At 40.8% G+C, this 144,179-nt stretch overlaps 4 protein-coding genes across 11 annotated transcripts in view; 1 reads left to right on the top strand and 3 right to left on the bottom strand.

Annotated features, from left to right (window-relative positions):
* The first annotated feature begins 309 nt into the window (after positions 1-309).
* Positions 310-70,149, top strand: scube3 (signal peptide, CUB domain, EGF-like 3). 3 transcript variants are annotated; one of them, XM_079675355.1, is made up of 23 exons: positions 310-633; positions 15,768-15,890; positions 21,160-21,285; positions 29,356-29,490; positions 40,328-40,474; positions 42,371-42,487; positions 47,445-47,492; positions 51,611-51,727; positions 53,044-53,166; positions 56,844-56,960; positions 61,280-61,402; positions 61,539-61,655; positions 61,750-61,845; positions 61,960-62,076; positions 62,502-62,663; positions 63,074-63,277; positions 63,880-64,041; positions 64,771-64,938; positions 65,041-65,202; positions 65,342-65,539; positions 65,645-65,797; positions 67,017-67,096; positions 67,423-70,149. In XM_079675355.1, exons 1-23 carry the CDS (start codon positions 534-536, stop codon positions 67,573-67,575), a joined length of 3,048 nt encoding a protein of 1,015 aa, XP_079531481.1. In that variant the 5' UTR covers positions 310-533; the 3' UTR covers positions 67,576-70,149. The 3 variants fall into 3 exon arrangements, with proteins under 3 accessions (XP_079531481.1, XP_079531480.1, XP_079531482.1); XM_079675354.1 differs by having other exon boundaries at positions 42,371-42,486; positions 47,426-47,492; XM_079675356.1 differs by lacking the exon at positions 47,445-47,492.
* Positions 70,150-70,151: 2 nt separating this feature from the next.
* LOC307035710 (complement receptor type 1-like) lies at positions 70,152-74,342 on the bottom strand. Of its 2 annotated transcripts, none has more exons than XM_079675358.1 (11): positions 74,184-74,342; positions 73,901-74,098; positions 72,863-72,962; positions 72,714-72,787; positions 72,186-72,410; positions 71,888-72,073; positions 71,343-71,439; positions 71,162-71,235; positions 70,897-71,076; positions 70,444-70,623; positions 70,152-70,366 (listed from the first exon to the last, which is right to left on the bottom strand). In XM_079675358.1, the coding sequence occupies exons 1-11, from the start codon at positions 74,236-74,238 to the stop codon at positions 70,335-70,337; spliced, it is 1,401 nt and encodes a 466-aa protein (XP_079531484.1). In that variant the 5' UTR covers positions 74,239-74,342; the 3' UTR covers positions 70,152-70,334. The 2 variants fall into 2 exon arrangements, with proteins under 2 accessions (XP_079531484.1, XP_079531483.1); XM_079675357.1 differs by having other exon boundaries at positions 71,888-72,076.
* Positions 74,343-75,687: 1,345 nt separating this feature from the next.
* Positions 75,688-92,454, bottom strand: LOC307035051 (6-phosphofructo-2-kinase/fructose-2,6-bisphosphatase 2-like). 2 transcript variants are annotated; one of them, XM_079674016.1, is made up of 17 exons: positions 92,339-92,454; positions 90,775-90,938; positions 89,160-89,285; positions 88,257-88,353; positions 87,903-87,969; positions 87,744-87,818; positions 87,608-87,664; positions 87,387-87,511; positions 86,295-86,502; positions 85,755-85,901; positions 84,748-84,852; positions 84,535-84,664; positions 83,311-83,373; positions 82,770-82,834; positions 78,493-78,693; positions 77,881-77,948; positions 75,688-77,790 (listed from the first exon to the last, which is right to left on the bottom strand). In XM_079674016.1, the coding sequence occupies exons 2-16, from the start codon at positions 90,896-90,898 to the stop codon at positions 77,895-77,897; spliced, it is 1,644 nt and encodes a 547-aa protein (XP_079530142.1). In that variant the 5' UTR covers positions 90,899-90,938; positions 92,339-92,454; the 3' UTR covers positions 75,688-77,790; positions 77,881-77,894. The 2 variants fall into 2 exon arrangements, with proteins under 2 accessions (XP_079530142.1, XP_079530141.1); XM_079674015.1 differs by having other exon boundaries at positions 92,302-92,421.
* Positions 92,455-94,796: 2,342 nt separating this feature from the next.
* The window catches only part of dlgap4a (discs, large homolog-associated protein 4a), an 82,634-nt gene continuing 33,251 nt past the window's right edge, over positions 94,797-144,179 (bottom strand). Inside the window, exons 2-12 of one of the 4 annotated variants that reach the window (XM_079673996.1) lie at positions 116,164-117,423; positions 115,161-115,396; positions 114,717-114,794; positions 114,011-114,158; positions 112,161-112,407; positions 102,864-103,309; positions 102,659-102,756; positions 101,046-101,455; positions 98,293-98,384; positions 97,724-97,876; positions 94,797-97,269 (exon numbers count right to left, since the gene is read on the bottom strand). In XM_079673996.1, the coding sequence (XP_079530122.1) occupies positions 97,045-97,269; positions 97,724-97,876; positions 98,293-98,384; positions 101,046-101,455; positions 102,659-102,756; positions 102,864-103,309; positions 112,161-112,407; positions 114,011-114,158; positions 114,717-114,794; positions 115,161-115,396; positions 116,164-117,360 (3,330 nt within the window). In that variant the 5' untranslated portion in view covers positions 117,361-117,423 and the 3' untranslated portion in view covers positions 94,797-97,044. Of the gene's footprint in view, positions 97,270-97,723; positions 97,877-98,292; positions 98,385-101,045; positions 101,456-102,658; positions 102,757-102,863; positions 103,310-112,160; positions 112,408-114,010; positions 114,159-114,716; positions 114,795-115,160; positions 115,397-116,151; positions 117,424-144,179 lie in introns of all 4 variants that reach the window. The other 3 variants (XM_079673995.1, XM_079673998.1, XM_079673997.1) reach the window with 3 other exon arrangements.

A 144,179-nucleotide genomic window follows, 5' to 3' on the forward strand; every position in this document is an offset into this window, starting at 1 on the left:
TGTTTTTGCTCAGGTGACACCGGCCAGGTGAACTCAGAAACCCGGCTCCGGTGCGCGTGGTAGCCCAGGTCTACTTTTACTGGTACCTTTGTGTACATCCCTGCAGAACAAACACATAAGGGAAACAGTGAGAGTGAGAAGATAAGGAGCAGCACAGGAGTCCGGAGCGCTTCTTCTCTCCTCCCCCTTCAGACCCCTCCGCTCCACTCCATCTCTCCCTCTCCCTTTTCCTCCCTCTCTCTCTCCCGCTCTCTCTCGCTCTTTCTCTCTCACTCCCCCTTTCTTAAATTGACATTGGTCTGGCTCGAAACATGATAACAGAAAAGCCTTCCTCCGCTCCCCGTTGTCGGGCTGTCCTCGCCGATCACTTGAAACCGAAATAAGCAGTGCAAAGAGGAACGGGATCGGACAGTGTCCTATCAGCGGCTCCTCAGAGGGAATAACAAGAGACCTTTATATACCGCACAGCCTATGTGCTCTTGCGCATCGTAGACCTTAGAAAGTACTCGTGTTCAACTCTAGTGAAAGTTAACATGTATATGCACGCTTTGAGACGCGCAAGCCTTGGATTTGTAGGTTTCTGCCTGGTCGCCTTTGTCCAACAGTCAGCTTCAGGAAGTAAATCCACTCAAGGTACGTTTTCATGAAAATAAATAAAATAGCTTAATTTATAACTACTGATGGCTGGGAATGTACTGTTCTGCCAAACTGCTTGTGGCCCAATTGATAGATTTCTTAGATATTTGTGGAAAGCCATTGATCAGCTGTCTAAATAAATAGAACTTTGTATTAAAACAAGTAAAAAGCAGAATATTTGAAAATGTAGAGAGTACAAAGTAAAGTTTTTAGAGCTTTTGATCCATCAAATACTCTTGTTTAATTCAAGCAGGCGCCTTCTGTTGATCCACTGACTCATTATGCAATCACTCAATTGCTTTTTTATGTTGTGTCAGTTGATTTGTATTTATGCAGTCTTGATGAAAGGAAACATAAAAAGACTTCAATTAAGTTTCGCTGAGTGTTTTCTGTTGTCATAAGAAAAAAGCAGCTGTCTTTGATCTTCAAAGAGCAAGCAGTGTGAACGGTTATGTTTCATAGCTAATCCTGCAGGTAATTGTAGTGAGAATAGCAGGAGGTATTTGTCACAGTCCAGACAAGTATTTGACACCGTCCTGTAACGCACACATGGAGGAGTCTCTGTCTGTCAGACACTGCAGCTACAGTGCCGGCCTGCCTGCTTGCCCGCACCCCCCCCCGCCCCCCCCACACCCCCCCCCCCCCACAGCTGCCCTCTTGCTCTCTTCTCATGTGAGAAATTATTCAGACTAGACAAGGGCTGCCTGAATCAAAAACCCTGGCACCTTACAGAAAGAAAGACACGGTGTTACACACTCAATCTGTGATCGGCTCAACCTTTCTTCTCAAGGGTTTTCATCACTTAATTTTCCCACAATACAAATGCCAAGACGGAGCTGCCAGAAGTATTTGCATGCAAAGACACATCATGGTTCCTGTGTGAGTGCTGATTGTGGTCGGTGATGTTTCACACACACAAAAAGACATCTCTCGGGCGGTCGACAAGGCAAAAAGAGAAAGGGGGTGGGTGACTATTTTGCATCCTGGGTGGTCTGCCCCCACTTGTGGGAAAACTCAATATTTACATTTTGCAATTAGAACTACTTTTTTCTCACTTTATTTTCCACAACATCGATTACACACTTCCTTGTAGTGTGGAATGCCGCTGTGTGAGTGTCTGTCTGTAATGGCATGCACCTGTTTGTTGGTGACCGATCTGAAACGCCATGAACGACCACTTGGTTGGCTTCTCCTCCAGTTCCTGTTTATCAGTGCATCTCTGCAGTGACATATTGTCTGTGTTTGACTGAGTTATTTGTGAGCATATGTTGTGCTTACTGAAAATAAATATTGTGATTTTATGTTGGTGGCTGTGGTACTGACAAGTCTGCAAGCTGGGAACAATTTTGCAAACCGTAGAAACGGATAGAAGAACAATGACTAAGAAAATGCACAATTTGTCATCTCAATATTTATTCAACACAGATGTTGCAGAGTCTTTGTCTTTCATCAACGTCAGTCTAATCATGGCACTGAGTTTCAGACATCAGTCATTACTCTAAGAAGAAGAACGGAGCAAGAGAGCAGTGGAATGACGGGAGGGAAGATTTGAGGATGTGGTGGAGAGAATGACAAAGAAGGGAAAATTGAGACAGTGGGAAACGGGAGAGATTAAGGCAGCCGAGACAGACGAGGAGAGAGAAGGTTTCTTAGTGTGGCACCAGCAACAAGCGGGTAAAAGAGAAGGAAAGGAAAGAGGGGAGCCATAGACGTCATGGCAAATCACTTTCCCTCGAACAGAGTCAGGAGCTCTTCGTTAATGCAGCAGCACCAAGGCAACGGTTGGTGTGGGGCTGACATGCTGCTGGGGCTGGCTATGTTGGTGTAACCTCTGCTCCGGGGCCTGGGGGTCTAAAGACGCAGGGCTGCCTGAGCGGGGAGGAAGGCCAGACCCAGGCCTGGACACACTGTGGGAACCCAGCAGCCTTGGCAATATGAGGCCCAAGTGACGGGGAAGCTTACCTAGAGTTGCTGCCCTGAGTCCCCACTATTAGCGAGATGGAAAGGAAGAAGAAACCCCCCCCCCCCTTCCATCACCAACCCATCCACCCCCAACACTCACTCTTTCCCTTTTTCACCCAACTCTTGCTTTGTTTGCTTTGTCCTCGCTTCCTTTCCTTTGCACTTAATGAAGTAGCTGTGGTTTTTCTCTGTCAGCCATAAGCTACGACTGCATGACACCCAGAGTGTCAAAAAGCTTGCTGTCAGCCTGTGTGCTATTTATATTAATGAAACCAAAAAGACGTGCACAGCTCCCTTCTGTCCCCCCTCTCCGGTCCCCTTGATCCAGTCCGGCAGATTTGTGTTACTTGATAGAAGGGAGGACATTTTGCAGGTCTGTGTAAGCATGGAAGTGTCTGCAAATGTGTGTGCGTACATGTAATTGGGACAGTGAGAAGAGAATGTTGGTTTTTTCGAAGCTGAAGAAACATAAAATAACTATTATAGGGCTTTTATTTCTGCCCATGCCCTTGAATGTCTCTGAATGTTAGCTGTTAAGTAGAAAGACGAAGAAGAAACCAAAGGAAAGTGGACAGTCTACAGCACTGTCTTCTATGGACATGGCAAGTCATCTCACTTAACATTTTGACAACACTTTGGAGTTCGTTTCTCATCACCTTCACTCTCGTTTCTCTGGCTGTGTGTTTTGTTTTATGCGTTGCCTGTGAGTCCTGACAGGCTCATGCAGTGGTATTTGTGGAGCAGTTACACTTATCCCCTCAGAGACTGGAAGTGCTTTAAAACAAGCAGACCCAAAAGTCCCTATTTGCCTGCCAAGGTACCGGAGCACAATTTTTGGTAAAGTCCTTTTTAACAGCCGGGCGAATGGAAGATGTTTTCAGGTCAGCCAGGGAAGAAAAAAAAAAAACCTCTCATCGGGATGGTCTGTGACTTTGAGAAGCTACAGACTTTGCAGATCAGGACATTGCTGTTCGGATCATTTAACCAAAGTGACATATCACCCTTTAATTTCTCCCATTCATTACATCTCGCTATTTAGACCCAATTAAAGCAGATGAGCTCCTAACCTAGAAATGCCCTTTACAAAAAGTCAGTCTTTTCTCTCTCGGCAGCAGTGACAGATGGTTGTGTTCTCGTTATGATCCGAGTGTCTGTGGTAGGTTGAGCCTCGGGGTAGCCCTCGGTCACCTGCTGATGAGTGGGTGGAGGGGATCAATCGAGCTTCACTCTACCACTCAGCAGACACACTCAAAAAGCATCTGCCTGACAAGTAGCGCTCCAGTACCACTGTACATGTTGTTACAGAGCAGCCGAGAGAGCAGGGAGATTATTATCTTGGCATTACTTGAGTGGTGAAAACACTTGATAACCATTCTGTCCAAGAGCAATGCGGTATGAATCACGAAAATGACTTTGATCTATGGGTGTGTTGCGAGGACAAGTGTGTGTGTGTATGACTGCGATGAGGGATTTTTAGACTGGATATTAATGATTGCACTTAGAAGGCACAAGTGCTTTCACTTTCCCAAAATGAGGCTCCGTTATAGATAGAGAATCTTTTTAAAAAACAGGGAGCAGTCGAGGTTTATTGTGCCTTTTTATTTTTCTCTTCAGTGTGGCCAAGTTGCAGCTTGATAGAAACATTTTAGTTTAATTTTAGGGCAGGCAGGCTACAGCTCCACACAGAGCGAAGGCCATGTTTACCGGCACATGTAAAGTCGAAGCTGTCTGGTGCAAGCTGTGACCCAAGGCGGTTCAGTGAGCCTTCGTTCTGGACAGTCACTCACTTTCATCCCGGGTACGGCTGGAAGGAAAAAAGAAAGACATTTTCATCTGCAACAGAGCGTCAGGGATTCTCTAAACAAGGAGCTCGAAGTGCACTTTGCAAATGATTAGCATTTAATCCATCTATTCCCCTTTTTCCTTGCATTAAACCGCATATTTGCTAGAGTGTCTTTTGTATCTTAAGAAAATGAGATATAACGTTATTAGTTCTCTCTTTTGCAAGTTTCACTGCTTAATGTATCGGCATCACATGCACAATATGTCAATTTAAAGAAATGTAGGAAACACCATTATTTGAGTAGGAAGATTGACACCACTTCTCTCATCGTTCAATTTACGGCTACAACCAGCAGCTTATTTTAGCACCACTACAAGAAAGGGAGGGGGGGGCTAACCTGGCTCTGTCAAATTGTTACTGAATGCATCTTCCAGCACCCCTGAAGCTCACTAATTAACACCTAATTCCTAGTTTGTTTAATCAGTTCGGTTACTTCCTTGAGTCTCTGCTGGTTGCCTGGCAACTGCATTGAGTCAAGGAAGAGTCAACACCCCCCCTTCGCAATACTGTTAATTGTCGTTACACCTTATGTTTCTGTATAGATTGAACAATGAAGCTATGACAAGTTATTTTTAGGTGCTGGTAGATGCATTTTATTTCAATGTGTTTGAGGCTATGTGTTATCACACATTTCCAGTCTTGATGCTAAGCTAACTGGCTGTAGCTTCATATTTATCGTATGAATATAAGATTGTCATTTTTATCAAACTCTGAATTTCCCAATTATGTTTTTGGTTTAGAGTTTCCTGCGAATGATTAGTGTTTCAGTTTGTGTCGGCATGTGTGTGAGTCTTTGTAGTCTAATCATCTTTTCTGCTTTTCTTCATTTTACATCCAATTATAACTGCTTTCCATCGTCTGCTGCACATATAAACAGAATTTGAAAATGTCCCAGCTACCTACCTGTAGATATTGCAGTTTCCCTGATCCCCAGAGGAACACATCAGCTGTTCAGATTCTTCTGTCATGGCTTTCTCAAGCAGAAAATCACCTTATCAGCAGCTAGCGACACGGCTGTGACCATTATTTGTCAGCTCATTTACAATGGGTGCAGGGTTGACAATGCTGTACACAGTGTATATTCCCTGTGCAACAAGAAGACAAAGTAGTTTAAATCACCCAAACTTTTCCTGCAAACACCATGACAACTGCTTTGTATGCAACACCAGTGTCCAGTGGTGAGAAACATGCAAACCCTCACACTGAGGAGTGCAGAGCTAGTGTGGAGTTTGTTTATTTATCGAGGCTTTAATCTGAACAATATGTTCCAAATGAGTGCTGTGATACTCCCGACTGTGGAGTTGTGGTTTTAAAAACTCTCTCCTGCTCTTTCCCTCTCGGCCTGTCAGTGGCCTTTGTTCTCTGTGCAGATGCGGCACTGTGCTGACGTCCCTGTTGGTTTCGGGGGAGGATGGAATCATTGTTGATGGCAATTTAACCCCCCCCCCAGACTTAAACTCACCTCCAGAGCCCCCTTCAAAAGTGCTGATGGCTTGCTGCGGAGCCTCCGTGCCGTCCCTCAGCCAGCTGCAGCAGCTCTCAGATCATTAATCCTCTAACTAACCCCCCTCTCCACAGAGCCCACATTTGTTTTTCTGTTACATTACTCACTGATTGGGGGTACTGTGACTCAGGAGGAGATATCACGGGGACTGTCACCTCAGGCTCTGAACTCTCTAATCCCACAGCTGACGCCCCACCATCCTTCCTCCTCTTTGGCCTCTCTTCCCCGCTCCCCCCTGTGACCTCTCTGCTGAATAATGAGGCTGCGTCTCTCTTTGAGAGTTTGGGGGGGTCAGCGAGGGACGTCATTAGGCTGGTCTGCGGTGGTCAGCGTTGTCGGAGGGGGGTTGGGGGTCAGAGAGAGCCTTGTTTACAGACTGTGTGTGTTTACATTCCTGATGGTGAGCGCCAGCTTTAGAGACTGCTGGAAGTCAAAGGAAATGCTCTTATTCTGCTTAGTAATGGAAAAATCCAACCCAATACATCAAGGAATCCAAATGAAAAAGAAAACGCCTAGTTATTTATTTGGTGGGTTCTGGCCAATGCATTCTGGGTAGAAAGATGGATGACTTCACCGTTGAATATGGGACATCCTCAATGGACAGAGGCATGGGACAAAACACATGACCCTCTGCAGTATTTAATCACCCCCACTGAACTCCAGATATATATTTATTGCAGACTGTAATAGCTTATGCTGTTGATTAATGGCAAGCACTGGTTGTTCACGGCTCTTTGTTTTAAATCATTATGCAATCGATCATACAGGCATATGGGCTGCATCTAGGGTTATGTTTATCATTGATTAATCTGCAGTATATTTATTGATTAATTCATTAATCATTTGGTCTGTAAAAATGTAAGTAAATATTCCCATTTCAAAAGTCAATTATAACGTTTTGTTTAAACTGCAGCTCTAGAAGCAATGATGATTTACGATGTACTGTAATATTAAAAGGTGCACATTTATGTCATTCACATAATTAAAAAGGGTACTCTGAGTGGCCAGGTGTCTATAGATTGCAAGAAATGTTTACGGTTAAAAAATATTTTTATAGATTTCAATAATAATACTTACAGTATAACAATAATATCCATATCGGGGTCGTATAAAGCTGTTATGATGAATTGATCATCCATCAACAGGAAAGTGAACAGCAATATTGACTTTAATTCTTTAACCAAAATGACAAACTTTAGCCAGTTGCAAACTTTTAGATTTGAGGTTTTTATTTCTTATATTTTATTATAAACTGTATATATTTAAAAAAATGTTTTGCTTTGGGTTAACTGACAAACAGTGAACTGAAAAAAGTTTGCTAAAAAGTTTTCTCCCTAACTTGCCCTAACCTTTTTACCTCTCTAAAAAAAAGCCTTGACATTTTACATTTTCTTCTCTGACACCCATTCCAGTCAGATTGAAATACAGTAGTGATGGAGAGGCCATCAAACAGTTTATACTTCTTTACGAGTGAAATGTGAGCAATAAGTGATTATGCTGTCTCACTGTATTTAAGTGGAACATATATCCACTCAGTTCCAGCCCACTGAACTTCACATTTCTGAGCTGTAATGCCTGCTTCACAGCTTACACAGAACCATTCACTTTATGCCCCAGTTTGACAGGAAACAACTAAAAATATCACACTTGTGCTGTAATTGCTACGTAGCCATCTTTATAGTCGGTACTGTATCTGGTTAAAGTAACCACCAATGAATGTAATTGCTGTGTGCAGAGGGTAGAGTGTCATGTCAGTTAGCTCTGTTTGTATAAATATAAGGTATACAGCTGGTCTAAGTGCCAACCTTTCCGTGTATAAAATAAGCTGCATGGGGCCATTAACAGTGGACGACACATGCCACGAAGGTTGAAAAATCCCCTGAAAGGTACAAATGAATTTCTTGTCACTTTAACTCCTCATGGGAAATGGTTACAAGTTATGCTCAATTATTCAGTGTGCTACATATTAGACCCCAGACCCTTGGAGCATGTCACGTCGACCTCTCTGCGCTCTCTTAGTATTACTCTATGATTCCCTTAATTACTGTAATAAGTGTTTTTCTTCTGGAGGTGGCCCGGAGGTCTGTGAGTCATAGTGTATTAGGGCCACACATGCTAAAGGGAAAGCAGGGCACCAGATGCTTGGTCTGTGGTCAAAATAAGGGAATCAACATTATTTATTCACAGAGTTTGAGAAATGCTTAATAAATGAAACGAGGTCAAACTTGTCTCATCATTGTCGCTGTCTTTTTGTTGGAAAGCACATATTGGTATTTTGCTGGTTTGAGTCAGTTGAACAACCCAAAATACACATCCATTATATCAGTTATTACAGAATCAACTGTAGAACAAGGAAGGGGTACATAATAAATGTTGGACTTAAGAAGCTGACCAGGTTATTGGAAGCTTTCAAAAAAATATGGTCACAATTTCCCCTTGTCTGAAGTTATTTCCTATTTTGTTCAACTGGAAATTGAAAGAATAGATTATAATTTGTTAGGGTTGATAAGATAACTGTATTAACCGCCAAAGAGGAAACTAGAATTTCCCATAATGAAACTCAACAACAACCTTTGATTTGAATACATCATTAGTTTTTTCAAACTTTGAACTCCATTTTACTACTGACTTCACAGGTGAACTGAGTGCCCCTTTAAAGAATATACAATCACAAGGTTCACAAGGTTAATAGACATAAATAATAAAAGGAAGTCTTGCACACTCTGGTTTTAAACAAGCTAAACGCAAAGATAGTCTTTCAGCAAGTTAACAAGATGTAGCTCTCCTTAAACTCAGCTTTCATGTCTTTGTGCATTTTCCCTCCGGCCCCAGATTCATCTGAGGCTTCACGGTTGGTGGACACAAGCAGGGAGGGACCCGGGGTTTTGAAGTTGTGATCACAGTTTCTGAAAGCACAGGATCAGTCAGTGGTCATGATTCCTAAACATTTAGAGTGTGTGAAGGATGAGTGTAAATATCCCGAATGGAAGCAGTTGATATTTTTATTCACAACTTTGTAGAGGTTTGCTGGACAGCCAACAGAGTGTCCCTTCATTAGCTGAAGGGGATCTTGGCAAGAGGGGGAGAGATGCTAAATTTTGTGTTAATGTTGACGTCTGCATTTCATCAAAACCATTTTTCGGTAGAGGGAGGGGGGGGGGGACTGGCCAGTCTGCTGCCCTGCACATTTTGGAAGTCTGTGACATTTCTCCAGTGTGCTGTGATAATGTTGCAACAACCAGCCATAGTTCCTGTCCTTTCCACAACCTCACACTCACTTCCTCTCATTAGTGCCTACCATATATAGCGCTGGGTGTACACACATTCAGGCAACTAATATCACTGTGATGTGGTGAGTGTATACAACATTTAAAAAAGAGTGGTACACTGATTGTTTGTTAGTTGTTATGTTTTGAGTTCTGCATAATGAGGAATGGGCAGGGTCAGCTTTCACATTTTTCTGCTGAAGGGGGAAAGTTTCTCTGTGAAATCCGAGTTCAAGACGCACCTAGAATAACTATTTTCAAAGTAAATCATGGAAAGACTTTTGGGAAGCAAGAGACATCTTGTATCAAGTAGTCAAAGAGTCTCGATTTTTCAGATGCGGGTGAAGCATAGATGTCATTTGAACAATATTAACAATTTTAGCAAGGTAGTTAAACTCATTTGTAGAAGCAACAAATCAAACAGATTCATTATTTGATAGAAAATGTATTTGTATTGGTCTTGAAACATGTCTGAAAGAGATCTTTAAATGTTAATAGGGACATATTAATTTCCCCTTTTTCTCAGGCGGTACAAAAAATTGCTTGCTGTATTTTTTCCAATCCCAAAGCTAGACTGAGGAAATGAGCCATTTTTCCAAACCCTATGCTTTTTCTTTACAACAAATGTTTGTGAGTTGAACATCATTTCATCATATGGCTCATTTACAGTAAGTAGAAAAAGAGGTGGTACCGTCTTTCAAACAGAATCAGCCATTCAGCCTCTGCTGCTCTGTAGCTAAAGTAATTATCCTGACATTAACCCCATCCTGCACAACCACAACCCTAAGTATAGTGTAAGTGTGGTTCTAAGATGGATAATTACAATACTTGTTCCTTTGTAATTATACGCAGTACGACAAACGCTGTGATCCTAAGAACACCTCTTTATGGACTTGAACCCAGCACCCTTCCGCCTTTCCCACAAGGAGATCATGAAAATGATGAATTTCATCCGAAAATGCTTTTGTCAAGAAAGAATGTTTTGTTTCTGAAGTGAAACTGCGACCGTTGAAAAGCTGCACCAAATCATTCTGTCAGGAATACACAGCTGAATACTCTGCTGCTCCCGCTGACTGAATGCATCACTTGGTCCATATTTTTTTACTTTTATTTTTGAAAGTTGATTGCAGGCAGCGCCAGTAAAGCTACACCTATGGGTGTCCCAGCTCCACTCAGTCTATTTCTGTATCTAAAGGAAAGGTGATGGGCTGAAGGGGGGCAGCTTTGGGGCAAAGCAAACAGTGAGGGTCTCAACACTCAAAGTAAACATTACCCTATGTTTGAACTACACACCTTCAGCACTACAGTTCTCCCACACACTCGCGCTCTACCCTCTGAGTTTTATTTCTGCTAACACCCCCTTGAGCCGGCCCAGCTAAATACACCGCTTATCCCATGGTCTTCTCATAAATCAGGGAGGAAAAGCACCTCTGACAGGGTCTCACCTCCACGGCCAGCAGCCCTTAGCCGGCAGCTCTGACTTTCATGCAGGGAATAAATGGACTAATGGCTTTTCAGAGTAACTTTCCTAATGACCATCTGTGAGGACATAAGGATGTTTTATCCAGCAAATGTAATACAGTTATAATAAATCACATGTATATACCCGACTAACTCTGAAACTCTCCTATTGCCACCTACCGAAAGTAAAAGCCTGCTTTGCTGAGTCGACAGCATATGAGGATAGTAGTTTGACACACAGCAAGTTTCATTGAGCAGACAATAGAGCATGAAATGAGTCTGTTTGAGAGGAGTGAAAACATGTTTCAATATTGTATATCAGCTTTTTTTTATCTAAGAAAATCATCAAACTCAGTACTCTGAGAGTGTCACTGGGTTTAAACACAGACTCCAGCTTTCTGTGGCTTTGCTGTGCTCAAGTGCATGAACCAAAGGAGGGCAGCAACAGCAGCAATATTAGAAATGACACATTCCCTAAAGGAAACTGTTTAAACATCTGAGCATTGCCCAACATCCCTTTCTTCTTTGGTTTTGGCGTTGTTTATTCATCCTTGTCTCGAAGCGTCGGCTTCATCCTCCACTGCCTTAACTTGTTCTCAACAACTGTGATTCCTCAACACAAAAGAATGAAAGAAACTCAATGAAAAACCCAATCTTTTCATCTCGGGCATGAGTCAATTACCAGAGCAGCATTTCTGAGCATGCTCCATGTTTTTTTCCCCTCAGAGTGTTCAGAGGATTCTCTTCTGGAACATAAGGGATTATCGATTCTGACATGTTTATTTCCACGGCAAAGACATGTTGGGTTTCCAACCTAACCAGCAGATTTTGGTTTTGTTGTTCATTTGTCGGTTGGAAAACTCCCAGTAACTTTTATGGGAAGATTTACAAAAGGAAAACAGGCTATTGTAGCTTGTGGGCCAGGGTGTCCTCGTTGTTTTCATTTCAATTTGTGCAATTTAAACTAAAGGCAATGGGAATGTTGAAGTCACAAATTGCTTGTGTTTTGGTGGGTTTCCACATTTTGGTTTATTGAGTTTCTCGCTTTATGCAAACCCTTTGCACAGACTTAATTCATTTTTCATGTGCTCATACAGTTAGTGTAGTAGCTGGTGCTGTCTCAGATTACATTAAGTAAAAGTTATATTTGCACAAAGATGTATCTTTAGTGCAGATTTGCCATCCTTTTATAGATTGTAAGGAGATTTTTAAAGAGGCAGAAGCTTTCGAACATTTGGTTAAATAATTGCTGTTTTGTTTGTTTAAAACCCTAAATGCAATCATTAAACATTTCAGTGAAGATAATATATTATAAGATGCCGGTAACATAACATCAGTTACTTACAGATTCTTATCTGTTGCCTCTTTAGTGCACAACAGTCGCCCGAAGCACTGACTGCATTAAACTAGTCTGCATGCTAATTTGACTTGAGGAGACAGATATATAATTTACTGTTTTTCTGCGCTGCACATTTGTGTTTGAGTTTCATCATTAACCTTTCAGATGATATGTTATGATGTGACTCTTTAAAGTTTCCGACTTGAGGCGGGTTTTTAAAATAGTGTATGTGAGCTTGAGAGTGTGTTTTTGTGTGCATGCGAACTTTGGCTCCAGATGGAAACATTAATACCGAGATGAAAAGAGGGATTCTTTGAGTTTCTGTCATAATGAATATTAATTACAGCAGAGACTCAACACCAAGACATTTGACAATAGGACAGATATTTCTTTGTGATAAATGCCTCCTCTATCGAAAAACACTTCACACAGTCTTTTCTGTTCTTATCCTGGAAGATGGTGTGTAAAGAGGACGGACCCGGGCTGCTCCTCAGGAGAATCTTTATTGTTCTCACATAATATAAATCAATGCAGGGAGCGGGGAGCGGGGAGCTCCTGCATCACTAAATGGCTTTGTGGAAACTTGGCAAGAGAGGAGCCACAACTTTTCCTGGTGTTATATTCCTTACTGAATGTAGCAGAAATGTAAACAATCAAACCAAATTGGTCAAATCCACTGGCTGCTCTGTTTTCAAACCTTTAACCTTGACTCGACATCTTAAAAGTCTAGTACTATTAAAAACGTTAGTGTGGGTCTTGGGATATCCACCACTTCAATCTAGGCAAGAAAATGTAACTATTAGACAATGAAGTTATTGATGAGAGGGTGAATCTAACGGTGCTTGAACAGCTAACATTTTTTTGGCATGGCTAAAAAAAAACTTAGGTATGTTTTTCTAATGGGTATAGTTCCTTTGGATGTATGTAAAATCTCTCATTAGTGGGGCTGTGAAAGCAATTCAACAACAGGATTTTAGAAAGCTGAACTTAAAAATCCATCTGCTGATTACGATGTTATAATTGATCTATATATCCAACTTTGTCAGTTCATTAAGTTCATTATAAAGTTTGTGAAAGTGATCCTACGACAAGCCTCAAATCATTACTGCGTCAGGTTCTTTTTTGTCTCATTTCTAGCTGTTAGTCATTATTCATAACGTGCAGTCTCTTTGCAAATTGCTAATATGCATAGTCATATATTATTTTTATTCTATCGTTAGCTCTTTGTGTAGCGTCAAAGTGCTTAAAACCTCTCTGAGTAATCAAAGTCGTTTTTCCCAAGTTGGTCCTGATGACGCAGGTCGCCAAAATGGTTCAATAGCAAGTAACCAGTCTGTATATCTTCATGTTTACTTCTCTCAGTTTGTTTTAAAAAGCTGTTGTGAAAAGAAACTGGAATAGGACTGAAATGCAGAAAGATATATTTGTTCTCCTTGGTCCGGACCGAATGAATGGAACTACAAGTGTGAAAGCATCCATACTGAAGAGGGTGAGCCCTTCTCCTCTAGAGCCACCAGAAGGGTAATATTTCTGGTTTCGAGTGAAAGCGTTTTTACATAATAACATTCGTTCACCCATTCATACAGAGGCAATGGCTGCCATACAAGGTGCCTGCCAACTAGTTCTGGAAGCTAACATTCACACACAGCTTTGGCCATACCATCGGGAGCAATTTATGGTTATGTATCTTGCCCTAGGATGCATCAATAGGTTTTACTGCAGCGGCTGGGAACCCACAACCTTAGATTGACAGACAACCACACTCCCTCACAGCTCACTAGCATATTGATGTTAGCATTTAGCACAGCTCAGCATCTCAGAGCTGCTACCGGCTGCATTGTATTTTTGTCTTGTCAAACCTAATCTTGATTCAGACACTAGATACTTTTTACTCAAGCACTGAAACCTCTGCCAGCTTTTCAGTGAAATTCACCTTATAGCAGGATAAGAATGGATCGGACCTGGTAGCCTTGTGTTCTTCATAAAGCAATACCAGCATTAACAAGTTCCTGTTGTGATGACTCACCATGTTTGCATAAAGGTGTTCAAACCTTTGAAATTACCTTCAATTTCAATTCAATTTGGTGTAATTGGTGCCATCAATGTCCTTCTGTCCACAGCAGACTTGATGTCCTCCAGGAATAGGCAGATATGGGCAATATCAGGGTTTAGGTTACAGGTCATTTCCCAGTGGGATCAGCCGGCTCCTGCAGAGGGCTTGTGATAAGAGTGATATTGGAAGCTATGTAAACCTTGTTAAGCTGCCCTTCCCCTGTGTGCAGGGGGGTAATCCTAAACACCTGGGCTAGTTAACTGGGATTTGGTGGGATTAGGGGCTCCATGAGGCAAACCTGATCTTGCTTCCGATTAAATCCATTTCCATTCTTATCTTTTCACATTCTCTATTTTACATTTCAAACTCAATCCAGACATTACACAAACCTTTTATACTGAGCTAATTTATACCTGCCCATACCTGTAATTCTGGGATTTGAGATATAAGTAAGCCTACATGTGATTCACTAGTCTAGGCTTGGACATCCTGTTTGGTTGAAGTTCATACTGTGTACATAATGCTCAAAATGTGTTTTTAATCCATATACATGCTTCTGGTTTTGTTGTAGTGGTGTTTGATTTTAGCCTTGTTGGCAGTATGATTCTACGGATGGCATTCTCCATCTGTTGTCTGGTCCAACACTTAGGTCAGACTTAAATATCTTAAATATCTTTGTATGCATGGATTATCATAACATTTGGTACCAACATTATTTGTCCGCAGAGGATGAATCCTATTGCCTTTGGTGATCTCTTTACTTTTCCGTGTGTTTCCCACTGTTAGCATGACATTTACATTTTTGTTTCTATCAAAATATCTCGACAACTTTTGGGAAAAATTGCCTTGCAAAATGGTTCAAACATCCATAGTGGCTATTGGTGAATGTTCCTGTTGTACCATTATTGCAGTAGATGATCAATATTTCAATTTGTCCAAAACGTTTTTGACCAAACACTTGCATCACTAGCAGAATGCCCATCAACCGCTCATTAGCAGAATGAGCATGCTAACACGCTACATTAAGATGGGTGGTGCTAACGTTGGCCTTTTGCCTGTGTATCTTTTTGTTTGTATTCCATTGAAGGCAGGTACTGAAAAAACATTATACTAGAGCTGCAACAATTAGTGGACTAATCGATATGTCAATAGGCAATTATTTTGATAATTGGCTCGTTAACCAGCCATAGCTATCCCAATTATATATTTTGTATTATTATTTGTTTTTAATTGATGTTTTATTAAGGCTCCTGTTGGATATTCGTTTTTTTCACAAGCCTTTGATTTTCATAACCCTAATTTCTAAAGAAAAATGCCCAGTTGATCAGTTAAAGGTTACTTTTTAAAGGGGAATTTTTGCCTTGGTTTTCAGAGATTCTGGAAATTGGGAGTAAGAATGGTATGAGTTGCAAAAAAAAATCTCAATGTTGAAATCCCCCCTCTTGTGTGTGGTGGTAATGTGGCTTCTACTGTAACCACTAAAAAAGTGCTCTGGAATAAATGTTCTTGAAAATGGCATTAATTTAATAAGGTTTTCAGTTATCATTTGAATGTGTTTTTGTATCTGGTAAGTGGTTGAATGAAGCACAACCAATTACATTATAATGAATTACATTTTGAAAACCTATGATTTGTGTCACCCTCCTCAAGAAAGCCTTTGCTCCGTCCACTAACCGCCCCCTCCCTCTTTCCTCCTTTTCTAGATGTGGACGAATGTGCAGAGGCGCTTGACAACTGCAGCATCGATGCAATCTGTCAGAACACCCTGAAGTCATACAAATGTATCTGCAAGTCAGGCTATAAAGGGGATGGAAAACACTGTGAAGGTAAAGTGTTAACGGATTAATGTGCTAATTTACTGTGGTTGGAGGCACACACTTCTTCTCCCGTCGGTGGGAGCACAGGAAGGGTTTTTACAGTACATTAAAGTAAAAGGAACATTTCTCAAGTTGATTTGCCTCATCTATCTGAACGTAAGCCCTTGGGCCAGTGACAGGCTTGATAAGACCTTCTGTCTCACTCAACATAACTCACTAGCTTTAAGACTCTCCTGAAGAGGTTGGAGAGAGAGAGGGAGAGCAGCAGAGAGAGGAAGGGGAGAGCCAGGTGCAGAGTGCTCCTTTGTGACAAGATGAAATGAGGCAGTACATTTCCTACACATGTTGGAGGAGAGAATTAAGATAGTGGCTGAAACGGCAGTCGAGGCCCTGCCAAGCAGTCAGGGATATTTCCACAGCCAGAGGCAGGCCTTGTATACTTTTTTTAACCTTTCTTAATATGCCCACAGCTTCCCGATCATTATATTCCAACATTTTTATTAGGATTATTACAAAACCATATTTTATGTCATTTTATGCTATTATTATTCTTTCATTAACTTGACAGGGTGTTTTTCATGGCCCCCTGCCTGGTGGTTATAAAAGTTGGCCTTATTGAATCTATTGTAAAATATGTGCAAGGTCGGGTTTCCATAGAACTGAAGGTTAGCTGACGTCTCTCTTCAAGGCCGATCCACTTGTACAATTCAAAAGTAACATTCATAAAAATGAGCTGAAAAATATATTTGAGTAACTGGGGGATTGATTTGAGAAGAACAGTACCTGTTACTTGTGTGAAAAGAGAGCGGCAGGAATCCAAAAAAGGAAAGTTAATGTTTCCATGCTGTATGGCGTGAACCTCATTACCTCCTCCACCTTGCTTCTCTTTATCGTCCGTGGTTCAGGTTGGACTTTTAGTTTGAAAGGCTTTGTTCAATATAACTTTAAGCAACAGCTGAGATTCCATACGAGCACAAGATTTTGTCTTAAAGGGACTCTTGATTTGTCTGCTGTTAAATTATACTTTCAACATTTTTCAAGTATGTATAATAATCGTCAGGTGCCCAATTGGACATTTCTTGCAGGTTCTTGCTAAAGAAAGCTCCCATCCTAAAATTCTTTTAGTGTATAGCAGCGTTTCTCAAAGTGTGGGGCGCAGAGATGTGATAGGTGGGTCGCGAATGGAAATGATGAACGGGAGTTTTTTTTTTTTTTTTTTCTTTTTTTAATACATTTTTTGTACCTCAGGCCGGAATCAAATCTGGGTCCTCGCGGACTGTTAGTGGACTGTTACAGCCGGAGACTCGCAACGGCGGTGGACTTTCACAGCGCCGGATCCGCCGGAGCCTCGCAACGGCGGGTGTTTGCGGCGGCGGGTGCGGTACCGGCGCAGCGGCGCTGTGAAAGTCCACGGCCCACCTATGTCAGAGCCAGCGGCCCACCAAAGGCAGCGGCCCACCGGGAAAAGTCCCGAATCTCCCGATGGCCAATCCGAGCCTGCTCACACACACACACAACTGAAACCAAAATCCTTTACAGCGTTGCAATTGGGAAGAAAAGCAATGTAGAGTGGCACCTCACCACTTCACAAGGAGTTTGACCGTGACACTTTTCGAAATCCCGTTTGTGTTCCCCCACTTTACAAATAGGCCTATGTTTATTATATTTTAACGCAAGCCGTCATCGCCACGGAGGAGCACACAGCCTCTGAAGCCTCAAAAGTTTAAAAGGGGAGTGATTAGTAAAATATGCATAAATAAAAAGAAAGAATGCTAACTAGGTAACATAAGATAAGTATAAACAAGTTTAAATGATTTGTTATTGGTTTTGATCATATTCTAAAGATGTTTGGATTATTGAAAAGTATACAGCTCCCTTTCAGTGTGTTGAGAGCTGTATTCATAAATTCTTTTTTTCCTCAAAGTGCACCAGATTGAGGCTTCAACAATCTTCCTGGGGGTGTATGCCCCCGGACCCCCCTAGAGGAGGTGAGGTCCACCCCCTAATAAAGCAGGTTAAAATAATTAAATTGCATACATTTTATTTTCGTAAACATTGAAAACGGGTCCCAGAGACCCAAACAGCACACAAAGGTTAATGGTAAGCATATAATAATGTTCAAATGTGCTAAATATATACACTACAAAAAAACAAAAAAAGAGGAGTAAAAGTAGCTCTCATCCTAAAAAAGGTTGGAGACCCCTGTTATAGAACGATACATTTGACAATTTTAAGCTTGGCCTACCATTTTATTGGAGCGATGAGGAACAGGTGGGGCTTGAAAAGGCCCACCTGTTCAAAGTGGGGAATGACAGAAAAAGTTTGAGAACCACTGGTGTATAGTAAGTTAAAAAAAGACACAATCCACACTCCCCATTTTGCCCAAAGATAAGGTTATCGGAAGCTAATAATGTTATATGTTTCAGTAGTTTAATTTAGATAAACCTTGCCTTATCTTATCTCCAAAGGCTTTGCTTTTATTGCACAACATTCCGTCTTTGAATTACCAGACAGTGTTTTACCAGTGTGGACAGCTGGGAAAAATGATTTTGTTTCTTTGAGGTGCTTAAACTGACAAAATATGACAATGAACCTCAAAATTACACTCAAGGTGAAGGTAATTAGATTGAAAATCTTTTCATTTTAATACATTTTCAGTTGCTTAATCTCACTCCTTTAGAAATTAATGACAAGAGAATTATCTGTTTTCACCTTTAACTTTACTGAGTTTGCTCTTATAAAAACACCATAAATACAGAAATGGAAATGTGTCCATGACCTTATATTTCAGTTTTTCTATAGAAAAGCTTATATATTGAATTTGATTATATTGTCAGTAAACCAAACTAAAACGTAATTCTTTCAAATCCCATCCCTTACATTTAAGCCTGATAATTAAATGAATGATTTTACTCTTTTATGTATTTAAATGCTTTTCTAAAAGACTTCTTGTAGATGTAAAAGGGACAAAAGGTTGGAGGACGTGACATGCATCAGATAAAGGCGAACTCAAAGCTATTGGAGAAAACATGACTTTATTAACATGCGGTGGGTGTTTCAGGTTTAGAGAGTAGCAGAGAAAAGGGGAGGCTGATTGAGTGCTGTGATGGGGGAATGACGGATGTGTGGGAGAGGCAGGGAGCAGGAGAGTGTTTCTTTGTTTCAGTCCCATCCCTCTGCTGTCAAGGCGAATTAAGCCCAGAGTCTCAGAGAGGAGCCGAGCGACCGGGATCATCGGCCCTGAATGGGTCCGTAAGTGCTGGGTGGAAGTACGCTGAGTTCTCAACCCACCTTGTTTGGGTCTCTTCAGTACGAGGCCTTCAACCATCATCATAACCATAAGAGACAACTGCTCTCAGGCTGTCACAATCTGCAGCCTCTCTTTATCTCACGGGCCTCTGCTCTCTTTGTGATGTGTCGCATTTCCTTGGGTTTAGCTACAGGGACTGATGAACCAAAATGGTCAATGTTAGCCTTTTATTAATTCATAGGCGCTTTCACACCGCAGTACTTTTCCCACAAAGGTTCATGAGAACTTAGTTCATGAGAACTCTTTAGTTCTCATGAACTAAGTACAGATCACGTTCACACCGGAATAAGTTCCTGGGGGAGGATTAAGCAAATGAAGCCGCTGACGTCACTTCTTCTTCTTCTGCTTTGGGTTTACTGGCAGGCCGCAAACAACTTCACGGCGTATACTGCCACCCGAAGTCCCCGGCCGGAAGTCCCCGGAGTTGGGGACTGGCTTCAGTAGAAGCTGCTGGGACTCCCAGCAGCTTCTACTGAAGCCTTCCGAGTAAATCGCCAGAAAGCCGACACCTCCTGATCTCCACCGCTCCCATGTTTTCTTTTAAGTTGCCATAAGTTAGTCTCTGCGTTTGTGCGCTGGGCTAATGCTAATGCTAATAATGCTAATGCAAGGATAATAAAATGGCGGCTTCACAAAACTTTTTGGGAGTTTTACGGGGCGTGGTTTGTATTCCGCCCAGCCAATCAGACATAGGAACCTTGTTCTCCCACGAAAGTACCTGCTCTCTAGCAAGGAAGGAAAAGGGGGTACAAAAGGTTTTCATGAACAAATTTTTGTTCCGGCTCTTTTTGGTGTGAACGCGACATTTCGGAACAAAAGTGGGAAAAGTACTGCGGTGTGAATGCGGCTATTGGCTACCAGTCAAATTGTAAAACTCATTAATGTCAGTACTAATGTAAAGTAGGTTCCTTTTTGATGATGTACTTAGGCATACAATAATGACATTTTACCAAATAATTGTTGTGTTTTGTATAAGTATAAATTGACATTTCTATACTTATAAATAGTTGCAAATTGTTACAACTGACTACCTTTTATGTGTCTTACTAGAACGCTTTAGTACCACATTTTTCACAAAATACGGTTAAGGGGCTTTGACATCCTGCCAACAATAAATTCCAATGGGAAAAGCAATGGCTTGGCATTAAACTGGTAAAATATCAAGATATTAAATAAATCAGTATTTAAAAAAATCAGTGAAGCTCTGGCATGTGCTAAGGTTACATCAGTAATATGTGAGCCAACTAATTACCACATCAGTTGCATCACCCATGTTTACCTCATGAGAGCTTTTAATAAAGCAGAGATTGAACAAAACAGATCATTTTAATTGTCTGCATGACACCCAACGGCCTAATTGCTCTCACAGATCTTTAAAGGGATTTGTTTGACACTTTGAGAAACATGTCTATTTTGTATCTTTCTTGCAGAGATTAAAGAGCCTTTAGTTTCCTTTCAGAGAAAATGTGTTGATTAGCAAGCTTTAACGGTTCTGGCAAGTGGATATTTTTATTAGTAGAGTAGATGCTTTCATGCTAAGCTAACTGGCAACCGCTTCATACAAATATTAGACTGGTATTGATCCTCTCATCCAACTCTATGCAAGAAAGGGAGGAGGGAATATTTGTCCCTTTTAAGGCTGACCAACATCTTACCTCTTAACTAAGCATTCCCAATAGAATCTCAATGATTAAGAAAATATAATTAATCTACCTCTTCACATATCTTTTAGTAAAGAACCTTTTGAGTTAAAACTTTCAAACAATAAGGTAATACTCCCTGCATAAATAAAGGATACAAAAACATTCTCTGTTTCGTCTACAATGATTTCAAGACAGCTTTTTCAAGTCACTCGCGAGCATATTCATGATTATATATTCTCACCCCGACCCTAATCTTTAATGGATCTTGATTGCTTGAAGTTTTGCAGAACTTTCTCTCACATCCCTGTGTATCTTCTCTCTGCAGATGTCGACGAGTGTGCAACTGAATACAACGGTGGCTGCGTCCATGAGTGCATAAACATCCCGGGAAATTACAGGTGCACATGCTTTGATGGCTTCCGCCTGGCACATGACGGGCACAATTGTCTAGGTGAGTGTGTGATGTGTGGGAGTGTGTGTGCATTTAAAACAGCATGTGCGTGCTTAAAGGACTTTTTAAATATATGTATATAGATTCTCCGCAGCTGTCTTAATTATGCAGGAAAAAGTTCTTATACAAGGAGCTTTCTTTTTACTTAGACATACAGTACGTGTCGAATTCATTGTGACATAAAACATGAGGTTGCATAAATTCTTCTAACTGAATGTCTAATGTCACATCATGGATGGTAATATATGTTCCGGGCTGAATAGAGCTCTAATGAGACCGCTGCTTCCGATATGAGCTCTTTCCTTGTTTCACATACCTGGCTGTCTCAGATTGTGTTTTCACAAAAGAGAAACGGAGACTTTTCCTTTAATAAGTCTGACTAACAGTGGTGAATTTATGAAGAGCTTGACCCTGAGCTGAGAGCCCTGAGTGAGCCGTCAGCCGGCCGTTCTTTCCCATGGTTTAATATTTCACCGGTGTGCCGTTCATATTAACCTCACAGAGAACCTATTACGCTTAAAAGGTTATGAAATGTAGGGGAAAGAAAACACACATCTTCCTGCTGCTGGGAGTAGCTAAACATAGACATCACCCACCCACCCAGCCCCCCCTCATTCTGTCTTACTCTTTCTCCCCCATTTACCCATCCTGCATTCCTTTGTTTTGTTTTAAATCCCCCAAGCCAGGCCCTGCTGCTCCTCAGAAATCGTCTCCCTTTTGCTAACAACCTCAGCATGATGCATTTCACTCAATATTGAAAGTTTGCTAACCCCTATAGTTGCTGTGAGGTTTTAGAGGAAAGTAACCTGCAAAGATTCGCTACAGAGGATTTCACATTCAGGTAAAGTGATGACAGCAGAACTTATCAGCACTTAGCAGTAATTCACTGTGAAGGCGCTTTTACATGCGGGCAACGAAGCCACACAACAATATATTTGGTATCGACCTCATGCGATGCTGGGGATTAAGATCTTTTGATAGATATATTAAACCTGCTCTGACTTGTCGATGCGCTCACGTCTCAGATTCTCTCCTTCTCTCACTCTTTCTGTATTTGTCCCTTCCTCTTCCCTGTCTCTCTCTCCTCCTCTTCCTCGCTCATGCACTTGTATATACTTTGTGTAGCAGGGCTATTTTCCAAGCCATTTAGCAACAGCGTTCAGTTGTGTGCGGATCATTTGCTCTGCCGTGGATCAGCTCCTATCTTGCGTGCAGGTGTGTAATTGCAATATGTGGTTGTGTGGCTTCTGCTATTGCATCAGAGTTGCATCCATCGACCCCTTTGATTTAATTTGTCATCGTGAAACGATGACAACGAATGATCTCGTATTCCTGTGAAGATCCAATGTATTATTAAAAGAGTACATCTTTTTTTATCCAAGCGTAGCAAACAAAGGGGTGTAGCTTATATGTAGCTGTCAAGTACAAATCCAACCCTTGCCTTGAGACCTGAAAGGCCTTTAAAGACTTATTTTCTCAAGAATGTAACTCATTCTAATGCCTCCGCTCTGCTCTGCTTAGGAAATAATCCTCAGCACAAACACAAGAGAGGATAGGAAGAGGTATAGCCACGGTTTAATGTTAAGGCCCCAGCTTCCTATTCCATGTATAAGCTCCTTTTGGCCCCTGAGAAAAGATTAGTCCCCTTGGCCCTGGAGTGGCGAACCTAAGCAGCTGGTTCCCAGACGAGGTCAGACCCTCAGAGCCCTTATAGACCAGATGTGCCCGAGAGTCTAGAGGAGGAGACTTTCACCTGATTCTCAGAAGTTCACATAGGGGTTTAGATGCTGGGATCTTTAAACTGCTTCTCTTTGTTGTTGTTTCTCCACAATGCGTTAATGATTATGCTTTATTAAATCTGTTTCCTTGCTTTCAGTGCCGTGTAAACTCTCAGTGGTGTCCGTGACTCTCCGCTCTCAGCCCTCTGAGGCTTTTCTTTAACCAGTAGGTGTTGTGAGTGTGTGTGAGTCAGTGTGTGTGTCAGTGTGTGTGTGTCAGTGTGTGTGTGTGTGAGACTGTCAGCTCAGGGACACGAGTTAGACCAACGCATGCTCATCCCTGTCAATGTCTTCTTTGTTGGCACGCTGCCGCACGCTGCCGCACGTGCCACACGGCTCCTTGTAATTGAATGTGTTGGCAGCATAATGACATTGGGCGGTGGCAGAAGGCGGCGGAGCGTGAAGCAGAACGCCGGTTTCTGAGGTCTCTCTCCTCTGACTGCCCTAAACCCCACAAAGATGTCAGGAAGTCAGCAAGGTGGAAGCAATGCAATACCACAGCACAGTGCTCCTGTCTGTGCGAAGTGAGATGTCACTCACTGTATAATTTACCGCACAGGGAGCTATTGTACCCTCTCAAAGCTCCCACTGAACAGAGGAGCCGAAGCATATAAGAGCTTGATTACATCTTTTATAAATGTCATTACTATTATCTCGCAGAGGTAAGGGAGGGATGGTATTTAATCACCACACCTCTTTCATGGCGAGGCTGTAAAGGATTTTTTTAGAGTCTTAGGAAAAACAGAGGAATCAATGTCAATTTAATTCAAAACACACATCCTCTTTAGAATGAAAACCAGATGCAGGAAGGCGATTAGTTCCCCACTGTAGCACCACCGTCCCCACATTTATGACCTACATGTTTTGGTTGAGGTCCTGCAGAAACCCAAATCCCCTCTTATCATTGCTAGTTCGTTAAAATCTCTGAAGTAGCTTAATATCATAAGCATCTGGACAAATACTTCCTTTCTTTGCAACCACAAATCACAACATTTGAGTCTATGCGGAACTAAAACACGCAGATGAGGATACTTTTTTATCCTGCCATAAAGTGGAAATGCCACAATCGCATGCAGCCTGAGAGTGACTCAGTGGGGGAAATAAAAGCAGTCATGAAATAAACATTACAGATGTTCAACAGAGCGCTTCCATACCGCAATGGATATGCTTTTGTCATTTCCTATTTACCTAAATAAATCAGGCACTGTTCAGTTAGTCATATATGTCGCTTCCTGTTGCCAGAGAACATATCTTGGGGTCTTGGGCTTCACACACAGCTTACCAGGCCATGTTCTTTTGATTTGTATTGATTTAGTAGCGCTCAATTCCCCTTGCAATCTATAGGGAAATGAATGCCCTTTTACTTTAACCTTCCCCAAAGACATAACATAATCTATAACAAAAAAGCAATGCCATTACAGCTTTGAAATGGGCTTTTAAAGAACAGCTTTGAAGTAGCAACTCAGAAAAGGTCACGTTGGTTAACACTGTTTGGTGCTAATGGCTTTAAATGAATAGTGATTTTTTTTATTTGGATGGAAAATGTCCCTTAGACTATTTTCGATAGAAAGACTCCATATGTCTTAGCCATAGCCTGGCCGGTCCGGTATCTCTGCTGTTGTAATCCTTTGGGATCATATTGGAAGGTTGGCTAATCAAACAGGAGGCTTCAGATTGATGTATTATTGACCTGGTACTGATGGGAAAAAGTAGTCATCAAAGAGCGTCACACTGATTCGCTGCACAGCCTTTGCTGCGCTCTTAAATGCATTTCTTCTAACCGTGTTGGCTACTCTTCTGAGGCGCTGATGATAACATCCTCACTCTTCACTTGTGCAGAAAATATTTGGTACTAGTCTGGGAGATGTGCTCTCAAACACCACCTTGAACTCCTGGATATGTCGGATAGAGTCAGGAGGGAAGTGATGATCTGGTTAACCCCGCTCCCATGATCCCCAGAGGAGCTCAGGATGGCTCTCACACTGCTGGGGCTCAGCACTAACCCTCCTCACTTTCTCGCTGCAGATGCAAATACCCCGCTGTCTCCCAGTTAACAGTCACTTTACTTTTGTTGTGACATGCACAGATCGAGTTTGGACAAGAGAGTGTCTCCACAGTTCGCAGGAGAGGAGCTGGAGTGATGAGTTAAAGGGTGGATTTGAGATTGGTGCATTAGCTGGCTCCTGAAGAGTATATCAACACTCTCTCTCAATCTTCTCTCAGGATTGTTCAGTCCCATCCACCATGAAATGAACAATTCCAGCTGAGCTCACTGGCAGGGCTTTGAGGGAAACTCAAGCCTGAGATTGGGTATAGGGATGAAGCAGACTGGGAACCGTCAGACGTCAGCGCAGGGCCTCTCGTCTCCTTGGCATAAGGCTGTCCACCCAAACACTTATCCTGGGGTTTTGTTTTTAAAATACTTCCAGACTTGTTTTAGAGGAACAGATAATTACCATTTAGCATGATTTTAGCTCTGAGTTTTTCTCTACGAAAGAACTCAGCGAGAGAATGTAGAAATCAAAGCTTGTTCTTATTTACCAAAACGGTAACCCGGGAGATGGGCCTGAAATCGTACAAGTCTGAGTTTAATCAAAGCTAAATTAGTTTTGTTTATGTAATGGCATACAAAATCACCCATACCTGCTGGTGTTAGAAATGAAACGCTTCAGTGATTGTACTGGTGTTTACTAAGCAGATGTGAATCACTTAGCTGTATTAGACACAGGCACAAAGGAAGTCCTGGAACTAATAAATTGTTCAAAGCTAAATACTGTGTCCTAATGCATCAACTTTAACTTTGAAATAGTCACCCACACATCTTTGATTGAAGAGAGTGTGTGTGTTCTGCAGATGAAAGATCAGGACTTCCCGCAACATATTACTTTATACAACCTCAGCTGACAGACCGAGGCTAAATGTTTGTTAACACAAAGTCAGTTTCTGCGTCTGTCTATAAACTCAATCGCCTCTCAGGCCGGGTTCAAACTTGGCTCGTTGACTACTTTTCATTCAAGTGTGTGAAGAAATATGCCGTGCCATTTAGCTCCAGAAGAAACACAGAAAAATAGGAAATCCTGTAATCCTCTATGAAGTAAGAAAGGATCTTGTTTAATTTAAACTGGCTGTGTTTGTGCCACTCATTCCTCACTGTTCATCTACGAGAGACGCAGGGTCGTCTCCTGTAGTCCGCCAGCTGTTTTGCTGCCTGTCTCCGCACATGGCTCCGATTTGCTGCCTTATTAAAGAGTGTGTGCCTCTTTAACTCCTGTAAATGAAATGCCCAAAGAGGCCAGGGTCCGTCCACTCACCTCCTTGTCTCTGGCCTGTCTAGACCACAGAGACGGTTCTGTCTGATCCACACAGAAGCCGAGCAGTGGGATAGATGCATGGACTGCTTTTATGACGGACAGCAGTAGTTTTTCATTTTCCCCCCGGGCAAAAAATAAACTCTGGGTCAGCAATAAATGCCCCGTGCTTGTTGAAAAAAAAGGAGAGTAAAAGAGTTGAATGTTTCTCCAAAATAAGGGTTCAGGTTTCTGTAGGCAACCGCGGTGTTTACACGCCTTTAAAGCTAGCGCGAGGCCAAATGTTATATATACAGTGGAGGCTATCTGAGAAACCAGCGGACATGGCCTCCGCAAACACAACCAATCTCTTAATCTCTCTCCGTTTGAACCTTCCTTTTCCCTTCGAATCCCCGAGTAAAGCAGAGATAGAGCAGAGACAAGTCTCATTTTTCAGAAGTGAGGCAGCCCTTTTAACTTGATTACATTTTTCCCCCCGTACTCCCTAGAGAATTTTTAAGAAATGTTTTAAGTCCAAATAACATGAGCACTTCTCTTGGCCATGCCAGAACCCCTTTCCGCTTGGAAATATTTGCTTTGGACGCCAGCCTTGCCCAGCACACAACACAGGCAATTATGGGAGCTATTTAAAGAGTGAGATCTACTGACAGGCGACGCCTCATTTGGAGGGATGAAGGAATCAGGAAATGAAAACTTAATTGATGCGCTGAGGGTTTGGAAAGAGAATTCCCCTTAGGCCCTCTGAGGCTGGTTGCATTTCTCCTGGGCAGTTTTCCTGCACGAGCCGAGGACTTTTAGATTTGCGTAGCCTTTACATGTTTGAATCTATGGGGTTTTGCGTGTGTGAAAGAGAGAGAAAGGGACTTTATGTGTGTTTGAGGATTGTTTTCCCGTATGAGTTGTGGAGTTAGGGTTTCTGCTGCCTGCTAACAGTTTATCTGTAAAGGTGCAGCTGTAGGTTGTTGGCAGCTTTCATCAGCTCAAAGGTCTTCTCTCTGCTGCTGCCACTTTCATGATTTGGAGATGAGACCCGGCGGTCAACACCAAGGCAGCCACACAGCTGAATGAAAGCATGCCCGGCTATTTTTCCCTAAACTTTCCTCCCTTTACTCTGGCTGAAAGTGTGAATGTTAAGTTTACGGAGAATGCACTGGTTCTCCTGGCTCCAGAGTGACACTTTCTCTACGACCTCACTTGACATGACGTGTAGTTTTTAGAGGAACGAGAGAGATTTGCTGATGAAATGTGAGAACATGACAGCAAATTTGGCAAGCTGATGAAGTGAGTGTTACCTACTGCCACTGACCTACTTATCAACCCAGAGGTGTCTTCGTGCCAGGTGCCAGTCTATGAGCACAGTCTCTGTGTGTTTCTGCATTTTTGGAATCCACAAAGAAGACAGAGTGAAGTTTAATTTATAACTCTGCCTGGCTGAGAACTCCCCAGAAAGGAAACTTAATCTCGAGGCCTTCTCATACTGGACAAATAGACAGTAAATTAGTTTTGCATGACGCTTTATTAAAAAAAGCCTTGTGTATACAGCAGATTATTGATGTATTGAGCAGAGGGATGGATAAGGTTCCAGTGCTGTCGGTAGTAAAGGACAGAGCCCAAGTCTCAAGGGGAAGAGTCACCTCCTGAGTTTCACTGCAGTCACGCACAGGGACGGCCCGGACGCTGAGCTCTGCAGCGTGCCAGACAAATAAAAGCACCAAAAAACATTCATTGTGCAAATCTTTCATGTTGAATATAAACAAATATATCAAAAGATTTATAGATGTTCCACTGGTGCTCATTTGTCGAGTCACACAAAGACTTGATGGAAAAAATGTTTCTGTTCCAGCTGGAAGTGCACAATTCATTATGGGTGGAAATGAAGTCGGCAACTCTCATTTGTGGTCAGTTTCCCTTTCGTGCCCCGTGGCAGCACGAGGCCTCAGACGACACCTTTGTAAATGCTCCGTCTTTGTATGCACTTGAGGTGGATTCCCAGGGTTGCTCGTTACTACCCCCGTGCTCCCCCCCGCCTCATGTCTCTCTCCTCTTTCCATCTCTACATTTCCACTCGCCCCCTTCCTCCCCCTTCCTCCCTCTTCCTGCATTCCTCCCGTCACGGGGCTGACAGACACTCGTCATCAGCAGGTACTCTGGCCCAGGTGGATCAGGTTTCCCACTTGCCAGGAGATTGTGCTGCGTGTGCATTTGTATGGCTTAGTGCTGCACAGTTGGAGGTTTTCAGTGCAACTCTGTGTGCTGCCATGTCAGATAACCATTAAGACAGACAGGGCCTCCTCAAACAGCTTAAGACAAGCTCTCTTTGGCTTTTCATGATTTCCAAACGCTTTTTGTGCCTTGTGTTTTCCTTTATTTATGACATTTGCACTCAAAATATAACTTATGTGGTTGTTTTCTCATTTAGTTATTTCAGTCAGTAATTATTTTATAATTTTATAAAGATTTTCTAAAACGGAATTTATTTAATTTTTTTTTTTTATCAAAGATCCTGAATTTGAAATGAAATGTTTTAGTCCTAAATAGTACTAGGGCCTTTTTTTCTGTTTCAAACCAGACAGGTCTTTATAGTAGGTACATACAAGTAGTTAAAACGTTTTGTAAAATTGTACTTCATCATGCACCACTTCAATTCATATAAAACATAATTGTAAAATCCCCCCTCAAAGACCTTTTTTAAATTTCATTCAAGTACTTGATTGATAACACTCACCTCCTCTTAAGTAACATCAGTGCAGGACTTTAACTTGTTCTTGAATATGTTTGTATTGCTTTTACTTTTTACTGCTCTTTGTACTAACTTATAATGCTAGTGTGTGTTCCTACCAGCTCTGTTTGATTATGATCTACTGCTTCATGTCCATTAAACGGGACATATTTTTATTCCAGACAACCTCCAGACAAAACGGTATTCTGTGTTCTGTTTCAAAGTGATCTTATTAATTGTGTTGTGTGCGTCTGTCTCCTGGCAGATGTGGATGAGTGCTCAGATGGTAACGGCGGATGCCAGCAGATTTGTGTCAACATGATGGGCAGCTACGAGTGCCGCTGCAGAGAAGGATTCCTCCTGAGTGACAACCAGCATACCTGTATCCAAAGGCCTAAAGGTAAGTCACGCAGACACAGACACAGACAGACACACACACACACACACACACACACACACACACACGCAGACACAGACACAGACACACACAGACACAGACACACACACACACACACACACACACACACACACACACATGCACGCACACGCAGACTCAGACACACACACACACACACACACACACACACACACACACACACACACACACACTGATACATTGATGCTTTATGGATAATGGCAGCACATTTAGCTGCTTTGGCTCAAAGTTGGATATTACTTCATTTTGCGAAAGATAATTATTCCAACTAACTTTTGGATCATTATTGCAATTATATATGTATGTATAATGCATGTTTACAGTACAAGGCATTTTGAATAGTGTGATGATCTGTGCAGATTTAAACTGAGAATGGGATCGGCCCTAACAGGCCTAAATGGAAAGTGAGCAAAGCTAGGTGTCTCCAGTCTGAGAGGGAAGAAAAAAAACGGGGATAAATCTCTTTTTGTTTTGCTCCCACCCTTTCAAATTGAACCAATCTAGAGCTTGGCAGCATTTTAAGGTATTGGTGGTATGAGAATGGCCTTCGGGGGACTGTGAGCAGAGAAAACAATTAAAGGTGTAGCCTGGGGCAGACACTCCTCCTGTTTATAGAGCATTCCTGTGGGATGGAGACGTGACAGGAGCAGAGCCAACCTGCTCTGAGGCAACAGGAGCGCTGCAGACAAAACATTTATCACGTCATAGCTGTATAAAAAGCCAAGCAAGCTGTCAGGAAAACATCTCTTTTATGCATGTTATCTTGTAGCAGACAATGTAGAGTTTTACAAGTCTGTGAAACAACAGTACAGTGGTTGTAGTTTGTAAAAGATCCACTCGTTTGTTTCAATCTTGTTTTTGTCACGTATAACATCTGTTTCTCAGCTTTGCTAGATTTGTTTTGCTGAAAAATATATTCTTGAGAAGTAGCGCTCTATATTTGCTGTATGTGTCGTCAAAATATGGTAATGTGAATGTTCCTAGTTTCCGCCTTTTCACTTCTAGGGCCAAACACATTTTTGATTCGTCTTCTGAGAAATATTTTCCTGATGAATCTTATCATTATGATGTACACACTTAAGGCCAACCTGCGCCAAATTAGACTATTATCAGTTAAACTAGCGTACTTTTCCATATTTGAAAGAGGATATAAGAACTTCTGATGGACCTGATTGTGGTTCCAGTAGTGTGTAGGATTCAGGCCTCTCGGCGGGTGTTTCCAATGGTAACGGTTGACTGACAGCGAGAGCTTGCGTTGCTAGGAGAAGCGTTGTTCATTTCCGTGGTGAGCTACTGAAAGCGTTTCAAAACTCTAGAAAACGTCAAAAAATAATCTCCTTTATTTACAGCCCACTTAGCATTAGCTACCTCTTCGCTAACTTTTAGTGATTTAAGCCATCTGTCCCATTTTAGAACAAATTAAACAAGGCTAACTAGCTAACCGGTGGCTAAATAACTATATTAGCTAGCAGCAACTATAGGTGTCCTAGTTTGCTAATGTTAGCACTGCATCCACACTAAAGGTTACTTTTTCTTCTACATTGTTTCAACACCTGCTGAGTCATCGGAAGCTTGTGCTCACAGTTTGACACAAATACAAGGATGGGATACTAGATCTTGTTAGCTGTCTCTATTTGTGGGTATAGCAAAATATGAGACTGTCGAAACTCACAGCACTGGGAAACAAATGTTCGTACATTGAAACACATAACTCAAATCCCTTATCACCAAAAATGTTCTCCCGCTGGAATAAACTAATGTACGTGGCACTATCACTGAAGAACAAGACATTAATCACACCTTTTAACCTTTTGTGATATTGCTAAATTGACCAAATAAGGCACAACGGACCCAGCAGGCTTACCACTGATTTCTTAGCAAATATGAAATGTACTCTCAGATGTACCTTGAAAGCACACACATCTTGCTGCTAGAGATTTAGTTCATCTGGATTTCGACTCCAAAGCATAATACCCCTGATTTTGTTCCTGTGCGGTTATTTGTTGTGCGGTTGCTCTGCTTGTTGTTTGTCACACTGTAGCATAGCATGACCTGCCTTTGTACTTTGTTCAGTAGATTTCTCAATAGATCACAAAGCAACATTTAGCAACATCATAGAAAAGGAACAGCTGCTATCGCTAGCTCAAAATACATTTATTCAAGGAGTAATCACCCAGCTGTCTAAAGATTCCTCGGCTCTGCTGGTTCAGGACCGGACTGTTTTGTAGATTTTTTGGTTACTGGGTTTTGCAGGACTTGTCACTAATAAAGCCTGACAGCATTTACAATGAGTTTGTCTTCATCTCTGCCCTCCTCTTTTGTAAGATAACTGGCCGTGCTGGGACTCATTAGACTGTGATGCTCCTCAATCCCCCCGGACTGAGAATCTTGAAAGTCTGGTGTATGAGATCAGTCTGGCCTAGTGAACTGTCAATGTTTACATTTCATAAACACAGTGTTATTTGACTGGAGTGAAAAGCTGTATCATGTGTTTCAAAGCACTGCTATCTGTCACAGGAGCAGACTGTGAGCCTACACTTCCTCTCTTTCTTGATAATAGCTCTCACATCCTGTTAATCTTCCATTTTCATATTAAATGTGTCTTTATTGCTTCCAGATGAGACCCATTTGGATGAAGAGATTAAAGCTGCCGTAAATCTACAAATTTCCTTCACTCATCAGATAGCCTCTCTGTCATTGTTTCATTACTTTTGAGAGAGACTGACAGAACAACTACTCATCTGCTTATTATTACTGCTCTTATTGCAACAATGTGTGTGTGAGGGAAACTGGAAGTAGTGAGGAAGCGGCTCGCTCAAGTTATTGGACTATAACCCTGCAGAACTGCTGTAAATATCACTTTCCTTGCTTACTGAAAACAGTATGTACAATTGGCTCGGGGAGAACAAATATCAGTGAGAAAAATGAAAACTGATCTCATCTCCCAGCCAAGTCAGCTTAAATGTAACTCTCCATTTGTTCTGCAAAGGCTCCTCTTTAAGAGCAAAGCCTGGGGTGCAGTTTCCTCATGAGCTTTATTGTTCTCATTAAAAAGACATCAGCTTTCCGTTTCTTTCATTAATGGGTCAGGTGTTCCCTGGGCAACTTCTGCAAGTCTTCCTAGGGATGGTGGAGAGCCGGTCACTGCAGCGAACACTCTTTTCCCCTGCTGGTAGAAACCCTTGTTAGCAGGGAGTCTGTGCCAATTAGGCAGCGGGGGTCTGCCAGCCTCTCAGCTAATGACACGGCTGCTGCTGGCCTGTCTCTTATTAGACCTGCCCCTGCCCCCCTGAGCAGGAATAACACCGGCCAAATGAAGGCTCCTTCGTCTAGCCGGCCAACAGTTCATTTATTCTCCCCAAACATTTCTCCCAGTCAAGAAAAGAAAAGCCTGTGAAAGGCCAGCCAAGGTGCTCTGTGGTTGATAGGAATGCCATTAAGGTCAAGAAAGGTTCCACTGCTTTGCGTTTGATTTATTGTTTCTTTTATATGCAGGGATAACAGGGACGTACTATATGTGCTTGAGACGGGATCCAGCACATTGGAATTCTTGAATCCCAGCTTCAGTCAACCCACACATCCATAATTTAAGTCCTGTACGTTTCTGAATATCCGGTAGGGCAATTACCTTAAGTGTGCACTGATGGGCTATTGTGCGAGTCACATTTTATTACTTTTGGATTCAGTCCTTTTGTCTTCAGCTCTAATAAATAAAATACTATAATTATATGACTTGAAATGTGTTGTAATTCTGCAGAATCAATTTGTTAGACAATACATATGGTGAACTAGCACATAAGAGGTGCAGCTTTTAAAAAGAAGGTTATTCATTTGGATCTAGCTTCCTGTGACTTTGCCAATCAATACAGCGTAAGTGTGCCTGGCATTGTGTGGAAAGCTGTTGAATATCAGCAAACAAGTTCACACCAGCATGTCTGTTTCAGCGTTTGAAGTGCATCGCAGGGAAAACCTGGGTTATAAAAGCCCCTGAGGTTTTACTGTCACCATTCGCTGCTGGAACAATTTGTTGATAGGCGACTGCACTCAAGTCTTCAAAGGGCACAGCCACGGACGGACATACTGTTTCTATAACATCAAGCAGGTTTGCAGTTAAGGGAGTCTATTGTGTATATGCCACTTTTTTAAATGGAAAAGTGTGGGCTGCAAAACCAGGATAATCTGTTTAATGTTCAAATGATGGTTGAGAAAAAAGCAGCATACTAGTTTTCTTTATAGATTTTTTTTGATCAGATGCTTGAATGTTAATAGAGCAGTGCTCTTTTTCTCTACAATAGGACTTGTCTATCTAGGAAATGTTTACTTGTCAATGGAAGCTCTTCCTGTGTTTACAACTTCCATTAGTTTCCCAAAGTGGTTGTTACCCCCTTGTGCAGCAAATCTCTTCTGGCTGTCTCTTTTTTAAAAACAAATATGAACACAATGAACATGATGGAACAACATAATCCTATAATCATTGTACAGGTTCTGTTCCAACATTTAGACGCAGATGGTGGCATGTTGTTTTCAGGACAAGTGTTTTCTTGGCTGGCCAGAACTGCAGCAGCCCAAGGATTTCTCCAGTAAATGTGATACAAACACCAAATAAAGGTTCACATCATATTCTCTGGAGGTTTAGCTCTCTCGCCGTCACTTTCTTCTTTCATGAATTCAGACACCGGGTCATTGAACCTTGTATTATCGATGTTTGTTGTTATTGTAAACATATAAGAGAAACGACTTTCTTAGACTGTAAGAGCATGTAAAGGCCAGATTCCATCATTCAAAAGAAGCAGTGTTTAATACTTGAAATATCTTTATTTTTATTCGCATAAAGACGTTTTATGGGTTTAATGTATCTTCATGTCTTGTGCTGTTTGGATATGCCACTGAGCAGGAGCCGACACGGTTCTTACATGTTCCCCTTGTGGTTCTCAGCAGGCTTGCCTGCCTGTCTGTGCATTGGCCACAGAACTGTTTTTACAAGTGCAGAAGTCACTGCTCCATTGCTCTGCAGCCCAACCGTATAACCAGGCTCTTTTCCTATTCTAGGGAAGTGGAGCGAAGGGAACGCCTCGTGCTCCTATTGCTACCGATTAAGCCTCTTCAGTCATTCTGGCAGCAGACGAAGAAATATGGGACACTTTTCTGTCCCTCTTGACTTTCAATGTACAGCCCCCATTTGCCCCCCCTCCCCCATGTCTTTTTCCTACATTATCTTCCCTCATCCTCCCTCTTCTTCCAGACTTTACGAAGAACCCGTGTCCCCACCCCTGTTTCCCCCAACCTTGAACAAATATACATCGGTGGCTTGGGCTTTTGCAAATGTTGGCTGCCTTGCCACTGAATTCTCCATACCTCATTTGAGACGGGCATCCCTTTTGCTCGTGGGTTTGTTGAAGGCCATCTCTAAGCGGGCCAGGCCAGCATGCTGCTGCGAACGGCCTGAGTGCCAGTGGGGTTTTTCCACTAACACTTGGCTGTCATGCCTTTAACCAGAGGGCCAGACTGAGACAGTTGCCTTCTTCAGCTCCCTTCTGATTTCTTAGAAAGAATGCAGCACTGCAATAACAAACTGTATCTCATATCCTTTTTGTGCATCTTTATTAGAAAGCTCTGCTGTTCTCTGCTGCCATGTTGTCTGTTCTGTTTGGAGGACGAGCTCCTTTGGGACTGCACAGTGAGGTGACCTTGATAGAACGAGAGGCGGAGTAAAGGCGAGAGTGGCACGTTCCCAGCAGGTGCTGCACAACTGTCTGTGACACAGATGGGTAGATGCATAGAAAACCGCTTGAAACCTGCATACATTATGCAAATCAACCTGTGTGTCAATGCCTACACATGCAATGCATTAATGCAAGATTACTGTATTCATGGCTGTTTCAACAGTGATGACTCTGAACTGTACAGCAGTTTAAATTGATTCAAAAAGTGTACTTGGCTTGTTTAGGAGCATGATGTTTCGTGCATGTGCTTTATTTCAATCTCAGGAGCACAATTTACCAATAAAGGTTACACTTTGGCCGTGACATCTATCCGTCCAGAATTCTCTCTGCTGTCTTTTCCATTTCCCGGGAATGCTTACAGTGGCTCATATCTCAGAAAAGGGAGAAAAATATAGCCTCAACAAGGCCTTAGGGAGCTGCGGAAAATCAGCACTTGCACAGCAGACCATACAGTAGCACTGATTCTCTCTACTCTCTATGAACGGAGTCGGCGGGGAAGAGCTACTTTCTTGACCAAATGACCGCCCCTTACTCCGTCTGACCATCTGCGTCGCAGCTCAGCCAAGCCCAATCCAGTTCAGCTCCTTTCCATTCTCCTTTTCATGCGCTGACATTTTTATCCTCCCATTAAAACTTTTAAGGGCCCATTATCTAAGAGGAAGGAATGTTGCTTTAATAGTGTGGTGGCTCCATGCTTAGGCCCCTTCTTTTCAGTTTGTAACCCACCAACACTAGCTAGCTGCTTATGTTCTCCAGCTAGCGTTGAGCAAAGAGGGGACCGTCTCCCCTCTGAGACGTATGACAGCAGCTCAGCATGGACCGTGAGCCCTCTTTTCTCTGCCCTAAGCACTCAGAGCAGACAATAAACCCTTGGCATGCCTTCCACTACTTCAGCCCCATTGTTTCAGTCTCTCCACGACATGGTTCTCAGGTTTAAGAGAGCTGTGGTGAAGAACCTGTGGCCTCCTTGGATCTTTTGTTCAACATCTTACATGTTACATGGCATCTTAGTTGCTTGTTAACTTTTCTTCTTTTGCACCGTCCAACATGTAATGTTAAAATCCTTCTGTTGAGACTTTGTTTTTCTTGGTAGAAGGGTTTTAGCTCAGAAGAACATTCATAAATAGACTGGATCTCTTGTGTCCATGATGCAAATATTTCTCTGCGTCAGATAATATGAATTCAGTAGATATTATGTAGTGTTTAAGAGCTGGCCTATTTCTGAGTAATCCGTTTGTAGTCTGTTTAGCAATGCACATGTTGTTTGAGAGGGATTTGTTTGCATGTAGTTTTAGGTGAGCAAAATAAACTGAGCACATTGGCCAAATGCAATGCAATGTCAGAACCCAATAGCCCGACACCTGATGAGGATTTTGCTTTCTGTTATCTATAAAACTCTTAACTTAGTGTAAATGGGTTTTCTGTTATTAGACATCGTCTCTCAACTTATTTGTAATCAGAAACAAAGACTATAGTCTTGGCCTGGATATCAACTGGCTTCATGGAAACCCCTAAACAATCAGCCAATGACCCCAGAGGCTAAGACCCATAGCTTATGGCTGCTGAAAGTTGTGAGAAACTACTTGTTCATTTGTTGCTCACAAGTGATAGAGTTGAATTGCCAGCCACTGGCTGAGATGGAGATTTGAGCTTCTGTCAATCTCTCCACACAGTTATCCATTTAGAGTCTGACTTGCCCTGAGGACTCTATCAGTAAATCCTTATGTAAGTTCACTGTTGTATCAAATTGCCTTACCTGCTGCTTTTCAGAAAGGTGGCTATGTGATGTGAAATGCACTTAATGTCATGTCCTGCAGGCACTTGCTGCAGATCTCACATATTAAGTTGAATTTTCACTGACTCAACGACACAAAAATGGATTGTGCTTCCAGAGTGTGAAAAACCACTAACTGTGTTCACATTATCCCCAAGGATCCTGCGGTCGTTTCTTTAAGAAAAAGAAAAGTAAGCAACGTACATTTTGCATACTCAACAAGATCTTGGGGCACATACTGAGTGCTACTATAATAAGTCGTGTCTGCCCTTGTGCCTAAAGGCCTTGATTGGATATCTAGGGAAAAACAGTTTCTCAAAAAGTAAGATTATTTTAACCGGTAAGCTATTATTAATAATACTAACTACTAAATAATAAAACAATATACATTGATTGTTGTTTGTTTAATAATTAACATGCTAAAGGAATATTTAAGATTACAAGCCAAGAGGCTTTAATGATTATATTAACAATTCGAAAACAATCTCCAAAGCTCTCTAATTAACATATGAAATGATGCTTTAAGGTGTGAGAATAACAGCAAGTGGTTGTTATTTCAGCAAGTATTTTTTTATTGAATAAACTAACAACATATTTATGTTAATTTACCATTAGAGTGATCGAAATCTTTTTATGTAACTAATTAACTCCCAGAAAGAAAGCAGTACACATATTTCCCTAAATGTCTTTAACACACAGGTTTTATTGAGCATACCGGGCAAAAAGTGATTTATTGGCTTCTGGCAACAGCATCACCTCTTAGTGTTGGGTACAGAGGTCGTGACCCGACCCAGGAGGATAGACTTGTGGCTCTTCTGCAGAAGGAACACTCCCACTTGTTTTCTTGGTTAATTGTAGTGTTCCTTTTTTACCACAGTGCAGTAGTTTTGAGGACGCCTGTCTGTGTCCAGCAGTGTGAAAAGCACGGTTTGAAAAGACTCCCTCGCAATAATCTGGATTCTATTTCCTGTCCAGTTCTGAGCCCTATAAAGAATTCTGTGATGTTTTCTTTATTAGTTTCTACATATAGTTATGCTTTATTGGTCAGCAGATTGTTTTAGTTGACTGTGACATTTTTTCTCTCCTTCACTTTTCCATCCACCTCCTTATGAAAGGATGTTTTTCTTTCTGCTTCCTGTCATTTAATAATGATAGAAACTTGATGCATTTGGCAGCCAGTTAGAGGGAACAGCACACAGTGGATGATAGCTTGGCCTGGCCTGGAGAAAAGCGCCATTGTGTCAACACTTTGGCTTTTATTGGTCCTCCGAGAGATGAAGGCCCAGGTTCTGGCCCCAGTCCGACATGCTATTGATGGATGGTTCTATAGCGTTCGAGGGGGAAAGGGGGTGCATACAATTAAAGGGGAGTGAAGTGAGTTTTGGGATGCATAATACCACCTTAGTAAGTCATCTATAGTCTTTTGGGGTTACTTAGTTGGAAATTCAATCCTCTGTTAAGTTCATAGAGGTCTGCTTCTTGCGCTGGCCTCAGATTGACACAAAGCCAAGGAAAGGGACCACTGAATTCCACATCCTACTTAAATATCCACATGACTCGCTGTGAAATTTGCAGCACTTTACAGCAGCTGCTCTGTTGATGCTCATTCATGGTCAGTTCACTCAGTCCTGCCGTGCTTTTTTCTTTATTCCTTCAGAGCTTGAGCGCTGGCCCGGTGTTTGTTCAGCGCTGAGTCTTTGTGAAGCAGGGAGAGCTGTCGATGCAGTTAGTGTCTGATAGTTCACCCCGTCTGCAAACCACGACAAGAGCTCAGGAAGGAAAGTCTGAGAGGATCGTGTGACCTTGTGACACTTGTTGACAGACTTAAAGTGATGGAAAGTATTTAAGCAGGAGGTCAAACTTGCACTGTCAGCGCCGTAAAGACTCAGAATAGATTTCAGCCAGTTAGCGTAAATACATTAAAAAAAAGGCAGGTTGCGTTCTTGGCAAAACATATGGAAAACAAGAGGGCATAATTAAACAAGGTTATGGTGGCAGGAGTTAAACTACATAAATAAGTAGTCAAGCACAAAACGATGTAAAAACACGTTTCTGTCAAGCTGAGATTGTTTTTCTCCTTATAGCCCTCAAGGCAGGTACGTAGAAACTGTATGACAGCACAAGCTTTTCTAGACGGACACACCATTGGAGCACACACAAGGTTATATGTACTTTAGGTGTTGACACTTCCATATGCAAATGCTTACATTTGTTGCAAAAAAAGTTGACTCATTAAGAAAGTTAGACCTCCAAACCCCCTTCAATGCAACAGCAGATGTAATGAGACATTAATGGAGATGTCCTTTTGCTCACTGCCTCCCTGTTTGCCAGAATAGAAGAAAACTGAGTGAGATCTGTTTTATTTTTAATGAGCCAGAGGGCTGAGGTTGTCCCTGCATCTGCAGCGGTGGCAAGGTATCACAACGAATAAGTCAAATATCAGTATTCTCCACGGCGAAGGCAGAGGCATTATTGCAGTACAGAGCAGTGTGTGTGTGTGTGTGTGTGTGTGTGTGTGTGTGTGTGTGTGTGTGTGTGTGTGTGTGTGTGTGTGTGTGTGTGTGTGTGTGTGTGTGTGTGTGTGTGTGTGTGTGTGTGTGTGTGTGTGTGTGTGTGTGTGTGTGTGTGTGTGTGTGTGTGTAATAATTCATGACGTGAGGGTTTCAAGGAAATGCATGCTAGGTGTCTGTTGTGCCTCTTCATGAAGTATTTATACATTCCACAGAAATGATTCATCATTCATGTGCCATGTTTAGTAAAGTCTTATTCAATGTTTTATCTTCATTGTTTGTTGTTAGAGTTGTTGCATTTTGAAGTGCTTCACCTTGGTGATAAAAGGTGCACTGACCCCTCTTGTTTGGTGCAACCCCCTTTGTTTTCGTTCTATTCAGGCACAAGGAGTTTTCTTCACTGTGATCTCCTCTCTTTTCTTTATGGGGGATTACCTCAATTAAAATTACAGGTCTACTGGATCGGCTCCTGCTGAGAGTTTTTATCCTTTCTGTAGGCAGCCTCCTTTTTATAGCCCAAGCCGAGCGAGCGTGTTCCAACAAGTGCTTAAATCTTTGTGAAGGGGTTCTGGGCATGTCCATCACCAGCAGTAGGCATATATGTGACTCAGGGTCGGAAAGCGTGACATTGCCTTTGAGCATTTGCACTCCTCTTACCAGCTCTGTGACAACTGACTTAAAACCAAACTCTTAGTTTTACTGAAAGGTCTTTGGCTTTAAAACTGTGTGTAATCTGTAGAAGCAGTTAAGAGATAAACGCCCTCTCTCTCTGTATCTTGCTGTTTCTTTCACAGTGCAATCTGATGGCGGAAAGGACGGACCCACCTGCATGGACAAGAATCACGGCTGTGCTCACATCTGTAGGGAATCACAGAAGGGTGGCATCTCCTGTGAGTGTCGACCTGGATTCCAGCTCACGCGTAACATGAAGGACTGCAAATGTAAGTCATGTCAACCTGAAGCATAGTGCCTATCTGTGAAAGACACACACACACACACACACACACACACACACACACACACACACACACACACACACACACACACACACACACACACACACACACAGGGAAACACACCAGAAGAAGGATTTATAGGCTCCTCGTGAAGAGGTAATTGTGGTTGGAAATGTGCCGATGATGGATAATTGTGCTCATTCTGCAAATGCCTTCCAACGGATTTGAAGTAGACTACTGACATTTAAGTTACATTACCAAGCCGTGACTAATGTTCTAAATAGTCCCTCGTAAAGAAAAACATGTTTATCAAATAAGGAGCGATCATTTACACAACCAGAGCAAGTGTGGAGGTTACTCGAAGGGGACCGCTCTGATGGACAGCGCACACTTCCTGTTGCTGTGCAACGGAGATCATCCTGTCAGAGCTGGGGCCAGAGCTGATGGGGGATTTGTCTGTGTTTGGATAAGGATTGGAGAAGTGTTATTCTATAGTTTTTTCTTTGACAGCCCAGGAAAAGGGCAAAAGGCTCTGGGATGGTAGGGTGCAGACAGGATGGCGGTGGCTTGTTCGTGCTCTCTTTCACTCTGTCATCACAGGTGTGTTAGAAGTGCCGGGGTTAATGCTCCCCTCGCCCGCTAGCAAATAAATGTATTTGCACTTAAGGATTTGCAGACACACACACACTTAAACCCGAAATCTTACTCATCCCATCATTTATGTGTAACTGACATGAATCTTGTGCTGTTTGTAAGAAATGTCACACGTTTTTTTTTCGAGTTCACTTAAAGGGGACATATTTTACTCATTTCCCGGTTCTTACTTGTATTTTGGGTTTTTACTAGAACATGTTTACATACTTACTTATACTTGAATGTTATTTTTTTCCTCCTGTCCGGATAAACCTGTATTCACCTTTCTTATTGCCTGTCTCTTAGCCTCCCTGGTGAATCAGTGTGCTCTGATTTTAATGCGAGAAAAATATGGCGCACCTTCAGCAAAGATAGTGGGTGGATATACTCAGATGGTGGGGTTTTTTGTAATGAGCATCCATGTGAAATACGACGGGTAGCCAAATCTTAATGCCTTCTTTGTTTTCTGATCCAGGCAGCCCACAAAAAGGTGACGGTGTTGTATTATTTCACAGTGTGTGGGTTGGTAGGCAATCCGGATACCCACATATCCGCACTGAAAAAGTTAGTTTTATATATGACACACATTTGTCACCCTTTACATTTTTGGCCAATTCTGCTTGATTAATTAAATTCCTTATAATGAAGAAGGTTCATGCAGTGACTTGTAATGAGTGAGTAAGTCCAGCCTCTTGCTCCAGGCCACTACAGCCACTGTTGGAGAGTTTAAAAATGTGACCATGTCTGAAGTAATGAATAGATAAAGCACTGGTAATGACAAATGTAATTGAACATGCCCATTTTCACATTATGATACGCATATTTTAATTATAATATGGCTAGAGGTCCCATTGGTTTGCAGAGCTCTAATCCTATTGTATATTGTTAGCCGTTTTGAGTCTAAACAATCATTATGCTGGTGTGCAGCTTTAGTCATTTGGGAGTGTTTTCATCAACATATTGTGACTGTTAATCCAATCGTTTTGAAGGAACTTTACAGTAAGGAGCTTTACATACAGTCTCCTTGTAGCCCTCTGAAGGGCTGAATGCAGTCTGAGCCTACATTATCAACGTCATAGAGCATATGGCTCGGAGAAACAGAGTGCATTATCCTGAAGTGTCCTCCAGCTGGGGACATTTGTTGCATGTCTCCATACCTCCATTTCTTGTCACCTTTCTACTGTCAACTTTCTAAAGTGTGTATTATCCTGTATGCACCGTTCATATTAACTGTGTGCTCCTTAATAGTGACGTGTAACTACGGTAATGGAGGTTGCCAGCACATCTGCGAGGAGACAGACCACGGCCCCAAGTGTTCGTGCCACATGAAGTTCGTCCTCCACAGTGATGGAAAGACTTGTGTAGGTGAGTCATCTCATCCGGATACATTTACCAGGGGCAGGAAATAATGGCTTTTGAATGAAAAAACCAAAATTAGTACCACAAATGATTAACTCAGCCTGTAATGTCCAACAGCACATTTAATTAAAGTCTGAAATGAGGTTTATTGTGATAAAATAAAGTTGAAATGCAGGCCTCGGTACGCCTGAACTTTCTCTCTTGATCTGTGACATACAAGGACAAAAGGCTACCACTCACTGTGCTTCCCCCTCTGCTGCTGCTCCAGTAACCTCTGCATCTGCTTTGGCTTCTGCTCCTCTTCCTCCTCCTCTTCGCTGGACCTATTCCTCTCTGTTTCTCAGCCATGCAGGCAGACGCACACCTTCTATTAGCCCTTGGGTCAGTTCCGCCACTGCTTCCCATTGGGAATTAACTCACACACCTGACCTAACCTTCCACTGGCATTTATCAGTGTTTGCCTCAGTTGACTTAAGTTAAGTAAAAATCATTCAGCCACTCAGGCATATTGAACCGTTCTGAAGGGCAGTTTCCCGTCAGATGAGGCCTGCAGGTGCAGTGCAGTCAGAGTGTGGGTCTCTATAAATGCGTACGGATGTTGCTTAGCCATGCAGAATTGCACAGACTTCATCGACAACCATGGAACATTAACGATAAAGTAAGTCAGGTGTGAATTTGAGACTGAGCATTAATGCAGACAGGCTTTTATTTTATCCACCATTTAGTGTCATTAATAGTTTCTGCGTACAGTACAAACCTATTTAACCCATTTAGCGAGTACTTGGTACAGGGAGCTAGGTTTGTAATGCAAGCTTCAGTGAGTTGGATAGGACACATTTTCTTTGTCAGGAAGACAAACATGTTAAAATAATTAGAGGCTACGCCTGCAGAGCAGACTGGTGAGGTGGTTGCTTGGTTTCAGTGGCTGTTAAGTTTGAGAGTTTGGTTTGGGTAGCGGCTGATTAGCTCAGTGCTTCTGGATCCCCTTTATTATCACAGCCCTGATGAGAGCCACCCCTATGTCAAGGTCTGGTCAGCCAACCTGTCATTATTGATGTACCCTGCGAGGCCAGGGGGACGCCGCAAAGTTGACCGCAACAAAATGATATGTTTTAGCTTGTCTTGTTCCCAAGGCAGAGCAAATGTACATTTGGTTTGCCAGATTAGGAAGCAGTCAGCCAGTTAAAGTCTCTGATTTCCACCTCAGAGTCTGGGGTTACAGAGGTGGAGGCCGGCTGCTCTGCGGTCGACACGGGGGCGCTCCGTCTCCCAGACACTCTATTAGTTAATAAAACCTCAATAAAGCAAACAGTCTGCCAAATGAACCACTGACAGCCGAGTGATGGACAAGAATGCTGGAAGACCTTCAGTAAGGCACCGCTCCTCTGCACTGGGACTGTAACTGTGGAGGGTTTTGAAAATATTCAAAAGCAACAAACGCTACTTATCTGTATTTGATTTCATACATAGCACTTTAGAAGCTGAATACGTATATTTCAAGTGCATGTGCTAAGTTTAAATACAATAACTGTATCTTACAATATATGTATTTTACAATAAATACAACCACTATCTCTGCTTAAAACTGAGAAATCATATTTGTCTGTGAATTAAGTTCTAATTAGTCTTAAATGTCACAAAATATATTTGAATAGATGTATCTCTGGGGTTGTCTTCATGGCATATGGTGATAATTGTCCTCAGAAACACGTACAGAAAATAGTAAATGATGTATAGAGTGTAGAAGGGTATCCATAGCAACCAAACAGAGTGAAAACATATACCAATTTAGCCTCCCTATTGATTTGACAAGGTTTATGATTGAGTCTGCCTTCTTCCTACAAAAAGAAACATGATTACAAACTTAGTCTGGTGGGCTTTTTCAGTATGCTGCAGATTCACCGTTCCATCCATCTTGTGGGAGTGTTTGATATGAATCCTGACACTTTTGTATTCATTATGCGGTGTCTCTCCTCACCCAGGCTTGGTGCTGCATTTCGTAATAATACGCCACATGCTGCTCTGTTTGGAAGTGTTGCCTCTTTATCCTTCCCATCTCACCTCTGTTGATACCTTGCATACTCTAGGTGGGAATTAATATCAGGGACCATTTTTCTGAATGGCAGTCACACATTGACTGCTTTCTTATTCCTGCACACACACTATTTGAGTTACGTGTTCAGTTTCCTTCTGAAACAATCTTATAAAAGTCAGGTTTATTTTTCTGTGCATCAAGTGAGTTCAGGTATCAGAAAAAAGCAGCCATCATGTGGAAGCATTCAAGCTATTAGCTCAGCACATCATAAACATTCACAAATAGCAGGCAGATGCACACATGCTCAGAGTTCAATCATCTGAAGAGTTGGCCACATTATGCTAGACACACACACACACAAACATAGGAGAGCAGGAGATGTTATAAGATACAAACAGAAAGCTATACAAACAACTACACAAACATACAGTACATATCCAGCATGCATGCATCACATGCATGTAAACACGTGTAGTCTACATGCGTATGCGCATAACATAAACACACTGTGCTCTTTCGGGTGGTCTGTGCATTCATGCTGCTGTTTCAGATGTGCCTCTCAGTCCTCTGTCCTCTCTGAGAAGCGTTGTTTCTGGATGCTGCATGATGGGATCAAGCATGTTGGCCAAACTGTGGCAGACCATAATGACTGCATGCTTTGTGGTGTTGATCTGGTACTGTCAGAGTGTTTTTCCCTCATCTGGCACCTCAGCTCTCCTTTGAATTGGTCAGTCTGATATCCTCAGGGCCCGAGAGTGCATACTTTAATTACAGGGATTAAACAGGAGTTTTGTTCTGAAATAATATTTTTGGAAATATAATTGAAGTAGTGTAAGGATAAACATGGTTTCCCGTACTGCTATTAAAAAGAAAAGGCCCTCAAGTGGTTTTTACCTTTTTCAATTTTGTCAATGTGCTTAAAGGCCCAATCCGTCACCCCAGCTGTATCACGGACGAGTACATGGTCCGCATACTAAATCTATGCCATGTAGTCAAGTCTAAATATGCACTCAGTGGGCTGTAGAAAATAAATTCACTCTGAAAATTTGCTTTTAAGAATGATTTAATTAAAAATCATTATTTTATACTTAAATTATCGTTATTAACAAAAGATAGAGTACTGTTATTTTTAAATCATTTTCTGTGACAGCTCATACATTGTACGGCTGGGCCACTGACAGTGCTTAGAGACTTGACATAACAGCCTAATAACATTCATTCTGAAATGATCTGACCATAAAAGACACCATAAAGCGCAGACATAAATCTGGCCCTGTCTTTCAGCTTGCAGCACTAACAACCACTCGCTTTGTCTGTCGAGGCTCGCAGCACTCATACTAACTAGCAAAAGCCTCATCTCTCACACAAAAACTGCACTTTGTCTGCACTGTGTGGAATATTGACTTTGCATGATTGCATGTTGCAAGGTAACACTTTTGCCTTGAGATGTCACCGTTTTCATCTTAGACGAGAAACTGCCATCATCAGTTTTTTGTTAGGATTTTGAAAATAATCATTGCTCTTTTCTCAGTTGTTAGTTTAAGAGGCTGTCTTTTCTTTTGCAACAACGTTATGTCATTCTCTCAGGTAGTTATCGCCTCCTGTGGGCATGAATGGACATTAACCATTTGCAAGAGAAAGGATCCCCTCTCATTCATTCTATCCACCTTTCTCCTAGACTTATATATCTGCAAGACTTATGGGTGGGTCTTCATTTTAGTTTGAGCTTTTAGATCAAATGAACACTGTGACAGGAAAACAACCTTCAGACGGGATAATGTGATTATTAATCACTTTCCCTGCTACTACTGACGGATGGGAAGACAACCTGAAAAATTGGCCTCTGATAGCTGTAACAAATTAAGTTAGAGTAGCTTTATTTGCAGTGATGAAGTTCTGCTGTAGGTCGACCCGGGAAGTTATTCTGTGAAATATTTATTCGACCGCCAGGATTAAAAAGCTATCGTTAGGCTATCAACAAACTAGCTGCCGGTCGAACAGCTGCTCATCACCACTGCTAAGCTAAAGGCGGATTTGTTTCGGCGTGATGGCGATTAATAGTTAATTTACTTTCTTGTTAGCAACCTCCATTTTTTGACCCATTGGACATTTACAAATGGGGAGTTTACTGACTTAATTTACGTAGTAGAATAAAGTGAATTTTCTTCAACTTGTGTGAACCACAAACCTTATTTCAGGCATTAGACGAAAACATGTTCAAATAACCGCTAATCTTCGAGACTAGAGAAACGGAAGTTGCTAAATGCTAATGAGCTAAGCTAAATGTGTGGCTCAAACCTGCAGTGCAGAACGTTTCTCTTGCCCTATGGCCGTCAGAGTAATTATACAAACATTTAAGACGCATATTGCCCGAGTGCACGCCGCATGTCACCTGTACTCCAGCTTGACATGAATATAAGCTCAAAAATATGTGATTCCAAATCGACAAGGTTGCGTTTCACCTCATTAATAAAAAGCACCATTACTGATAAGCCTCGGAGCGTTTCAGATTGATTCAATGTTAATTGCAACAGAATAAATTAAATTGCTAAATATGCACCAAAGGTCACTTCTTCAGGACGTCCTTCCATCCTGAGACGTACAAGGCAGAGGTATAATTAAATTATCTCATTTAAGGTTTGACAGGCTGTGTTCCCTCATAATTCATTTTCCTTAAATATGTGAAAAGGAAAGACACTTGAACTGTAAGTCTCACAAACGCCACTTTAGTGACGGGAATAACAAGAAGTCCTGCCCATAATTCACTTTAGGAAAAAGGTGGATATGCTGTAAAACCACATCAGATTAGTTCTTGTCACGTGCTCATGATTTACATAACACACAAATGCTGCGTGGTTCAAGTGTACAGAGAACTAAAGTGGTGTTTTTACAATGTGTGCGTGTGTGTGGGTGTGCGCGTGCATGCAGGGGAGAGGAGTGTCCAGTCCCAGGCAGCCCCCCAGCTGTTCCCCAATGGTAAATATGCGTTCCTCTGACTCCTCTCTCTGGGGGTCTGTGGGTGTGGGGAGAAGAGGAAGCTAACCTAGCAGGCCCTGATCCTTCCCCTCCCCACAGGGGCATCATCCTTCTGACCCTCGACCTCTGACCCCCTCCTCCCCTACCTTCCTCTTCCTTCTGTGAATGCCCTCTCAATAACAACCCGCTGCCCCTGTCAAACCACACCTTTTTAAAACACAGCTGCAAACCTCGGACCAGCAGTCTAAACATCATTTAAACTTAGAAGATAGTACATTATAATTCATTGAACAAGTTACTCCCAACCTTTCTGTCTTAAAAGAAAGCAGCAGGGCCCCTTATCACATTTCATATGTCTGTGCTACGCTCGCAGTTCCACCAAAGAGTAATTCCCCCTCTTAACTTCTCAGATGGTTTCATTTAATAACTGTTCACGGCCCAAAGGGGTCCACAGGGAGTGTTTTCTGCAGAGTTTTTAATACTTTGATAGGATGTTGAATGCAGGATATTTGCTTTTATGTATTGATTATTTTCACATTTATCCACCCAGGATCCGAATGTGTCTCTATTACATTTCATTTGGCTGTCACTTTCTTATCCAAAGTCTCCTGCAGATTGAAGCATCGACTGAAAATGGATTTATTACCACAAGTAGAAGTGGCCTCCATCAAAAGTCCAAATCTGAAAAGGAAGACATAAGAGTTTGGTTTCCTTTGTGCTTTTGACACAACTGAGATGAGCGTGTACTGTTCCAAACATTTGGTCATTGTGTTTCTGAAGTCTGTCATCACGGCCTATTAGCTTTGGTGAGGGAGCCAATCAAGTGTCCATGATAGCTTCATAGAAAACATAAAACGCTGAGTCCCTCTTGTCATACACACGTAATCTTGTGTTCTATCATAATCAGTTGCAGGGAATTCATCCGTGTTATTCCAGTCCAGTCGTTCTTCTTTATTTTTACAACATCTGCAGTAAAATGATATTTGGATCATAAATGCCAGAATGAGCTTTGTTTTTAATAAATAAGGCAAAGATGCCAGCAGGAATAAACTCATAAATCTGCATCAATTAATCAAACCTCGATACTTCAAAGACTATTTAATTATACCCTGTAAGTCTCAGGGAGGAGGCTTGTTCTCAGAGGAGTAGCCTGTTCAAGGTAAGAAGAAAAACTAAGCTGTTTAAAGTTACTAGTTGTTACTACTGTATGCATGCTGAGCTTCCCTCATGCCACAATATAACATTCTGTCCTATTTTAGGATTTTGTGTCCTAGTTTCTGTTATTTTTCTTCTCAGAAATAGAAACATTAGGGGCAAGAGACATATTTTGCGTCCTCCGTCAGTTGTTCCCCGATGATTCCCTGTGGTACTGTACCCTGCTGGAACCAGCTTTTCTCAGTTGCATCTCTAGAGAGCATTAGCAAACTATTGTCAATGTTATTCTTCTTTGTTTGGTTTAGTTATTGAGAGAGCACTCACTCTTTGAAGAGTTTGTGTCTAATAACAACTCTTCCTTTCTGAAGAACTATAGCTGAATGTTGCCGTTTGGTCAAGAAAACAATATTTTCTTGTTTTTAAAAATATATATTTTTCACCTTAGCGTCTATTTCCCGTGATCCAAACTCAGAGGACTTCTCCCTTTTTTGTGAATCTATCATAAATGTCTGATGACAAGTTGCCCTGCGGGTTAATCTTCAACATTTCTGATGGCAAAACAAGAAGTTCTGCAGCTAGAAATCTTGCGGCTTCAGATAAAAGATGATGAATACGATATGAACCCCTCTTTTTTTAAACATACACTGTAGAAGCTCAGCACTAGACCAGACATCCCGCACGTCATATCGGAGAATATTTACAAAAGTCTGCCCACTGTTACTGTAATTGCCGGTCCCAACCCGGTGCAGTGTGGATGTGGCTGGTATTCATCCAAAACACACAAACCCACACACATACCAGAGCATGTGTCTCTCCCCTGTCTTCAAACAACCATAATGTCAGAAATATTTCTTTGCTCTCTTAACACATGGTCATTACAGTTTGGTGAGATGGCTGCCTGACTAAGCGTTTTGAGGCATGTCCTGACACTATCTTATCGTCTCGTCTGCCAACTGTCTCTGCTCACACTTTGCAATTATGTGAACCCACAGTGCTGCGCTCGATCCCGGGATGGACTAATACTCATCAACTTGCCCTTTGAATGATTACATGCTAAATCTCTGTGTTCTGTGAAAGACAGGCGAGGGAAAAGTAATCAAAACATCTCACAGAAAAGGATTTCAGCTGTTCAAAGTGTTTTATTGAGCTTATGTTAGGACACAATAGTAGTTTAACAGTAAATGCAAAACATAGTGAAACAGAGCAAAAAGTAGAGGGACTCATAAAGTCTTTAACCTGATTCGGTACTGTCTGTTTCAAAAAAGCATTAGCCACATTAAACACAAGAAGCTACTTGCCGTACCTGACCAAGAAAGGTTGTAAAACCCCTAAATCAGGAAATGGTGCGTTTCAATCCTTATAGAAATCAAACACGACACACACGAATACTTCTGCAAAGTGTGTGATTTTAAGTTGAAAACATTTCACTGATGTAATTGAGTTTATATTAAAAACGTATCTTTGTAAAATGCGTTAGTATCATTCAAAGACAAAAAAAGCCAGATGTTGAAACCAACTGAGATTATAATACAGAAGTCTATAAAGGGAGTCACTGATACGGCTAATTGCTGTATAACCTAAAACAAACCCTGCCTTTATAGTGTTTGCAATGTTGATTTCCAGGTTAAGGCCCTTTCTCCAAAGTGAGAAGTGTTTTTTTTTTCACCCTGTAAATTCATATTTACTTTAAATGTGTCCAAGTTTATTAGTGCATCGTGTTCAGCCTTCAGCAACGTGATCCCTTGAACTGTTTAAACTGTTCTTTATAAAACAACCATAAAAACACAAGATTGCATCACTGCAAGCACCTGTTTTGCTTTGATGCATAATTGCAGCCCACAGTTGAGTATTTTATTTGAGAGAAAAGAGCTTTACAAAGTTTCATTATGGCTGCTGCAGGCAGTGCAGAACTCAATTTAAGTCAAGGGGATTAGGTGTTACCCCAAAGGGATCCTCATTCTCTATAAAATAAAAACCTGCGCAGCTGCATTTCCTATTTAGTGCCACGTGTGAGCTGCCATCTACCCATCTGTGAGAAGTCTTCCACTCGCCCAGCTGTGCTGCTTCATCCTGAGAAGAGCTGCCAGCCAGCATCCTACAGCCCATTAGAGAGAAGTGAAGCACTGAGTGGATGACCAGTTGCCTTACAGCACGTTAAAGTGTTTGTTCCACATCACAAAGGTTTTTTTTTGTATTGTTTTTTGTTCTGAAGTGTGGGACGCTTTTTATCAAGCTGCCAAAAACCATTGAGGCCCACACTATTCACTCTTATGTGAGAACAAATGTCTCCTGAGCTGTTGCTTAAAATGAAAGTCTCAGTGAAATATGTCAGCGTCTAGAGAAGAGACCTCAGCTGTCCTGTCTTGACTGACTACTTCCCTTTTTTTTTCAAATCAGTCCAGCCAACACAGGGGCATGGTAGCTGAAATTGCTTTTTTATCCCCAAAATGCCTGGAAGGTTTTGTTAAAAAGAAAACTGGAAATGTGGCTTTTCTGTCGTATCTGTCTCGCACCTCTGCCCTCATGATGGAGGGGGACAGATGCCCTGCAGTGCAAAGGACTTTCAGAGGTCGTAATTCACCTTGACCAAAAAGAAGCAAGCATGCACACACTTTAGAGGAAACACATGAAACTTTATTTTTGGCTGTGTTGAATCTAATATTTTTAATGACTGTTTCCTTTCATTATTCACAAGCATTTTCTGAAAACTGTTAATCCCATCCAGCTGCTGCGTTTATGACTGTTCTGTTTTCTTGTTTCCTTCTTTATTACTATGTTTACTGAGTACCTTACTCTGCTTCTTATTGTCTGACTGCTGTTTGACATAGATGCGGATTATGATGAGTGTGTCTTCTAATGTTTGCTACGATGCCAGTATGTACTGTATACATGCTGGGAGGAACAAGTAGGTTGTGACTTTTTCGAAAGTGTATTTTTCTATGTCTCACTGTGTTTCTCTACAGAGACATGCGCAGTGAACAATGGCGGCTGCGATAGCACATGTCATGATTCGGTGACAGGAGTCCGCTGCAGCTGTCCTGTCGGCTTCACTCTGCAGCCGGACCGCAAGACCTGCAAAGGTAAACCCTGCGCCATTAAAACCACACCTGTCCAGATGTCTACAAATTCATCCCAGGATCATCAAGTTATTTACGCCCTATCATTGTTTTCCAACCACTAGTGCTCTGTCAATGTCTATATCCTTACTGGTGCCACCAATCTACACTGCTTTCTGCTGTTTAGCTGCATATTTTGAGTAATATTCTGTCAAGCAAACTGTTTTCTTGACAGTTTTTCCACTACAGTACCATCCTCCTGTCTGGAGTTTGACGGGGCATACTAAACTCAAGGAAACTGCATACTGTAGCAACTTTCTTTATTAAATAAAGTATACAAAATGAACTCCAAACTTTAGGGTGAAACTTAGCATTGTGCTTACAGACAGGGAGTTAATACGAGGACAAAATGTGTTTCCAGGGTTTGAAATCTGTCAGCCTTTAACAACTCGTAATGTTACACTAACAACTCTGATAAAAGTAAATTGGCTTATATTAGTTTGGTTTGAGAGGAAACAAGAGAAAAGCAAACCCAGGCAGCTCTGGCATGAGAAGACAGGGGCTCGCTGCAGGCCAGAATCTTCTGAAGAGCGGAGACAAGTAGAGCAAGGAGGGGATTATTTTATACCATTTCAGATCCCTTTATTTCAACCAGATGATGAAGACTCCCTCAAGAGACAGACGCCTTATTTGTGATGATGATTAAGAATTAATCAGAGCTGCAGCCAAACTTACCAAGGCAGAGCTCCCTCCCACACATGGAGGAACACATGATATATTGATATTGATTGGGTATTGGCCACACAAATGAAGAGTAGAGTATCCGGAGGGAGATGGACCGATGCTGCATCCCATTACAGCCACACGCAAACTGATGTTATCCATTCTGAAGGCCATTAAGGAAATACCTGAAGCTAAATTCCACTTTCTGACTCTCATGGCAGTCTTACCAAACAACTGCTTTTTTGAATACTTCAATATTTACTGCACCATTAGCCAAAGCCCTCTTCGTTCTTACGTATCCACCTCACTGAGTAGATTCTCTAAGAGCAGCTACAATCTCTAAGAGCAGCTACAATCAGTATTTGTATAAGGCTTACATCCATTAGGTGGACAGAAACACAACTCCAGTTTAATGATAATGTTGATCATTAACTTCTGGATATGTAAATAGGTTATTATTATATAATTCATCAAGAAGATACATTTGTCAGTGCTGTATTTATGGCTCGTTTCCTCTGCGTCCATTCCCTCTTATATAACAGGTTAAAGTTAATTGTGCAATCCTTTTAACTCAATGATGGTCGATTTGATTGTGCTTCTACTGTTTTTTTTCACAGACATTGACGAGTGCCGTCTTAACAATGGTGGGTGTGATCACGTGTGTCGAAACACAGTGGGCAGCTTCGAGTGCAGCTGCAAGAAAGGCTACAAGCTGCTGACCAATGAGAGAACATGTCAAGGTATGTAGCCCCTTTGATAACCTTTTACCAGCAAATGTTCCTGTGGACTACCTGAGAACATATCCTCAACACTTACATTCTTATAGATTCTGATTTCTGCATTGATTAGCATGAATGATCAATCCATCTTAGTCGCAAAAGTATTCTCTCTTCAGCCTGCTGCAAAGAAGCCATATTTGGTGGTAGCCATCGCTCAGCAGGAGCTGGGAGGACTAGCTGCAGAACAAATAAAGAGTTTGCCATGGCCGAACACAGGTGTGGGGAATTAAAGCTCCAACTCTTAAAACCTCTGGTTGTTGCGTGAACCTAGCCACTGCCGAAACATCTGGTGAAAGAAGACCGACAGGCTAGAGCTGCGAGGCGAGCTCTTGGAGTGGAAAAACAGATGACATGCTATTTTTTAGTTCTCTTTTCTTTATTGATGTGGTCGATCAATATCCAGCCTGGTACACATCATTGTCATGCAATGGGTTTAGAGTTGCTGCACTGAATCACAACACTCTGTACACAGTATTAAACGTCTTATGTCTTCTGTGAACATGAGCTCTGCAGCCACTTTGTTGTCGCTTCAAATCCATTTCTGGTGCGACGCCTTTCTCTCATTTCTTAGATCGGAACAATGCAGAGTTTATTTTGCCAAAATAGCACAGATAACTAAAAAATGTGGTCTGCACGTGTGGGAATGTAAATGACGGTTTGTTTTCTGTGGCACCATGCCCTACCTAACATCGTCATCGTGAGCTGTTTGGGTGCGCAGGGGCAACAATGTTGTCCTTGTTTGGTGATGTGTGTTTTGTCTGGAGCGAAGGGTGGTGATAAAGCTCACCTCATCTCTCGCTGAGTGAGGTGTTGCCAGGCTCTCACACACATACACACACACACACACACACACACACACATACACACACACACACACACACACACACACACACACACACACACACACACACACACACACACACACACACACACACACACACACACACCACACTGCACAGTCACCTGTCTGCCCGCTATCCTCTCCTCTCATTCCTTTAATTTTTCACACCCATGGAACAAGAGTTGGGCCAAAAGAAATCTGAAATGCCTTCAACACAAAGTGAACTAGATTCTAATGATGATATATTTGAATTCAAATCTGAGAGGGATTTAGAATTGCAACTATCCAACTCACAAGAGACAACTTTAAAAAAGAAAGCTGAAAATCAGAGCAGCAGGGGCCAAGTCAACTGGCTTGGGAAAAGCTCCAAACACTTTTTATTTGACTGTTTATGTTTATTTTTGATATTTATAATTCATGTACATAACATTTATTTTCTTATGTGGATGTCTTACTGTTTATGAGACCATCATTCCTAAGTGCATGTCCCCCCTTTGTAATGCAAGTTTTTTTTTTTAAAGTTTCAAAGCCCAACCAGATAACCTTTTTTTCTCAGAGTTCACAGAATTCCTTCAGAGCCACAAAGACAAAATACATCTGTTGTCATTGGCTGATCTTCTTGTGCAAAATGTTTGGAGTGTCTGTTTATCTATAATCCCATCATGCATCTCTCTTATGAGCATAAATCCAAAACTGGCGGATTAAAAACATTAAATGTGACCTGCAGCAAACGGTACAGCACTCGGTTTTTGTTAATGAGTACTTGTGCTTGGCGGTGGGTAGCGGTGTTTTGTGACAGCGGTGACACTTAAAGAGACGTTTGCTGTCTCCGCGAGGCGTTGAGATGTGTAAACTGAACTCTGTGTTTATCTTGGTTTAAACAGTCATGGTGTTTCCCTGCTGTCAGTGGACCATGGCCCATAAGTCAGGACTGGGCATGTCTGCAGAGCCCCTGTCAGCATTCCTCCACCCTCAACAATCTACCTCTCACTCCTAATCCACATGAGGGCACTCAGCGAGATGTTCAGATGCTGTGTTTCCTCCAGTGGGAACATCCACCATAAGGATCTAATCTGTTTTGTAAAGAAAACACTGACCTTTTCTAGATTTTAGCCAACCTCATTTGCCTCCTTAGAACTTTGTAATTAGAAAAGGTGGAGGTTAATGTGACGAGTCCTGACGCAGAGATCAATCGGGTGCAATGCGTGGGCAGATAAACAGGGAGCTAAGAGAAGAAATAATGAAGGGAAACTCTGAATTGTTATTTGCAGTGGAAGTGGCATGACTGTTCTCATCTTTCTAAGTTTCCAAGCACTTAATGCCGGCGTGCCCTCCCACTGCATACTTCACCTTAGCTGCCCAGTTAATGAGTGTATTACTGCAGGAGTCCCAGATGTCTTCACACATCTAATCTGTAGCGTGGCACCACACAACACAAAATGATATAATGATAAGTTACAGATCCACTACTGGCGTCATTTATTACAACTTTTTTTTTAGGGTAAACTGAGTCACCACGCCTATTTCCCAGATGGTTACAGACCCTATGTTTTAAATTGTGCTGAGCTAAGTTTATGCTCAATATGCCAACCGAAAAAACACTTTTGCAATGCCTCATATAGCGTGTGCAAACCCCTGCTGCTGTTATGAATCTCCTTGAGCCATTAAATGGGAGAAAGAGTGAGGACTGTATTTTGTATCTTTTAATTGTTTGCACTTTAAAATTCTCCATATAAAACCTTGCATCTGAAAAAACACACAAGAAAGCACATTTTCACCTTTTGGCTCTCACAACATGCCTGCCACGTATTAACCTGTGCTGGTCTGCACTAAGTACAGCTGTATTGTACATGAAGGAATATGCCAAGCATGAAACCATATGTGGATATTTTGTGCAATGCTATGCAAGATTTCTGGAGACGTTTATCTGTCTGTCTTCATGGTTTCTTCAAGGTAACCCATTATTTAACTAAACGCCTGTAATTGCTGTGAAATACCTGCCTCGTGTGTTTGAAGATAATATGGCATAATATTCCTGGGAAAATCCTACGAAGCTTTCTTAAATTAGCCAATTAGACATCCAGCTACATTTTAACACATCCCAGTTTTTCTCCCAGCTTGTGCTGTCTGGGCTTTTTGCTGACATTAAAGAAAACCAAATGTCAGCCATCTCGTATAGCTTATATATATCTAATATCAATCCTCGTGGTCTTTGAGCTGCTGACATTTAAGCGACTTATCAAGATGCAGTTGAAAGAGAGCAAGAAAGCTCAAAAAAGACAAGAGAGGCCAGTTCGTTTTCAGAAAGGCCAAAAAGAGTAAAAGCAGGCTTCTGCATCCCACATATTGTGACTAACTACGATGATTGTTGTAATGTTTATGTCCTCAGAACAAAAGGAAAATAGGCAAATGATGGTATGGTTAAGAGGATAACAGGGGAAATGATTGGCCGATTCAATGTGGGGAGAACAACAGTAATTCAGCTGCTATTATCAGGTGAAGAGCGGACTTTCTTTTGGCTCCTGCTGTGCTCCCTTGTTATTTCAAAAACACTTGAAAATTCTATTTCAGAGCAATCGAAATGGAAAACTGAATGAAATCAAGAGGTCAGCCACCATACAGAGCACCAAACAGAAGAACATTCTTTTTTTGTTGTAACATGTGATTTGGACCTTTACAATTCATGACAAAAGATGAAAACAGAGAAAGGAGGGTGGACGAGTCCTGTTCAAGATCTTTTTGTGATTTGTTGGACTGTTTGAGAAGTTTCTAACAGCATGTCTTTATTTTCTTACAGACATCGACGAGTGCTCTTTTGATCGCGCCTGTGACCACTTCTGTGTCAACTCTGCCGGCAGTTTCCAGTGCCTCTGTCATAAAGGCTTCATCCTCTACGGCCTGGCACACTGCGGAGGTGAGCAGCACTCTTCTCTACTTCTTCCTCCTGTCCATCACTCTCCTCTGCATCATCTCTTTGCTAACCTTACATGAGTTGCTCTAATGTTTCTCAGAAATTCATAACTACACTAAATAGATTATTATTGTTGATTTAAAGTTTCGCTGATAGTTTAGTTGAAATTCACTGCAATATGCTCTAAATTAAAGCGTCGTCAAAGACATTTTAAGCTGATATCTACAAAGCAAACTTTATTTTATGTTTGGTTTCAAACTTTTCAGGCATTGCTTGGGGCATGGTTTAAAGCCATGCTAGGGACCTGGCTCTAGGAATGTTAGTCAGTATGTCTCAACAACTAGGTAGATTCAAAGATAAATATAGATTTTTTCCAAACATTTATGGTCTCCAGGTGATGAATCCTGAAGCATTTGGTGATCCCCTTACTTTTCCCCTAGCACCACTATGAGCTTAATATGTATAGCTTTGAGTAAAATATCTTAATAACTGTTGAATTGATTACCGTGACATCGAAATTCCTCTGGATCATTAGTAGTAACCTCAGTAATGCTTTACCTGTCATATTAGCATTGCCACGTTAGCGGTTAGCTCAAACCACAAATACACAAGTGCACAAGTACAGTCTCAAATTGCTACTGTACTGTCTTGTTGTTAGTCAACCTCACTACCCAATTTAAAACATATTGAAAGCTAATCCATCAAGGTGAACATTTAATTTACTCTGTAAAAAAATGAATTCAACACAGTGTGTTGTTAGTGTTCATCTTCTAACCTGCTGACTGAAAGGCCCCTGCATGCAGCTACATTCTCAAACCATAATTAACTGTAACTGAAAAGAGTGATGCATCATTGTTTTCAAGCCAGTTTTTAGGTCTCTGAAAGTTCCTTATCGAGAGAATGAGCTGAAATAGGTGGCTGGCTGGAAGGCAGGAAATCAATCTAAGAACCTTTGCTACACTTCGCAGTAATGTGGAGGCGACTTGTGTTGTAGTTAATGGACTCAAACTTGAAAAACCACAGCTATTGCCCTTCAAGGTGGAGTGTGACCATGTTCATCAAACATTAGCAGGTACAGTACTCTGGTATGGAACAGATAGCAACAACAGCCTTGGGTGTCTGAAGGTGGTGTGTGTGGGCGCGTCACATCTGCCTGGCAGGCAGCGAGAGGCCCACAGCTCATCAGGGTGCTGCGGCGGCTCTTTGATGGAGTGTGTATCACCAGTTAGAATCTGCTGCTGTCTTCAGCGCCTCTGGGCCTCACAGTAGTTCTGGGAGTGACGGAGAGAGACAGCATATGCACTCGAAATACATATCTTTGCAGTTATTTGTTCTGTGTTTTCTTCTGCCTGTAGTCTGACAGGTCTAGTGATCAGGAATGTTGCAACAGAATGTAGAATAAGGAGTGAGACTGGAGAGCGGTAACATGAAGATGTTCATGAGGTCTGCACAAACACAACAGTGCAGATAGTTACACCCTGCCACCTGAGGACACACTGACTTCTTTTTTTTTAACAGATACTCTCTCCCCATGTTTCCTGTATCTAATAAAGGTAACAAAAACGACTTGAAATGGTTGGTTCCTGGAAGTGCCACATGTTAAATTCATCTTCTAGTATTATGCAATCAATTAAAATGTCCCAGCAATAACATTTTGAAGCAATGCTTCATGAGATGGCTGTAATGCAGCTAGAATGTATTATTTGATTATATCTCACCCCCCACCCCGTTATTTCTGGTCAAATAACACAACATTTATATTGAATGGGTGTAGTCCAGAGGCTTTCAAAGTTGAAGGCGGGCTTCAAAGGGGTTTCATGGGGAGATCAGTGATAAACATTACATTAATTAAAATAAGATCAAATACACATAACATTTGGCTAAATAGATACAGTCGTTTTGAGGAACTGTTTTTCATCTTTCCCAGAGTCAGAAACTAATAAATGCCGCAGGACAGACCTTAGTTATGTATTTAGGTTTAGTCTGAAATGATATCAAACAGCTATATCATAATCATGATCAAATAGGCATTGAGAGAAACTAAGCAACTAAACTAAGGGGGGATGGAGGTGTCTTTTTTTCTAGGCTCTGTCTGAGGGAAGGTCCACCGTCTCACACTTTTAAAACCTCTGGTCTAGTAGTAGGTTCATGGGAGCTATTCCCCACACAGGCGGCTGTATTAGCTGTCAGTCCAGGTAATAAAAGCCCCGGGATTGAATTTGTAGGGCTTTTACTCACATGATGGACTGTGATCAGGCCACGCTGAGCTGGAGAGAAGATGGTCAGGCGTGAGCGACTCTCTATACCATTGTTGAGAGAGAAGCTGATGAATGATTTCCCATCGCTTTTCATCGGCGCCGTCGAAAACTGTTAGATAACCCTAAAGATTTATGGCCCTCCCCGTTGTACTCTCCCACTCCCAGCCATAACCAAGGTTATGTTATGACCTGTGTGGTTTATCAACTGAAATATAGCTGTCAAACAATCTAGAAAGCTGTTCTCAGTGTTAAACAATAGACTCACCCTAAACAAACCCAATTAGGTCAGTGCCCTGCTGTCGAGCATTGTGCCAAAGTCTGTCAACATTCCTCCCAAGTGAGAGTTTATTCAGCGACTCTCCCTAGAAAAACAGCCTGCTCATTTTGGCTTATCTGGTAGGAAAACAGTCTTGTGAGTAAACACTTTGTAAGTATTTTTGTATTTAACTCATTCGATCCAACCAGCAATAGAAACGCTGTCTTCTGATACTGAGACATTTATGTGTAAGTAGGTCTGAGAGAAAGACACAAGTTAAACCACAAATTGTTTAAGTTTATTTAATCTTGTTGGGTCAAATTCTTCTTAAAAACGTACATTACGTAGTTGGACTGGAAGTTGCTGATGCAGATGAATAAGCAGGAAAAAGCGTTACAAATCTACAGATGGCAAGATTTTCCCATGAACTCCCCAACCCTTCTGAGAAATTCCTTACAAATGACACAAAGCAATTGTTGAGTCTAAATGTCAATTTTGTGTCTCCTTTTATTTCCTTCCCTGACTCATCTCTGCTGTCTCTGTATCAGCACGCAGAGAAAAAGTATTTGGAGGAAGGTCAGAAGACATCTATTTGGTTACACTTCAAGCATGGGAGGAACAAAGATGTTAAAAATACAGTTGCTGGCACTTCCATCAGACTTTCATTACACTTCTTTGTCCTTTAAATTAATTGCTTTGATGCAGAGGATAAGCAGCGCACCTCTCACAACATTTCCAAGCAGCTCTGGCTCAACATTGCTGTTGATGAAGTCATCTTCTTTAGGGAGTGCAGAGGCAAGCAGACTATTTTTATTCAGGGTGAATAATTGAATGAGACAAGAAAGAGCATCTCATATCAGCGGGCCAGATCATCAATCACTGCCATTATCTCCGTCTCTCCCGGTGTCGTCGACGCTTGTCCGCAGCCTGCTGATCCTCGGCTCTACCCACTAAACTCATTTTCAGTCTGGCGTCGATGGCAGCCAGACTGCATCTGGATCCCGGATGCTTTTAGTGGTTTTAGCTCAGCGTGCGTTTGAATAGGTGATTATAATTTACGGCTCACCACAAGTCCTCCTTACTCAAGAGCAGAGAGGTTTTGACCATTAAATTGAATGTGGCGACATCAAATGAAGAATCACTTCTGTTTATACGCATACACATTAATCTTCCTACAATGTGACGCTGTGACAGGATGAAGTGATCTGACCCCTGAGGAACTCCTCTTTCACAGCTGTGCTCACAGCCCTGTTTCTCTTTCATTGTACTCGACCACATTGACTCCAGATCCTTTTTACGGACCACATTGTTTCTCACTGTTTCTGATTTTTGGAGGAAATCCTTTTCCTCCCTTATTTTATTTGAGGTTTTAGAGGGATGGGTCAGATAGACAACATCTTCTTTTACTACATATTGGTCATTTCATATCTTAATAACGATATAGATCACGATACTGCACGTCTTCTGGCTATTAATCAAATAAATGGTCAATATGAAAAATTCAAACAGTTAAGCTTATTTTTGTATATTCTTATTTTATTTAAATACATGACATACGAAAAAGTATATTTTCATTCAATTACCTTTAATTGATATTCCCTCAAAATATGTTGCTTGAGACTATTAGAGACATTTGACTTAGTATGTGCCTTTATTATTAATGTTGTCCATAATATTGTGTATTATATCTGTATACTATATGTATAAAGATGTTTTATCAAATGCAATGATCGCTCGGTCATAGTAGGTTTGAACAATTAGGACTTTTTAGAGACATGTCCGATTAATGTCTACATATTTATCCCCAGATATTGACGAGTGCAGTATAAACCATGGAGGATGTAAATATGGCTGCATCAACTCTCAAGGGAGCTACGAGTGTACCTGTCCTCCGGGACACAAGCTGCACTGGAACAGGAAGGACTGTGTTGGTATGTGGCAGCACTGCCCCCCTGTGGCTCATTCACTCACTCACACCCAAAGCACATCCTCATACACTTTTTTTCCTCACTCTCAACTTTCTTTGCCAACAGTTTGTGATTCTCTGTGGGTTTTATTCTCCCTCAGAGTTGATGAAATGCCATCTTGGACTGCTGTCACCAAAAGCCACTCTGACCTGCAGCAAGACGGGCAAGAAAGAGAGCTGCTCACTCACCTGTGCTTCTAAGGCTCACTATCTGGCAGGTATGTTCCCCACAGTGAGCGTGCGATCACAAAACACCACACAATAAATCCGTTTTTATTAAAATCCCTTTTTATTTGTGTGTGATCTTTGCAGAGTCTGACAGCAGCTACTCAGTGAGTTGTGGTATCCCCCTCCTCAGAGGGAAGTCTTCTTCCAGGCTCAACTCCAGCAACAGTCAGAGCTGCATAGGTTCGCTGCCATTCAGATTTCTATGATCAAACACTTTCCAACAATCAGTCAATTACAGATGGTGTGCCTGGTGTTGCAGTGTGCTCCTACCCACTGTGCTGTGTTTGTCTGTAGAGACTCAGGCCCCTCCAGTGAAGCAGACGGCTTCTTTTAAGATAAAAAACGCCAAATGTCACCTTCATCCGAAGCTTACGGGCAGGACGGAGGACAGAGGACGGACCCTCGGACCAGGTCAGTCTAAATCTGTACACATATACTGGTATTTATAGACATTTAAGGCTCTATACAGTTTACAATGAACCATTTTAATCATTTTTCAATGAAAACAAACATGCCTGTAAGGTTTTTCTGTTGTTCTTTGTAGTATAAATGTATATTTTATATATATCCTGGTCATACAAAAGGTTCATTAAAGGACATAATATTCCATCTTGGTCTCAAACCTCATCTATTTTTGTTATGTTAATTTAAATTATAAATTACAAAGATTTTAAAAGTCTATGATGAATTCAAAATTAATTAAACCTTTTCCAATTGAATTTGAATTTGTAATAACTTTCCAAGAAATGATGTACATTTACTCTTAAATATAAATAACATTAATCGTTACTAATATTTAATGGGGATTTACTCATGTATGTTCATGTTGTCCACAGGAGGGGGGCAGCCCTGCAGCAACTGCCTGGTGACGTTTGTCAACCTGAGGTGTGACTCCTCTAAAAAAACGAAAGGCCGACGGGCTCGAAACCCCTCCAACAAAGAAGTGACGCGAATCACTTTGGAGCTGGAGGCTGAGGTCAAACCTGGAGACACCACGGGTTAGTCCTCTCATTAAATACAACGCCTTACAGCAGTTACTGAGGATGTTACTGTGCAGCCTACTTAGTTATTTCATTTAGCTATTACTCAAAGCTGCAACCTAATTTACAGCAATGTTAGTTGTCAGTGTTTCAACATATGCAGAGCACATTTAAAGATTTACTGTGCTTAAGTACATATGTATGGTCCTTTTATGAATAGTGTGCATTCCAGCCTATGTATACTTCTTATCCAATACAATTCAGATATAATATTGTACTTTGAACTCAAGGACAACTATTTTGTTTATTTAGTTAGTAACATTAGCATTTGCTTCCAAAAAGAAGATTTTTTCACAGCATCTTGAAAAAATGTACAAAATGTATGTATAGTTTTTACTCATTTAAATCCAATTTAAATAAATAAACAGGGAGTTGCAATCTCAGCTGCCTGAGACAGCGCATGGAGAAGCAGGTGAAGACGTACATCAAGGCTCTGAAGAAGTCCATCAACCAGGAGCGCTTCCTGATCCGAGTCGCTGGTCTGGAGTACGAGGTGGCCCAGAAACTTACCCAGGCTTCTTCCACTCACGAGAACTGTGGGCCGGGCTGGGAGAAGGAGAGTGGCCGCTGTGGTAAGACCGGAGAGCTGGACCGGGAATTAGAACTAGTTCGCTTTTTTGGCCAAATGCATTAGATTCCTACTTTGAGAACAATGGCACACTTAGAATTGTACATGTTGTAAAGCTATTTAAGAGCAACTTGAACTTTCTTATCCAAATGGAAATTGTTTTGAAGAAGTTGCATTAGAAAATAGGACAGAGTGCAAATTGCAATATATGAAATGCAAGGTGCAAACCCATATTACTGTATACACAATGCCTAACATGTTAATAGGATCATAGATATAAGAAGTAGCATATTCTGTAGCTGGATAATATCAGGTCTAATCTATGCTGTGAATATCTGCAATACAAGGTTGTGTGAGGTGAAATATACCCTCAGTCACCAGTAGCTACAGCTGTACTCTCTAAGAAAGTTAAATATGACTATTCTGCCTTTTATGATGCCTGCAATGTTAATGAAATGACCTTGAAGTCATATTTTGTGATGGAGTTGTACTAGACCGTACAGAATCCACTCCAACTCCACCTTTATGACCACCATTATAAACCAATTCCATTTCTTTTTTTAAAAGTGAAGTGTGTCCTCTGATTGGAGCCGATGTTTTTCTCAGTCAGATGCTTGTCGGGGTCTTATTACCACGGGGAGCAGGAGCGCTGCATTCAGTGTCCGCCCGGCACTTTCCAGGAGAAAGAGGGGCAGCTGGCCTGTGACCTCTGCCCCGGCAGCGACGGCCACGGGCCGGTGGGGGCCCGAAACATCTCCTCCTGTGCAGGTAGTCCAAATTGTGTTATTGGTCCGACAGTATATTGTGCATTGTGATTTCTTGTCTTGTCTTTTTTTAAGCATGTGTTATATCACTCTGTCAAATTATCCAAATGCTCAATCCAAGGAGAAATGCAAACAGCCTTTGTTCAAATTTAAAGCAATTTATCATCTTCTAGTGGAAACCCAAAAGACTAAGAATTAAACTGAAATTAGCGTAATATGTCTCTAAAAATAAAATAAATATTCTAATCCTGCATTGGGATGGTTTCATCTGTTTACTTATTAGCAATGTATCATAAAACAGCTGATATTGAAATCAAAATAATGAGAGTGAAAAATATGTAATTATTAATGATATTAAATAAAACAACCGTAAGTCAAGGCAAGGCAAAGCACGACAAGGCAAGGCAAGGCAAGGCAAAGCCAGGCAAGGCACGGCAAGGCAAGGCAAAGCACGACAAAGCCAGGCAAGGCAAGGCAAGGCAAGTTTATTTATATAGCACTTTTCGACAAAAGGCAATTCAAAGTGCTTTACAAAAAATGAAAGAAATTAAGTTAATGGCATTTAAAATCAGTCATTAAAAAGGAAAGTTAATAAAATAAACATTAAAAGAAAAAATAACCGGAAGCACATTAACACACATAAACTCATATTTTTCCTCCATCCCAAACTAAAACTTGTGATACATAATTATGATACGCTACCTTTGCCAAACCTCTGCGTGTTGAAATCCAGGCCAGTGTCCAACGGGCTCCTCCTCCAACGATGGCTTCAAACCGTGTCAGGCGTGCCCTCTGGGCTCCTACCAGACAGATTTGGGACGGACCCTGTGCTTCCCCTGTGGAGGGGGACTGGCCACCAAGCGGGAAGGGGCCAGCTCCTTCCATGATTGTGAAGTCAAAGGTCAGCTTGTGGTGTTTTTACACAGCCAAAAAAGCAAAACGTACTCTAAGAATTTTGCATAACATTCGCTACTTAATGCACATTGTCCTTTCCACCCTGCAGTTCAGTGCTCTCCCGGTCATCACTACAACACCACGGTACACCGCTGTATCCGCTGCCCGGTAGGGACCTATCAGACAGAGTTTAGACAGAACTACTGCATTACCTGTCCCGGGAACACCACCACTGATTTTGACGGTGCCACAAGTGTGTCGCAGTGCAAGAGTGAGTATGAAAAATGCTTTGTGTTGTCAGATTTCTTAAACATGCACGGTAGACTTATCTTCTTTGTGTGTGTGTGTGTGTGTGTGTGTGTGTGTGTGTGTGTGTGTGTGTGTGTGTGTGTGTGTGTGTGTGTGTCTAGACAGGCAATGTGGCGGCGAGATGGGCGAATTCATGGGTTACATCGAGTCGCCCAACTATCCCGGTAATTACCCCGCTAATGTGGAGTGTATCTGGAACATTAACCCACCAAGCAAGCGCAAGATCTTAATCGTGGTCCCGGAGATCTTCCTGCCCTCGGAGGATGAATGCGGAGATGTGCTGGTTATGAGGAAGAACTGTGAGTGTCTCTCACAACAGTTGTTATTTCAGTGGAATTATAGTGTAAGATAATATCACCATACAAACCAGATTAGTCACCATTGTCCTTTCCTTGCCTCTGAAGGGTCAGCTTCATCCATCACCACCTACGAGACGTGCCAGACGTACGAGCGGCCGATCGCCTTCACAGCTCGCTCCAGACGTCTCTGGATTAACTTCAAGTCCAATGAGGCTAACAGCGCCAGAGGCTTTCAGATCCCCTACGTTACTTATGATGGTATGTTCATCTCATTTAGCTCACCAGCTGTGTCTCTAAATATCCATCTCTCTCTGCCTTCAGGCTTTTCCACAAACTCATGACATTCTTTTTATGACATTCCCGGAATTAATGAATATAATGAAGAAGTTGTGACTCAGATGTGTAATAATAATAACTTTATTTATAAAGCATTTTCCGAGAGCCAGTTACACATTGCATAACAAATTGAAACTCAACAGATAGAGAGGCAAAATATTCAAATAACAATAAGGAGCACTTTCACTCATTAAAGTGGACCTATCATGCTATATTTGAATAATACAGTGTAGGACCATACCTATAGAAGGCATATTTATACTTTTTATTTTTCAAAATACCAAACAGATCATGCATTTTAGCCATTCCTCATTTCGCTCAATTTAACACTGTCTTTGCATGGGCTGATTCTGTGAGAACAGCACCATCTACAGGCCTGGCATATGTACTACAGCGTCTCCAGCGCTTTCGAACGGCAATGTCCATGGCTGTCTCCTCCTGATTGGTGGAGTTGGCCCAATAGCCGTAGCGCCACTTCTGTGACGTCATAGAAGTGTTCAAATCTGGATCAGTCTGTATCAGATCCGTTGCAGCCCCTTTTTTAGAGATTTGGGTATGGAGGAAAATAGAGAGGGTTGTGTTTTCTGACACTTGGTGAGTTCCCTGGAACACCGGGGACACATATTCATGTATAAAAGACGTACACAAGTGCATTTTGCATGATAGGTCACCTTTAAATAAGAACAAATGCAGCAGAAGCACTGAACAATGTACGTTGAGGGGAATTTTAATACAGATATAAAGCTAGCGTACCGTGATAGGTAATTTATCCAGTATGAGAAGGGGTATTTAGATCCTTACTCAACAGATATCTTGATGTTTAAAGTGAGTTGTTTGATGTATTTATCCATCATTTCTTATTGGAACTAGTTATTTCTACCAAAGTCATGGTCCCTTTGAAATCGGTCTACAATATCTTCTATGGTTAACTTACAGTAAAAGTTACATTGCTTCTGGATAAAGGTTTTTCTCAGAACTGTGAGCACTACAAAAAAATGTCTTTCACTTCCTTATATTGTAGAAGTGAGTTGGATACCTCAGAACCTCAAAGTTCCTGTAAGTTCTCAGCGTTTTCATTGTTTTTAATTCTCCTGTTTTCATCATTTAGTGAAGTAACTTATCACATGTTTTTTTTATTCAGAGGACTATGAGCAGCTGGTCGAGGACATAGTGCGAGACGGAAGACTCTACGCCTCAGAAAACCACCAGGAAATCCTCAAGGTTAGCAAATGTTTTTACTGTGTTTTTTTCTGGCTTTAATTTCTTGTTGATATATACGACCACCTGTCATACTTGACCACCAGCTTGTGGTGACTCATCAAACCACAAGCTGAACCTTAAAGGTGTTGTCTGTTCAGAAAAACAAAACACAAGACTTGCATTAGTCAGTCGGTACATTAATAATTAAAAGATTTGCTAATGCCGTCATAAAGGTGTGTAATTTGTTTGGCAGTGTTGTGTAATAGCTTGACATGTAATTCAAACGTATTATTGAGGAAGAAAATATGCTAAGTGTGACGTTTACACCCGCATGTTCTTCCCTGCAGGATAAAAAACTGATTAAGACTCTTTTTGACGTGCTGGCTCACCCAAACAACTACTTTAAGTACACCACTCGGGAGTCCAACGAGATGCTGCCCCGCTCCTTCATCCGCCTCATAAGCAGCAAAGTCTCTGCTTTTCTGCGACCATACAAGTAAAGCTTACACGGCGGCCGAAGCACCGGATTGTGACCCCCTCCCCCGACGCCCCCCCCTCCACCTTACAGGCCACATCCCTCACAGGACTTACTAGTATGTTTACGCTCTCCTAATATCCATAAGCTTTGACAATAAACACTATGCAGACCTGAGAAATACTGAGAATGTGTGTTTTAGGTTTGTTGTCAGTTTCCATTCAGCGGGGATGTAGAGTATTTCAGAGGGTTTGGTTTCTGTTGTGCAATGAAACCACACAAAAAAACAAAAGTGCCCATTTCAGACAGTAGGAGTAATGTTGTGTGTGTGGTTTGAGCTTGATAGAGCTTGCTATTGTATTTTAAATGAGCGGTCTGAGTCTCAACTCCTACCATTAAGTATGACTGTAAGTGTTGTGTAACCCTAGTTCCATCTCCAGTGTCTGTGTGCTGTCCTCGAGGAGGAGAGGTTGTTAAATTCATGTCGCAGCTGCGTTCCAGGTCATTCGAAGCCTTATTATATTTGAGCTCTTAGAGCAGTTTCCAAGGGTTTTACTGTTAAAACAGTTAATCTGTGTTTTGTTCCGTCTGTCTAGACTGTACCAGTGTTTTCCAACCTTCAGATTATTTCTGTTGCTCTTCTTTTTTTTTTTTTAAAGCAAATACAAACAGGGGATAATAATTCCAGGAACATAGTGGACATTTGGGAGATGAATAACAAACTAATAATTGTGAGAGCCACAGAAATGAGATAATGTGATGTCTAGTGGAACATGTCTCTGAGAGAGAGATAAGAGAGAAATGTCTTTGAGGGACATTATGTTTGCTGCTTCTTTTAAAAAGGTCACTTTAATTCTTCAATCTCATATTGTCTGTCTTTCTGATGTACTCGACACTAATAGTCTCTACGTTTAAACTAAAGTTCTTATACACAGTAAGTTGATATTCTCACACTGCCTTTCTGTGGACAACCAGTTTTTATTTCAATCTTGTAAATAATGAAAATAAATTAGACGAGGATTGAATTCTTTAATCCTACATTTCTTTTGTTACGCAGGACCCCCCAAATCACTTTTGCCCCACCAGTCTCAAATCCAAAGACACCAGTACCCTCTCAAACACACTTTGTTCCGTCCCAATGAAGACAGCTCTTCCAAAGACCGCCCAAAACGGGTGGGTTTCTTTGTTTTGTGCACTAGAATCAGAGCCTGCAATCCTACCTTTTAGTACAAAGTGTAATGATAAAAAAACTACACCTTAATGTTGGTTACACCCTATTGTGACCCACAACAAAGCTTGTGAAATGTGTTCCAAGCTGCATTCCTGCTAAGACTCATTGTATGAAATATGTATCCGTCACTGGGGCAGAAAATGTTTGGGTTCCAACATGCAACTAATCTCCTCTTCAGAGGAATACTAAAAAAGTCTGTTAAGAAGTGTAATAATTAAATATTATTTGTTATGAGAACAGCAACCAAAACAGGGTAAAATTGTTAGTTTTTTTTTTATCTAACACTTTGCTTCATCGGCCAAGTAGTTAGGAATTGTTGCGACATTTTTCTTGCTGAGAATTAGATACCATTCTTATCTTAACATTAAATGTGAAGTAACAGCCTTCAGAAAGTTAGTAAACCACAAACAATAGAAACAGTTAGGCTGCCTATGTCCCACGGTTACAAAATCAACCCACCAGCAACTCTAAAGATCCCAAACCAACATTAAAATCTTGTGCTTAGTAAAACTCAATGTAATTTGCCGACGGTGCAGGGACTTCCTGGAGTCTCTGCTTTTGTTGCCTCTCAACCTTGGTACTGCATGAAGGACATTCAGAAAGAAAATAAAGTAGTATTTTCCCCCAAATGTAGGGACTATTGTTTAAAGCTCATAATCAGCACCACTGCAGTCAAATTGGTCCAAACGACTGCATGGTCAGAGTGATAATCCCAAACCCCTTAATCCGTACATTCAGCCCTCTGGAGATATGAAATAGAGTTGACCCTTGCGCTCTTATGCCGTTTCCTTTTCCAGGGAGTTTTGTTTTGTCCCCACTCATGTAAATAAAAAAAGTGAGATGGTACACTTCCAATCCTGTACCACACTTTAGGATGACAAAGGGATGTTGACAATTTTGTCAAACTTGAGGGCGATGCTGGACGAAACCATGATTTAATGTTGGTTTGTAATTCCTCCACACAGGCCTCAGTTTATCTCCAGGTATTAGACTCACCCCCCCCAAACCAGAATCAGCTAATTTCCTGCAACCTGATACTTTTTTTTTTTGTTGTATTGTTGCCTTTTAACGAGAGTTTGCTATGATGTATCATAGAGTTGATAATGATATTTGCACTTGAATTGTTATTGCTCATGTAAAGAAATGTCTGGATTTTGTATTGTCTTTTTAAATGAATGGAATTGGTGTTCTTATTTTCTTGTAGCTTGTTTGTTCATGAAATGCTCACTCACCGTTTAGTCTATAGAGATGATACACATAACATTATCAACTGTTAAAGAAAAAAAAACTATGTACAGGAGGTGAATGAAACAAGTTTGTACTTGTCGCTGTCCAAAACACTTATTGAAATAAACATACTGTACTTCAGCTTCATTTCAAATATTTAATGTCTTAACAATGAGTTCATACGAGTTTTATGAGCAAGTACGAAATATATATTACTATTAGTGCAGGAAGACAGTTTTAAGCTTAAGAGACCATTAGTCCCATCCTCTGGACTGCTGTTTAACCAGGTTGGATTAAATAATGTAGTTCAAATTTCAGCTAGCTTGTTAGCCCCTCCAGTTGGTGCGACTGTGACGTGCTGAAATAAACAGATGGTCATAAGTTTTGTAAAATATGTATATTATGAAGAACTTCAACCAAGAATGTATTACTTACGTGTGCATTTAGGGAGGCCAGGGGACCAGCGGCCATCATGACCACAGGTAATGGAGCTGGGGCCGGACATCGTGTACCCCCACTCACACTCGATGGAGAGGTTGTCCCTTTCTTGGAACTGCTTGTTCTGAGCTCTCATCCAGTAGGCATTGGCCACATTTGGAGGTGGACATGATACCTCTGTGGAGAAATTGAAATAAATTCAGAAGAATATATAGTTGCTTAAAAGGTCACCTATTAGGCAAAATCCACTTTGGGAGTGGCATCTTATTTTCATTTAAAGTAAAAGACAGAGAATCAGCACTTTTGAAACAGGGCTGAAACAGAGGGGTTTATGGGATGCTACAATGCATGCTCTTGTGTAGGTGTATATATATGTATCTGAGACCTATGACATATTGAGGAAAAACAGTATAATAGGGGAAGTTTGTTGTAACTAAGAGCATCATGAACCTCTGCATTCAGGAGGAGAGTTACTCCACGTCCCGTCCTTGGTGCACCAAATGTTCCTTTGTCCAATGAGGGTTCCCGCGCGACAATGATAGCTGATCACAGCCCTGTATGTGTACGGTGGCTCGTGACGGTGTCTCATCTCAGCGTTGGTCATTGTTGACGGCTCCTCACACACCACAGCTGTAAAAAGGTTAAATAGTGTTGGCACAGCTAAAGAGGAAGGGAAATGAATGATCAACTGGCAAATGATGCTTGTTCACCTCACCTTCACAAGCAGGAACACGTGAGTCCCAGCCTTTACTCAGGCAGTTTCTGGTTGCCTTTCCTACAAGACGATACCTGATGAAACATTATCAAAAGTCAGAGTTTACAAGATGGAGAAAATCCTGTAAGTGTTAAGAATAACAGTATGTAAGAAAGCAGCGCAGTGTAAGGATCTTCCTCACCCCTCATCACAGACAGCTGTAGCCTTGTCTCCAAACTCCAATCCAGTGTATGTAAACTCTCCATTCATAATCTCTCCTGCAGAGCCACATGACTTTCCTATTGGGGATAAATAAAGGTTAAGTTAACCAGCTCATTGTGACCTTGTAAAATATTGTTTTTTATATTTATTTGCAGTCTATCAGTCATCAGGACTGTAAAATAGGTCATTAAACATCTGTTTGCACACAAAGACAGAAATATACAGAAGCCTTATTTGTCAGATTAAGAAAGCATGCACTTAAAAAACTAAATCTAAAATCATTGGGCAAAATCATACACAAGCCACATTTCTAGGAAATCCACATGTTTCAAAAAAATTATAGAAATGCCTTTTAACAAACGGTCAAAAATCAATGGTTGTGCTGCTCAATCAGTCAATAGACCTCTTAATGAGAAAAAGAAAAAATATGATTTCACAAAGGTTGTTCCATATTAATAGTACAATGAAGAGGACAATTCGATAACAGTGATAAAATAAGTCAGTATATGTCACTTAAGTCTTTACGTTGACATTTGAACTCCATTGGGGTCCACTGTCCCTCGATACACCTGCTGTATCTGCTGCCACCTGCCTGAACGTATCCGACATCACACACGTAATAGACTTTGTCCCCAGAAGCGAACCATGTCTTTCTGATGTACCTGTCAGCGAGGTTAGTGTTGTCAGTGTTTACCGGCACCCTGCATCCCCCTGCTGAACAGAGAAAAGTTTAGAAACAGAGCTCTTCTTTTGAATAAACTGACATTTCTCCATACTGCCAAAATGCTGACAACTTGCTTATGTGGTGGAAATACTAACTCACTGCCTTCATTGGGTGACAGAGTTTTGTTTGGTGCAGGCCGGCACTGAGGGGGCGGGGGCTGCCACAGACCACCAGCTCCACACCTGATGCTCTGAGCTCCATCCAGCTGGAAACCCTGAATGCAGGTGAAGGTCACAGAGACCCCCACCCGGTGCACAGACACAGCTCCAGCACTGCTCACCAAGTGCCGGGCCACTGCAGGGGGGGGGCAGGTGGCCTCTCCCTCTGAGGAGATTTCAATAGATTTTCTGTTAGGTGATTCTCTTCCCTCCAACTTACATAGAAAAATAACTAAACATGAGTAATATACTGAACAACCTTAAATATGATATCACATCCTTATTGCATAATGGAAAATGTGTTTAAATGAAATGAAGGATATGCATTGTGCGTCACATGCAGACGGTAATTACTCATTTTTGACAACACTGCCCACTTGAGATCATCTATTAAGGTGCAGCAACTTCACCTTACTGTGTGTAAAGAATATAAATGGTTTGTGGATCATGAGTCTTTAGGGTTGCTCACCTTCACAAGACGGAATGTCACTGGTCCAGCCCGACTTCTTGCAGATAATATAATTAAGTCCTTTCAGAGAGTATCTGTGAACATAAAACACAAATTCAAAGGCTTATTCTGATCAAGTTGTACAGGATGTCAATCATTCTTCTACGTACCCCTCATTGCATACAGCATACGCTTTCTCCCCAATGAATGAGTTCCCTTCATACTGGAACTCTCCATGAGGCAGATCCCCGGCATTGCCACATGATTTCTCTGCAAAAAAGAAAGAGAGAGAGTTGATGGCCAATCACAACCATTGATATGTTGGAAATGTTTTCCAAGGCCTATAACTTTGACCCAGTTTATCAGTTAAAACTGTCCTGACTGAGCACACGCACCTGTAACCTTGGCTGCTGTGCTCTCAGTGTTTTGTCTGCCTGTTGGCGTCAGCTGATAGAGGTGTTATGGTTCTATCTTGTTATGCACAATGTTGATTATTTTCTCAGAACTAGCCAAATACATGGGTCTGGGGTAGAGATCTTCAGAATTGGTTTGGCATCTCAACCGTGTGGTCAGATCGTGGATCATGACAGGTCTTGTGATTTCTCCGGCCGAAGCTCCAAATAAACCACCAGTGTTTGCCATCAAAGCTCCAGCTCTCCTCGTGTCTCTCTGAATCCTGTCTCCAATTGCTTCCGAAGTTTCCCCCACACTTCTGATCTTAACACTTAACCTCCACACAGATGTGTCTGATCGTAAAAAAGGAATTGGTTATCTAGGATTTGCCTTTTACATCTTCATGTTATCTAAAATAATTGTTGGTCTGTGTGAATTTTCATTAAAAAAAAAAGGGATACAAACTTGTAAATATCCTTTCATCTAGTGTCAATGTTTGGGTAGCATCTTAATAAAAAGCTGCATACATATTTCAATGTTTTCTCTTGTTTTATTCTAAAGCCAATTGCTTCGCTTTCAGACTTTAAAACATGTTATTGTTTCTATAAGATTTAGTAACCACGATAATGTAATAGGATTACATGTAAATTTACCCCATGAGCGCTAGGGGGATAAAGTCAGTTTGTAAAATATGCTTTAAATCACATTACTCTAAACGTCTCGTTGAAAACCATCACAGAAACATTAACATTTAACCGTATATTGACCATTTTAAATGCTAAACTAGATGGCTAACAAGTATGCAAGGCACTTACTTTCGCATTTCAGAGTCAGTTTGCGCCATCCCCCAGCGACACACTGCAAGGCTCTGCTCCCCCCGGATGGAGTGAAGTCCTCTGCGCAGTCATAGTACACCTTCTCCCCGCTCAGGAACTTCTGTAAGCCGCTGTATTTCTTCACTAGTCTCGCATGTTGGTACTCCGGTGGTGCCGAACATTGTTTTGGTACTTGAGCTTTTATTTTTGAAAATGAAAAGATTTATTTTACATACAAATAACAAATAACAATCTGCAACATTTGAATTATTCTACTAATTACCTGAAACGCCAAGGGCAAATGATAAAAGCAGAATATTCAGACCGATATTCCTCATGTTTGTCGACTGTGTAGTTCCGTGTAAACAAATCCTGCAGGCAGATGACGGATGGAATGGCAACAGCCGGTTCAGATTAAGCAATTTATAGAGGAAGGCTCACAGAGGGAGCAGCGGGGAAAGCACAGCCCACATGAAAACAACAGAGCACACAGGACTACTGCCCTCCAAACACATACAACTTTATTTTTGTTGTATTGCCAACATTACTGTGATCAACCAAACCTATAACCTTCCTATCCGTTTTTTAAACAGAACCCATGATTATCATTTGTCAAGTCTAAGTGAATTTAAATTTCTTTCAGTATTTAGGACAATAGAAACAAAATGATATTTGTGTTCCAATAAGTAAAGTCAATAGAGAGTCAAGAGAATGTAAGTAGGAAGACATAGTATAAAGCAGCGGTGCCCAACCTGTGGGCCCCGGCCCTCTAGTGGTCCGCGAAGGCATTGCAAGTGGGCCGCCAAATAAAATAAAAAATTGTTTACAGGCTTAAGAAACAAACATGGACACATAACAATAAGGAGATGATATTCCCATCTCAGACAACAACAAAACGAAAACAGAAGAAATAAAGATACAGTCAGCCACTTCAACATTTCACAAACAAAAATAGGTTGACAACCAAATATCACCAAAAACACAACATGGCAAGCATGTTTATTGTTCATTTAATCCCACTCTTCGTTAGAGCTCATTATTTCCCATTTCATGGCGTGTCGAGCCACCCTTTGATTTTTGTGGCAATAATTTTTTTCAAAATAAATGTTATTTTTAATCTACTCTTAAAACACCTTAAATTAAGATTACTCCTTGATTGACTTTTAAAAATATGTATTTTAGCCAGAAGAATAGTTTTTATTAAACTTATTTTTATTATTTATTAACTGTGTGCGGTCTTCATCTAAAAGCCCACATACAATATTAAAGGGTGTAAATGTAAATTCAATATTTGCCGCCAAATAATTTGCAAAGATATTATGATTTGTGTGGAAACATTTTCATTATTACGATTTCTTTTTATTTTAACCTCTTTTCCTTTCTCTTTATTGATCCTCCTTAGCAACAGTCATTACAGTCCTTGACAGCGGTCTCTGTTCTACTTAATTTACAATGTGTCACATGTTCTGAATTTACCATTCAGAACTTTATTTAGCCTCCGTATTGTTTATGGTTGAATGTGGGCCGCAAAAACATTTTTGATTCTTAAGTGGGCCCTGAGTTGAAAAAGGTTGGGAACCGCTGGTATAAGGTTAACCCTAACCCTATACTATGTCGTTAATTTCCAGAATTGTCAAGATAATATACTATGACTTTTTTTCTGATATTTTCGACATACTATGACATTTTTTCTTCATACTATGACATTTTATCGATGTATTATAGTATGTTTTTTAATGAGATTTTCTACAATATTCTATACAAAGAGATACTTTATCAATACATCAATCAATCAATCAAGTTTATTAATATAGCCCAATATCACAAAGTTCACATTTGTCTCAGGGACCTTTACAGTTTGTACAGAATATTCATACAAATATGACACCCTCTGTCCTTACACCCCAACATTGGAGAAGGAAAAACTTCCAAAGAAAACCCACAGTTAATGGGGAAGAAGTGGAAGAAACCTCAGGGAGAGCAACAAAGGAGGGACGGACGGACGGATGTTGTATTACTTTTTTACCAGATGATTTAGAATGACAAAAGTGTTAAGTATTATTTAAAACAACTAAGAATGACGAACACATTAGCGTACATCAAGGGCTATTTTTTGTTTAATGTCTGTAATCACCATGTAAAATAATCAGAGCTTTTTATCTGACTTGACTCATTCAAGGATTATTTCAGTCGTCAGAGCAGGAAAATAACAACTGATAATTTGACTCTTTCCACTCCCAGAGTTATGACTCACTCTGGGAGGTCACATTTCAGATGAAAATCACATTCATTAAAATTCCTTCTTCATAAACCTAAAATTATTTTCTGGTCAAAATAACCATAACATAACATAATCAGAAAAATAACTGAACTCAATGTAAAAATGGCATTTAAATTAAAGTGGACCTTTCATGCTATATCTGAATAATATAGTGTAGGACCATACCTATATAAGGCATATTTATACTTTTTATTTTTCAAAATACCAAACAGATCATGCATTTTAGCCATTCCTCATTTCGCTCAACTTAACACTGTCTTTACATGGGCTGATTCTGTGAGAACAGCACCATCTACAGGCCTGGCATATGTACTACAGCGTCTCCAGCGCTTTCGAACGGCAATATCCATGGCTGTCTCCTCCTGATTGGTGGAGTTGGCCCAATAGCCGTAGCGCCACTTCTGTGACGTCACAGAAGTGTTCAAATCTGGATCAGTCTGTATCAGATCCCTTGCAGCCCCTTTTTTAGAGATTTGGGTATGGAGGAAAATAGAGAGGGTTGTGTTTTCTGACACTTGGTGAGTTCCCTGGAACACCGGGGACACATGTTCATGTATAAAAGAAGTACAAAAGTGCATTTTGCATGATAGGTCACCTTTAACTTTAATAAATGAAACATTTACGCCACAATGTGCAATAACACCTGAGCACTTTAAGACATGCAAATATATTGTCAATCCTTCAATTCAGGTGAAACATAGTCATACTATAAATGTTAAAATAACTCTGCTATTGTCACAGCCTAGTAGTCCTTTAATAAAAGGCACTTTTTCCAAATACCAATCAATTGCCCACATTAAAATCAAAGTCATGTGAATAGAGATTATCCATATGGTTACTTAAAAGCTATTAATTAACAAGAAGTACTTTTATTTTATCAGGAATTACACCATATATTTGCGTATAACCATGAGGACACTAAAAGTAATGAGCACTCTGCGTTTAAAATATTGGCATACATTTTATGGAGTTCAAATGTTGTCAGCTTTACGTTATCAAAGTGAACCGTGCTGTATATTAAAGCTGTTATCTGAGCAGGAGGCAAAACACAGGAAGGCATTACTGAAGAGAAAAGTGGAAAATGTGTCAGACAGTAAGAAAGGAACAGTAGCTGCTGCACGTTTGATGAAACATTTCATTACATTTCACAGCTTGGTTCTGCCCACCACAAGCCTTAAAGCTTTATACTACACTCAATATAAAATCATGACTACATCTAGCCAGAACCTGCACCTGAGGAAGGACGCACACAACCAGGGAATGTTTTCAAATAAATAGTCTGAGAAGACATCTAATACAGAAAAAAAGACTGGAGTGTGCCAGAAACTAAGACGGGTTTTTTGAGTATTTCTTACTACAAATGTTTACTTCATTATTCATCTGAGCTGGATCCCAGCATAGATTTGAAGGCTTCTGTGCAAAGGCATCGATATCATGTCTATGTGTACAATCACTTACAAGCACATAACCTTTCAAACAAAAAACAAAGAGATATCACATATAGCTTTACACTGATATGGTGAAATAAATTGCTTAAGAATGTAATGGCTGAAGCTGGTGGAGATTCTACTGCTGGTCGTTGAGATACTACATCCATGTGGAGAAAAGCCTGGGATAAAGGGAAAAACAAAATGTGTGAGATATATATGGAGAGTACAGATGTTTTACGTGATAAAGTTGTGGAAAAGGCTGAAAATACCTCTTTTGGCTTCTTTAACTCCCAACACAGTTGTCTGTGTCTGCTGCACTGAAGCTGTTTACAGAGTCCTGCAGGATGCAAAGGGAAGGGAGACGGCATTAAGACTAACACAGAGCCAAATAAGGAACCAGGCGTTTATTTTGACTGGCACCGACTGCAGGTGAGCTAATACTAAAAATCTGAGGTCAACAACCAGAGAAAACACACTCCCTGTCTGTTCATTACAGTATAAAGAGTACAGTAAATGTAATAAAGGTCACTTTGTGAGCAATAACATGCAAGAAACACATTGAAGATACTTAATAAAACGACATATCTGAGATGTTCTATGGGCCTGCTCTGGAGAATAATTTTGCAATGTATGTGGAGCATAGAAACCAAAACACAGAAGAACTATACGTCCAAAACATTTATTAATATATCAATTATTAATGCAAGGGGTGAGAAAGAAACTCTGCTTTACACTTATAACTCCAATCAGTTGATAAAACAAATCAAACTGTACTTCTTTTACCATCCTTTATCATTATTCACCAGTTTTTCTATTTATTTATTTAGTTTACTCTCCATTTACCAGACCTTTAAAACTCTACCAATGACAGTAGTACTCACTACACTTTGTAGCAGCTCTGCCCCCTCGGATGCCTCAGAGAACTGCATGCTGGGTAAGGTGGGGGCCTGGGTCTTGCGGGCATGCGGGGGGTTGCCCACGCTGTACAGACGGGGCCGTTTGGTCTGGTCTTGGCTGGACAACGGGGTGAAGCTGTTCCTCCGGAGGAAAGCGGGCGGTACCGTATTTGCTGGGACTTTATTCTGGAGAGTGAAGAAAGACAGACAAAGGTGGGCTGATTAGAATTTGCTTTTTTATGTTTTAACCTTAATCAAGGACCCCTATTATACTGTTTTTCATTACTTTATTATAGGTCTCAGATATACAGTATACAAAACATGTCTCTGAAGTGTTTGGCTCCAAACACCAAACAGATCATTGCAGCATCCCATAATCCCCTCTGTTTCAGCCCTGTTTCAAAAGTGCTGATTCTCTGTCTGTTACTTTAGATGAAAATAAGGAGCCACTCCCCACGCCCCTCTGAGAGATATTTGGTTAAAAAGAACCCAATGGTGCTCTAGGAGGAGATTCAGGTGATAAGGTAGGGGGGGGTTGCCTTGGTTGGTGATTGGCTAATGGTTACTCAAGCCTACAAATATTTATGACATCATAAAGTGGCCAAAATCTGATCAGCTCATTTTCAGACAGGTTTTTATATAAATGGATCAGGACGAAAAGAGAGAGAATCTCTTTTCCTGAAACTTTCTGAATCTCTTTACACAGAGGGGACACATGTTTATGTACACAAGACATGATAAATGGATTTGGCAGAATGAGAGGGCGAGGGAGGAACAAGTCACTGAGACAAACAGCTCTAAATAGAAAGGCCAGCGTCATGTTGGTCCCAGCAGACAGGATATTTATCAGCCCATTTAACAAGAGGTTTCTCAGGGAATGTGTTTATGTGTTAACACCCACTCTCTTTAGGACTCTTGGTTTCTCATCAGCACGAACTCTACAACCAGGGAGCAGATATGGAGCCGGTTGATTAGGACATGAAGACAAAAAGAAATTAAACATGCCTTTGGGATTTCCCGTCCAAACACAGATTCATCTTCTGTGCAGCATTTTCTAATCGGTTCATTAAAGAATAGGCAGTTGCTATTTAGAAGTTGTCTGTTGGGGGACGGTGATTGATAAGTCCAGGGGGCAGAAGTAGAAACCATGCAAATTCACACCAAAAAAGTGGTATTTTCGAAAGCAATTCTTATAGAAAAAGTGTACATACATTAAACTTTGTAAAGTGTATTTTGGGTTTGAATTCTTCTTGTGCTTGTTTGTTTTTCATCATGTTGCATTTCGCTTATTGGGGTCAGATGTCTCCCTTTAACCCTCCGGTATCATTCGATTGGACTACGCAAATTAGCCATTCGAGACAAAAATGTCCACTGCAAAATACTTTGATAAAAACATTATATTAAAAGGTTTTTTTCACAACTTTTTGGGGTTCAATCTTTAAAGCAACTTCTGCCCTAATAGAAAATACCAAAAATGTAATCATTCTCAGGATTTTAACCCTTTGAATGCCATTTTGAAAACATGAAACCGCTGTTTTTTTTCATGATGAAAACAGAGAAAATGAGTTATTTTCCAAAAAATACATATCTGGCTCTTTTTTTTTTTACAGTATTGGATATTTCAAAGATTAGCAGCAAAATGGATTTTCTTGCATTATTAGTTTTTGCACAAAATCAGATTGAACAAAAAAGTTACATATATTAGTCCTTTGATAATGTCCAAATCCTATCCAATGTTTGCTCAAACATCTGTGGCATCAACATCCCTCCAGTTTGCCACCGAACGTCCCCCATGCAGGTGTGTCATGTCGACAATACTGCTGATGATGATCTCAGGAGTAAAGAATAAATCAAAGAAGGATTCCACGTCATGAATTCTTATTTATGCCACTCGTGATGGCATAACGCGTGGGCCCTGAAACCAAACCTCTGGCAGCAGGGATGTAGCGTGGCGTTTCCTCGTGAGAGGGAAACCAGATTTGAAAATTTTTTGATGTCCACCCACTGCCATGATGGACACGATCCTCCGGATAGGATAGTGCAGAGGCATGTAGTGCAGCTACGGGATGGGATCCTCTGTGTCCTCTCCACTTTCAGGGGAAGGGTCGGACGAAGAAGGATCAAACTCCACATCAAACTCCACATCAGATTCTCCTTCTCATGCTTGGCAAAAAAGTGTTTTATCTTTGTGCTGACTCCTTTCAAGGACAGTTCAGATCCACACCAGATTCTCCTTATCAGGGTGTTTCTGTTTCAGAGGATGAGTCCTGCAGCTGAAGTTACGGGCTGCATGAGACCTCTTGCCCCACAGAGAAGCTCCTCTTCATCTTACTGCTTGTTGCGTATCACAGGAATGAAATGACCAGCCAGCCAAACTACACGTATTTGAAGCTTTGGCTTTGCAGCCAGGTGTTTTTATTTAATTAAAGGAGTGCATGTAGGGCTGTGTATGTCTGTTTGCTAAAGAGACATTATCAAAGGACTTTGAAGTTCCAAACAATTCAAAACATCGAGGTCAAGCTGGGTCAAGATCATACATCTGTTTACTTTCTAAGATACATGAAACAGCACAAATGAAAAACAAAACGCCATGAGAGCACACTTAGTCCTGTCTCATTCTCACACACAATCACACACACACACATTTCTCAGCCGATACCACTCTTCCACATCCATACCAACACACCTACATCATATTAGTTTCATACATGTGCTCCAATGGCTGTCAGGGCCCCTTTATACAACAGGCAAAGAAACCAAGAAATGACAAGCATGTAATTCAATGGTAAAATGTCACATCTGGTGATATAGAATAAAAAGGACAAATTGAACTATTTTCCTCCAATATAAAACCCTGACATTACAAAATGCATGATTTTATAACGGTTTGGCGGAAAGATCAAAAGATGTGGTTATAATGGGAGTGGATGGGACACGAGTGGCTAATGTGTGAGTTTTTTTTTTCAAACTGGCAGTTCAAGGGTTAAAATCCTGAACATAAGTTAAAATGTGGTATTTTTGATCAGGACTGAAGTTGATTGAAAGATTTAACCCCAAAGAGTTTTTAAAAATATGAATCTGTTGTCATTTTAGAGCAGTTTTTGGAAGTGGACATTTTTGTCCCGAATGACTAATATGTAACTTTTTTGTTCAATCTGATTTTGTGCAAAAACTAATAATCAACCAAAATCAATGTTGTTGCTAATCTTTGACATATCCAAGACTGTGATAAAAAAATAAAATAAAGCCGACCCCCCCAACATTCATTATATGGAAAATAACTGCCTTTTTGTGCATGTTTTTCCTAGAAAACGCAAATTCATGTTTTCAAACTGGCAGTTCAAGGGTTAAAATCCTGAACATAATTCAACATTTGGTATTTTTGATCAGGACTGAAGTTGATTGAAAGATTTACCCCAAAAAGTTTTAAAAAATATTAATCTGTTGTCATTTTAGAGCAGTTTTTGGAAGTGGACATTTTTGTCCCGAATGACTAATATGTAACTTTTTTGTTCAGTCTGATTTTGTGCAAAAACTAACAATGCAAAAAAATCCATTTGCTGCTAATCTTTGACATATCCAAGACTGTTATAAAAAAAAAAGAGCCAGTCACCAGATATGTTTCATGTATTCAAAATGGCATTTAAAGGGTTAAAATCCTGAGAATGATTACATTTTTGGTATTTTAGGGCGGAAGTTGCTTTAAAGATTGAACCCAAAAAAGTTGTGAAAAAAACCTTAATAATAATGTTTTTATCAAAGTATTTCGCAGTGGACATTTTGGTCTCGAATGACTAATTTGTGTAGTCGATTTATTACACAGTGAATTAAAGACCGATTTGAAAAATTTAAATTGGAATTCCAAAATAGATCGAGAAAATAGCCTTGTTACAAAAAATTAGGCCATTTGCAACAACACAACCAAAGTTATTGTAAAATGAAAAGTGAAAAATGACCCATATGGACCAAAACGTCCACAGTGATACCGGGAGGGTTAAGCCAATAGATTGTTGTTCTCTGTGTTTCTTTATATCTCAACTCCGCAACTTGCTTATTTTCTGTCGTTGTGTTTCTGCTGCTCGGTTTTATTTATTAAAAATGTAATCAAAAAAGAAAATCTCAGAATGGCTGTAGGGGGTAACTGATCCTCGCTGCACGCACTGGACATATGCACTACCCTGAACTCTGGCTCACAGTGACAGCTTCAGACAGATCTAACCACATACTTTTTACAGAATATAATTAAAAAGTCACAGGCTTACTAATGGTCTGTCCCGGTGGGTGTTGACAGCCTCCACCTTCAGATCAAACATGTCCACTTTACAACCTATGAGAGGGAGGGAAATATGTCACAACCCAACAGAAGGAAAACAATGATACGTTACGATAATACTTTAATGGCCAGATCAAGTCGGAAATTTGAGTTGCATCACAGCAGCTCCATGCGTAACATCAACATAGACAAATATCAAGACACAATACATGAACAACAAACAACAAACATTTAACACAACAGCACAATCAGTGAGAGAAAACATGCTCAAGTCCCTTCAGCGTGCATTTGATCTGGATTCAGCTCTGTATTTACTGTGAGGATCGACTGGAGCACAAAGCAGTGCTTTCGTCTGACTTTATTGAATCGCGGGACGTTGTATCTCTAATTAGATGGTAGCAGTTCATATTGGCAGTTCAGAACATGGTTTGGGTCTGAGATGATGTTGTTGGGCAGCCTCACTAGGTTATTACGGTATGCTGAATATATGAGAATAAATGAGCTGAGTTTTGAACAGTGCAGAGACTTACCATAAGCCACAGGGGTGAGTTTCAGAACAGTGTGCAGGGGACACTTCAAGTAGGGAAGATCATCTGTGCCAACAAAAAGAAGAAAAACAGGTTTTTGGCAGGTTTTATACCCAGTCATGTTTAGGGTTCCCCTCTCAGGTTAGACAGAACATTGAGGCTGCATGTCACATATGTGAGGGTGCAGTGGGATGAAGTGCAGTCAGAGCAGCACCCACAGTTTGGTTTCTGCAGTCATCAAACTGTGGGTGAGACACAGAGCCGCAGCCTGACCACATCCTCTGCTGACTGACACAATGTCTGCCCGTACCTATTTTTGGATTTGATTTAAAGCAGCATTTTCCTTTCTGACCGGCCAGTTGTTCTTCAGCATTCTTATTTTTCACTTTGAGACAATTTCCGTACATTTAATTTATAGTAATTAAATCCAGACAAAATTATGTAAATATGGAAGATGATTGAATACTGCTAGTTGTTTTTGACCATGGCATACCCATTTGTTATTGTTTGAATGTGTGCTTGCCTCTTTTTTAGTGTAAAGTTCAAAGCTTGATTTATCTGTTAACACCACTATTTGTGGTAAAAAAAAAAAATTCAATCGAGACGAATCGCATTTGATCAGTTCTGCCTTAGAGACCTCCTGGGATGGCATCAAAAAACTTCATTTCCCCAGATCGAATATTTGTTTCCCTTCTACCCTGTCAAATTTGGCAAAGACCATTTGCAGCAATGACTTTGCTCCATCAAATATTGTTTTCAAGTGTGACCTTTTTTACAGAATTTAAATCCCCCTCCATTCAGTTGAAGCTCTTACTTTATTTTCCTGCTACTTGTATCATCAGAAAAGTAACGCATGTCAGATTTGAAGGTCACAAAAATGCTGCGTTGCAAGTCTTTTCAGACAGCAACAAATAAAGCCTTTTAAACATGTTTTGTCAAAATGAAGTCCTACTCATCCATTAAAGCTACACTGAGAGTTGTCTTCACTGTAAAGCTAACTGAATAGTTTAAAGTTAGCTTTGAATCAAGCATGAGGATACTTTTTGGTCTCATTAAGGTTTTGACACATTCATGCTATTAAATGTTCCTTTTTAGATACATTTAGACTAGCTGAAAAACAAGTGACTCGGGGGAAGCAGTCAAATACAGTATAGCTTTAAGATGTATCAACGGCTTCTTTACTGTGAGGCTTTGCCTGGGCGTGTTTCATGTTTCTTTGCGTGTTACCTGCACTTTTGTCCAAGAAGTAAGCGAGCAGGCATCTCATGACGGCCTGATGACAGATGACGAGCACGTTGCCCTGCCGCTCCAGCTCCATGATGACGGGCTCCAGCCGCTGAACCAGATCCTGGTAGGACTAGAGAGAAAGGGATATCAATCTAATTTAGTTTTAGTTCTATTATTTCAAGTGTTTGCAGAAATCATTTTCCAGTCTCTTACTTCTCCTCCAGGGTAGCGGTAATGGTACTTGTCCTGATCCCTCATGGCGAACTCCTCTGGGTACGTTTCCTCAATCATTTCATAGGACATTTCTTCACACACTCCCTGAAACACAAAGTAACAATAACACTTAAACACACACCAGCACAGTTTGTCCAAAACCAGATTTGCAAAAAAACCAAATGTAACATGTGTACAGATGACGTTATCCTTGGGGTCAGTGTGAACCCATTCAATGTTTAACGTATCTAAAAAAAAATGGTTCACATTATTTTTTTTACTTAGTATTTCATGACTTTTCCTAATTTAGTGAGGACTCGGGTAAACATAAAATGAACATGAAGATCTTTTTTAAATGTCCTGTACGCACTTTGTACGCATCGGTGTTCCCCACCCCAGGCTGTTTCAGTGGTATAAAACATATTAAAATGTCAATATTTTACACATGTTGATTGTGTAGGATGATATTGAGGTGGCAATTACATGCAAATGTATCATTGTAAAATAAACCTACCCTCTGCTTTAGTTATTGGTTCTTTAAAAACATCAAAAAGATCTTACTTTAAAATTTTATTTCAGTCAGCGAGGTTTTATGGTGATTTATATATTTTTCGATAGTCACATAATAGGAATTCTGGATGTATAAAGGGGTCTGTGGGGGGGGGAGGTTGAGGTAATGTTTTTATTTAAATGGTTATTTAGGTAGTCAACTAAGATACCTAAAGCACCAGAGACATACATGTTGGTTACAATTTGGAATATGATCATTGTCTTGACCCCAGAGGATAAAGGGTGTAAAGTCAATCTGAGGATAACAGGAGGGTAACAGCTAGCTTCTCTACGCAGCCTACTTTTGGTGCATTTATAGGAAAGGAAAAAGAAGAACACGTTTTTAAATGGTGATTTCAGTATTTGCCTAAGCTTCCAAGATGGACGGGTGCAAGTCTGATACAAAGTAAAGTTAAATGTAATCATCTGTATCTTGAGTTTCACATCAGAGCACGTACAGCATCTATCTCATTGAGGATCTTCCACTGCTCGTAGGGCACTCCCAGCTCCTCGGCCGTCTGGATGGTGCGTCTCAGCTGACTCGTCCAAACCTTCAGGTCGGACAGACGGTGCTCCTCCACAAAACCCTTCAGTGCTGCTGAAAACTGAAGAAAGAAATATCAACCAAGTGTTGATGATAAAGAACTGACATCTAAAACACATAAGAGAACCTATACAGTGGATAGAGTCAAGTGTTTCTCCCCATAATAGCCCCTTAATCTTTTGTTAGATAAAGCCAGCTAGCTTAATTTAGCATAAAAACTGTCTGCCAATTAACACACAATCTTCTGTTTAAAAAGTTTTTAAAATAAACTTTCAAAAAGAAAAAAGAATAGCCAGGCTAGCAGTTCCTACTTGTTTTGTGCCAAACTAGGCTAAACTGTAACTAGGACAGAAAGGAAGTTTTATAAAAAGAAATCCCCATATGCAAAACACTTCCTGTAGAAGCTGCTATGTTTATTGAGTTTATAAATGTAAGAGTGAGGGTTTCTTAGCACCTCCTTCCCTCTCTCTGACAGCTCAGCATCCCCCCCGATGCGTCCCTCCACGTTGTGATGGCTCTCTCCGTGCCGACACAGGTAGATGGAGTGGGAGTGCACGTGGATGTTCATGAGGTAGTAAACAATTTTACTCTGGATGTAGTCCTGCACCCTGTTGACCAGGAAACTACGGCCCACATTGAGGACCTGGATGAAGGAGCGGTTCCTGCGGGAGGAAAGAAAGAGGGTTAATACAATCTGTAACTGAAGACTCTGAAAAGAGGCTCAAGGGAAGGGACATCTTGTACTCTGGGTGGAGTCCTAATCTCCTGATATTTCATTTATCACACGCTTCAGAACATTCTGTGTCAATAACAGCGACAAGGTTCAAGAAGATCAACAACTGATCTCTACAAACAAAGATACAAGAATATGTGCATATTGTTAGTTACGTAACTTTATTTCTATAAACACACATAATAAAATAACTCTGGTAACTGATACATAGTGTACATTATACTAATATTCTAACTTTATTTTACAATTTCTATATCTACATATCTGTTGTTGATATACATATGTATGGTGTCTTATAGTATAACGCACATATGTTCACTTTTGTAAACGCTGTGATTATTTCTTGGTTTGTATAGATTTATATATTTAGTGGAGCATAGGAGCAAATGTTAAGTAAACCAATTTCTCCAAAGGATCAATAAAGTATTTCAGTTTTTTTATCATTTTGAAATTTAAAATATCACCAGTTATCTGTTTTTCCTAGAGCCATGTGATCTTAATGAACGACTAATTATTATTTATACTACTACTACTACTGCATTTATGGTGTTACAGCTCCATAAATCAAATACCAATAGAAGAGCAGACAGTAAACATTTTCGATCACAAATGAGCTTCTGTCTCCCCCTGCTGGACACTTTCTGCAAGCACATGTTCGGCCAAAAATATGCCAAGATAATCTACAGGGCCAACATAAATAAATGATTAAGGACAGTTAGCTCTAAAGGATGCTTATTGTTGAGAAGTATTCAACAAAATCGATGGCAGAAAATAAATCCAACTCCTAGCACCCTTAACAAAATGTCTTCTTACTTGTCGTGTTCGTCCGGATCTAAAGGTTTGTACGTCACTTTATAACACTCTATCCTCTTCAGAAAATCCTCCATCACACTCTCTCTGTCTCTCTCAGGGTAATCGGGGCTGGAGACCTTCACATCCTTTGTTATAAAAAGAGACATTTGTAAAGACGATTCACCATGACGTCCAACAACTCAAGGGCAAAATGTGCCAATAGTTTGAAAAGCATCATTTACCAGGATATTAGTGGCGATGACATCTGGATCGTCACATATTGATTCAACAAAAAACACCTAACAAAAGACGCTAAGCATTAGAAATTCAGAATTGAATGGGAAATATACAAATGATTTAATAATCAATGTAACCGACCTTGTAGGAATTATCCTTTGCAAAATTAAGGATGAGATCCCTCCTCTCTCTGGTGGTGTTGGTGGCGTCAAAAACCTGACAGATAGCAAAACATATTCAGACCAAATCCAGTTACAATCAATATCATCACCAGTATATTCAGCTGCACTGTGTCCTTACAGCGATCTGGCCTCCCTCCTCATTCAGATAGGCCTTCACATCCTCCAGTGCCACCAGAGCACACTGTCTGTGGAGACATAATGAGAAAATTGACCAGGAAATCAGATTAGCTTTAAAAGCTTCCTAAAAGACATGATGTGCAGTAATACATTCAGGGACATTCTTTATTGAATTGAATAAGTGTAGCTCCATTTGTTAAGCAAACACTGTGCAGTCTACAGAGGCATTTAAATGTCAAAGCAATGTGGTGTTTTCATTGGGCGTAGCAACGCGGTTAAACACGCAGAGGGACACATGTGGGAAAGTCAAGTCATTGTACTACACGGAAGAATCTCACCACAAGGAGAAACTCACTTTCTGATTTCCATTGCTTCTTTGTTGTCATGTCTGAAGAAGTCAAAGGACTTGTATGACTGCACTGCTTCTCTCCTATAAACCCCAAGGTTAAATACTGTAAGGGAACACAAACAGAGAGAGAAAGAGAGACGTTTAAAGCACGGACAAGATTACGGTGTCCTGGCGGCGGCCCCTCGTCTCAAAAGACTCAGACCAGTTCAGCTGCATTCCATTCATGTGAAAACATCAGAGCACTATAAACACCGCCTGTTGATAGGGGCTGGTGGGATAAACACAACCACGTATTAACACAGCGTTGCTCTAAGCACCAGATATTCAGATAAGTATTATCACTGAATGCCATTACAGTTCCATAAAAAGGGACAACGTCATTTAAAGGGACAGTTCACCAGAGAAAGATATTCTGTACGTTCTTTCTCTGCTTTTAATGCTTTTATCAATCTATATGATTTTGGTGTGAGTTGCTGAGTGTTTGAGATCTTGGCCGTAGAGATGTCTGCCATATGTCATTTAACTAGATGACACTCGCTTGTAGTGCTCGCCAAAATACATTAAAAAAAACGGTCTCTTTTTAGAAACCATGACGCAGTTGCTCTAAATAACCCACAGACTTTGTCGTGAGCGGTTTCATGTGAACTGTTTTGTCTGTAAACAATCTAGATTTATAAAAAGCACTACGAGTAAGAGATAAGGATGTATTTTAGATTTTGGGGTAATCTGTCCCTGCAGATACATGTTTGCCCTGAACACATCTTTCCATTTACAGTTCTTTTGATCATTTACAGCGATTACAGGGCCTTTGAATCCAAGCCTCACCTGTTTTTATTGGTTGTATTTCTTGTGGACGGATCAAATGTTACAACATGAATAAAATAAAACATTTATTGCTTCTGTACTGACCCTTAGTTGGCACTCCGATCCAGTTGAGGTAGCGCGTCAGCTTCTTACCCATGTAGGTTTTCCCTCTAGCGGGCAACCCAATCATCACTATCACAGTCGGAGAATTGGTCATGTAGGAGGCCCAGGCTGCACACACAAGAAACATTCAGACACACACACACACAAAAAACTGTTAATTATTAGGCATGCAAGGATTTATTGTGTTTAACAATTAACTTTATTTTCACTTTAAACTAGGGCTGCACGAGTTGGGGAAATAATCTAATAGCGATTTTTGTTTTTCAGCGACCCAACAGAAGTTTATTGTAAAATGCGGCCATATCTCCGGCTAGGAAGGTCGTATCAACGTGCTCCCGTCTCTAGCACCCCCGCAGCCCGAGCTACGAGTGAAAGAACTAAAGAACTAAACTTACATGAAACTTCCGTTGGGTTGCTTTAAAGTCAAGCTTCAGTTTAAGATTCACCCTGTCATAGATGTAACACACGTGATGGAGCATTACTAACCTGACTCAGATGGTTTGTTTCACCAAACCATCTAGGAAAGCTCCATTGGAAGCCATTTGGAAAAGTATTTCAAAAAGACTTGGCAGGTGATTGGATCAATCTGTCTATCACCTTCTATCATGGGCCACTTCTGATTGGTTAACAATGGCTGGTACATGTGGAGCACAGTACTTCTGATTGGTGTGGATGACTGACACACAAGAAGAAAATAAAAAAATCACAGGCTTTGCAATTTGATAATTGCATCATTTTAAATCACAATTTCGATTTAAAATCGATTAATCGTTCAGCCCTACTTTAAACCTGCCCCTAAAAGATGTAATTCATGTTGTAAAAAGGGGCAGATATGCCTACTGTTTACTGACAGGAAGCAGAGGGAGGGTTGTGAAATAATCCAATGTCACCCCTGCATTGTTCATCTACCAGCTAGTTAACGTTTAGTTGAACTTTTCCGTCTTGTGACTGTCTTCTAACGACTTAATGTTTCCCAATACCTGCAGGATTTTTGGCTAGGACATCGAAGGGAAAATATGTCAACACATTGTCTCGCTACTTTTACTTTCAGTGTCCCTAACCATGACCATTGCTCAGCCCAGAAAAAGCATAAACTTGGCAAGACAAGACTTGACTGGAGATTGTATACACAGATGTCTGCAGCTTGGAGCAGAGCAGGAAAGGTTTGTTATAAACACATCTTGGTTCAAATCATTTCACCTTCCTGTATAAATAATCCTCAAACACTTACTGGAAATAAAACACATTTCATTGATTTCACATAACTCACAGTGCTGACCTTGCTTCTTGCTGTATTTCTTTGCTTCATTGTGCATTGCAGTACCTGTACAGTACACTGCTCTCATACTGATGACTACAGAAGGTGCGTCAAAGCTGACATTTAACAATCAGTGGCTGCTGAAACCTTATCACCTCTATTTACCCGTGACCAAGTTCCCGTTGAGCAGGAAATGTGATTAAAAAAAAAAAGTTCACAATTTACAGCGCATTGGTACTGCATTATATTAAATAATGCAATAGTGCAGGTGCATAAAGGTCAATAATAACTACAGATCAGGTTACAGTCTCAGAAAACGAGGACAAATAAACCACTCACAGCACTTCTTCTCAGTGGCCCTGATGTCCGTCCTCCTGGCCTCCGAGGAGCCGTCTGCAGCCGCTGCAGCTCTCTGCTGCCGGCCCGCCATGATCGCTCTGATTTGTGTCCGGCCGTCCTGCATCAGCTGATCTGGTCCCTGTTAGGATGAGGTCAGCATCTCTCTGTGGAGGACAAGGTTTTGCTGTATCATAACAAACACTGCCTGAGTGTGCATACAATACAGTGAATTGATAACAGATGATCAAATCTAATTTAGGTAATAATGCTGTTATATATTTAAGGATGCTTGAGACTAACAGAAAGAGATCCTTGGAGGAAAAAGGGCAAGGGAATTAATATTGGAGGTGAAGTATCAGGCTATTTTATAAACTAATTTAAACCTCACCAGTGATTAAATAATTACTTAATAATTATATTTCTTGAGATACAGACAAGACAAGTTCATCCCTTTCAGATTGTATACTCTCTCTTGTTTTAGGGAGGCAACCAAATATTATGTTCATTACCTATTTTTTTGGTCAACAAAATGATTAACAATTTGATCCATAAATCAGAAAATACTGGGGAAAATGTCCATAACTATTTCCCAAACCAATGTTGACATGTTTAAATATCTTTTAAATATCCAATACTCTAATATTTAGTTCAACACCCTAAATGACACCAAAATCCAGTAAATATCCAAAATGGACAAGTTTAAACTAGTGAATTATTCTAATCTGTAATAGTTGATGATCTGTCAGAATTGTTTGCCATTATTTTTCATTAACTATTCAGTTAGTTGTAGCATCTAAACTCATTGCTGACTTGCACATAGTGGTGAAAAGTAACTAAGTATATGTAGTAATGTGTACACACAAGAAGATATTTGAGGTACTTGTACTTTTGCTAAGTATTTTATTTTACACTACTTTATACTTTTACTCTACTACATTTTGGAGGCAAATATTGTACTTTTTACTCCACTACATTTATTTACTAGTTACTTTATAAATTCAGATTTGTAATACTTTAAAATATGATTTATTTGGTTATTACACCATCCAACATGTAAGTAACTAAAACCATGAGTGGGTTAACAGAAAATGTATTGGAAGCAATTTTGCTTTAAAAAAATATATTAAAAATGTAAAGTATATTTACCTAATCCTACATCAATACTTTACTTAAGTACCATTCTCAAAATGTAGTATTTTACCAGGGTGGTATTAGTACTTTTACCCAAGTAAATCATCTGGACACTTTTTCCACCATTGCTCATGTCCAATATACTATCAGAGGTATTATGACAGAAGCTAGGTTAGTGCAAAAGCCACAATAACTAATCTGGTTTATTATAATTGAATAATTGATCGGAGAAATTGCACCACTGTGTCATAATGTCTCATACAGCAGAGCATTGGGGTACTGTACCTGACGTATACTATCAATCACTTCTGCTTTTACGTTGTTTCAATAGACAAAAAAGCATTGAAATAAAGCGGGGATGAAAACGTATGAACAAATATAATTGTTTTAACTTACCAGAAATCTGCAGGAGCTGTTAATACCTGCTTATTACCTTTGTAACAATGCTGCCATCAGTTAGCTCAGCACTGCCGGGGAGGACTCCTTCTTCTCGGATGTTGAAGCTCCGCCTCCTCAGTGTCAAACCAGCAGCTTCCGGTTGGGATTTCCAAAATAAAATCTCGGAATTCCGATGTGTAAAGCTAGCATCTCTTTTTGGATAACAAAAAAACATGAATTTGGTCCAAAATATAAAACATTAACGTACCACTCAGAGTTTTTTTTGTTTTAATGTTAACATAACACCTGTGGTGACGTTTTCAAAATATCTGGTTCTGTAAAAGGTTGTTTCAATAACTGTTTACATTTTGATCGATTTATAAATAACCCAAATCATTTTTTATTTTGTGAATGATATATTAATATAACCGGCTGCAGTGCTCCTTGATTATGGCTGGGTCCATCCAGATTGCAACAGATGATTTAATGTCAGTTTTGCGATTTTATTTTGAAATCAGTCTTGTTCTGGTTAAATTCCGCTATCTTGACCATGATCTTGACGCGTTTTTTCGTTCATTCAACAAGAACCCTGCTGTTGTCAATGGTTATGACGCAAGCAAATACGCGTGTTGCGAGACAATCTCCTACCCCTCGCATGTTCATTAAAAGAGAATACCACAACATTTAGAAAGTTAATGTTATATTATTCATAGTGTAAGTCTATTAAAATGCAATCTTCACATCCAATCCAACTACCTATATGACAATGTTTTCATTAGTATCTCTTTAATTCATGGAGCAAAACCCTCCACCATTATGGGATGCTGCTGAGTATCAATGTGTAATCTAATCACCATGACGGATGCTTGAGGGAGTGTTAGTGAGGTAAGTGTTCATTTATTTGTTACAATCAGTTTCTTAAAATGATATGCATTACACCCCTGTGTGATTATTACATATTTAATTCCAAACCCATGGGCAATAATTGCTGCTATTACAGATTGCACACTACTGGGAAGGCTGTGTATTACATTTTGGACCCTGACTGCAGGAATTTTGCTCCCATTCATGATTCATCTATAAAAGCTTTACTAGGGTTGGACATTGAAGCTGGAAATAAGGCCTGGCTGGGATTCATTGTTCTAATTCATCTGAACGTGTGGTGGTTGATGTGCAGTCAAGATATTTCACACCAAACTACGAAAAAAAAGACTCATGAACCTTGTCTGTGCATGCAGGGCTGGAATGTAACTGAGTACATGTTCTCAAGTACTGCACTTAAGTACAACCTTGAGGTACTGAGTTCACTTTAACAGTGTTTTCCACATTGGCTTTTTGTTTACATAGTGCATGTTTCTATGTATTTGTATCGTTATCGCTAGGAAAAGTATTACTTGATGACCACATACTAAGGTGGACCAAATAAAGGTGTTTTGCTAATCCTTGTTTTATTTTAAATTATAAAACAATGACAACAACTGAGCACAAAATAAAGAAGCAAAAAGCGGCTTTAGGATCACAAAGAGAGGTTTCTGGACACTATGTTCTGCTTCAGATGCAAACACATCAATTAAAGGAATTGAGGTAATTCTGTTGAAACATATACCAGAAGAAAAACATACATGCATTTGAAATTCAGTGGCATTCCTCATTAATTCTACATCTTATGTCATACAGGAAATGCCATGTTACTCATTTTATTCACATTTTTTTATTAGCTGAAAAGAAACTATCCTCACAGTGTCTAACTAATACACCATCACATTAAACAACCCTTCGTCTGTAAGATATGTGCTTATTTTGTAAAATGATGTTCGTCAGTACAAGATAAACTGGAACTACATCGTTTTTGCTCATTATTCCTAGCTGGATCTCTGAGAGGACAGATGGCGAGAGGGCGGGGACTAAAGTCAGAATGGGCTTTAAACTCTCAGTCCATCAAGAAAACACAATGACTTATCTCAAAGATATTCCTAGATACTTAACCAGAGAGTATTGCCTCGTCCACATGATGGTTGAGTAGCACATCCACATGATCTGCCTCCAGAGATGCACCTTCTGTCCATTTGGTAGCCCTTTGAAACTCAGGAAGTAGTGGTAAACAAACTGTCTGGAGATCCCTGATACTCTCTTAAAGTTCAGTGTGTGGGCAAATAAAGGGATCCGGCTCTCAAATGATATGAAAAAGGGAGAGGTCTTTCCACCATTTGTCAGTCACAGTTATAAATTCTCACATACAGAACATACCCTGAATGCCTCACACAGATTGAATAGCTTCAGATCATTTGCGAGACCCATTTCAGGGAGTGCTAAAAAACTCACTGGCAAGGACCTTTGTATATTTGTATTATGTAAGAAGGCTATGCTTTTAGAGATTACACAGTAACAATAAAATGTCTAATCTAATGCTTATGATTTCTTCGTGTGTAATATTAACTTAAAGCTAATATTACTGCTGTATTATGGATGAGTGCAATAATTTTAAAAAAACAGCAAGAATGATGACCAGGACATGTAGCAAAGGGATGTTTAATGATTTCTTTGGACAATGAAATGTACATGTCCATTGTTGATGTATTACAAACAAGAGAATAAGAAAATCATCAACTTGGTGTTGTGTCAGCATTCCCAGTTCAACCTCATTTTCTTATGTGATGTCAACTAAAAGATTCAAAATGGAGCTAAACAAGATGTCTGGAGTTTCACGCAAGGACTGGCCAGTAGGGGGAGAGCCAGCTCTTGCAGACAAAAACTAAAACTAGTGAGTGAAACTACACTGCATGAGTATCTGCTATGCCCAGTTCCACTCATGTACCATTTGGCACTTTTGTTTCTATTTGGGAAAAACTAAAACGTGGAATAATCCAGTCCAATACTCATGATCTGAGACAAAGACAAGGCATAGCATTTCCGGAGTGAGCTGATGCAAACACAAGCAAACTTGGCTGAGAATGCGCACACAGACACACCGCTGAATTCGTGATGAACTTAAATGAAAAGAAATCACTTTAAATAAAAAGCTTCATCAAATGACACTGAAATGCAGATGATCATTGCCTTCTTGGCACTTTATGGATTCCCTTGCAGCACCATTAATTATTATAAGAACAGAAGTCATGACGTGTTTAGGTCGACTTCATTTCGTATGAAAGTCACCAACATTTCAAATTACTTTAACATTTAAATTAAAAAAATATGTACCACAGTTCATTCTCGCCAAAGAGGGGTGGGAGTTCAAGCTGCTAGAAAGGGCAGCGAAGGAGACGGCCCATTAGGCAGTCAACTAAGAACGCACGTGACTGCGCCAAACCTTATTTTTCTTACTGAAGAAAACGATTTGGATTTCAATTACTTGTCAATGTCTCTAAGCATTTGGCCAGTTAATTTGTGGTTATAGAATAAATAATCCATCCATAGTGGTTTTTACTGTCAAGTTTGTGTTCAACCTGAGATTTTGTTTCAAGGGCAGTCAGTTCATAAAAGAAATAAACATTCATCCTTCATGATAAACTTGTATTGGAAATGTTGAATTAAATAATTTAAGACTTGTATCTACTGCGGTGCCCGATCCGAAGCGATTTGATTATTGCTATGCTGATCCATTTCCTTTCCAGTGGCAAGTAAACTCCCACCCTATCACACGCAGTGCTGTTGAATGGGAATGCCATAACAAGTGGTGAATGTCTTGTTCCCCTACATCGCGTGAGGATGCAGTGAAACTCAGAATAATTAGGCAAACGAAGGTGAGCAAACTCGATCTGAGGTGAATGGAAAAGTGCAGTGATCAAGTCAACATGAGCTGTAAATGCATACAACCTCATACATTCCTCCTGTAGCTCACTGGCAGGGCAGTCATTCCTCACGTGCCTTCACAACAAAAACAAAAACAAATGTAAGACTTTAACGATGGCTATTCACAGACACAGACTGTGTGGTGTGCGTTTGTGATGAGGAGAGGAAGAGAGAAAGAGAGGTGGAGTGCTAATATATCATGAAATTACATGTACTCGATCTATAAAAAACTACCGTGGTACTGAACACTGACCTCTTTCTAACAAATAATCTGGTATACAACATTTACAAAATGAACATTGTAATAGTGTGATATTTATAATATATATGCTACTGCCTTCCTCTGGTTCTCTGCATTTGTTAAACCTCCAACCCCTCCTTTTGATTGGTACGCAGTAACGCGTACACAGCACACCCGACGAGTAGCAGCCTAATACAAATAGAGAACAGGAAGACTCTGTGGACAGTGAGTACACCTGCATGTGTGTCCTGAGTGTGTGTGTATGGTAGCTCCGCTCGACCACCAGGCAGCCACAAGTTGCCGGTAGACTCAGCAGTGAAGGGATATTTAAGAGAGAGAGAGAGTAAACTTCTGGGATACCAAGATTCTTCAGCTCACGTGGTACAGGATGTCCTTATCCAAGATACTTGCACATTTAAGACAGTCCTGATATACTTAAGGAGATAATAATTATTATAATGTCAATAATAACAATAGTATTAAACAGGTGTCATGGTTATTTCTGTCCCATGGCAGCAGGGAGGGGGGGGGATAGTCTGCAATATTCTGGATTGTTTTCGGTGTGTGATCGCCACATTTCTCCCACCGTCAGCTGCTGTGAGGGATCGGCCTCTGTGCATCTGTGTGTGTGTGTTTGTCTCCGTGTGTGTTTTGTGTCAATGCGATGAATGTGTGAAGTGAGTCTGGATTTTTTTTTTTCTTTCTCGATGGTCTGTGCTGGTTCGCTCTCAGAGGCGGGTTTGGGCCTCGGGGACGTAGATTTCGATGCTGTCGGCGCTTTCCGTGGCCGAGTTCTGTCGTACTGACGCCGCGCGCTTTGCCGCCATCAAGCGTTTCCTGGCTTCTTGCCGCTGTTTGTCCACGGCCGAGTCCACGCTTCTGTCCTTCCCTGCCGACAGCTTGGGCTTAGTCTGCTTCTTTGGCACAGATGATGGAAGCTGCTTGTTTTCGTCCTGAGGAAATCATGTCAAGAAGAAAAAGGAATAAGGTACGGTGTGGTACCAGCTGGGAACACAACCTGGTGATGAACACTCATCTGTTAGTCATTTAGCATGCCATAGTGACTAACCAACAGGTAGCTCTGTCAATAGAGACATGTAAAACGGGTCATATTAATCTCCCATACCAAAATTAACAAATTCTAATAGTTTTTTTTTTTATCAAACCAATACTCCAAAAACCAAAATGTACCTAATTTACATGATATTAAGAGAAAATATTCGCTTTGGTAAAGCCGACACCAGCAAACGTTTGGCACTTTCACTTGATCATTTAAACAATTCCTCATCAAAATAGATGCAGACACACTTTTGGTTGACTGACGAATAAAATAAAATAAAAAAACGGTACTTGAGTTTTGTATCTAAAAACTCAAGTTGATCATAATCGCCCTACACCAAACTTCACCTTCTTCTCTGCTTTTTCAGGAAGTTGCCAGTTGTTGGCTTTCAGTTGGTAGAGCTCGTCAAACTTCATGCTGATGTCCTCTATTGAGAGTTGTAGCAGATCCCAGAACCCTGCGAGGTCCTGCGCTGTTGGTCGTGGGTTGGCATTAACGTCCTAGTGAGAGGGAAACGAGACGTAAATGACTTTGATCAAATCAGAGAGCAATAATCATATTCCTCCTGTCACACATATTTCCTAGGCAGCTCCTTCAAGCAAATGGATGAAGAGTAAAATGACATTTGACACCAATCAACTTTCTACATTTCAACAGGATTGGACTTGGAACGGCGGGACAATAAAGTCAACAGAACATTCTCACAGTAAACCTGAATATCCTCCAGGGTTTCATATTTCATGCCAGGAAGGATCGTTTCATCTCTGAATGTAATTGGAAGACTTCTGCGTGTCAGTGTGTACATGACGAGTTTGTAGGAAGCAGGTCAGTCGGAGATTGAGAAGCCAATAAAAACATCTGGTAAGTAGGAGTGTATCAAGAGAGACAGTCAAGAGGATGTAATGAAGCCACTCACCAAGTTCTCATTACAGAGTCCTCTGAACTGCTCAAACTTCTTTGTGATGAGGAGCTGAGCGCTGCCTACTGCACTGCGGACCGTCCCCAACACTAAGAGAGGGAGAAACATATAATACAATCAGCAAGTCTTTAGAGAACAGAAACATTTGGAGCTTTAGGATACATAAAACCACGAAAAGGAGGTGAAAAGGCAGCTATCCTGATTGAGAGAACATGAAAGGGTTAGGTAGCGCCATTGGGGCCAAGTGGAGGGTTACTATGATGTTATACTTGTATCTAGCATTTATCTTGACATTTAGCACTTAACATACTGCGATTTCCTGACAAGTAATACACTAGGCACATCTTAAGGATAATACAAATGAGTATCCTTTTTTGTTTCAATTCATAATTCAGGTCCACAGAGAGCAGAAGGACTGATGGAGCCTCTGAATCTAGTGTGCTGCATGCTCATTCATATTTAAGTCAATGCAGCGATAGATCTGCCTAAAAGCCTGAGTGGTATTCTGGGAGATGAAAAAGTGAAATGACGGCGGTTGCTCTGTTGCAGCCAAAACAAAGTGCACTGCCCTGAAATGAGCGTGTTCCGTTTCTGTGAGCTGATGGCAGTAATGACTGTCTCATTGTTCATGGTAAACACAGACAAGCCCTATTCCTCTGTCTGTGGAGCCTACTAACAACGACATCAATTTCATTCTTTAAGTTACACAATGACAAGCTATTAACTCTACTTGATTTAGTTCTGTGTATTTGAAGTCTTTCCTTTGTCTCTTTTTGTGACGATTGATCTAGAACAGGGGTGTCAAACTCAAGGCCCGGGGGCCAAATCCGGCCCGCGACTTCATTTCATGTGGCCCCGCAAGAGCTTGCAAAGATTATAATACGTTTATTATACGGTTACATGCCACTTTACAGAAGCAGGTTGCCCATAAACTACATGTCCCACAATGCATCTCATTTTGTGACATGCTCACTGAAGAGACTTGCAATTATTTGCCCTAGACTTCTGCTTTCAGACGTAGTTAATTACGAAGTTATTACCCTATCCAATAATAATCCAATTCAGGGGCAATAATGTAATATAATACATTATTTTATATATATTATATATTTATATATGTATATTTATATAGTTACAACCGGCCCTTTGAGTGCAACCATAATGCTAATGTGGCCCGCGATGAAATTGAGTTTGACACCCCTGATCTAGAAAGATGCCCTTGAAGTGACCTACTTTTTTAAGATTAAGCTTTTCATCCAAGATACTTTTAAGAACACTAAGAAGGCTCATTTTCACATTTACCAAGTAGCTTCAGATCTAAAATATCATCAGATTTGTGTCTGATTTATTGTCTAGTGTAAGTTGGTCCAAAGTAAATGAATAGTTATTTCATGCACTTTTATCACTTACAGTGCGTTGGAAAGGTTGAAATGCCCAGTTTTCCAGGTCACTATGGTAACCTAACTAGAGTAAAAGGAGCCATGGGCTGCTGCCAGGCTGACTGCTGAACGACCCTGACAACAGTCTGATGCACTGACTGAAGACTCACCCGCCACACGTGCACCAGACAGAATGACAATGTGAGTGTGTGCACTTCCTGAGGGAAAAGCAGGAAACAGGTAGAGTGCATTCAGACAGACAAGGAGTTGAGGGTGAGCAATCGGGCTGAACGATATATCGTGTCATGGCGATAACCGCGATATTTACGCCGCAGGGACGTGCGGTTTTATTATTATTTTTTTTTTTACAGAATTCAAAACAAACATACCCTTATTACTTATCGAAACTGCACATACAATATATCCGATTAAAGCTGAGACTCCACAGATTATTTAAGTATAGTATCATCACGAAGCGATCCGATCTCGCGACAGGGGAAGCAAACACAGACATCACAACACGTACCTTTACGGAGCTTTTACGGGAGATCGTCTCACCATAGCTTTCAATCTGATCAAAAGACGTGTTCAATGGCATTAAAAGGAGAAAAAAACGCGGCTGAATCGGTTAATCCATAGGTTAATAATGTATCTTCGGCTTTGAAGCAATTGTTTATAATCCATAATTCCATTTTTATGTAAAAATCGGAGCACAAAAGTTAGCTGCTAATGGTAGCCACCTGAGTGTATGCAGCTTCCGGTTTTGGCTATGCGTCACTCTCACTCCTTATAGAGAGCCGCAGTGACGCGTCCTTAAACCAGGAAGTAAACTTCTTTCGGTTCCTTCGTCAAAAACCAATGCAAATTCTCCATAGGATTTTGGAAAATAGCTTGAAATAAGGTCTGTGGTTGACACAGATTTAAGAAAGGGATCACGTTTTGTTCAGCCGGATAATCTCCACATGTCTACTCTACTTTTATAATTTTTGAATCATAAATCTAGTCGCCAGAAGCAAAATGCTAACATTATGCTATAAACAAACTACAAGCCAGTACAGCGGCAGGGTTGCTGTGGCTGCTTGCTACAAAAGGAAAACTTGCGCAGCTCTCATGTCAGGGGTACTTGAGTGAGTGACATGCAGGCTCTGCATGCACAGTAAACCACCAATCACAATCATTCTTGATCAGATCACAGCAGGCCCCGCCCCGCTAGTTTGCAGACCATCAAAACACTGGTAAAAAATGAGCGAGGCACAGGAGGACAATACCTTCATCCGGTTAAATATAGTTAAAAAACACAATATATATCGCAGGGGGGAAAAAGAATTGCGACGTCAGTTTTTTTCAATATCGTGCAGCCCTATCACTTACCCTCCTCTGAAATCGTGTTGTCTTTGGTCTCCTTCTCCATTTGTTGACACCAGCCCTCCATGCGCCCCGCCTCCGCCTGCAGCAGCTTCATAAACCAGTTCCCGTCTCGGAGGCAGGCTGGCGTCCCGGGCTGAGCACCCTCTCCGGGGGTGCTACAGTTCCCGCTCTCCAGGCTGGGATGAGGCGGTGGCAGCGAGGAGGGGTCTAAAGCCGGGTCCAGAGTCTCCGGGGGCGAGTTGGATATCCTGGAGGGGGCTGAGGAGTGTTCGAGGGGCTTCTGCTCCATGGCTTTGTCCTGTCTGGTGGCGTTCACTGTTTGACTGTTGGTGCCGTTGGTTGTGATGTTTTCTGTTTCCTGAGGCTCAGTCTCTGTGTTTTGTCTGGACGCCATGCTGTTGTCCCGGCTGAGACTGCAGAGACAGGCATTAACATCAGCTTCTGACAGACAGTTAAATAAATAAGATGATGAAGTGTGTGTCAAACATGTCCCACAGTAACAGTTTGGGGTCACCGTGCTTAAGGGACAGGACATTATTAGAGCTGATGGTGCAGTAGGATCTATTGCAAAGGAGCACAAGTATACAACAACGAGGCTTCAGAGATAACGAGCAGCAGGAAAGGAAGCAGGCTGTCAACCAAATGGGGTGAGGGGAAATGAAAGGTTGAAATGCCCAGTTTTTCAGGTCACTATGGTCATAACTAGAGTAAAAGGAGCCACGGGCTGCTGCCAGGCTGACTGCTGAACGACCCTGACAACAGTCTGATGACCGAAGACTCACCCGCCACACGTGCACCAGACAGAATGACAATGTGAGTGTGTGCACTTCCTGAGGGAAAGGCAGGATACAGCTAGAGTGCATTCAGACAGACAAGGAGTTGAGGGTGAGCAATCGGGCTGAAATCATTGTCACAAGAATAAAAAGCACCAAGTGGAGCTTTCTTGTAACCTTTCAGTTCAGCTTGTTCAGTGTAACTGACCCAAACATTTTCTTGAGGTCTAAAAAACATGTATAAGAAGAGGTTTGCTCTTCCATGTTCAAAATGGTGCATCGTTCACATCTATGTTTGCTTGCTTTAAGTCCTCTTCACTGCCTTTTCTCCGCTGACAACCTGTCAATCAGCATCATAGCATGAAACTAACAGGGATGTGTGTCATGTAACCAAAATGCTCATAAACAAAGACCCACTTGTTAAAAGCATCATAGAACTACTTGTCAAATACTCAACAAGGTACCTTTAGAGAAGATTTCCTGCTTTAAAATGCAATCAAACATGATTTATATTACCATATGGAAACTGTAGGTTACTACGTTTCTTTATTTACTCCACTTGTTCATACGTTGTGGCGCTGAAGCTCAGCACGTTTGGCATGTATGCAAAACGGTGATGTACTGTATGAGGCATAGAAAATAGTGAATACTCTTTTCAAGATAAGATGTGAAGTCACAAGCCAATTATATCTCAATAGACTCATAAAAAGATTCCATTCGGGGAAAGCATTACCATAGGGTAATATCCCGTCTTCTCATATCTAATAGATCCATCTTCAGAGCACCCATCAGATCCCTCCTGGCTACCATTCACTGTTACATTAAATTTGAGTGTATACTTACGGCCTGCCGTTCTCAACTTGAACTCCGATAGACTGAAAGGTGAGGGGTGCAGTCAGGGGTAAGGGTTCTTCTCTTAACACTGGAAGAACACAATCCACCTGAAAAATCATGGACAGAAAAAGTCAGCTGTAGGACGGGGAACAGGGACTGTCTTTAGTCTCCTCCCAGCATGATTGTATCTGAATATAAATAAGACAATTGTTACCTGGATTCCGATAGAGGACAGTTTCCTCTTGGTTGCAGTCGGCGGATGGTGTAGGGTGAATCCGAAGCTCAGGGTGTCATTTTGGGACTGAGTAGATGTGGAAGTGGTGGAAGTGGCGACACTGCTGCTGGTGGTGGTGGTGGTGGGAGGAGGGAGGTCTCGGGGGGCTGGGACAGGATGGACAGAGCCTGCAGCGGGGGCAGGGGCTGCAGCAGGGACAGGGACTGGGGGAGGCCGGGTCCCCTTTGCCAGACTGCCCGTGCGGATGCTACAGAGACTGTCAGATGAGTTGCTGCGTCCTGATTGGCTGTTGGCCTCGCTGCCACGGTCCTGATGGTCAAGGTATACGTCCTGGGCCGACTCTGTGCTGCTCTGCACCGTCACCGAGATAAGAGGCTTGGATGTGGTGCGGGGGGGGACTGGAGGAGGAGCCTTCCTACTGCTGACTGCAACCGGGAAGAAAGGAAAGGAGACTTCGAATGAGGAATCTGCTTATTGTCGCAGGACATCAGACGAAAGCACAAGGAATATAAAACCGTGCTACTTGACATTAGCCAGCTGGCACCTATAAAATGTCATAACACAAAACCATAAACAAACCTGCCCCTTGCCCTTATTGCTGCCACTATCAGACTGTACTTAGAGCTTCCTCTGTGTCCTGTAAAACTGCTGTTGGCTGTTTCAAACAGTCTGTCTCTGGAGACCTTCCTCTACATGCCACACCTTTGCATCCATTTTACACTGGGAACTATCAGACAAGACAACACGGTGGTCTCTGATCATAGCCTATTTTTACCAATCAGTTTTATGAACAATAGCACCACAGGAAAAGTCCCATTTCTTTCCTGTTTGTGTCACGACTTCATCTGAACAACCGTGAACATTAAACAACAGGGAGCGTTCCTGCTACTGGTGATGATTTCACTATTCAGTCGATGTAAAGCTATGCAAAAATCAGATTTTCCAAGTGAACTCTGAGTTTGAATATTGCGACTTTAGGGTAGTTGGGGTATATTTATATCAAGTCCCATGTTTAATGCAGTGAGTAGAGATGTCCCGATCCGATCACGTGATCGGGGATCGGAGCCGATCACCTGATTTTCAAAAGATCGGAATCGGGAGGAAAAAAAAGTATTCAATGTTACAAAACAAAAATGACCATGCTCAAGTCTTAAAGTCATCCTGAGGCCTTAGTTTTTGTTTCGAATTACACAACATCATGTATGTGTTGCTTCTTTGGGGCTTGTTTTCATAGACCTGGTTGCTTATTCCTCTCAAATCTGGCAACAGAGTGGGCAGGGTGCAGTGTCTAATTGTAGCAGTAAGCTAACGAGTACTGATAAGCTTTATTTTGTTTTGATCCAATGCTGCACAACTGAACTGATCCAATGCTTCTGTGAAAAAAAGAAGCTATATCCATGTTGGATAGAATATCCAATTTAAATAAAAAAATAACCTTAAGGGACAACTTGAATGCTTTTTTTCCTCTTAATGCATTGCATAAAGATCGAATCGGGAAATATCGGTATCGGCAAATTGTCAAAATCAAATGATCGGAATCGGATCGGGAGCAAAAAAAGGTGATCGGGACATCCCTAGCAGTGAGTACAGGGATTTGATTGACAAAATGAGGTTAGACCCTGGGCTTCTCAGCTGATAATTAGAATGATGGCGCTTGGGGACCAGCCCTGAGTGGACGTTATGAATCGATGAAAGGAAACTTGCAGAGTTGGATAAGGAGGTTGAAGCTCCACAATGCCCTTCTGATAAGTCCATAATGTGCTGAATGGTTTGATTGTTTTTTTTATTTCTGCTGTAGAAAGAAACAGCATTTAGACTACGAGCAAACAAAGTTTCATCTTACTTGATTTTCTCTCTCATCAATGCTCCCGTGCTCTCAACTTGTTTACTTGTATTAAGACAGTTCAGTCCTTCAAACTCCACTCTCCTACAGAAAGACAAACGTCTACAGAAATCTATCCACAAGTTAAAATGATGTATGTGTACACTTCTACAGTGATATACCCATAGACTGCATTTGTAATAGAAAGGGTATGCAACATTCTCTATGGGCCATAATCAATATTTGTATAAGCATGTATTAAAGGTTCCATGTCATGCTTTTCTGGTTATTACCCGTCCCCTTGTGTGTTATGTAGCTTTTTCTGCATGTAAACGGTCTGCAGAGTCACAACCCCTCAAAGTACACCCTGTAGCGAGTAAAACTCTAACACAGAAAAGACCTGTCTGTCTATGCTGCCCCAGAACGCCTCGCTGGAGATTTCTCTTTTTCAATTGTTTACTTCTTGGGTATAGTGACGTATTTCAGGTATAGTGACGTAACAAACTCCCAGCCAGGCTGCGGGTGTGTGTTCGGGCTGGGTTTCGCTGTGTCTCGCTGACGGCCACTGGGCTCACAGGGAGGGGGGGGCAGGAGCTCCAACAAGCCTTTTAGGACAGAGAGTGAATACACATACTATACAGAGATGCTGTATGAGAAACCAATGTGAGTTTGGAAAATTAAACAATATAAATCTATTTTAGTAGACCTCAACAATGGAATTATGATCAGTGGAAATGGCCATGACATGGGACCTTTAAATAACAATATAAAAACAAGTTTTAGCTCATTGCTTGTGGAGCGTTTATCAGCTCATTAAGAATTGTAATGCATTTATTTTAAATCAGAGAAGTACCATCACATGGTAGACCACTTAACACGGGCAGACATTTTAACAACGGATTCACAAATTCTTTCAACAGAAACTGAAATGAGGCCAAAGACAATCTGAGTCAGGAAGGAGAAAAAGGGCTGGTGGTTTTTCTCTCTGATTGGTCTGACTGCAGGGTTGCGGTGGATGACACAGAGTTAACTACAGTACAGCATGGGGAAACCCCACAGGTTTTTCTTTAAGAATTGATGTCGGTTTTTGTGTAGATGCTATTTTAGCTGGCAGACTGTCAACATATGACCAAAAAAGTTGGAAAACTAACAGCAGACAAATACCTCTCCCTAATAACAGCCTTCAAAGACAAACATGATGGATGAAATAATTATTCTAAAATTAGCCGACCAAGAAAGTAATTCTACGCTTACGGCTTTGGATCAATAATACAAATGTGCCGTTTCTTCTCGCCGGTAGTGTTTTAATTCTAAATAGCAACCTAACACCCTGTAATTGTGAGGGTGCTGCACTTCCGTCATCATCATCATCATCATATGACTCACAGCACCAGTATAGCCCTCATTAAATCCCAGCAACATACAGCCCATGAGTCGCCCATGCAGCCCTGGCCTCTCCTCTTAAAGCACGTATCCAACCAACGACGGGACATTTATTCCCAAAGAATGAGACATGTCTTCTACTGCTCATAGCACCGATGCATTACATTCCCAAACTGTATCAGCCTATCATATCCGGCTAAACCCTGAGTCTAAACACATCCCGCCGCCTGTCACATTTGCAAGGCTGCATTGTGTATCAATAAACCAAATAGCCACACATGTACAATTCAAATGTAGCTCTAGATAGGACCGTTTTTGAGAATCTAAAATATAGGCTAAACGTGGTTTAAGATCGTCTATCCACTCAAATGCAAGGGTGCTAAGAGACGGATGAGCTGCCTAGACCCTAGACCCTGGACCTCTGGGAGCAGACCTCTAATCCTATCACAGTTAATGCCTGATAAATGAGGATTAGACCCGTTTAAAGATCATTTCTTGTTAAATTAAAAACAACATTAGTAAGGTTTGCCGAATACAGCCGAGTCTGTGAGAGTACATTTATCAGAAACAGATCTTTTAGGCTTTGTTGTATATCCAACAGGTTTGGACTTATCTAATGTGTGTATATTTCCTTAGTTGAATTTGTTTCATAACTATTTCAGATTTCAAAAACTTATTAAAAACTCCCTTTGGAATTTTGCAAGATTACAGTGATTTGTTTATTCTTCACATGGTTGACAACTGATTTTAAAAAATGTTTTAGTCCAGCTTATACAGTAAAAACATGCGAGCTAAACTAACGAATGAATGACAAAGAGAATTCCCGTAGCTTTACCTTTCAAGTTGACAAGTTAAGTGGACAGCAGCTGTCTGTGAGTGACTTTACAGGGGCCCTAATGCTTCCTCTCGCTTTAAAAACAATTAGGATCAATTACAGCCCTGTCAACACTGCTATGATCATCAAATGTTAACTAAATTGCATCACTTATGAAAGCCATGGAGACTCTAATCCAGGATATGCTCCGGCTCCATCAGCAGGTCTGTCTGTTAGCTATCAGATGACCACTAATGGGCCCTCCCCTGCAGGCTGAAGACTGAGTGTACACCATTGACTATTTTCAATCCCGTTGTTGTCATAGTTTGATAAGACAGTAGGAATGTATTTTCTTCTATTTTGGAACAAACTACTTGCTGTTCTGGTTTTGGATTAAAGAAGTGTTGAACACTGTTGACCTACTTCTGTGTGTGGTAATTAGGCTGCAGAGTGATCTTCTTTTTGAGTAGAGACAGGTACAACAATAGTTTCTACTGGAGCATCAAGCTCATAAAAAGCAAAGCACACGCCCAGCTTTATAAACAGTATTATAATTTATAGTGGATCAAGATTTGCAAAACTGTGGATATGAGCCAAGTATCATGAAAAGAGGTTGTAGCTAAGGCTCTGTCCAAGATCAGCCGTGTTATTGTAAGATAGTATGGCAGGCTGACAGGCTGTGGGAGGCGCAGACTGAAATATTAGACCAGAACGTGACTTCTGACAAACAGATTAAGCACACAAAGCATTCCATTCGGCAAAATACTGTGAATTTAAAATGTGACCAGAGAGAGAGAGCTTGCCTGTACTATATTAACTGCACAATTTGGCATTTAAATCAATCTTTGCCTTAGCCCGAGAATCAATCTCATGTGAGCTGGGCAAATTAAATATTTGCATTATGCATGAGATAACAGCTGACATGTCAGTTATATTATGTGCATTGGGTATATGCATCAGTTGTATGAAACCTACATGCCAAAATACATAACTGTAAGCCTAACAAAGGCCAATGCATATGGTGAGGAGAGTTGACAACAGTATTTAACTGCGCGCTGAGATCAAGTAGAGTGTGTGCATTCAAGTTTGAGTCCCTATGTCAACTTAAATAACTAGTTTATAATAATAATATATTTGATTAATAAGCGCACTTTTCATTTACGCAAACAAAACTCGAAGTGCTACAAAATTAAAAAGGGTGAAACAAAACAACAAAAACAATTAAAAACAACATAATAAAAGCCAGAATAAAAAGCAGTCACTGTTTATGCAGCTGTTCAACATGATTGTTATATATATTTATTATGTGTTGAATGGACGAATAATGGATTCAAGCTCTTAAGGTATGAGAAGAACGGGAGCAGATTATTGGGCAGAGCGGGCACACTTCATAACAGAGAGGGCTATCTGTTCAGACAGAAAGACATGCAGGCTACCACGCAGCAGCACAATGCTGACGTAAGGATAGGAACAATAAAACCTGTAACAAAACACACAGAGCACCGGGGTGGCCCTTACAACAACAAAAATAGAGTATGAAAACAAACTACTCAAATGTGATGTAGCAGTAAGGCAATGAGCTCTTATTAACATGTGACTGGGGCTGGACATAAGTAAATGTAATATAACATCAAACCAAAATCAGACTTGGCCTTGAGAACTTGACCCGAATTGAAACTAAATTCTAATCTGACCTGGTGGCCTGGGGCAAACGTCTGGGTTACACCATTCTGTCTCAGTTATATTTGAGACCATAAGACAAAAACAAGAGCAGAAATGCTTTATGAAAAGATTCTCTTTTACCACATGACATGTGTTACATTTTCTTAAAATGGACCGTTGATATGTAATTGATTATCAAACGATACAGATTATGTTTCTATCTATTGACTCATTAGGCAATGGACATTTTGTTTTAAGATCATGTTGCATACTCCTAAATGAAAAGTGTTTTACGATTTGTAATAAACTCACAATATGATATTATACCGATTATTCAGTGACTGCCATAATAATAATAATTGATGCAACATAATGTTTCCATCTACGTTGCTCTAATCGGTGCATGTCATTAGTGCAGGAAATGGGTAGGGCTGGAGGATTACTGTCTAAACATGTTAACTAAAAAGCTTCACACACATCATCAGGGAGCCTGGCTGCTCCTACTGCTGCTGCTGACCTTACTGGGAAACTATAGTTGTTTCGCCCATTCAATCAAGAGATGACCTCATCGATGAGAGTGAGAGGAAGAGGAGTGTGTAATACTATGGAGGATGACTCACAGTCTATCCATGGCAATACACAGACACACCATGGCTTGTGTCATATGGTGCTGTGCAGGATACAATGAAAAGCCTTGACAACACAATGAAGCTTTAAAGCCTGTGATTCCGACGTTACCACAAGCCTGTGGTGAGAATATAGAATGTTGAAAGATCACAGAAAAATAAATAACGTCCTTAACACGAATTTCAATCCAACAATATGAGGTGAATCTCCCAACCTTTAAAAACAATAGAATCAGTTTGTATAGGCAATTGTAAGTGATGTAATATTCCTTTTGTGTGCATGTCCTTCTTTGTTATGTGGTGCTTATAAAGGCCCAGTGAAGTGCCTAACTGCAAAGCACTGCACAGAGCAGGAAGCTGATCAATTATTGAATGTGTCCTCGGGTCTTAGCACATGGTAGTAGATAGCTACTGAAAATAAATGGCACATGGAACTGTGGACCAAAAATAGCCACTGCAGTTATGATATAATATTTTTGATAAGATACATTACTGTACATTAAACTAATAAAACACGAATAGGTCTATAAAGCAGACATTTTTACACACAGTTGGAATCAACTAATCTTACATCACCACATGTTTAAGGGTTAATTTGACCTGATTAAGAAAGCCATGTGAGGAGATAAATTACATTCTGCAGTAGTCGGTTTTGACTTAGCAGTTGGCCTGATCGGTTAAGCTAAACGTGATTCATTGCTTCCTACATGCCTCTAAACTCAGATCACTGTCACATGTTGACTCTGGGATAAGAGAGAAGTATCGGTTAACGGTACTTTGCTTTATTCATCAGTGGAAATTAATCAAGGAGATTACCTGTTAGATAAAGATAAACTAAATAACGTTACAAAGTCCAAGATGAAGCAATGCGACTTCACAAGATGCTTTGTGTATTTCCTATTTATCGATTTAATTAATCATCCGTGTCTGGAGAAACGATTTAATCATCTCCAACATCACACTATTTGTTAAGGAAGACCGCCTTTATCACACACTGTATTAGCGATCTGCTGTAACAGACGTGGCTGCTTTGGTTAGCAGCCGGGTACCGAGCTGTCCATAGCCGGGTGTTGACGCCTCGGCTACCGTTAGCTTGTGCTACTAGCCTGTTAACGCTCGTTACGGTGGGATATCACCAGTCATTTAACAATGAGTAACGTTAGCCGGAGGCATTATATAGTGGAGATGGAGGAGAGCCAACAAAGAGGAGCTGCTATCGGTAGCTTTTCGCCTTGCAACCAACAGTCCAACACCAACCACATTACTGTCTACCTGCCTCGCCTGCTTGCTTGCTAACGCCTTGTATTAGGATTTCATCCCTTTCTTCATCCACGTTAGCTAGCTAACCTAACATTAGCTCATGTTAGCTTTCCGTTGCTAGCGTACCCACAACAATTGACAGTCTAGACGTGGACACCCAGTCAGCGAAAGAAAGCGACAACATCTTACTGTATGGCGGTTGACTGGTAAAATCCTTAGTCCTTGTCTGGTCATTCATGAAATGCAGACAAGATGCAGACGGGATACGGTGTCCTGCCGTAAAGACACACAACGGCGCTGTGAAGAAAAGATTTGTAGTACACGCCCTTGACGACGAGGATTGGAGTCCACATTTTCTCCGTAACCGCTCTCGGTGAGCGATTGGTCAATTCTGATCATCGATGTAATCGAACATGAACGTGATTGGTTCATTATCTGTGTAACGTCGTTTTTAAATGTCTTTCCGATAGGTGCGTTTCATTTTGTCCCTGGCGCCGCGGGAAAAGACTATACAGCCTTCACATAAAGCTCATACATATTCGATCCATTGTGGCCGCCCGTTTCCCAAACAATGGAGCTTTTCTTCAATTGAGGCCAACCAACCAAGCTTCCTACACAGTAGGGATTGTCCACAAAAGATTAATTGAGCGCTGCTTGCCTACAAAGAGATCTATGTTACCATTATTATTATTATTTTATTTGATATCACAATATGTCCCTGGGCATATGAATGCAAAAGGCCCAAACTGCTCTTTTGTTATTATTCTATTTGTGTACTTTCCCATGTTTACTCAATGTATGTTATGTTAAAGAACACCTCTAGATGACACAAAATCATAAATCATATTTTTTAATTGGATGAGTTATCAACAAAAATACATGTTATTGTGATAATATCTGCAAGTTACCAGTACACATAGCCTTTTGTAAATAAAGCTTTAAGCCCTGCTTTGATTGGCAACTGAATGAACTGTAGACCATACACATTGTAGTAAGTCTCTTATATTTCTTTCAAACCAAAACAACAAAAGTATGTTTTATTTTGTGAAGCTTTGTTGGACTGCTCATAACATTCTTTTCAACAAACACTAAAACAGTAGGCTATTCTTTGCAATAGACAATATAGAGATCTACAATGAAAACATTATTGCAGGCTGAGCATTATAAACCAAATACATATCATTGGAACAGGAAGGATTGTTGGAAAATGTGTCATAAAACACTACACAACTTCACTGAAACACGAGACAAACGTTCTACTGTTCACAATAGCTATGAAAACAATCTCTCACTCTTCTGTTGCATTTATTTACTCATCAACTTAGAGAGTAACGTTTTTGCCCACTGTTGTTCAGCTTTCTCTCATGACAGAGATGATTGCCAATAAATTAATCACTCTACCGAAAATATTATAATTTTTTTTAAAGGGGAAGTTCATTTTTCAGGGGAAATGATTGTCCCTATAGAGTAGATAGAGTTGACTATACTTATCTGGATTAGTGTGTTTTGCATCAGTCAATGAGTTGTCCTACATTATGTTCGTGTTTATTTTCATTGCCTACAAAATCTTCATTGTGCTTATATGATGCAGAGTATATAATGGTTGTTTTTAATGCTAGATAATATCGGCCTTTCTGCATATATATAAAAAAAGAAATCAAAGAATATCTTCAACAGCCCTGTCCCACCTTCTCTTCACTGGTACTCACTTGTGTTGGAGCAATAGCTGTGGCCTGTAGTGGTGGGTGGTGATGAGTCTGAGTCTGCAGAGGCTGTATCTTCATCCTGAGAGCAGCCAGCCTGGATGGCCCGCAGGTAGCTGTGGCTGCGCGACCGGAAGCACGTAGGCGCAGGCAGATCCAGAGCCTCCACTGCCTGTGACTCCCCCTCACAGTACGGTACTGAGTGCCCGTAGCCTTGCCCGTATACCTGAAAGTACGTGTGCAGACTCACACGCTGAGGGCAGACGGCAGACTGAATAATATGCATTTACCAGGTACAATATATACCCAGTCGTGGACGCAGTATTTACATATTCAAGCAAAATGTACTGAAAGTATAAGAGGTAAAATGACTAATTTCTCCAAAATGGCCCATGTACTTTACATTTCATCATTTATGATATTATTTATGTTAAGGTGAAGCTAGTTTTGAATACCTTATGTAAAGTTAAATAGTTAAGCTTCAGCTTGGGGATTGGGCCTATGTGGAGGGTCACATGATGGGGGTTGTGAGATGATTAACAGTAGTGGAAAGAACAGAAAACAATGTTCTGCTGGACAAATGTATAGATATTTCTAAAAACGTTCTGTGATCTTTTTCATACTGTGAAATATTGAACATGTGTTACCTGTTTGGGCCTCGAGAAGTCATTTAAGCAAAATCATCGGAGAAGATTAGAGATGAATTTTCTTTTGTGTTAGAAACAACTCTTAGACTGTTTATTTTTAAGGCTGACATGTCAAAAAAGTTAGTAACCAATTTAATTCATATTAACGTAATATTTATTTAATGTACAACATACAGAGTTACATTTTCACAAAGGTTGGGAACCACTTCATTCATGTTTATTAATTTCGAAAAAGTATCTGGTAACTAAAGTACCTAAACTATTTTTGAATGTAAATGTACTTGGTTACCTTCCACCACTGTCTATAGCTGTGAATCGAGCAGGTCACAACTATTAATAGTCTTGGAAAAATCGATGGGAAAATGGTGTGATGGCTTCTTGCTTTTCAGCTAATTCAAAGATGCTTATGTTTTGCATCATTTTATGAGTCAATCAAAGCTGCTTTGTCCCAGTATTTCTTTGCTGCACAGATTTGTCATTGTATCATGGGAATAAGCTGTGACGCCCAGCACCATCTGATGTGTTTGATCAAACGACATAAAAATAAGTAGAAACAACAAGTTTGAGTATTTTTACGCTTGACATTTAGGTGGCAAATATGAACATACTGTGTGTGGTACATAGACATAAATAATATTCCCTGTAAATGAACCCATAGAACTCTTCAATAACGTTGGGGTTTGTCATCCACACATTCTTTACTCGGATTGACTTCACTGTTACATTATAATTTGAATAATGCAAAGGCATTACAACTGATGGCATTTATTCTGTATAAAAGAATGTTTGCATTAGTCTGGCGTGTGATTTTTGCATCTCACTCCAATGCTGCTGCTGAAAATGTCTCCTCAGGTTTACACCGAGGCATATGTCCCACTTTGATATTCTGCAAACACGCTCAAGCATCTCTTTTATACCTCTAGTTTATTCCCGGCTGGCTCATTCACAGACGTCTCAATAGACTTTACATACACTTAAATATTCTCTCACGGCAGATTCAAAATTGGAGAATTGTATAAATGTGTTTTTTTGCTCATTCCCTGGTGATTTAAATTTTCTTTTAATTGCTCTTTAAGAAATCCAAAATATCATAAGGTAGGAATATTATACCCAGCAAAAAAGACAATAATTGTTGCTGTCATGGAAACATTGGTTGACATCATGTTGTTTATAGTAAAAGCAACATATTTGATAACAGAGGAGACATACCTGCGTGGTCGAGCCTCTGCCCAGTGTGGCAGAGCATTGGCTGAAATCATTGCTCCTGTAGCGTGGGGGGGGCTCCGTCGGGCTCACCAGGCAGTCCAAGTTATCGAGGCTCCGATTAGTCGACAGCTCTTTCAGGGACGGCAGGGAGCTGTGGAAGTGAATATTATAATAAACCTCTCAGAAGTCATAGACTAGAATAAGTGAAGGCTGTGTTTAATTGATGATATTCAGGAGAAACTTTAAATCACACTCCAAAAATGTTCCCTAGGGATTTAAAACAAATTAAATACTGCTGAGATGTGTGGATAGTGATATGTGCTCGGGTTTCAAATGGCAGCACAAAGGAAACAATGGTTTATAGGTAAAACTGATAAATATGTTTTGACTGATTTACAGTTTGTAAAGTTTCCTCTGTTCTGCCTTACCCTTCAGGCACCCGGTGTTAGTGAAAATGTGTGTGCATAAGCAGCAGGGTGTGGTTGAGTGATTTCCATGAATTTGCATGTTATGATATCAGGGCTTGAGGAAGCAGGCAAGAGTAAAGTACAAACACAGCACTCAGGGTACCTGTAAGGGAAAAGATGAAGCAGGAGGCTGAGAGGAAAAGTACTGGGAAAGATTAGCCAAAAAAAGGTAGTGGGTAGTGGTGGTGGGGCAAGTGAGGGAGGGTGGAGGGCCACACTGCCTGCCTATGGATAGCACTGACCTCAGATGCTGCATAGAGCATGCATTCTGTAGTGGAGACCACAGATAATCCTCCCGCATGAGAGCGTAGCAACGAGGCCTGTTCGTGTGGGGTGAAACACATGGCAACATTTCATCTCCTATTTCTCTTGTACCAAATGAAAAAATTATACTGGATGTCATTTATTGTCCACTCTCAATAATATCCATGTCTACGTCCAAAAATAGCTTCTATTAATTTGTTTTCACTAAGTGCTGCTGCGCATCCAGAAAATTATTTGTGACAGGATGCTGCCACCTGCTGACTGCCTTTGGGGACATGACAAAACCTTTATTCCAACAATAGAACCAACAAATACCCCTATTTGAATGAATGTAAAGTAAAAAAAACACAACTATGGCAAATCAATGAGCATGATAATCAAGGTAATCATTTCAATATGATTCTCTATGCTGTTGGACTCACTTGCGTTGAGCTAGAGGCGGCTGCTGCTCACTCAGGGAGTGCTGGGTGGCCTTCAGGTAGCTTTGGCGACGGGCGGACGCTTTGGGGGAGGGTTTGGGGCTCCCCTCTGAATCCTCACTGTCTTCTAGGTCCCCCATTGCTTTCACATAGCTGCCACTGCGCATCCTCCGACAGGGGATCTCAGTTCCTCTGCCCCGGCCGCGGCCCAGCGTTCCTGCCCAGTCCCCCATAGGGACCTGGATCATGAAAACGCATATATACCGTTGTGAAACTCTTAAACCAGGTAATGGAGAAACTTCAGGTGTAATCCTTAAACACTTAAAGTATTCTATGGTTTGTGTGTATTTATTTTATGAAATAATATTCACAGTATGGTTCTGGGAATGTGCAACAATGGTATCCAGAAAAGGAAATATGACTGTGATGAACTTCATGAAAAATCTATAATAAACAGAAACTACAAGTCAATATGATTAACTAAGGGCTTTTAAAAGTATAGACTGTTGGGAAGAAGTGCCCCCTCACCCCCTTGTTTTACTTGCCTACTTTCCTCACTTCCTGATGCCAATGGGACCATGTTATTTGATCCCTTAGACATTCGAAAATAAAGTCAAGGTTATTCAAATGTTGCCATTTGGCATAACTTCAGACTGCAACAAATACATACGAATGTTTTTTCAAAAGCAATTAGTTTGGCAAGAAACTGTAAAAACACCCCAAATCTCTGAATTGTTTATTTAAGAAAATGACACACATTGGGGTATTCCTTGTGATCTTTCTTTGGGAACTAATATAGTGTCTTCTTTCTTCCATTCATTGAGCGTCTCTTGAAACCTTTGGAGCCGCGCTGGAAAAATATCTAATCAAATTATCAGGCAAATCAGAAACTCCCTTCCACGTAAACTACATTAATAAAACCCAACAAACTTAGTGAAATTATATAAATAACCATGCAAACTTACAAAGAATGATGATGAAGATGAATACTCACTGGCCCTCCTACCTGAAGAAACTGTTGTGCCAGGTCTTGGTGGCATGACTTGGTTTTAAGCAGGGTCCTGTTAACTGAAGTGGAGCCCTTCTGCAACACTTGCCTGGCCTGGCTGAGGGTGAGAGTGGACCAGGAGCCCCTCTTCACCAGTATGTCATCCTTGCTTCCTCTGAATCTTCCCTCTCCATCCTTGGATCCTACCTGGTTGGCCTGGCATGCCAGAAACTTGAGGTCACTGCTGCTTTTCGAGGTCTTGAGGGTATGTGCAGAAATGGTGTGGTAGCCCTGTGGGATATGTCTGTGAGCGGCCTGGCTGTCTGACACCGCTCTACCGAGAGTCATCATGGTCAGCGGATTGCGGTAACCTACAGCAAGAGTTCCAGCTCTGGAGTCAGTGTCCAGGGCGTCGTCCGAGCTCCACAAACCTAGTGCATTGGGCCTGGGTCTCTGCTTTGGCCCCTCAGTTTTAGCCCTGTCTCTACTCTTGCTCCTGCGTCTACCACCGTCCTCGCCAGATCCAGTCCCTCCAGCAGAGCGCCCATTAATGTTGCCTTTGATTGCAGAGTTTTCCAGGGACTGAGACTTAGCGAATAACTTCTGCACAGAGTGCATCAGGTGGCGTATGCGTCCCGGGCTCTCACTGCGTTGCTTAGACATACGTCCTCTATGAAACTGCAGCGTGCTGAAGCCGTCCCGCTGCAAAGGCAGGTGCCTCTCCAGCTGATCCAAAAGGTTGGAGGGTAACCGATTCATCTTGGCTGCTGATGCAGAGGAGATGGTGGCTGATCCACTGGTGATCATGGGAGCCCCAGTAAGGCCCAGACCCAAGCCCATGCCCACAGACAAGGAGGTGGAGAGTGGATTTGGCCTGCTGCCCTGCCCCACTCCAACTCCTCCAGCCATATAGGCCTGGGAGCAGTCAACCTGGGCCGACTGGGAGTTGAAGTGCAGACGAGGGAAGGTGCTGCTGTTGGAAATCTGGCTAAAGGGCAGCAGGCAGTCCGGGGTCATGGCGTTCGGGCTGGTTGGGCTGGTGGGAGAGTACTGGTGGAGATGGGGGTCCAGGGTGCCATAGTGGTTCAAGGTGGGACTCAACAGAAAAGCGCCGTGAGGGTCAGAGGTCAAAGGATAGAGAGACTTCTGTGGGCATCCCGCTGGCTCACAGGAGTCAGACAGGTGGCGGCTGCGGTTGGCTCCTAACCCTTTCATGGTGGCTAAGGTCTTAGAACATGTCTCCAATCAGCACGGCTCTACGGACCTGAAGGGCTCATCCTGCAACGAGAGAAAAAACACAGAAGTGATTTATCAAACATGGAATTCAAAACATTATTAAGAAAATATCTCAGATTGGTGGTGATATTTAGTAAGGCATTCTGATATTTGAAGGGAAGTTTATTAAAATACAACTTTTTAAACTGTGCCAAGGTATTTTGCTTTCACATTTTCTCTGTTAGAAAAGTTGTTTTATCCTAGTTCAGAGGTAGATTCTCTCAGGAATGTATGATCAAAATAAGCCTATTTGTACCTTCATAGAGATTTTAGTTAAGAGTGCATAACATTAAAAGAGCAATTTGCGTACAAAATAAAGGCTCGGAGGGGGAGTTCTCCACATTAATACTTAAAGCTAATGAAAACATTAGAGTTCGAGCCCACTAACAAGTGTCATAGACTGTCTCTGAAAAGAGAACAGAGACATTGTCCTCAGCAATAAGTTCCCTTATAGGCAAAAACCACCAGGTGGAGCACCAGCAGCAAGTGTACAAAGGGCAGTGTTTGGCTTTGTGGGAAAACACACACATTAACATTGCACTGTTTTGAATAACATTTCTAAATGTACATGCATAGTTTTAATTAATCATATGTATTACAACAATCCTAGTGCATTTTACAAATCTAATTAAAGTGTTGTTATTGTATTGGGTTGATTCTAATAGCAAACAATGAATAATACATACTGTATGCTCACACAGATTGTCTTTGATTTACTGTCTCCATCATGACGCCACTAAACACATAACAACAACTGAGCCATAAGGATGAAAATCAAAAGACAGACAGACTTAATCACTGATTACTCTCACTGCCAAGGACAGCCAACTCAGTTTAATGCATGAACTGTTCAACTAGACAGCCAGGGGCCCAATCTGCAGCACCACATGACGAACGCCCTGGAGCTACTCCGCTGACAATGCATAGGAGAGAGATTTTGTGAGTCACACATGTAAATGAGCTTTATATATTGAGGAGCTTTTTTTTTTTTTTCTCAGCAGGAAATAAACCCTCATTTCATCGAATCTTTTTTGGTGCTTTGCCATTCTCTCAAATCCGTTAACTATGGGATGAACTGTTATTCCTTTTTCTTCCTAACCATGGGGAACAATAGATCTTCCTTAAAGCCCACTGAAAAAACTAAGGATTCTGGAGAAAAAACGAATGTTTCATAGATGTATTTAAGTAGAATTGATATTAGACACAAGCATAGATAAATGCTGAAATAATCGGATAAAAATTCCCTAACTGTACCGGTATTATTTATAGTTCATGTATGCTTTCATTTTATTTTGTAAACAGTTCACCAGAGAGACGATGGGATTGACAGCTCTGATGTACAGCTAATGGTCATTGACTTACCTGGGATAAATCTAAATCTAATATGGCCTCTTAGTCAATATGCCATATCGTTTTCCAATGAAACCACAATCATTTATCTTAACATCGCCCTTAATTAGTTGTTGTCATCTACTGTTGCGTACATGATATATCTCTGCCATGAAGGGAAACATGGTGGCCTCAGACAGTAAAGGGAAAAAAAGCAGAGCAAATCTTCTTTTATCACAGGCCTACTCATTCTCAAAGCTCACTATAAACACAGTCACATTGCATCAAGGTTATGAAAACTCATAATTCACACAGCAGAAATCCATGCTGCATTAAATTCCCTCCAACAGATGCTGTCTGTATCACAGTGGAGTGACTCACTGATCAGTCAATGGCAAGAGCCCTCTCCCACACCAAGCATGAAATCTTGCCTGGGAGCTGAATGTGCAACGTTAACCGCACACAGTTTCATTCCACTGTGTTGGTTTGCCACTTCTTACGTCTCTCTGACCTCACATACAACCTCTACAGAGCGAGAGCAGCCACTTATCTGAGTCAGTGTTCCTGGACGGGCGCAGCGGTGTGCTGACAAATACACAAGCGTTTTACAATGCTGTAATTCATCCACCCGAGCCGACTGTAGCCCCACGTGTTCACGTCCCGTAGGCGCCACTGCTGACAAACTGACACAAACCTACTCACTGACACACCAACACACGCAAAAACGTGCTAACCGCCCACCCACCCATCCAAACGCAGGAGCTGAACATCGCAGGGGCAAGATGAGAATGAAATAATGTTCACAGTTTGTGTAATTCTGTCAGTAGCCTACATCTGTCTGTCTGTGTGTGTGAGGGTGGCCAGCAGGCTCTTGCATAATTACAAGGTGAATGAATCCTTGGACTGCATGCGATGTGAGCAAATATGTTTCTGCCTCACTTTCACACACCGTAGGGAAGCAATAACTGTCCGTGGGAATTATCTCAGAGAATCTTGCACATCACTGAGTGACAGGAGCGTTTTTCTCCTTCACCAGCAGCTACATGTGCAGCACATCCATCATCAGAAGTGCAACCTTAATATCTCATATGCATATTGGTTGCGGTTGGAGTGCACTTATGTAACGGGGTGAGTGATCTTGCACTTGTTTGTGTATTCTGGTCCTGTAAGGGTCATTTGGAGGGTAGAAACTCATGCATGCATTTGGTTGATTGGTGTGTGAAGGTGTCTTTGGAAAATCACGGCTAAACTTTAGGGATAATGGGATTCGACCTGAGTCTTTTCAGTGCTACAGTGAGATCTTAGTGAGAATATTCCTTATTCTTTTTGTTGATGTAATATAATGATATTAATAATAATAAATATTCTCAAGTTTTTAATATTTTTTAATATTGAACTATAATCTTCTAAATTGTTTGTCAATTGTCTACAACCAAGTCCTATTATTAGCTAGAGCAGATGGAAGAAGCATTGCCTTCTCCCTACACTACGCCACAGTGCTAAGAACAAACCTCGATAGTAGATCCACTAGGGCCGTTAAAGAGCATAGTGATGTCTCTGGATTTAACATGCGTAACATGGAAAACTTATTTTTCCACGGAGAGTCAGAGCAGGTCAGATGGAGTGTGCTGTGCTCACGGCTGATATCCTCAACAAAAAAGGAAAATGACAACTATGCATGTACTGAAGAAAATACACTTTAACTACAACATTGAAATGTTATCTATTTTTAAACTGCTATATGGCAAACATTAATAGAGTTGACATTTTAAACACCAAGCAGATATGTAAAACATTTTGCTTTCATAAGCTACAATTTGGAGTCATGTTTCTCGCCACCTGACAAATGTAATATTCATGCTCCACTGTATCGATGCTCCTCAAAGATTACGAGGAAGGTAGCTGAAGAGTGAGCCATCTTGCTTCCTTCTCATCTCTGCTGAGAGTTTCACATGTTCACTACCAACTGGGCACTCACGAGAAAATGGCTAACACAAAGTTTACGAGCAGAAGAGCAAGACAGCATTTCTGTTATTTTTGTATTTACATCTTGTCTTTTACTGGACCTCAATAGCAGATGTCATGAGGTGAAGCTTGGAGGGAGAGTTCACGAGGACAACAGCGATGCTAAGAAAATGTGACTGAATTCACACAAGGCTTCAACAACTGGGGATGTAATTGACATTGGTCTGCTGTTGCTTTGAATGTTGCTGCCACAAAGATTAACAGGCATTATTTCATTTCCGTTGGTAAAGGATGGTCCACTGTACCTATGCTGAAAGATATCAAATTAAGTAGAAGCCTTGAAGCACCTTTCCTTAGCGTTGAGGGAATTTGACCGGCTCTTTTTATGGCAGCCACTTAAAATCTTTAGGGTCATTTCACTCAGCTAGGAACCTTCCCTAACAAAAAAGACTTTTCGAACTCAGCCCTAGTTTACATTTCACCTTCTCTGTTCCCATCATTTGACTCAGGGGAGGCACCTAAGTTATCATGTGAGTAGCACCGTAATTTAACACACCGGCAACGGGAGGGTGTCCATCTCTGTGCTTTTGTCTATAACAGTTGTTTTACGGTAAACTTGGTCATTATCAACTCTCTTATGACAATCTATCCCATGTACTCCATTACAGGGGCATCTGGAGAAAGATGAAAGTGGTTTGGTGTCGTGATCAGAGATTAAAGCAAATTTAAAACACAAAAAGACGTGACCCATTATGTAAAGTGGTGAACAGACGAACAATGTCAAATTGGTAATTCTTCATATTTGTGTCTGATTATAGTGGATTTACTGACGCCAACATCAGCCACAGCAATGATTTAATATCTTGAAAAAAATCAGGGATTCTTTTGATGGTCAAACCATCTACCTGATAATGACATAACGTGGTCCTATACTTTATTTTAATGGCTATTCCTGTACAGTATACCTCACTCTTGTACTTCTGTTAATGTCTGAGATATGGGACTTCTTGGGTGCTATACAACGTGGCTGTTGCATCTTATTGTGCAGGAAAACCAAAGCCAGATGACTAACAATAAACAAGCACAAATGATATTGAGGCAGCAGCTTTGAATAATGCTTATTATTGGAAGATGTCTGAGACTTTCCAAGTACCTTGCAGTTATGTAATGTATTTTTCTAGTGCTCACTCTGACGGAAAAAAATCCCAGAGGGAAAAAATAATATATATATAGTTTGCTTTAGACTTTGGATCACATTTTCAGCTGTCAAGGTATGTAAAGTAGGGTACTTTTTGTTAAGTAATGAAACATTTGGGACAAGCTTGAAATGTTGTTTCTGGGCAGGTTTGTAAAATGTGGAATTTTATTTGTATGTCTTTATCCCGTACAAAGTTATGCGCAATGTAAATTTGTGTCAATTGTTTGCATCTACAAGCTTCATACTGTTGAACAAAGAAAATCTGAAATCAATTGAACATGAGCACAAAGCATTAATCAATTACACAATCCAGGCTCTTACATATTGTGATTAACAACCATGAAATTGTCTTTTACTTAGTCTTGAAACCATTAATTGAATGTCGATCTTTAAAATGTTGATAAAATTGAAACAAAGGTGTCGCTACATTAATGTAAGCACATTAACCAGTAAATATTTTATAACTCTAAAGTAAAATAAAGAAATGCTGTGTCTCAAGTTTTATAGCATTATTACATTGTTAACAGTGTCTTTATTAATGTAATTGTTTACCAGTGCCTCCAATCAAACAGTGAGTTGAACAGTCAAATTAAGAAGGGGAAGGCACATTAAAAAAATATCTATTCTTAACTACAACCTCATTAATAAAGTGAGATAAAATGAAAATAAACATGAAAGAATGAAATATTTAAGGATCTTTTTGACACAGAGTTGTAAAGTCTAACAAATGGGGATGTAACTCTGAACATAATGTACTTTGACAAAACAATCATCCTCAAAGGGTGGATGCAATTGCTGCTTCTTTGTCAAAAACGCCATCAATGGCCCATTGGGAGGGGATGTCAAGTTTCCCATCGCTGACATACAGCCCCTTTTAGACCTACACGAGCCTGCTAACAAGCAGAACCCAGAGTTGTGGCGTCGTGTCCCGCAGAGCCACCAAGCAGGCCAGTGATGAAAGTCCTCTGTGGCTGTACAGCAGCATCAGATGAGCAGAGGGAGGGGAGCAACGGTGAAGAAAGAGGTATTGATCTGGTCCGGCTCCTTGTTCTAAGGGTGAATATACAGCGGTTGGGTATTGGCTTTTGCAGTCTCCTTCAATAATCACCTTTTTGCTTCTCCCGGTCATCCACTTTCTTTCAGACACATGTCCAGTACATTTTCACAGCATTCCACTACAGCTATTCAGTACACAGGAACTGAAGTCTGCATCTCATCAGCATATTTACTTACGCTGTGTCTATATATACATATGCTTATACTGATGCAAAAAACACTAAGAAGACTCATTTCCGATGCATGTATAAAATGTAATGTATCTATCTCGATTCAAGCTACTACAAGTCTGTGTTTACAGTATTAACATTTTAGATGAGCCAACACCGTTGTCCATTATTCTCTTTGGTGACAATCTACTAATAGCATGTTTCAGTCACAGAGTTATGTTATCAGAGCTTCCTGTGGATAAACCAAGTGTTGTTTTGAAGTGTTTCAAGTGTTGTTCTCTACTGCCTCGGGAAAGGCTAGAGAAACAAGCCTCATTTCTGTGGACAACACGGCTAACCAGCCGGAAAATTTGAATATTCTAAATGCTATATCTGTCTGATAAATGACTAAGAACATGATTTGTATGTTCAGAATTAGATGTTGTTTTTCTGACCTCCAATTAAGGGAAGTCCAGAAGCCTTTTAAATGGCAAAACTATTTTTTTTGTAAGCTTGGCTATTTGGCTGTAAGTATATATAAATCCTATTGAGATTATAATCAACATTGTAATCTAACTCACTGTAAGAAAGACAATAAGCATCTTTTTGTGTCAAACCATTCCTTTAGCATGACCAAAGCAGACAAACAAAACACCATCTTTCCTCACTCCTGTGTCTGTGTTGCGGAAAAGGCCAAGTCCATAACCAGGAGGGATGAACATCACATCTACAAATAGGAGTTACACAATAAGTCTGTTCCTATTTTAGTGTGCCTTGATTGCAAACACTTTTTGTTTTTCAAGGATTATCAGTACCAGTGAGTGTCCAACAAGCTGGAAGCTAAAGATACTTAGATATAACAAAGTGATTCTGACAGTGTAGCTGAATATATCCACAAGTTACTAATTCAAACATTTATAGGCCCGAGAGGCGTTATCACAGAGGCATTTCTTTCTCACAAATGTGGGTCAGTTGCATTAAAGGCAGAGGCAGAGGTTGTTAAATAGTTAGATGGAAGAATCAACTACACCCAGGGAAATTGCAATTCTTAATTTAACATGTAGCAAGACTTCATATTGATTTACTGTTCCTGTCTACAGTAGACTTGCTGATTCTTTTGGATGAACATTCTATTATTGGAGGTTTTTTCATTATTTAAATGTTTGGCAATTATATAAACCTGTACAAGCTAAAAGTTGATGGAAGATGTTAGCATGAGAAGGATTGTATGGACAATAACCTGAAAACGTGAGGCAATTTGATGAGGTGTGGAAGAAGTATTTAGGTATTTTACTCAGGTAAAAGTACTAATCCACAGAATAAAACTAATAAGTCCTGCATTCAAAGCCCCCCTTGAGTAAAATTACAGAAGTATTAGCACCAAATGAACTTGAATGATCAAAAGTAAAAATACTCCATGTTCAAAAAATATAATAATATTATTTATTTATGGAATACCATTATTGATGATTTTTTGCGAGCAGCCTTTTTTATGTTTTAATGGTAGGACTTTAAAACAGCTTAATGTAGTGAAGTAAAATATACAATATTCCTTCTGAAGTGTAGTGAAGTACAAGTAGTAAGTGGAAAATAGTAGTAGAAAAGGAAAATACTAAAAAGTGTACTTAAGTACAGTACTTAGTGAATGTACTTATGCAGCACAGGCTTATATTATTCAGTATTTAGCCTAAGACAGTGGGAAAGACAGATAGTGAAGCAGATGGGCGACTTTACATTACAGCACAAGCCAGAGCAGCTGACAGCTTTCATACGGCTCCCCTGTATTTATTGTGGGTATGAACTATCCAAAACACCTGCTCATCTCATCAGGGACTGTCTTTCTAGAGAATTGCTGTAACATTGTCGATGTCATGCAAGCATGCTTTCTGAAATCTGAAGCATCTTTCTTTCACATTGTTGAACATGGGGAATGTTGCTCAGAAAATGTGAAGCCTGCTGAAATATTCAGAGCTAGGAGCACTCGGCGTTCATAGGATTCTCATCAGTGCTTTGCCCATTAAAGCGATCCCAATGCACCGCTCTCCCTCGTTCACCACTGCACGCAATGAAGTGTAATTAGAGAGAGAGGTTGCACTTTTCCCTTGGGCCATTTACCATGTACTGTACTGCTGCTGATTCCCTTCTGCATGTGTTCATTACACCTTGTGCCAGCTCTCCAGCTCTGCCTGACCACGGAGATCCACTTCAGTGACTCTGAAGATTGAAAGCATGGCAGAGCTGAATGGAATCCAACTTTTGTATTACTGCCCACGCAATAAGGTTAATGTATAGCTGTGTGAATCATTGCCACTAAACTATCAATAAGAACAGGTCTATAAGCTAAAGGCTAATTCTAAGTTGGAAAATTATTTTGAATGTGTGTATCTCTGTTTTTCTGTTCTCTAATAGCAGGAGCTGTAGGGCGGGTGGCGGGGGGGGGAGGGGGGGGGGGCTGTGAACTTCCCTCCCTGTCAAAAGGACTTTGACACTGTATTGGTCTCAGGCGAAACAAGACTTAAGGCCCCCAATAAACTGCGTGTTACGCGTTAACCTCTGCAGTCACGTGCTGTTGTGTCACGCACGCTAATCATGCACAGCCCAGTGTCTACAGTGTTTAAACACACTTCTCATACATTCAGCACAGCTACTGGGCCCTGGAGAATTATTGCATGCTATTGGTTAGTAGCTGCTAGGGTGAATCCTTCAGCAGTGCTTATTTAAAATGCTGTCAACGCTTTAATAGTCCCAGGGGCTCGGGCTTGGAAAGGAAACGCGTGTGTCTTCTCTGGAAAAAGAAAGAGAAGAACTATGCCATAGGAAGCAGTACAATTGCTTTGTTTGAGCATTGTTTGAGTTTTAAACTAATCTGCTGCCTGGCATCATGCTCTGTACAGCTGTATTTTAATAGCGCTTTGCATTTCTAAATTGGGGTTAATTCCTGCAGGCTGGATTAAATGTATCCGTCTGTTTGTGTGAGGTTTATCTAGCTGACCGCAAAGTAGGACTGTTATTAGATATACCAGTAAACAGCAGGACAGTGACCTTAAATCATCAAATCAAATGCACATACAGTTAAATAATGACTGCTTTTCCTGCATTTTGTTCTTCATAACCACATGATTCTTAATAACAAATAATATCATACTAATCTTGACTACATTGGTTGTTAAAAAAAAGTTAATCCATGAACAATATGCCCTGTATTAGGAACATATTGCTGCATTGGGGGTTTTCAGTAGCATTAGCATAAACCACAACAGCTTCAGCTACATCATATTCTAGCCCGGGGTCTCATATTAAACGGATTTCTCAGAGATAGTTCCACATAAATCCTATGGGATACAAGATCAGGGCGCAGCAGCCGTCCCCAGCTGCTCAAATTGGCCCAGGCACTCAAAGCTAAATAAAATGAATATGATGTTTTGCTCTCTGTAATATGAAGGGATTAGAGCATCCAACAGTATCAGGATTTAGCATTGAGTGTGTACCGCACATGACCAGGCTGAGCCGCGGTCACAGAGGGCAGAGCGGAGGGCTGGAGGAGGACCATATCTGTCCATTACAAGACACATTTAAACAGCAGCAGAGGATTACAGAAAGGTCATTTAAATGTGTGCTTTTCTTTGTAAAGAGCGCTGCAAAGTGGTCTAATTAAAGTGAACGTCAAAGCTTGTATAGCCAGCAATGGAAGTGTCAGAAGAAGCCACAGGATCACATTAACGTAGAACTATAAATACTGAATATAGACCAGAGTAAGGTTTAAACATGGTACGATGGATTTCACTGTTTTCTCCAACAGTCTTTAAGAACATCGGGAATGTGATTTTGCTGCTGATATTGGATACAAATGGAAATAAATCAAGGTGCCCTAAGCACCATCCCAACCTGAGGCTACAATACTTCCATTTCCAAACTAAAGTCGAGGTACCATCCAGCCAATAGCAGGTTTCCTCCACACCCTCCCAAAAGCAGGTCTGCACTCCAACCCCAAACTATGCGTCACTTTAAAACTGTGACGCTAAATACAAATGTAAGATCTGATGAATACTTTTCATATCGGGTGACTAGCGGGAATTGGCTTTCCTCTGTAACAATATCTCTTAACGTTCATTTGTAAGCTTTTTATTATTCTAAAGGTTACTCATGTATGAGTCATTAAAGATGCCCTGCAAAGCATGAATGTAAATCTGTAACATTTCTATAGAGTGAGATTTTGTCATCAGGTTCCTGCAACATTAAAATCTCCAGATCTTTCCTGGGGCCTACAGTGTTGCAGGAATGAGTCCTACAATCTAGAGATGAGTTAGCATTTGACCACTTCCTGATCCGTTGTCCTGCAGTGCAGTGTAGTGTGTTTTTGGTTAGAAGCCTGAAATAAGGTCACACAAGCTTAAGAGATTTTCATGGTTTGTTCTACAACATAAAGTACGTCAGTAGATACCCAGCTTGGGAATGTCCAAGCTTCCATGTGTCTTAAAATGGAGGTTGCTAACAAGTGACAAAAATACACTTTTTATACATTTTGGACACTGAATTCAGCTTCCAGTCTCCCATCTGGAAAGTAATGGGGAGGCGTGTGGTGCAGTGGGTCGTGTGTTGGTGTTCGGATCAGGAGGTCACAGGTTCAAACCCTACTGCAGTCAGCATGTTGTTGTGTCCCTGGGCAAGACACTTCACCCCAAATTGCTCCTGAGGGGATTGCCCACAGTATTGAGTATGTACGTCGCTTTGGATAAAAGCATTTAACGAGTAATATGTAATGTAATATTGCCAGTGGAGTTCAGCCCAAAGACAAATGGGGTATGTATCAGACGAATATGTCAATCTCTCTTCTTCACGTGATAAATTCAGACTCAGTTGCATTAATGAGTACACTTCAGATGTGAGCACCTCTTCTATCACATTCATTACAATGTAAAAAAAATATTATTTCTAACAGAGTCACTGTCACTGGTGAAGGAGGCAAGCCCTCACCAGCTGTGTGAGCAGGCTGGTGATACTGAAGGACCCTGAGGACCGTGGAGATTCATCCGGGGGAGCATTGGTCACAGGGCAGACTGACTCGGCCAGCTGGCCTGGAGCTGACACAGTTTGGAGGCGAGAGAGAGACACAATGTGCAAGGTCATGTCTGGCATGAACATGTCTTGTCTTCTCTACCAAAAAGAAGATGTTCGGAGAGTGCAGCTGTCAAAGAAACATGATATATTCACCCTTCCTTAAAGATACTACAAAGATGTAAAGGTAAGGAAGTAGGATGTATTTTGATTTTTCCTTTCCTTTTGATGAATGGTGATCATGTCCAGACATATATGACTAAGGCCAGGGCTGTACAGCAGCCACAGACACAAAAGCATACTTGAACCATTGATTAATTTGTGAGCCACCAGATCCAGCTTGTTGTTGTGTCATGATGAACACCTGGGTAACATACTCTACAAGCTCCTTGTCCAGATATGTGACGATCTTTCTAGTCCTCAAACCATCTCCCACAACTTGGGCGCAAAGTCTTTAAAATCATCTAATTGGGGACGTCTTGATAACAAACAAATTGTAATCTGGAATTTGTGAGATCAAATTTGACAGCAAGAGCTCTGCTTGACAGAATTGTATAATTTCCCTTAACTTTTCACGTATTCTCAAGTAATCGCTGTGGACACCTGTTAGCAGGCAGCCCGTACACTAATGATGGACTGGATGTAAACACTGAATACTCTGCCCTGCCAGTGCATGTCTCACAGATGACGCACTGTAGCTCCATCTTGGAAGAGTGTTTAGAGTACTTCTATTGCAGGGATGCTGCCATTGCTCTGCTGACAAAGCTCATCAGTCAGTGCTCTCCAGCTGGCCTGTGATCCCATGCGTGCTTTACACCAAGGGACATGAAGCAGAGTAAACGTGGGATCAACGGCAGCTACCAAGACAGGACATGATGGGCAGCTTTTAGCTAGCATGGTGTCGGATTAATTTGTCCTTGACTATGCTGTCATCTTGCCACTGAGATGAGTGGCTAAGCCTATGGAGCAGACGAAGTGAACAAATAGCATCTTTCTGTTGCTTTCATATGCTATATTTAAAGCTTCATACAGGAGGTGAATACATTTTTAACATTTCTTTATATTATTCAGGTAACGTTGTCATTTCTGTAGCTTTGTATATTTCAGTGGATAAACACCAGTACAAGTGATACCAGCAGAAGAAGAAGCCTGCAAATGTAATTCAAACTACACAAACATACAGTCAGACACAAGCTTGACTCATCTTCATTCTCAGTTTTATATATATATATTCACAGTTCATGATGTGCTTGCCAACACTGTGCTTACTAGGATTATAGTACAGTAGAGCATCTGCATACATTATTTAACTTAACTCCCAAGTGATAAAGGGAAGAGCTGTTTCATTGGGAAACAAATTACGTTTTAGGATCAAAGCTTTCAGAATATAATCTAATCAAATACATTTAGAGCATAAAACAATAATTAAGTTTTCAATCCACAGTCAGACTTAAATCCATAGTCAGCTATATGAAGTATAGGGGATGCCGCTGGATCTGACAGTATTTTTCCCCATTATAAAGACAGGACAAATACTTCTAAACAAAATGAATCATAAATTGAAAAATAATTGTTTTTATTTTAACTTAACCAAATTAACGAAACTTGTCTTATGACCACCTGCTATAAGAAACACTGATTGCTAATATACCAGCTCTGTTTCTGAGAAATTGCATTTCAGTTAGATTGATGTGCTTTTGTACTACATTACCCACAAGCCTACAGGCTGTTACTATGACAACGGCACTGGCCAAAGGCTCAACATTCTTCTGGTCAAAAACTATCTCTAGTCAAGCAATCATTTCAGGATTCCTGCCACCTTAGGCAATCAAACAGTGTTGCCTGGCTGGTATTATTATGATATTATGATATATCATCAAACTGTGTTTTACAGGGAGACAGCCGGATGGGGAGCAGTTTACAGAGGAGAGCTCAGAGAAGTAGTCATAGGCATCACAAAGGACAAGAGTTACAGGGTTATAGTGAGCTAACTGAAATCAGAATAGCCTTGAGAAAAGATGCAATGAAATCAGTGGTTTCAGTTTTAGTTAAAGCTATAAATATGTTTATTTACATACATTTAAATTCCAACTGTATCATATTTAGTCATTCCTCTTTGCAATACTATAAATAGATTTATATTATTAAAAGTAAGAGTAAAAAAGGTCCTTGGGGAATTATCAGAACAGCTCCTTTTCATCTCAGCTAGCTGGAGGGGCGTGTTGGTGTCTGTTTTTGATTGACAGCAGCTGGCAGGCTGGGTGCAGGCGGGGAAGCAACAGGCAAAGTAAACAAACCTTTGCTGTAGTTTATAAGCCATGCAAAGACAGTGTGTTGCAGTAGAATTCACGAGTAAAGACTACACTAGAATGTTAATTGACCAAAGTGACTTTGAACATGAAGATGAAAATAGAAAAATATTATATGAATCTCATCCTTTCGGTTTCAAATTAGAAATAAGAAAGATGATTCAAAGACATGACTGATATACAGTGTATACAACAGAAGCTTAAGATCAGAGGGAAGGTCTGCCTGCTTCCTTTGCAGCCAGATGGTCCGGTATGGCAGCTTTCAAAAGAAAATCAGAGGGGAAGTCAAAGTCCATCCCTGAGGGAATGTTTAACTCAGCAGGACAGAGTGTTGAGTCTCGTCTCCCGGAGCCTGCTGCACACACACACACACACACACACACACACACACACACACACACACACACACACACACACACACACACACACACACACACACACACACACACACACACACACACACACACACACACACACACACACACACACACACACACACACACACACACACACACACACACACACACACACACACACACACACACACACACACACACACACACACACACACTGCGATAGGTGTGTGGGCCACAAGATCACAGCAATTGTTAAAAGCAATCACAGCATCCAGTAAATTACTGTTATCAGGGAAACGTTTTGAACGCGCCCAGACATCTGCATTCGCTGATGTCACCAAGTGACTGAAGAAGGTCCGTTTGAACCTCATTGAACGCCCATCAGTGTAACCTTTATAGGTCAGGGGAAGGTCGCTAAGTTGCTGCTCCTGCATTTTCACATTTCTTTACATTTAAAGCAGGTGGTGTTGAAGGTTCACTACTGCGCAGAAGATGTATCCTCATGACGAGTCTGTGTTTTTGGCATTGTGTTGGAACCACAACAAAACCTCGGAGCTATAGGAGGCTTAGCTCAGTGTGTGTGTATGTAGTGATAATTCACAGTTTAATCATTTTCATTATTATACTTTCCCTTCAAGTTGCTTACTGTTAAGTGTGCAACTACTGGTCATTTTGAATTATTCAACAGCCATTTGTTGAGATGTCTTAATTAAAGATACAAATTAAGAAACCGTTTGAATACATGTATTCCTCTTATGCTCTTTAGGCTATTCATCATGTGGTTGTTTGGGAGTAGTCCAACTTATTTTTGGCCTGAAATAATATGTTGTTTGTGAAAAAAAGCTCAGTAAACGATTCCCTCATTATTCACTGGACTTCCCTGAGGGACATTTTTAAAGTAAGGAATTCTTAAAATGAGATTTTCTAAGCATTCATTCAGGTTTTGAGCACTGATTCATTATTTTGACATCAGTTCTCAAAGACTGAGCACATAAACAATACTTCACAGTAACCTAGAGTAGATATTGCATATCCATATAAAGCTGATATCAAAACACGAAAAAACAGGAAGACATGAACTACATCTTCCTCCATTCATTAAACTCTAATCTGTGTATGATTTCTTTATCTCTGACTATGACTGACACTGATATGAAACATTCACATCATTGTGTGGGCGCAGAATAGAGTCTTAACATTCATCTCAGAAGTGTATTACTGAATCTCACATTGTCACCACCACTAACAGCTATGGGATTCTGTGTCGAGTCACAATACTCGTGACAACAATGACAAATGCTTGGCTCGCTTTACGCTCCGAGCATCACCACAATGCAATTCCACCCTCGAAGCTCGGCCTTGATAAGACCCTTCTACTTTGTTCTGAACAAAAATAAATCATAAAAGCTTCAAAATGTCCATAACATTTTCATTTAGCAAGAGATACCGCAAAAAAACGTTACGAATGTGCTTCTGAAGCTCCACCAAAATCAAGACCGCAAACAGTCATCAAAGTTTATACTCCCATTATCATCACTTTATTTAAAACAGTAATAGAGGCTACTGATATTTACAATGGCTCACATCACCACATTGACCTGAAAGAGGTTGCTTGTGTTGAGGAACCTACATATAGTTAGTACCCGACTCCGATCTGCAGAACTTTATGGCAACTTCAGCTGTGGGTTATTTTCTGGCTGTCAACTTTACTGGTTTGATTTTACTTTCATTGAATTGTTTTCAGCCACAATAGGCAGGTGTCTTACACTGCCTGCTTGCTAATCTACAGCAGAAGGACAAAGTCAGCAACGATCGTATGTGATGAAGGTAGCAGAGCATTTAGAGAGCCAAACATTTCTGTCAGAAGTTGGAATAGATCAAAACAGAGCTAAAACAAGAGTAATCAACCTCCAGCAGAAAATACAGGTCCAGCAGTTACAGAGCAACATTGTTACTGATTTGTTTTGTTTCTGGTCAACTGATCATTATAAGATCAGTATTAACTCACTTTATATAGACATGTTATTTATTGGGATAACCCCCTTGAGATGCACCATCTCGTTTTCAAGGGGGTCCCAACAATAGCAACAACTTACAGACATACATAAACAAAAAGAGAAAAAGCAAAACATGACAAACAACATACAGTCTGTTAAGTAATACATACAATCATTACACTACATGTCATTTGTTAGACGCTTTTATACAAAGCGAATTGTCAAGTCTATTCCGATGTGTGCAGCAGCGCATTGGACAGCGCCGAAAGTCATGTTGGAGGTCATTTATAGACAGAAGCTACGCCTTATAACAACTGACTGCTTTCCAACCCTACTTAAGGCTGCAAAGGATATAGCTGTGTGTCTTGTCCCCTGAATATGGGACGGAGGATGCTTCTACATGTGTAAGAAACTTTAACAGATTGTGTGTCAGCCTGTTTGACAGAAACTGTCTTTAAAGGTCACCTATTATACTGTTTTTCATCAATATATTATAGGTCTCAGATATATACAAAACATGTCTCTGATTGGCCGAAATTCCAAACAGATCGTGCATTGTAGCATCCCATAAGCCCCTCTGTTTCAGCCCTGTTTCAAAAGAGCTGATTCTCTGTTACTTTAGATGAAAATAAGGAACCACTCCCCACACCCCTCTGAGAGATTGCCCAGGGACACAACGACATGCTGACTGCAGTGGGACTCGAACTTGCTATTCCCTGATTTGAAGTCCAGCACTACCCACTGAGCCACAGCCTCCCCCATTACAATTTGAGAGACAGTCGAGCAGATCATTTTCAGCAATATCAGTTTAATCAATGACAAGTTTAAACATACCCAATGATGCAAGAGATCTAATAGCAGCAGGTAAAGTATTCCAGTCGGTTGGGGCTTTGAACATGAACGCTCTTCTGCCAATAGATGTTTTGCAGAGGGGACAGAGAAATAAATCTGGACAGAGTGTCTAACTTGATGATTTGGCGAGTAGGGTACAAAATACTGCTTTAAATAAGTCTGTGATGGCAAACTAATTAGTGAACCATCTCTCTCTTTCCAAATGTCCACCATCTTCTCACAAACTTAGTTTTCTTGCTGGTCTTGTGCTGAGCTGAGGCCTGTACGACGAAGCCGGATTTTCGCTTAGCCGGCTAACTTCAGGGAAAACCCGGGGTTTCCGGTCCTACTACGCTGATTCTCTTTTTAGCGGGCTAGATCTCCATGGTAACTTATGCTGAGCGGCTAACATGGTCCGAAGCAGGTTAGGTTGCAGGCTAAGAGATCAACTCAGTGAAAGCACTGCATGCTGACCAATCAGAGCTCAGTGTGCAGAGTTTAAAGCGATCAAATCATATTACAGGAGAAAGGAAATACAGAAAAACTGCCGTTGCAGGAAAGACGGCCGGCAAAAATCAACTGACTGTGTGAACGTGAAAATGAATAGAATATCACCTCCCATCTTCAGAGCAATCTGACTATTATAACATTAGCGTTAAGAAAACTTACTTAAATATCTGCCACAACATAAGTAATCGGATCAAAGTAACATTACGTAGCCTACAGTCCGTGGCACTGTGAGTGCAGACGTCGATGTGTCCCATTATCATTCATATCACATCATAATGTATCATATATTTCCTTATCTGAGTCAGCTGAGCCGTATCTGGCCGTGCAACACTTACAGTGTCACATACTGTATGCAGATTTATTATTTTAAGCAACACATTAAGTTGACGAAACACTCGAGTCAAATGTAATTTTATGTGAACGCGCACCTAACTAGATAGGACACGGCTGGCTTGAGCGATCCACTTGATAACCCGCGTCGTACCGTTTAGCGAGAGCGCGTATGTTTTGGATTAGGCCAACCGGCTAACTCAAACATATCCAGGTTATGTTGTACCGGCTTTGTCGTACAGGCCTCAGGTAGCATACAGTTGATTATCAAATGTGTTTGCTGCGGCTTGATGAGGCTGACAATTGTTTAAAAATGTTCGTGAGAGTGAACCAAGACAGCAAAGTCTCAGACTTTAAAACCAAAACAATAAACTGAAAGGCACTAAAACAGTGTTTAGAGCAGAGATAAAGTAGGGAGATTAAAATAACTATTATTTAGGTTTATAACTACACACGCTCTGCTTTTAAAATAATACATAGCAATAAAATCCAATTGTTAATTAAATGATTGATAAAGGAAGCTTAATTATTATCAGTTTGCTCCAAATACGACCTTTAACGGAAAATGTTACTCATCTGATAGAGTTCATATTTGAATGAAGTCACTGTTTTGAAAAAAATTGTACTCTACTATTGTTTTCAACCCTGGCAAACAAAAAGAAATGGAAGAATCCATACAGATACAAACAGACTGAAGAGGTTGATATGAGACATGTATGAGAACATGTGTATCATAATACACACACTGAGATGGACTTAAAGTGTCATTCGCATAGAGCGATACTTGAAGCAAACTAATGCTGGTATCATCCTTCAAGGTAGCACAGGGACGAGTTCATACTGTAAGTAAATGGCGTCTAATTAGCAGAGTGACCCGCACATGAAGCATTTGTTCAGTGGCTACTTTCTCTCGATAAGGAAGTGTTGGAGCAGAGGGTGAGATAGCGCGGCTGAGTGCTAACCCTGTGACTGATGAACACCAAGCAGGCTGCATTTCTTGGAGTATACCCTCTGCTGGAAGGACACTCATTTACCAGATTGATGGGGCGCTTTATTGCCTGCCACCTCTCTTCCTTCTTTCTCACCATCCCCTCATCTCCTCCCTCTCTCTTATACCTATTTCTCTCTTTATCTCCTCCTCTCTACACACACATACTGTACATTCTCACACACAGACACACACACACACACACAATCTTCTTCTGGCCCTGTGATTGCTTTGCGAAGGACAATGAGACTCTCTCCTTACCTCTTTAAAACCTCTACCAAAACCTCACTGGTGTTCAGTAACGGAAACGCAAGCAGGCAAGAACACACACACACATACACACACATACACACACACACACACACACACACACACACACACACACACACACACACACACACACACACACACACACAGACACACACACACTGAGCTATTTAGACTGCAATGTAACCATCACACACATGTTTTGATTACACAACTGAGAAATTATTTTCATTCACAGTTCAATTTCTTTTTCATTAAAGTTAGGCTGCTGTGACATTTTTGCCATAGATGATTGTTTTATTTGTGTCGTGCACGTAGACGCGGTTGATACACATTTATGTTTTACTGTGATCTACAGGTGCTGATTTTATAACAAAAATGCAACATTGCAAAATAAAAAAGGAAAGTCATACTTGCCATATAAACTGTTTAAAGCTCGTCACACTGCTCTGTGACAACAGAAACAAATATTCAGGTAGACTTAAAACTAACCAAAATTGTTAATCCATAACATTACTACCAATCCACTCATCATTCAAACTAATTGTCTGAGCAACTGTTATTATCAACAAAGAAAGTAGGGATGACTTTGCAAAGACCCGTTCCCAAATCTAGCATAAACAAAAGAGCAACTAAAGGTTCATATATTTACAGATTTCAGTGACAACAGCTGAAACTAATTTTAAAAAAAAAGGAAAAGAAACTACGTAAGAAACAAATAGTCAGAGCGCACAAACTAAACCTTTTAAAAAAAGGTATACTTTTTTTAAGTGAAGTACAAACGCACACACACAGACGTTTTATTTCCACATCTTTCTTCATCCAGCCCGACTTTAAAAGTCACACAGATCTCATGCTTGACCTCACGTGGCAATTAAAATCAGTGATCAGCTGGAAAAACGCTGCCTCATGCATAAGTAAAGGCCACCCTCTGGCCCTGCTGATGTACACAACTGATCTCTCTCTCTCTCTCTCTCGCTCTCTCTCACACACACACACACACACACACACACACACACACACACACACACACACACACACACACACACACACACACACACACACACACACACACACACACACACACACACACACACACACACACACACACACACACACACACACACACAGAGAAACATTAAAGCTCTTATCTAACCGACTGAGAGCGCTAGTCACAATCATATGATAACGTATTCATGTGTGGGAACATGCAAGAAGCAGACCATAAATTGCAGGTGACATATGGATTTTATCCCCTGGGGAGAAGTGACACATGGCTGCATAGACGTGGCAGTTAATGCCACTGAGCTCATTGCACCTCGTTGACATGAGAGAGGCCAAGGGCAATAAGTGTGCGGCGAGTATGTTTTCTGACCCTGAAGAAACTATAATACAGCAACTATACACTATCAAGTATTCAAACCCCTCCCCCCTTTCTCTCTCTCTTTGTATCTGCAATTCAATTCAACGCAGTCTGACTCACCGGCTGCTCTCACAGAACAGAGCGATTGTATTCACACTGGCTGGGTAAGACAATGCAGGTTTTGTTTTCGTTTGGTTTAGTCTGTTTGATGTCAGAAAAGGCATGAAGTAGCAGATGCATTTATTTTTATTTGTTCTACCAGGGCTCTCTGCAGTGATTAAGTGAATCACCTGACACAAAGCTAGTTCTAAATTAGAGCTTCTTCTCTGTCGGTGAATCTTGCAAGATTTGTATGTCGATGGATGCTGTTCCTGCAGAGGGACCATTAATAGTGTGGTGATCATCATCGATTTCCCCCAGGTAATCATCATTTGTCACATTTTAGACATATGAGGGTTTAATGCGGCATCACAAATGGCTTTCTGATGAATGGGAACAACGCTCCAAGGAGGCAGCAACACAGAGGCTTTTCTTACAAGACGTGTGGCGCTAATGCTTTGCAAGGAAAACCCCTCTTTGTTGTCTGTCTGCAGAGTTCAATATACAGCTGCTGTGTAGAGGATCGTGGCCCAAAGCAGGGATGCAAATTCACACCTGACTGCAGACAGAAAGCATATTAAGGATAACAATCCCTGCCTCCGATAATGCACACAAATCACAGTGATGACCAGATTGATCTTAGATACAAATCCATAAGACATGAAGTATAACTTTTCAACAAAACACTAAGCTGTATTAAATAATTCTAGTATCTTGCCTTCATCTGGGTGATATCTAAGGCTGTTTCCAATTAACTTATAAGTATAACCAACCAACTATGTGCAATATGTGCTATATGTGCAATATACAGTATATACTATATATGCCGTTAATAACTGTGCAATGTATACTTGGCTGCTAAATCCTAAGAACTGTTACAGGATGTGTATTTTGTAAATTGTGTAACTTTTTATATTTGTTTTTATTATATTTTGTATGATATCATAACTTTTTTTTTTTACTTTAATACTTTTTAATGCATGTAACATTATGTAACATTAAGCTGTCAACGTAAATGTCCCCTCTGTGGGACTAATAAAGGTATTCTGATTTAATTGACAAGTCAGTCAATAGATACCAAATATTCAAAACAACATTATCATAATATTTGTATTTAACAATTCTATGAGTCTAATGCCATGCTGAAAGCTCTGTGAAGCACAGTGAATGTCTGCATGTTAACGTGCTCATAACGACAATGTAGTATAAGAAGCAGATTTCCATTCTCACCATGTACTCCTATAACATTGTAACTGATACATGATAACAAATACATGCATGTTGTGTTCAGCTCCCTCTGGAGCCAAAAACATTTTCATTGATCTTGAAACATGTTCAGTTTTCCTTACGACGTGTAAACAGACTTTGATGTAACAGTACATCTTAACACAAGTATGAAGTAATGTTGTTTTGTATACTTGCCATTTATGGTGATTTATAGTCACATGACTCAAGATGGACTAGATAAGGCAACCATACACACCATCAGACCTCACCCTCATAGAGAAAGCTGATAAACAAACAACATGGTGATCTGGAGAAGAGCTGTGCAACTTCTTTCAATTGGATGAATATTTTTCCTAAATCCAACTTAAAGAGCAACTTGCAGGGTTTTTTTTTTTTACAAAATGTATGCTTAACCTTGCCTGAAAATTACAATTAAAAAAATTAATGCAGGATTTCATATGTTTTACGAGACATAAGGGCAGGAATTCAGGAAAACTGCTTTTTTTTTAAGGTCATACGTCAAACGCGTCATATTACGTCACATGGGGGAGCAACTTTCTCGGACCCCTTCTCTTCCCAATCCGCGGTAGTAGTTGGTAGTTGGTTTGAACCAACTACCAGCACATCCTCTCTCCAGAGGCCATGGGCTGGCATTTCCCACACAAGCACCTATCCAACAAAATGTTTATCAGGAAACCGTATTACATCTCTCCCCCCCCCTTCGCTGCTCTCTCTCTCTCCCCCCTTCGGTACACAGCACAGCATTAGGTAACGCAAGATACGGCTGATACTTGCGCATTAGTTTCTGTTATGGATCAGTATCAACAGTCCTGCCAGTAACGTTACTATATTATCAATGCTACTTTAGTTATAGCCTGATATATGATAGCTAACGTCACAATGTTGTGATGTGACGTTAGCTAACATTAACTGTAGCTAACGCCGGTCACTCACCAAGATAGCTGCCCAGTTCTCCACTGGTTCTCCTCACACCACAGCTCCATTTCTCTCTGATGGCCGTTATTTCTTCTTATCCTTGGCTGCTCCTGGTCTCTTGGACGCCTAGCAGGCTCATAATTATAAGGTTGTGGTCCGTCATATTCATTCGAATATACATGTTCAACCTCTTCTGTGTCAAAACTAGCATTGTGATCCATGTTTATTCATACGGTAGACCGCCCGCCCTCCCTCCTGTCACGTCACACGCGGGAGGTCTTTTTTTATGCGGAAGTAAAAATGTCTTCCAAAAACGACGCCAGATGTCACTGTAGTGTATATTTCTGTATATTTTTTGGAAAATCTAGTGTATACATCATTTTCCTACACATTTATTCACTGGGGTCTCTAACCTGCAAGTTGCTCTTTAAACTAGATCTAAATCATTCAGATAGCCGTTTGCCGCTCAGCTCTGAGACTTTGGAGGAGGCTCAGAGACGCTCCGCTCCTCAGCAGCACCAGAGGTCAGGACCCTGGACAGCTCCATCAACCGCAGCCTGCTTTCAATCAGCTCAAGGAAAACCACATGTCGACTCCGGAGTTCAGCATTAAATAAGTACGTATCTCTAACCCCCTGTGGAGCCTGAACCTCAGATTATACGCAGACAAGTCACAAGTCGCATGGGTTACAGCAGCATATCATTTGTGCCTTTGGGTTTGACGGGTCAGAGGTCACGCTGTTTTGTCTCTTCATCACAATAAGGATGACACTGAGCTCCGGAGATAGAAGCCTTCACTTTAATCTCCCTGGGTTGAATTTCTTGTGAATGAAAGCCTGCACTTGCATCGTTACTTTATACACTAGACTCTAACTGAGTGCAAAAAAGCAGAATGAACACAGTCAGCAGTTCAGATTGGTTCACGACTGAAGAAAGTACATTATGCCCACTTAACAGTCCGTTATCTAGATTCACTCATCAATAATCATGTGTTCATTGATTTTGCTTAATCAAATAAAGGATGCTCCTTCAGCAGAGACACGCCACCCGGACTCGAGTGGAGAGTTCAGGCAGTTTCCTCACAGCTGACTGTTGATTGTTATTCCGTATCAAATTTGACTTATCTTTAAACAAAACCAAATCTCTCATTTGACTATAAAATAAACTCCACTAGATGTATTATTAAGTCATGCAGAAATAAAATAAAACATACTTTCTAAAGTGAAAAATCAACAGCAACATGGCTTTGGAGAGACGGTGGCCCGAATAGGAAGTGACACCAAATGTCAGTACGCTCAATATGAGACGGCTAACTTAGCTTAGCATAAAGACAAGGAAACAGCTAGCACACACAGGATCTGCCTATTCAAACTTCGAAGCAAGAAACCATATTTTCTCTCCAAGCAGTAGTTGGAATTGAATATGGACATTAGTACTACTTATGAGGGCTGCAGTGGATAAAATAATGTACAAATCTAACAACACCTACCATAGTATCTGATGACGCTTTGGTGTAAGACATGCTAGTGGATATTTGGATGCATTTAAACAGCCTGAATATGCGTTAAGCAAGTGCCATAACTGCTCAACAGATTCTCTGCCTGATTCTTTCTGCACCAAAACAGCTATTTTCTAGTGAGCCATTAAGATCTTTTTGATATGAATTAACTTTAAATGATTAGAATTCAGCACAAGATGCAATCCTCGATAGATATCATCAAAGTTCAGACATTTTAAAATGTCTTATGCATCAAAGCAAAAAGAAAAAGCTTGACAAATAAGCTAGGCCTGAAAAAGACTCAACTAAACTACATCCGTCATAGATATAAGAAAACCGATTCAACTAAGCTTCGATTCTTAGATAAAGGTTTCAAGCTATAAATCTACAACAATGGTTTAAATGAAAGCTTGGTATTAAATCAATATTTAAGTTCTGGTCTGGGATTTTATAAAACACAAGAGCAGCTGTATTTTGCTATTTGCTACGGTATATACACTTACAGTGTAAAAGTCATTTCCTCATTGGGGATTAATAAAGTATATCTTCTTCTTCTTGTGTTACAGAACTTTTCAATTCGTTTTTTTTTTTATCTCAATGACTTGTTCTTTTCTCTTCTTTTCTTGATCGAACCAATAAGATGTATTTCAATATGACAACATACATATACCCTGATTCAGTAAGTTAAGCTGCACACCTTACATCAATAAATGCCAAGTGTGGCAAATGTGGCAAATTTGAGTTGGAACCATGTCAAATAGATAAAAGTGAACAAAACTCAACCTTCTGGATATATCTGGAACAGTTCTGTGGCATGTTTAAGAAGCGGACCGGGGGCATTAGACAAACACTTAACATCAACAAAAGCACAACACAACAGGCACTATAAACACTTTACTTTGGAAGCTATTCATGGTCTGCATAAATTGAGGGGATTAAACACAAACACATTAAACCCAGGAGACCTTAGCGAACCTCCTGTCATTGTATATGTATGAATAGGCCCTCAAGGTCTCTACCAGCACTTCATTTCTGCTTTTTCCTCTGGTAGAATTCAATGACTTCCAACGCAGGAGAGGAATTGCAAAAGGAAAATAAAGCAAGCAGGGAGAGAAGACAGAGACAGGCGGACAGAAAGAAAAGGAGTTTGTGTGAAAGATTTAGAAGCTGAGATTGAAAATGCATAAAGGCAAAAGCAGGCTTAGCTCCAGCCCAAAACGTTTGGCTATTTCTCTGACAGCTAGGATTTTGAATTGATTTCAAAGAGAAAGAAGCATTCACCAAAACTACTTTGAATACATTTCACAAAGTAAGTAAGCATATTTGAAAGAGAAAAAAGCTCAGGAGACACAAGACCACTCTTTATGTCTATAACCTAAAGCAAGTTGATGTGACAGTTTACCCAGGAGACAAAAGCAGCTCTGTCACTGGGCTTTTATTTCCATCCGTTATTTTCTGGGTCATATTGTTAAATTATAGAAAGTTCTTCTTGACCATGCAGACAGCAGGTTGATGAAATGTTCTGAACTTAAGGTCGGCTTACAAATTTCCCCCTCTTTCTCTTGTGCTTTCGACTGCGTCTCACATGTCTACGACTACATCTGAAGGACAGAATACCAGCCATAAATATGATATCAAATGCAATAAAGATGAAACAGAAGGGATCCAGCTGTCAGTGAACATCACACCCAGAGCTCGGTCACAGTATCAACTGTGTAAAGAGCAAAAGGTCCACAACCAGGAGGCAGAGGACGACCAGAGAAAGATCAAGGAGTCTGTCCTCATCCGACGCCAGAAGGCTTTCAGCGATCCTCTGCGGCCTGCGAGTAGAGGCTCACAGATGGCTGAGCTAGCACTACTGCAAGCTAATCTGTTAGCATTGTTGCTGCCTGCTGATCATTAATGGTTTTGTATTACATTGTTATGTCATAGATCACACGGACAATGCTTTTGTATATTCGTCTTCTATGTCAATTTGAACAAATTACTGATATTTCAAAATCAACTTACAATACAAATGATTTAAAACATATTTTGAAAGAAACATGTTTCGAGGACCATAGGGAAGTGCATATCTTCACTAACCAATATATAGTACAAGAAGACAAGTTGGAGAAAAGTAGCCAACAGACGCATGTGGCTGTTCTCATTTGTTATGTGACCTTCGTCTTGCAGGTTGTCAGTTTAAACTGTGTTTCAGTTTAACAAAGATTCTCTTCCTATATATTACATTTTCATATATACTTATGTGTTATACTTAAGTTACATTACTGTTCCATTACTTGGTTGAGAAAGACCGTCAGATGCAGTTGAAAGCAGAAAAAACACGTCGTTTCAGATGTTTGTTCCAAAGTGGACTCACTGAACTTTTTGGACAGTGCCTTGCTCAGGGGCGCGGCAGGCTGTAAGTGCTCCTAAGCATAAAATGCAGTTTAATTAAAGTGTGGCCATGCATGCTGGGAAGGGAGGTAAAAGAGGACATGTGACTGTGACCTAGTGCCGATGTGCTACCACCATTACCCATTATTTAAAGCATGATTATGCAAATTGATAAATAAATCTCATCTGTATATAATGATGCCTTTTAGTTAATGACTAATTAACACACAGTTGCACATATCAAGACTTAACCAGACATGGTTTTTTTTCAGCTGAAAAGTGGACTAATTATAAACCCAGTATTTACTTAGGGTTACAAAATTACAAAAAACACACGGCAAGATTTAGTGCTCATCTCCGAGCCTTCTCTGGCTCAATGTCTTCTCACTTATCCAGTTTGACCTGAATTATTCATATAAGCAGAGATAAGGAATTATGTAAAAGAAGCAGCACATAAATCTCTGTGGTTAGGAATACTTAATCAGAGCGCGTCCCAAAGGGAAGGTGATAATGCCAGGGAGTGTGCATTTAAGACGGCTTCTCAAAGTTTCTTTTGCAGCTGTGAAGCTTACTGTGTGGTCCAGTTGTGGACATGTTAGCTGGTGAAGGGTAAAGTTAGGGATAGGTGCTGATAAGGGTTGAGTAAAAGTCAATAATGAGTTCACACATGGATTGAAAGGCTCATCTGGATAATAAAAGGCTTAACAGAGAGGAAAATAAGAAGAGACGTCATGGCGCTGAATCTGATACATAAATCAAATCCATTTATTTTGATTCTAACACGTAAGAGCGTCACCCACAACGTGTGATTTCACCCGAGTGCCAGATCAGGCTACCTGTGCATCTTTAGTTCACACATAAAGACACCAGCTGCACGTCCACCTGCTTCGTCCTATCTGCTCCGGGAAATATCTCTCT

This window comes from Notothenia rossii (assembly GCF_949606895.1).
Source record: "Notothenia rossii genome assembly, chromosome: 4".
In the NCBI taxonomy this organism is placed as follows: Eukaryota; Metazoa; Chordata; class Actinopteri; order Perciformes; family Nototheniidae; genus Notothenia; species Notothenia rossii.

Bases quoted from the DNA above. Each gene is read 5' to 3' on its own strand.
- scube3 (XM_079675354.1), top strand. From the start codon at position 534: ATGTATATGCACGCTTTGAGACGCGCAAGCCTTGGATTTGTAGGTTTC. The intron at 47,493-51,610 runs GTAAATATGCGT...GTTTCTCTACAG, and splicing joins CCCCCAGCTGTTCCCCAATG to AGACATGCGCAGTGAACAAT. The intron at 62,077-62,501 runs GTCAGTCTAAAT...TGTTGTCCACAG, and splicing joins AGGACGGACCCTCGGACCAG to GAGGGGGGCAGCCCTGCAGC.
- LOC307035710 (XM_079675357.1), bottom strand. From the start codon at position 74,238: ATGAGGAATATCGGTCTGAATATTCTGCTTTTATCATTTGCCCTTGGC. The intron at 72,411-72,713 runs GTGAGCAACCCT...AAATCTCCTCAG, and splicing joins TGACATTCCGTCTTGTGAAG to AGGGAGAGGCCACCTGCCCC. The intron at 70,624-70,896 runs GTTCATGATGCT...ATTTCTCCACAG, and splicing joins CTCTCCTCCTGAATGCAGAG to AGGTATCATGTCCACCTCCA.
- LOC307035051 (XM_079674016.1), bottom strand. From the start codon at position 90,898: ATGCAGGACGGCCGGACACAAATCAGAGCGATCATGGCGGGCCGGCAG. The intron at 84,665-84,747 runs GTAAGAGACTGG...CTTTCTCTCTAG, and splicing joins ACCGCTACCCTGGAGGAGAA to TCCTACCAGGATCTGGTTCA. The intron at 77,949-78,492 runs GTGAGTACTACT...TGCATCCTGCAG, and splicing joins CAGAGCTGCTACAAAGTGTA to GACTCTGTAAACAGCTTCAG.